The sequence below is a fragment of the Malania oleifera genome, chromosome 4 (assembly GCF_029873635.1).
Source record: "Malania oleifera isolate guangnan ecotype guangnan chromosome 4, ASM2987363v1, whole genome shotgun sequence".
Classification (NCBI taxonomy): domain Eukaryota; kingdom Viridiplantae; phylum Streptophyta; class Magnoliopsida; order Santalales; family Ximeniaceae; genus Malania; species Malania oleifera.
In genome coordinates, this window is record NC_080420.1 from 56,651,601 (window position 1) to 56,795,743 (window position 144,143).

At 36.8% G+C, this 144,143-nt stretch overlaps 1 protein-coding gene and 1 non-coding gene across 2 annotated transcripts; one reads left to right on the forward strand and one right to left on the reverse strand.

The window, feature by feature from the left end:
• The first annotated feature begins 6,618 nt into the window (after window positions 1-6,618).
• On the forward strand, window positions 6,619-84,796 carry LOC131154526 (nuclear pore complex protein NUP155). Its single transcript, XM_058107343.1, has 13 exons — window positions 6,619-7,011; window positions 8,539-8,708; window positions 26,044-26,170; window positions 45,256-45,518; window positions 46,730-48,395; window positions 48,507-48,719; window positions 48,914-49,161; window positions 49,263-49,674; window positions 49,821-50,026; window positions 50,635-50,995; window positions 74,734-74,952; window positions 75,096-75,424; window positions 84,430-84,796. Exons 1-13 carry the CDS (start codon window positions 6,853-6,855, stop codon window positions 84,539-84,541), a joined length of 4,485 nt encoding a protein of 1,494 aa, XP_057963326.1. The 5' UTR covers window positions 6,619-6,852; the 3' UTR covers window positions 84,542-84,796.
• Window positions 84,797-121,877: 37,081 nt separating this feature from the next.
• Window positions 121,878-121,983, reverse strand: LOC131154606 (small nucleolar RNA R71). The gene has a single exon (XR_009136525.1). It is a non-coding gene; the product is annotated as a small nucleolar RNA R71 (small nucleolar RNA).
• Window positions 121,984-144,143: the final 22,160 nt, after the last annotated feature.

Sequence of the window (144,143 nt, forward strand, 5' to 3'; positions counted from 1 at the left end):
GCATGTTTCTGTACTATATCTATATTCTTAAGCCACACAGTAATGTAAAACATATTATTCATAATTGTTAAACTATATAAAGTTATTTTATGAATAATAACCTAGTAAAAATGTATATTTCATACTGAAAATCATTTTAAAACTGCCTAGCATAACATATTTCCCTTACCTGATTCCTGCTAAAATCTCCTTATTATGACAGGTCTTACACTTGCAGGGTTCTCCATTCAACACCCTGAAAACCATATGTCCCAAAACAAAATATTACTATTTCTACGTCTATAGGAATTTCCTACAACTGTTGGAAAGTCAAATTTCAATAAAAAGACCTTACCCTGAATCTGAGATGAAATCCAACTTTGTCCCACTGACGATCCGCTCTGGCAAACTTAGGTAGAACTTTCCCAAGAGCGTCGTACTGGTCTCAGATCATCGATCCGGCGACTGACGAAGCCAAAATCGAAGAGAGAGAGAGAAAGAGAGATAAGAAATCGTAGGAGAGAGAAAATAAGATAATTTTGCTAAAAAATTATGCATTTAACCCGGATTTAGGCTATTTATATTGTGGGATTTGTTGACGAGCCACTCCACCTCGTCGACGAGTCCCATAGAAGGTTCGTCAATGAACCTTCACCCTGGTCGACGAATTTCAGACTTCCCAAAAATTCTTTCTCGGTATCTTCTTGTCGACAAGATCCTAAAGAACCCTCGTTGATGAAGTCGACTGCCTCCTTTTGTTACTGTTTCCATTTTCCTCCCTATTTATTATTTAAATATCAATATTCTTCGGGTCGTTACATTTTTGCTCAGTGCAACAGCAACTTGGTTCAGGCGCCCTGCCTTGTGCTCAAATGAGAAATCAAATTATGCTAAGAATTCTTGCCACTGACCCTACTTGGGTGTTAACTTCAGCTATGTGAAGAAGTGGTTAACACCCAAATTATCTATTTTCACCATAAACCTTGACCCAAGTAAGTAATGTCGCCACACGCAGAGACAATGTACCACCTCTAACATCTCCTTCTTCTAAGTGTGTACTTCTGTTTTGCTTTACTAAGCTTATGGCTCTCATACGCAATAGGGTGTCCCTTTTGCAATAAGACCCCTCCAAGGGCGTAGTCTAATGCATCTGTTTGTACCTCAAGGGGTTTTATGATATTTGAAAGAGCAAGTATTGAATATCTCATAATGGCATCCTTTAAGTCATCAAAGGCTCCCTATCACTTCTATATCTAGTTCCACCCCTGACCTTTCTTTAGTAGATTTTTCAAAGAAGCAATTCTCCTTGAGTATTTTCTGTAATAGTTGGCAAGACTAAGAAAGGAACACAACTCCTTCACTATCATTGGGATTTTCCATTCTTGAGTAGCTATCACCTTCTCTATATCCATCCTAATATGACCTTGTTCAATCACATAACCAAGGAATTTAATGCTTTGTTGAGCGAAAAAACACTTCTTTTTCTTCACATAAAAATTGTTCTCTTTCAGCCTATCAGACATCTTCCATATATGCTCTTTTGATGCTCCTCCAAAGTGGAACCGTAAACAACAATATCATCTAGGTACACCACGACAAACTTGTCAAAGTACTCATGAAATACTTGGTTCATCAAGGTACAAAATGTTGCAAGTGCATTCATCAACTTGAATGACATCACCAAGAATTCATATGGCCCATACCGCGTCACATAAGTTATCTTTGGCTCATCCCCATAAGCGTTTCTCACCTGATAGTAGCTTGACCTCAAGTTAAGCTTAGTGAAGTACTTTGCATGACTCAATTGAACAAACAGATTGGCAATCAACAAAATAGGATACTTGTTCTACATTGTCACCTTGTTGTGCATGTGGTGGTATGCACACATCCGCATGCTCCCATAATGTTTCCTCTGAAACAACATTGGTGCTTCGAATAGTGATTTCGAATGGCGAATATATCCCGTTTCCAATAAAACATCAAATTGTTTTCTCAACTCTGCTAGTTCTAGAAGCACCATATGATATGACCCCTTAACAGGTGGTTTCACTCCTAGAAACAACTTAACATCATGCTCCACACCCTATAGTGGGGGCAAGTTGTGAGGAAACTTATCCAACATCACCTCCTTGTACTCATCCAACACAACTTGGATGGTCATAGGAACTAGCTCTTGGCCTATTTCTTCCTTTACCACCACCGTGGCTTGATATGTCTGCTCACCTCTTCTCAATCCCTTATTGAGTTGCATGGCTAAAAGGAACTTCTCATCATCTCCTTTCTTTGTAATGACTTGCGCCATGCAAGGGTGATCTCCCATTTGACACAAGGAACTAGCAAAAGGCATCTTCACTGCCTTAGTCTCACTCAGGAAATCCATTCCCAAAAATAACTTGGAAATCATCCAATGGCATCGCTGTGAAATTAGCATGACCTCCCCATTACCCAAGCTTCGCAGTCACTTGCTTGGCTACTCCCATAGTAGGTTGGGCTATAGAATTCACTGTTTTCATGCGTTGTAAATCCTTATCCAAGGATAAATTAAAGTCTCCCTACTTTTTCCTATTAAACAATATTATAGGTAGCCCTGGTATCCACCATAGCACGGGTACTCTTCCCATTAATCCTTAAGTCCACAAATATCAATCCTTTTTCCTGTGTAACTTTCGGTGCTTTCGCCAATTTTTCCAATGCATTCACTAGATGTAGTGGACCCATCCTTAGGGTACCCTCCTCTTCCTCATCACTTTCCAATGCCCCCTCCACGATAGAAGATTGTAAGGAATTAAGTGATGACTTATGAGGGCACTCAGTAACTCTGTGAAGGCCTTGACATAAGTAGCATGAAATTTTACCCTTTCATTGGGTGCATTGAACCTTCGAAACGATGAAGATTCATTTGAAGTTGACACCTTACTGTGTCGGCTCCCTCACTTTTGGGTTTGCCTTTCTTGAAAGCCTTTCCGTTGTTTCCACCCATGCCACTCTCTTTGGACAAAGCAGTATTATCAGTAGCGTAGTTAGTCAAGCGATCGGCGGCAATTTGGCAGTAGAAAAATCTTGAATTCTTTGCTTATGAAGTTTTGTCATTGCCCACGGTTTCAATCCCTCAAGAAAATAGAATATATTATCCTTTTTCGACATGTCCTTGATATCCAACATCAAAGTAGAAAATTGTATCACGTATTCCCTGATTAACCCACTATGGTTGAGGTCTCTCAGCTTTTTCCTAACGTTGTACTCAACATTCTTAGGAAATAATTGGGCCTTGAACTCTCTCTTAAAGTTTTCACAGCAATCAACTACACAACATTTGATCTAAATTTCACTGTGTTTAGTGCGTCACCATAGTTTGGCATCACCAACCAAGTACATAGTTGCAGTATCCGCTTTCACCTGTTCTGAGTACATCTTCAAAGTGTGAAAGTATTGCTCCATATCAAACAAGAAGTTCTCTAACTCCTTTGTATCACAGGCACCCCTATATGTCATAGGTTTTGGTACCTTGGTTTTGCTAAACCCCGAAGTGTTAGAGTTTCCCATAATAAAAACCATCATATTCATTTTTGCAATCAGATCAACTATCTGAGCTTGCAAAATCTCAACAGTGTGGTAAAAGTCCTTTGACATTTCCACCATCAAACTTTGTTGATGCTTTTGTGATCCCTCCAACTCATCAACACGTTTTGTCAGTTAGGCCATCTCTATGGCCACATTGTTGGTTGCCATCTCAGCCTATGCTTCCATCACATTAATTCTCTGGGCATTGGTCAGCATGGTCATTTACCAAAGCTTTACCATACCCACAATGAAGGCAATTGAATTCCCATAGCAAATAACTAAGCTTTAATACCAGGTGTCACGAAACGAATATTTCACCCCTTTGTGAATGGATTGTGCAGTGCTAACTAAAACCTTATTGTTTAACTAGTCAGCTTAGCATTTATGACAATTCACCAATGGAACACTTTCGTTGTCATTTAAGGAAATATAAGCGAAAGCAATAAGCAACTTATGGAAGCAATATCACTTAAGCATTAAACATTGAAGAAACATAATTCATTATCAACACCTCCGTTAACAATACGTGGCTAATGAGGGAAACAAGTAGGATAAACATGTTGACAATAACTATTGAGTTTTTACTAGTTGATGAACACTCACTCTCTCTTAAAGATATTTTTATGCTATTCTCACTCAGGCACTAGGAAACAGCAATATGATCGACGAGTCATACTCCCCTTTTTACCATAGTGAAAAACTATCTTTGAAAAATAACCCTACACTAGTATTTACATGATGGAAACCTATCCCAAACGCACGAGACAAACATTCACAGATAAAAATAATGCTCCGAACAAGCTCGACTCGCGACAAGCCACCTCATTTGCATCCTACTCTCACAAAAGAGGCAAAAATGCAATAAATCATGGGTAAAAGGAACCAAATAGAAAAGGTAGACTATAAATTTTTTTAAGATTCCACAAAACCAATCTATGTAATCAAAATAAATAGTGAGACCATTCCTTCTTAGTTTTTATGCCAATCCAAGAGTATCATTTTTTTTTTAGGTTCCAAAAAACCTTCCACGAAAGAAGCTTAACCTCCTAGAAGTGTTAATATGAGCAATACAAACTTTGTAAGTTTACTTGCAAGATGCAGATCCGGGTAAGTCAGCAATGGATGTGGCGAGAACTTAATGAGCAAATCTAAAAAGCCAGTGAGTCGAAGATAGATGTGGCAACTAGTGGTGACTCGATGGTTGTAGTTAATGGTGGACAACAAGGTGTGATGGCTTGCAAAAAGCAAGCTTTGGTAGGCAAGGTGGAGAGCAAGCTTTGGTGAGATGGGCCAAAGTGGAGGAGAACAAAAGGTAAGGATTAGCGAGTTGGGAACTATGGCGATCTGTGCGAGGGTTGAAGGTGACCAAGCTTCAGGGGCGGTGTTGGCAAATGATAGGCAACTCGATCTATGGTGAGAGTAGGTTATTGCCATGATGGCGCTGAGTGCTCGATGGTGGACGCTCGAGAGTTGAGATGTATGTTAATGTAGAACTCAAAGATGAAGAGAAAATGTGTAGCAGTGCCCTAGTTCAAGTTAGGGTTTGTTCAATTTTTGTTTTTGTTTTTGTTTTTGTTTTTTATCATGTCTAATTTATTACAAGTATATTCGTTTCTTAATCTATCCTATAATATCATGCTATTCATCGACCTTAACATTTGAATTGACTTTTACTTTTTTTAACAAGAGCATGGTTAATCTTATAGTCATTTTATTGGGAATTTTCTTTTTAATTTTGAAATATTTTACAATCACATAACACATTCGAAACACTCCTTTTATTTTATTCAACCTATTTATACTGCATGCATTACATCGTCTTTAATTTCTCATCTTGTTGCTATTTTATTCAACATGCTTTAACTCTAAAAAATATTTTTAAAAATATGTATATTGTTGATGAAGTGCTTGTGACTTAAGTGTATAATTAGTACAAAATAACTTTAAAATAGTATATACTTTTTTGGTAATTGAAAATATCGACGACTAATCCATAAAACAGAGGGTCTTCTTCTAATTCATGTCCTCCATTGTTTTAACTCTTAAATTGTTATGAGTTCTTATTTGGTGTGGTTAGCCACACTCGTTCGATTTGGTAAGGTCCTAAACTAATTTTAAATTTTAAAATATTATTTAATTATATTAATATCATTGAATAGTTATATAATAATATTATAAATATATATAGTTATGGTTTAGTTCGTGTTACTATTGGTTTACGACCAATACAAATCAAAACCAATATGATATCCAAAAACTGAAAAATATTTGAACTAAAATTAGACCGAACAAATTAGTTAGCCGAATTTTCAGTTCAATTCGATTTGGTTCGGTTCTTCGGATTGGTTGATTTTCAACAACACTTAGTCATAGCACCAATATTCATAGTAAGGAGAAGAAGGAAATCTAAGAATGACCACATTAAGTGAACACACAAATTTATTGTGAAAAAAGTAACATAACACAAGTTGGACATTCGAACACACAAGAACTCAATTTTAAGGAGGTCATATAGATAGATATGAATGAGTGACAATTTTTTTTGTTTGGTTAAATTAAGGACTTTGATGTATGAAATTACCCCTTAATTTTATCAAATTGTTCTACTCTAAACAACATAGAGAATTAAAATTAGAAACAGTATATATTCATATTAGATATAATAATATTCATAAAATAAGTTTTCAAATTCTTGTTCATTACTTTAACCCTCAAAATTTCCTAAATCTCCCAACAACTTTTTAGAAAATAACGGTAGACTTGAGATAACGCGAATTATGGTTACTTTAAAAAAATAAAAAATAAAAAAATTATTAGTTATCATTTACTTAATTAAAAATTTTATTTTAGTTTTAATATGGTAAAAAAGAGAGAAATTTGGAAACTACCCTGTTACCATTTTGGAAAGTACCCCTCTCACCATAATTAAAAATCCCGAGGCAAGCAAAAAAGCTAAACCAAACAGGTTCGCGTGGTTGGGTCACTTGGGCTATGTCGGTTCCATAGTCCAACCAATCGAACCGGGCTAATAAACCGGTTCAACCTCTACGGGGTTTCTTAAGGCCACCGCACCGTCCTCTTTCAAACACGCTCCCAACAGCCCGCCACTCCACTAAACCCAGAATAAAACCCTATGATCGTTTCTCTCGTTCGCGCACTCTATAGCTAATAGTTTTTATTTGAAATTTTGACTCTCCTCCTCTCTCATACCAGGGCTTCAATTTTGGGCCTGAAAGTCAAGTTGAGGTTTTAAAATCGTTTTTCAGTTCATAGTTTGATTATAGGGTTTTGTACTCCGAAGTTAGAAAGAAGATGGCGTGGGAAGACGAGGTTGTCCTCCGAGATGTCATGAATGCAGGGCTTGTCGTGAGCGACCGCATCGGCCGGGAAGCTGCAGCGCAGCTGGACCTTGAAGAATCCCTTGAAGCTGCGAGATACGCTAGTCATCCCTATTCAACTCACCCTAGAGAGGTACTTCAAAAAATCACTAGGAATATTGTTGGTAGAACATTCATTTTGGTTTTTGAGAAAGCGGGGGGAAAAATGTGGACCCAAATGTTTTTGTTTTGTTCAGGTTTTAAAAAATGGAGCATGTAGACTCATTTAGCCGTGGGAACTGTATTCAGTGGGCTTCTTGAGTTTTGGGTTGGCTTGGTGTTTTTGTTTTAATGGGTTTCATACCTTCATCTAACACTCGAGACTGTATATACATATTTGTAACTGGCGTTATGTTGTATGAATAGCAGAATTTGTTTGCTTTTATGTTTTTAATTTTATTTATATTTATATTTATATTTTTAAAGTTGAATTGGATGAGACATCATGGTGCGACCTAGGTAACTATGGCTTGTTTTTGACATTTTAATAATTATGTAAAGTTCAGAGGACCTTATATAAATTTAGAATTTTTTGTAATATTTTTTAAATTGAAATTCATGTAAAAAATTTCATAAACATATGTGACCGTTGGTAGCAATTTTTGATCCATTAGGTTAATAGGGTCCTTCTTAGGTCCATAGTGTTGGCATGGCTGTTCTTAGTGGCAAAGGCTTGTATTAGGGCTGTATGAGGGTTGCAAAATTTACTTATGATGAATTGAATATAGTGCACCATTTGATCTATTTTCAGTCTTGCCTGTTTCTTTCATGTCTTCTGTCGCTTTTACACTTCCAAACCCTATTTTTTAATGTTTCTCTCTAGTTTTCTTCTTTTCTCTCCTATTTCCTTTACTTATTCTTTCCTCCTATTCTCCAATTTCTTTCCCAAACTTGTCTATCAATTTTTTTTTTCATTCTGAAAATCAAATATAACGTCCCTAAATTACATCATCTTTTCTTGTGTGTATTGTAAAAAATTCTTTATTGATTTTATGATGAGGTTCCTCCCATGTTTCTGATTTTTACCCCTATGCTTACTGTAGAATTTCTGAAATTCAGTAAAATGACAATGATTCTCTTGTGGTTTTGTCTTTCAATTGTTGGATTACCATAGCTTTGTTGGATCATAGCAAGGGGTTTTTGTTAGTTGGAATGACACATCCTAAGTCCTAACACCTTTTTTTTTAATAAATAACTATTCAATTTTCTAAGTTTGCATTTTGGCTCTGACGAAAGATGTGGATATCTTATGCTAGTTTTTAGTGCTACTCCAGTTTAAGAGCTTTAGTTATGTAAACCAGTAATCTCAACCTCTGAATCTATACACATAATCTGTGGTTGTTTGATATGGATCAAACTTAACATTCTCTGTGCCAATTTTGTAATTTGATTGATACTGTTTTTTTTTTTTTTTAGTGTTCTCTTGTTAATTTATTGATTTAAAGGAAATTCTGATAACTTCATGGTGCTTCTTTGTTTGTTTGTTTTTGTTTTTTTATTTTTCAAAATTTTAAAAATCTGATAATTTGATTGTAGAATAAATCTTTGTAGACTTCTTGAACTGTCAAATATTTAATTTCCCCTCTCTTTGTAAAGCTATTTGATTCCATTGCAATTGCAGTGGCCTCCTTTGGTTGAGGTAGTGGATACTAGGGAGTTGCCGCCTGTGCTTATTGAAAGATACAATATAGCTGGTGGAGAAGGAACTGCTTTATGTGGAATATTTCCAGAGATACGCAGAGCATGGGCTTCAGTAGATAACTCTCTGTTTCTTTGGCGTTTTGATAAATGGTGAGATTTGTAGGGAAGAATTTCATAGTTTCCAAAGATAATAATACTCTCTTTTCTGTGCCTTATGTTGAATGTTAAATATAAAATGTTGTTTGGGTTGGTGAAAAATGAATATACCAAGTGATAATGGGCATATATTAACTTTTATAGAAGTAGAAGCAGTGAATCACCATTTCACAGTTGCACTTTTTTTTTTTTTTAAATAAAAATTTTAAAATTTACTTTTGATGTGATTTTGAAATTGCAAGCATTTAAACTTTTAACAGATTTCGTATGGAAATTCAATTGAACTTTGGTAAGCCATACAACTGTTAAACAACATTTTCAATTTGTTATATGCTACCTAGATGTATGAAGCAAAGAATTTGATTTTATTTGATGTGGTTAGCGGCGAAGATGGGTTGGTTTTATCTTGACATCCAAACCAAAATGAACCTTCCACAGACGGGGAAAATTGCAACAGTCACCAAATCATAAATTGTCTAAACCATGAACCAATTAAACTGGGATTGATGGTTTGAGTTTGTTTGGGTCAACACTTTGAACAATAAAATTGACTTTTAGTTAACTTGGTCCTGTATATATGAAGTTTCATGAATAGAGTAAACAAAAATATAATTAGGATTTCCGTATAAATACGATCTATTACAAAAGAGATATCAAACATAGCACAGCATACAATATCTCATTTAATATTAATTTGATAGCAGTATAAGACGAATAAAGACCTTAAAAAATTGAGGAAAAAAACACATGTCCAAATATTGAAGTCATGAACTCCAAAAGTTACTGTTGTGGGTATAAATAATCTGCTATGCAAATATATAAATTAATTTCATGTTCTTTATATGTTGGCCAATAAAATTATAAAATGTGGTAATATTTGTTAATCATGGTTTATTCATAAAAATAATCATCAAGGCTTCCCAAACCCTCGATGGTATGGGAGCCTTGTGTATTGGGTGTTACATTTTTTTATGTCCTAGTTTGGTGGTTTGAGTCTCTTTTTGACACGTGCGAAATTACAACCCAAACAACTGTCTTTCAAATCGCCACCAAAATACCAACTTTTAAAACCAAACCAAAATGACCCAAAGTGCTTGGTTTGGCCAGTTTGGCAGTTTGATCCAAATTAGTGTGTACCCCTTCCCTAATTGCAATTGTAGCAGGTTGCAACTTTATAGAGAAGAATGAGGGGTAGAGCGACAGGATTTTAACTTTGTTCTTTTCTGTGTTTTTTGATAAGCAAAGCATTATATTATAGAAATAGAAAAGAGTACAAGTGCAACAAAAAGGGGGAAACAAGAACAAGGAGAACAAGGCTGTCAAGATATCCTCCCTTTACAATAGGTAAAACACCTAGAGAAAAAAGAAAACAATTACAAAACAACTCAATGAAGCAAAGCCAACCAACCCCATTGTAAGTTTTCCAGGGATACACGTCGAAAGAAGTCTTTTTCTTAACATCTTAGTGACACAAGAAGCATCACTCCACTCCAAAGCAAGTAAATGGAAATAGCAACACTCTTAAAAATTCTGGCATTTGTCTCCTACCAAATACTCTAATTGATTGCCATAACACTGCCACAATGTTTTTCTCTCCTTCCCCTTGCTCAACCCCATAAGCATAAGAGTGCATAAAGCCTTCAGAAAGGAAGGGTACTGGGGTAGGCCCAGTTTTTGCGAAGAATTTCAAACTACTTATCCAAAATAGCCTGGTATTTGTGTCCTTTGTTTGAGAAGTGGGAAGATTTGATCACATTTGTTTCATTGTTGCCCTTTCACTTTGGCCATTTGGAATAAATTATCCTTGGCGAAAACTAGATTTGTCCCTCCACATTGAAGGCTTTCCGAACTATTATATTTAGGGGATTTGGCAAGGGAAAGGATAAGAATGCGTTGTGGCGGTGCACTGTTATGGCTATTATATGTGTGTTTGGTTGGATAAAAATGCTAGAATCTTCAAAATTTGTGGGGCTACTACTAGCAGTTTGCTTTGGAGTGGAGTGGTTTATCTTGTGTCGCTGTGGGTGTGGACAAGTGCTTTCTTTTGATATGTTTCTTTGGAAGACTTACAGTGGGTTGATTAGCTTTGCTTCATTGAGTTGTTTTATGTTTTCCTGCGATCTTGTAGCTGGTTTTCTTGTTGTAAAATGAAGATTGCTTATTATTTTTATTTTTTTTCCTTTTCCATATTTTTTTGGTTGTGTATTCTCTCCTCTTCTAATACAATGTTGTTTATAGAAGAATAGCCCAATTGGATGGACAATGTAAAAACAAATGTGAACAATTCTTTCCACGCCTAAAGTGAAGGACCCAAACATCAGACATAAAGGCTATATTAGTTCTTTGCTTCTTAAGTCATTGGTTTGAGAAAGTATCGTAGTCTAAGTACAAGCCTTTTTTTTTATAAAAGGAACTTTAGGGCCTGGTTAGTTAAGGTTTTGGATGCAATTTTTGCTAGCTCAAAAAGTGGGATACAAAGAATACACAAAATTCGCATTTTGTTAAGTGTTTCCAAGACCTGTTTTTGGAATCTTATCCAAACACATCCAAAAAATACAGGTTTTTAGGAAACAAATTTTAAGTGTTTTTCTTGTTTTCCAGATGCAATGAGGACATGGATATGGGGTATAACCCATTTTTCAATAATAATAGTACTGATGGTAATAATACTACTAATAATTATAGTTATTGCTATTACCGTTTCATTAGCAAATTGCCGCTTGGGTCAACAGCAACCAAATGCAGTTCCACTTCCACTGTTTTCATGTTCAGGAACAATTTAGAAAATGTGTTTTCCAGTATAAAAAATACATGATGTGATCCCTTGTTTTCATTTTCAAAAACAACAATAAGGAAATTTGTTTTTGAATCCTTAACTGAATGGGCCTTTGGCTTTCCAAAATCCAAACTAAAGAATAAAGGGTGAAAAAATTGCCATTAGGACCACAAATAAATGAGAAAATAAAGACTCACAAAAATGTTCTTGAGAAGAATCTAAGCTCTAGATTTTTTATCATTCCCTAACTAGAAGGAGAAAGAATCAAGTACATTAATCAAAAGAGTAATACTCTCATTTGATGAACTCTTCCACAAAAAAATTGTTAATGCCTCTATCAATTGTCTCAATGCATCCATAGCAATAGAATAAAGAAAAGAAAAGGAAATAAGATCCCCTTGTCTAAGACCCTTAGAAGCTCAAAACCAAGACTTAGCTTCTCCATTCATTAGTACCGAAAAATCACAGGCTAGAGACAACTAGTAATATATTTCCTCATCTTTTGAGATTCGATTCATGCAACTCATATAAATTTCACACTAAATTGATTCGAAACTTACTAGTGAATAAGAAAACAACTGAATGGATTCACACGATTCTAAACCTATAACATCTTGAGAGAAAGTGTGCTTGGGGACCTACACTTTTTATGTTTGAAAATACGTGGTTGGTTCACGAATCCTTTCAGTCCTTAGTCAGGAATTCTTGGAGTGAGGATGTGGAGAGGGGCTAGGAAGGTTTTAGATTCATGAAAAAACTTAAAAGGTTAAAAGAGAAGTTGAAAGATTGGAATAGGGAGGTGTTTGAGAAAACTTAAAAGGTTAAAAGAGAAGTTGAAATATTGGATTAGGGAGGTGTTTGGAGACTTAAGGTTTAGAAAGTTGAATATCTTAGGAGAGTTGGTTGAGTTAGATAGGAAGGGGGAACATAATACTCTATATTGGGGGAGGAAGAGATGAGAAGAGTATCTTTGAAGAATGAATTGGAAGAGGTGATTTTCAAGGAAATGAGAAGTTGGAGGTTGAAGGTGAAGTTTAAATGGATCAGAGATGGTGATTGTAATTCTAGATTTTTTCATAGGATAGTGACAAGGAAAATGAGGAAGAATTTGATCAGGGAGGAAGTGGATAGGGGGGTTATAACTGATCAGGGTCAAATTACTACTGAAATCACTATGTTCTATTCTAATTTGTATTGTGATGAGGATGTTAGTATATCTATGATTGAAGGATTAGAGTGGGGCCCTTTAGTAGGTTGGTTGGTTGGAAAGACCTTTCGAGGAAGAGGAGAGCCACGATTTTTGGCATGGAGAGGGATAAAGCTCTAGGACGTGATGGTTTTAATATGGCTTTCTTTCAAGATTGTTGGACGGTGGTCAAGGATGATTTGCTTAAGGTCTTTAATGAATTTTACGGGAATGGGATTTTAAGCAAGGGTAACAATTCCACTATCATAACTCTTGTGCTGAAGAAGAATAAACGATTAAGATTTCGGGCTATAGACCTATTAGCTTAGTTTCCAGTGTTTATAAAATCATCACTAAAGTGTTAGCTAATAGGCTGAACTAGGTGCTTGATAGGACTATTTCGAAGGCTTAGAGCGCTTTTGTACGGGGTAGGTAAATTGTGGATGCCATTTTGGTTGTGGAGGATATTTGGAGAAGGAAGAAGAACAGTATCATCTTTAAATTGAATTTTGAGAAAGCTTATGATAGAGTGAACTAGGAGTTCCTAAATAAGATCTTTGTGAAGAAGGGGTTTGGAGAGAGGTGGCGACATTGGATTAGAGGCTGTTTGCTTAATGTGAGCTTCTTAGTTTTATTAAATGGTCAGTTTAAATCTTGGATTTAGGCTACGGAAAGGATTAGGCAAGTAGACCCTCTTTTCCTGTTTTTGTTTGTTTTAGTGGCAGATTCTTTGAGCAGGATGGTGGATGGAGCAGTTCATAGAGGTTTAGTGAAAAGCGTGGAAGTGGGGAGAGAGAGGGTCAAGGTTTCGCACCTTCAGTTTGCTGATGATAATATCTTTTTTCTAGAGGATCATAAACCATCCTTTAAGAATATTCTGGGTCTCCTTCATGTTTTGGAAAAGGTTTTTGGGCTTAAGATTAATTTGGGTAAGAGCGGTATCGCGGCTATCAATATGGCTGTTGAGAATGTTAAGGAGCTTTCTATGGAGGTGGGGTGTAGTGTTTTGGATTGGCTGCTGTCCTATCTTGGGATTCCTTTTGGGGGTAACCCTAGAACTGCTGGTTTTTGGGACCCTGTCGTGGATAGGGTTTTTAAGAGATTGGATGGGTGGAAAGGTGCCTTTTTTTTTCCCCCACTCTTGAGGGTAGAGTTACTCTTATCTAGCCCTGTCTTTCTAGTATCCCTTTATATTTTCTCTCGATTTTTAAGATTCTGGCGGGGATTGCTAATAAGATCGAGAAGATTATGTGGTATTTTTTGTGGTCGGGGGTAGGGGTAGTATGGATCATTTGGTTAGTTGGGGTGTGGTGGGTAGGTTTAAACAGGAGGGTGGTTTGGGTATTGGAAATCTTGTGTCTAAAAACACAACTCTTTTGGCTAAATGGCTTTGGCAGTTTGTGCTAGAGAATTCCTCTTGATGGCATTTGGTTGTTATAAGTATGGGTCAGATGAGAATGGGTGGGATACTAATTTGACATTTAGATGTTCTTTGGGGAGTCTGTGGAAAGCTGTCTCTCAGAGTTATTCCCTCATCATTCCCATATTAAATTCCTGATGGGTAGAGGTAGCAATATCTGGTTTCGGAAAGATCCTGGGTTGGGGAATGTTGTTTTGTCCACCTCTTTTCCACGCCTTTTTCGCCTAAGCTCTGGGCAGGATGAGTCCATTTCTTCTATTGTTGTTGGTTCGGGTGGTCCTTTGCCTTCTTGGGATTTCCAATTCCACAGATCGTTAAATGATAGGGAGATGGAAGAGTTATCCTTTTTGCTAGTCTTGTTGAATAACTGCTGTTTTTCTTTAGAGGAGGATAGGCAATCTTGGTCTCTGGATCCTTTTGAGGGTTTATTTGTGTAAATCTTTTTGTGATTTTTTGAAAAAGTCAAAATTTTCTTTTCCGCTTTATTGTTCCATTTGGAAGGCCAAAGTCCCCTTTAAAATTAAAACTTTTATCTGGTTGGATGCGCTTGATAGAATTAATAGCAATTAAAACTTTGAAGGCTATATCTCCAGACATATGTTCTCTGCTTTGATGGCTCAGAATTATCATTGCATCTGTTCATTCATTATGACTGTGTGGAGTGTTTGGAATAGGCTATTTGGTATTTTAGGCGAATATTGGGTGGGTTCTAAAACAGTGGAGCGTTTTTTAGCAGTGACTTTTGCTGGATTTGGTAGGAAAAAGGAAAGGGCAGCACTTCAGAAATGTGTGTGTGTGTGTGTTTTTTTTTTTTTTTGGCAGTTTTTTTGGGGATTGTGGATGGAGTGTAATGCGTACATTTTTCTAGGGAAGAAGTCGGCTCAGGTGCTGGTTTGGTGGAAGATACATTATTTGGCTTCTTTTGGTGTGTGGGGCAAGGGATTTTTAAGGGGGTGAGCTTTTCTGGTATTCAGCACGATTGGCTGTGTTGGAGTGCTAGTTTGTGATGGTTTTTTCTCTTTTGTTCTTTAGTCTGTAGGTTTTCCTTTATGTTTTTTTCTGAATTTTCCAGACTTTGTTACGGAGATTTGTTATTCTCCTAGGTGTATATTCTTATTCTATTAATGATTTCTTCTTTAATTATATATTAAAAAAAGGATATGCATGCAAACTGATTTTTTAAATTGTTGATAAACACCAAAAGTTAAGTTTTTTAATTATTTTTTCTCGATTCCTTCCCTTAAACAACATAAAGTTCATTTTCTTTGATTATTTTTCCTTGACTCATTCCCTTACTTTTTATTGTTTAAAGAAAGTGACAAAGCGTACACATGGAACATGCTTTTTTTTTTTTATTGTCAAAATTTAAATGCAGTTTACTATTTTGGGCGTTGTTTGTGCATCAATATATGCTTGTTATATGGAATCGATGATGGAAATTTGTAATGAATCTTAAGATTCAATTCAATTATTGATTCTTGATTCCTGGAATTGGAATTTCAATTCAGATTTCGAATCTCTATTTGCAACTATGCCCATAATTCCATCTAAGCAACCATAGCTAACCAAATCATGTGGCAGTCCAATTTCAACACTAGAAGCCTTTTTTTTCTTCCAACTGCGTCTCCAACCAGCTCATTGGCTGTCAACACTGCCTCTAAAATCTGCCTATCACCAACGAAAACACTCTGATCGTGGGAAATGGTGTCCATCATGACTGCAGCCAAAATTAGATAAAATTTTAGTCAAGATCTTATAAACACTTGTCACTAGGCTGATTGGTTTGAATTCTTTTTAACAAGTAGTAAGATCCATGTGTTAGTGATAATTTTTTTCTCTGAATGCTGCATTCAGATTTCGAAGTTCTGATTCCAGCTTAGGCACGGGCTATTGGAATAGAAACTTTATCAAATGCATATGGTTTCTAATGATTTTGTTGTTTACTTTCTTTGTTTGGAGTGTGGAAACATTGTATACCATCAAACTAAAGCTAAGTTTGAGAGAGTGCTTTCTTACTTACTTAATAATGGCAAGTGTTGCTAGACTATTGCTTTTGAAGGCATTTTTTGTGGCACAGATTTAATAAAATCTAAGCTTTTTTTATTTGATTTCATAGGAAAAGAAAATTTATTAATATAAGAAAGAATGTACTAGGAGGATAAAAAATCGTCCTAATCAAAACATTAAAACTAAAAGAGAAACTACTGTAATAAAAAAGAAGAAAAATGACAACAGCATTGACTTGGCAAAGCCAACCAATCACTCTGGATATCAGAGAATTCAAATTATCAAAGCAACCTGGCTAATAAACCACAATGAAGCAAAAACAACATTCCAATCCAAATCAAATCAATAAGAAAAATCTGATCTTGGAATATATGAGATTCCTCTCCAGAAGCCCCCGCAATTTATACATAACTGCATACCAGCATAATGCCTGTGCATGGTGCATCCTTCTGTCTCCCAGACCCTCTAAAAGCCATCAACAATAACTCCTCCAAGGAGCTAGGACATACCCAACGCTCACTCAACAAACCAAGTTGTTGCACTGTCTAAGCCATAGGGTAATGAAGGAATATGAGCATGTGTCTTAGCACTAGCCTAACACAAGACATGCATCAGGAAACAAAGCATGCCCCAGATTGTTGGTGTTAACTCTGTGCATTTTATTAGCTCAAGGCAGTAGTTTTACCAGTAATGGTCTTGAAGGGGTTTGTCATCATCTGGTTTGTTTGGGATTAGTTATCTTTTGGCTTGACTATCAAATCATTTTTGGGTTCTTGTAAGTTGTGCCTACTACTTGATTTCACTAGGGAAGCAACATTGCACTTTTAAGTTTAGTTTTTGAAGGGTCTTAATCTTATCCAAGTTTTTGCTATCTTCTAGTTTGTTTAGGAATTATTATCTTTTAGCTTGACTATAAAATCTACTATAGGTTCATTAGTTGCTTTTTCTACTTCAACAGGGGAGCGACATTGTGCTTTTAGGTTAATGTCTTACTTAGGGCTTGTTTGTGTGTACTTAATAGCCTCTAAATAGAGGTTGGGCTTTAAACGGTTCAAAAATAGGTGAACCGGATGTGTTTGTTTACCACTCTTAATAGCCTCCTAATACATCTAGTTCGGTTAGTGAATGTCACCTTGCTGGTTTGGTCAAATCATTTCCTGAACGCCTTCTTGACAAATTTACCCCTAATGGAATACAACTTCATCACTCCCTCTTTCAGACCCACGAACAGATTCACGATTCAAAGATTCATCTCTCTCCTCTGTCCCCAGAACAAACTCCTCTCCCCTCTTCTCCATCAACGGCCAATAGGACTTGCTCAATTTGGCAAAATCACATTCCAGATCAAAATCTTAACCCAGATTTGGCTATAGGGGCTCTGGTTGTGTTTGGGAAATAGAGGGCCAGAAGATAGGGAGGAAAAGGGAATGAAGGAAGAGGAGGAGAAGGTCTGTTCGAAAGAATGGAGATGGGGGCCACAATGGAGGTCTCTCTTTGATAATGTTTGCCTTCAGTGGCAACACCACATTTTGGATGACTATGGCGTGAATGATTTTTTTGGTCCTGTTTTATTTTTATTTTTAATATTTTTTATTCCAATATTTGATTTATTTATTTTATTATCTTTAAATTTAATTCTTGTCATTCTAAAAGGTTAAAATGGGAAAACACACATTTTCAGAGGCTAGTTACCAAATAATGAAAATAATTCTGCACCCACCTTCAAAAATTAGTTCTAATTATATTCAGAACCTGGTTCCATAGTTAGAATCTTACGATTCACTATTTGATTCATACAATGCATATCAGTTCCACACCAAATCGATTTGAATCTTACTAGCGAATCTAAAATCAACTGAATCACTGCCAAATCTATCGATACATTTTGTGAATCTGGTGAATCAATTCATATCTATCGTTTTGCACGATTCTAGACCTATCTTATTCCTGACAAGCCCAACTAGTTTAAAACCCCATTTATTTTATTTTTATTTTTAAACATGATTAGCTTCCATTCATCTATGTCAGTTTTTTGTGCTGAAAAAGAGGAGAAAATAGAACTTTAGGTCTTATGTTGCTTTCACAAAACCATTCTTCACTCTTGGGGTATAGTGCTTTGTCATTGAGAAGAAGGGATAGAACACACATCGGTTAAGGTGTTACTCACGATTTGTTATGTTATTAAGATTCAAAAGTCGTGCTTTTTTTTAGTATTTTGTTCATTATTATCATTTTCAATGTTAATTATTTTTTTCTTTGAAATCAAGAAAGAATATGCATGAAATGTTTTTTTTTTTTAAATTGTTGATAAACACCAAAAGTTCAGTTTTTAAATTATTTTTTCTCGAATCCTTCCCCTAAACAGAAATATGTTCATTTTTTAATTAATATTTTTTGACTCATTCCCTTACTTTTTATTTGTTCAGGGAAAACATACACATGAAATGTGAATTTTTATTGCCAAAATGTAAATGTATTGTGCCATTTTGCTTCTTGTTTATATATCAATATATGCATGTCATTTGGAATTGATTTTGGAAAATTGTACTAAGTCTTACATTTTGATATGATTCTCAATTCAAAATTCGCAAAATTGGAATTTCGATTCAAGATTCAAATCTCGATTTGACAACTATGCCCAGTTCACAAATTCAAAACTATATTTAGCATTGAGAGTGCTTAATGCTTAATTTTATCAAAAGCCCCCTTAGTATTAAACTTGGTTTTTGATTTCAATATTTGTCCTTTGCGAAACATGCAAGGCATTTTTTTTATGCTTAATGTTGTTTGTTTGGAAAATTTATTATGTAGGATAAGATATAGTTTGAGCTTTGAAAAATAAATTATATAAACATAAAGAGTAGTTTGGACCCAAGGTGTAATTTTGGGAAGTATGGGGATAATTGAAGATAGTAAGCCTCTTTTTATTGGGATTCTATAGCTGAAGGGAGTGTAGTTGGGTGGGATGAATGTGACTGGCTAGAAAACATTAGAAGGAATTTTGAATAGGATTGGGTTCCACTGTTACATAGTTGGTTTAGTCTATTTTATCTTGATTTTGAGAAGGAAGAGGTGAAATTCTTCATGACTTTCATGTCAATTAAAAATAGAGATGGCATCATCAGTTTATATTTGACAGAAGTAGGGTTGCAAATGAACCAAGCCACTCATGAGCGGCTTGGAAGCTCGGCTCGGTAAAAGCTCGTACGAGCTCATTTATTATCTTACTGAGCAATTCCTGAGTCCAATTTTTAGGCTTGTTTACTAAATGAGCCGAGCCTGAGCAAAGACGGGCTCGACTTGTGAATAGCTCGACTAGGCTCGGTAATGGGCCTGATTTCAATTTTTAGCTCATTAATTTTTCAGTTATTTATTTATTTATATTATTAATTTAGTCATTGCATCATTCCCAAATCAACAATAATTTGTCTACATTATATTAATAAATTTTAATATTTTTTTAATCTATAATTGCCCTTTTATATTGAATTTTTACATTATTAAATTTTCAACTATCAGTAGAACTGAAATTTCAAATGAGTAGAGCAGACAAGAATGTGGTAGGAGGGGGGGATTCAGATTTTATAGAGATGGGGAGGCTCTCGCCACTTAAGAAATTTCAATGTGGGACATTGAGACTAGTTCCTTAAGCAGGTTGCAACTTGCAAGTGCTCTCCCGTCCCCATCCATTCCTTGTCCAACATCAGAAAGCCCATGAAGTTATCAGGCTCTCTTTTGCTTATAAATGCAGCCTTCTCCACTTCATTCCCCTTTCCCTTGGCTGAGCTTGCACTTGCACTTGCACATGCTCCTGGCCCATACAGAGGAGTCCTGATTTCTAAATAAGAAATTTTTGACTTTGGGGAAAAAACGAGCCGAGCCTGAGCCTGAGCCAAGCTTAAGCTATCATATTGGCTCTGAATTGAGCCTGAGCATAACTTTTAAAGTTTGTACCAAACCAAGCCCGAGCCCGAGCTGACTTCTTATTTTAAACCGAGCCTGAACATGCTGAAGCTCGGCTTATTTGCAACCCTAGATAGAAGTAAAGAACAAAGAGGAAATTGTGTAATAAATTTCCATTCTCTCATGGGCAACCCTGGCACCATTATTAGCATCCTAAATTTCCCTTAGAGGTTAAATAATTCGTTGTGCTTAATAGAGTTAACATGAATAATCTGTTGTAGACTAGGTGGCCTTTGAAGGCATTTCCCAGACCCAGATATATGTACTATATGCCTTGATAGTTCTGAGTCTAGTTCCTTTTTTCTTTTGCACTGTACATCTGCTTTGGGGTGCATAGAATGGATTGTTTGGCTTGCAAGGTGATAATTGGTTTTGTCATGAATTGGTGGAAGGCTTTCTGTCTATTTCCTTCTGCGGCTTTGGAAGGAGTTAAGATTCAAGTAGATTGTGGAGATGTGCAGTTGTTTTTTTTGGCAGTTTTGTGGGGTTTATGGCGGGAAAAAAATGCGTGTATTTTCATTGAAAAGAAGATATCTTTATCATTACTTTGGGATAAGATCAAATTTATGGCTTCTCTTTGAGCTTTTGCAGCTGGATGTTTTAATGGAGCATGCTTTTTGGTTTTTGAGCCAGATTGACTGGCTTTGATATTACGATTTTGTTCTTTTTGTTTTGTATTTCATATTAGGAGAGTCTCTTATCCTCCAGTTTGTATCTTCACTTTATAGTTAATAAATTCTCTTATTTTCTTACAAAAAAATTTACCTTTGATCACCTTTTTGCCAAAGGAAGTAAAATTCCAAAAGGAAACATCACTGGTCCACAACCACCATCACAAGTGATCTGTAATTCTGTATGCACTAAATTGCCAAGACCCAACTCTCTGAGCTCTAGACCCGGTAAGTGCTAACAATCTCCTAAATCGCTCAATGATCCTTCTTCTCCTTGGCATTAGACCAATGAAATTCTCTCATCACTCTATCTTAGTTGTGACCGAACTGGATTGTAGCCAAAAAAAAATGAAGGGAATAGACGTACGAAATGCGTGACCCGAAGAAAAAAGAGTTCTTCCAATTGTCATGGTTCTTAGAAACCATAGAAATGATGGGATCCCAAAAAAGTAACGTAATGAAGATTACAATCCCAAGGAACTTCCAGTCAGTTGGGGGTCACGGTCAAAACCTACAACTTGCTAAAGAAGCAAAATCTGAAATCATAACTAGGCTTTGATTAGGTAGCAAGACAACTTATACCATATTTGTCCTTAACTCTGAAACTCTCTCTTTGCCTGTTACAAGGTAAGCACTAAGAACACCACAAGGAGATTCCTTATCATTAGATAAAAAGAAGATGGAGTGAACTATAAATGAGAACCATGATATCATCTTTACCCATAGTAGAGTCCTGACCCTGAACAAAATTCAAAAACCTCTATCAGCAGCCTTACCAACCTACCATCTTGCCTAAAACATTTGCCATGAGAGTAAATAAAGGAGATAATGGATCTCCCTTCTGCAACCCTTGGAAGCTTAGGAGTTAGAACAAACCTAGAGTCCCCTGTTAATAACAACAACTGTAGCGGAAGACAGATGACCCCGAATCCAAAATTTCCATCTAGGAGTGAAACCTTTCACACCATTGGCCTGAACAAAAAAACTCTGAACTCACCCAATCATCATTTTCTCAAAATTCTACTCAAAAACAATTTCTTTCCTGTTCCTTCTTCTAGCATTCTCTTTGGCCTCATTAGCCTCCAAGAAAACATCCAAAATTTTCTGACACAAATGCACTTTTTGATTATCCCCTCAAAACCTCACTCAGCTATCAGCAAGCACTGTCACAATAATTTTTTCTAAACAGAAATCAAGCTAAAAGGCCTAAAATTCTTTACGTTTATAGAATAGGCCTTGTGAGGCATTAAAGTGATGAAAGTCGAATTGATGCTCTTACCAATCACCCCATTTATAGAAAAATCCTGAAAAACCTTCATTGAGTCAACCATCACCACCAATCCTCTAAAATCATATTGATATTTTAAAAAGTATTATGATATTGAAATTGTAAGAACTTATATCTTCAAAATCCCCACTCCCCCATTTAGCCAAAAAAGCTGAGTCTTCCTCTCTATTCCTCATGATTTTTCCTTACCCATCTCCCTAAATTTTGTTAAAATGCTCAATCTAAGCTTGTGGTTTCAATATCTTTCCATTTTCATTTTAATTTTTTTTTTCATGCTCAAATTCTCTATGATTATCTACTGAATTCCAAACTTCTCATTTTTTTTCTTCCTTCTCTCAAGTTCTCATTGTTGCTTGTATAATCTAGATATTAAGACTAGTTGACTAAAGTTGGATGAGGGAAAGCAAGGTTTTAAATAGCGGTTGCAACTCTTGCAACTCTGTTATGTAATGGTTTTTTGGGTTCTTGATACTGGTGGGAAGAAAAATCACGACCGCAGCAGCCATTACAGGCTGCTATCATCACATAACGGTCTGCTATAGCCATTACGTAACCGCTACAGGAATGTTACGGCAAAAAAAAAATGTATTTAAAAATTATTCTTTGCCCTCCTCCATCCATGACAAGTTATGCTAAAAGAGAGAGATTATAATGCGGATGATAATGATACAAAAGTTATTATTATTTTTTTAATATTCATCGTAGATGCATTAATTAGTACGAACAATATTTTGTAAAAAATATTTATTTTGATAATATTAAAAATTGATATTTCTTTTCGATATTTTCAACTTCAACCTTCTTTTCTTTTCTAGTTTTTTCCCTCTTGTTAAAGTTGTTGGTACTTTATTTATTTAATGATGAATTTTATGATTGTGTATTATTTTTATAAAGCTTAGATTATAGTTATACAATATAAATTTTTGGTCTAAATTTATAAGATTTTAATTATTTTAACAAATAAAATAATAGAACTTGTTTAATTAATTGTATTATTTGTATGTCTTATGTGGCTAATGGATCAGTGGAGTGTATAATGGATTTTTGTTTTTTTAATTAATTTATCAAACATATGATTAATGAAAAAGTGAAAAAATATATATAATTTTTCTTTCAATAGCTGTTTAAAACAAGTCTAAAGTTTGTTGCCCTTACTAAACAATGTTAGTAAGTTGAATAAAGTGGTGGATGCCTATTTGAAGGAGGGAAAAAGGGGAATAGTGTGCAAACTATATATGGAGAAAGCATTTGATCATGTCAACCGGAATTTCCTTCTTTATCTCTTCAGGAAAATGGGCTTTGGTGAGCTTTGGTGGAGTTGGATTGCTCAATGTATCAAAACCCCAAGCTTCTCAGTGCTCATTAATGGTTGCCCTTTTGATTTCTTTTGCTCCTCGAGAGGCTTGAGACAAAGAGATCCCTTGTCCCCTTTTCTATTTATTTTGGTCATGGAGGTGCTTAGCATCATGCTGATGAAAGCTACTGGGAGAGGGATCTTTAGAGGTCTGAAGGTGGGCAAAAATGGAAGAATTACTAAATTTCTCATCTTCTTTTCGCAGATGATACTATTATTCTTGGTGAAGGTGATCCCCTTCATATCCTTAACCTCCGATGTATTTTGTTAGGGTTTGAGGCTGTCTCAGGCTTAAAAGTGAACCTTGGCAAAAGTGAGCTTATTCTAATGGGGGAGAACATGTGGGGGACTTTTCTTGCTGGTCTCTTGGGTTGTAAGATGGGAACCTTTCCCATTAATTACTTCAGTCTCCTCTCAGAGCCAAATTTAAAGATAAAGGAGTCTGGGACCCTATAATTGAAAAGTTTAAAAGGAGACTGGTAGGATGGAAAATAAATTTCTTATAAAAAAGAGGTAGACTCACTCTTATCAAAAGCACTTTGACAAATCTTCCAATTTATTTCCGATCTCTGCTTCCCTTACCAGCCTTAGTTGCTAGGAGATTGGAGGGAATTCAGAGAAGATTTCTTTGGGGAAGCTTAGGGGAGGAGTTTAAAAACCACCTTGTTAGATGGGGAGTGGTCAAACAACCCACTTGTTTAGTAGGTCTGGGGTTGAAATCCCTTCTCACTTTCAATAAAGCTCTCCTTGGGAAGTGGTTATGGAGGTTTGTGAAGGAGAAAGACCACCTTTGATGGAATATTATTATTTCTAAATATGGGCTAGAGCACAATGATTGGACAATGCACAATGGAAGAGGTCCCTATGGAGTGGGTGTTTGGAAATTCATCAGGAAAGGATGGGATGAATTTTTTTTTTTTAATTTGTGGCATTTCAAGTGGGGAATGGGGCGAATGTGTATTTTTGGCATGATGTGTGGCATGAGACCTGTAATCTTGGAGTTGCATTTCCTTCCATTTACAACTTGGCTTGAAATAAAAATGCCCTTATCAGTCATCATCTCCAAATCACTGATCAGGGGATTTTCTGGGACATTCCTTTTACAAGTAATGTGGCAGATTGGGAACTTCACACTATGAATTCTACAGATTTCTATGCAATTTCCATCACCAAAACATCCCCAATGAGCCAAAATGGTCTTTGGCTTAATGGCATTTTCTCTGTTAAATCTTTTTATAAGAAGCTCTCACCGTTGGGAACAAATTGCAATAACTCCCCTTGGATTCACATTTGGAGGACAGCTGCTCCTTTAAAGGTTGCCTTTTTTTCTTGGGAGTCCGTACATGGAAATATTTTAACCTTCGACAATCTGCAGAAAAGAGGCCTTACAGTCATGAATCAGTGTTTTCTCTGTATGGTTGACGCAGAATCAGTCAACCACATTCTTCTCCACTGCCCCTGGGCAAGGAACATGTGGAATTTGCCTCTTTCCTTGACTGGGCAACAGTGGGTTATGGAAAATTCAGTTGGAGGGGAGATTTGGGCTTGGAAAGGCGTCAGAGCCACAAAGGAGAAGCTAAAGGCTTGAACCTCATCCCTCTTGCCAGATTTTGGTGGGGTTGGAAAGAAAGAAATAAGAGAGCCTTCAAAGATTCATCTACTCCGCTTCAGACCTGCAAAGCCCAATGGATTACTGATATCTCCAGACTCCAGCTGGCTTAGTGGGAACGTGTTAATGATCATTTTGTAATCCTTGATGTTTGCGACACTCTACAGGGTGGTTGATGTTTTGTACCATGGGTTGGCATCCCTTTGAAGCCGTAAGATAAAAATATATTTTCTCTTTTCTGATAAAAAAAAGTAAGCTGAGTAGAGGATCCAAACTACACAAACTCTTTTTAATCAGAATGAAGAGCTTGAGACATGCAAATATACCAATATGCATGAGAGCTGCGCGCTTGAAAACAATTCACGCCCATTACACCCATTTCCCATTACGTCAAATCAGCTGCTCTCACTTCCCACTACACCCATTACTGCTACATTATGCTACTCACTATCCCTGTTTAAAACCATGAGGGAAAGAAATCTGAGAGATTGGAACAGGAAGTGGATTATTCAAGTGTTGAAATGCCTCTAAAGAGAATGTTTTTAGTCTATGCGAAATGTTCATTATTTTGTAAATAGTATGAGTTGAGTTTTAATTGTTGATAAGCTTTAATTGTGTCATGAGAGAAAGAAATCTGAGAGATTGAGGCAGGAAATGGATTTGTTGAGCGTTGAATGTTTTTAGTCCATGTAAAATGTTTATTATTATTTTTTAATTGAATGAGCTGAGTTTTGTAAGCTTTAATTATGTATCACATACATTTATATTTAATATATTTCTTAGAAATTAGAATGAGAAAATTACACTATTAAGCTTTCTTCCCACTAGATGAATATGCTGGATTGGCCCTTGTAAGTATCCCCTAATTTCCCATCCAAAAAATAATACCCTCACTACCCTATACTTCATCCCTGAAGTGCATAGTAAACTAGTGATTTTGATGTTATATGCTTGATGAGTACTATTTATCTTTCTGGTGATATCTCTTTCTATGTGTATTTTTTATCTTTGTATGCTAACTCATTTTTTGCTCTTAACATTCTCTTCTTGATTAGGGATGGCCAATGCCCTGAATATAGTGGGGATGAACAAGCCATATGTGCTGTTGGCCTTGCCAAATCTAAACCTGGCGTTTTTGTTGAGGCTATCCAATATCTTTTAGTCTTAGCAACTTCTTGTGAGGTAGTGGCACTTCCATAGCCTTCTCTCTCTCTCTCTTTCTCTCTCTCTCTCAAGATTCCCTTTCAAAATTTGTCTTTTTTATACGCATTCTGATTTAGGAGTCCAATATTATGTTCTTATATATATATATATTGATAGAAAAATAAGATACATTAAATTTCCGAGCATTATATGGGAAAAACTGTGAGAAGTTTGTGGGTTTTGATTCCTCTAGGTGGATACACAGGCAACTTTGGAGTTCTGCATATGGGGCTGAGATGTTATAAATCTCATGGTTATGCAACCTTGTTGCAACATATTTTCTTATATATGGTTTAATTTCATTTATTTTTTTTACTGTTTGCCAAATTGAACCTTGACATAGAAGAAACACATGCTTAAAGATTTTGAACCAAATACTCTCAAGTGGATTAATTCTTGGGCTTCTTGTTACTGTTTCTTTTTAATGAAATCACTATGGAGTAATTTTAGATTTGAAAGTTGAAATTAATGGATATGCATTAAAGTTGAATGAAAATTTTTTATATATGGTTCTGTAAAATGATTCTTTTTGAGCTTTTCCTGCCATATCAGTAGTGACTAACTTACCACTTAAGATTGGTTGTAGTGCAGTCTTCTTGTTTAGGAGTTCCATTTTTCATGGAATCACTGCAGAGTAATTTTAATGCATGTAATTGAAGTTGAAATTATTGGATATGCATTGAAGTTGAAAGGAAAATTTTTATATATGGTCTTGCAGAACTGAGGCCCTGTTCACTTGTGGTAAATAGTTCTGTTTCCCATTTCCAGTTTTCCAATGAATTACGAAAATGCCACCTCGTTTTCCAGTTTTCCATTATTTTTTGTAAAAAAAAGTAGAAAATAAAGAATTTGTTTAGTTGTGGAAAGCAATTTTCATTTATTCATTTCTTGATTTCTGATAATTACAACAATATCACCTTGTTTTTCAAGTTCTCAAAATTTATAAGGAAATTAGAAATCTAAAAAACAATGAAAATATGTTTTCCAACGTCTTATACAAGTTTAGGAAATTGGAAAAAAGGTGGCATTTTTTTTGAATTATTTGAAAAATTGGAAGTGAAAAATAAAACTATTTTCCACTAGTGAAAAGTGCCATTTTTTTTTCCAGCTTGATACATGTTGGAAAACTGAAAAATAAGCCGCCATTTTTTGTAAATTTTGCAAAACTGAAAATGGAAAATTAAAACTGTTTTCCACAACTACAGATGGATGGTCAGTGGGAGTTAGTGAATCTGCAGTGTTCAGTGCATTCTGCTGAAAGGGTATCTTAACTAGATTTAAAAAAAAAAATATTATATGTTTTTATTTTGTTGTTCTTGTTTTTTCCCCCCCTTGAGGATTTCTTCTCTTTTAGGTTTTAATCTCTTTTCCTTTCTCAATACATTTTTTAGTTATCTAAAAAATAATTGTTTTGGTTGTCTAAGAAGGTTGGGTTGTAGAATTGCAGTTAGAAACTTAAGGCAGCTTGCAAAGGGTTGATTTAAGGAGCTCAGATGGGATTAGGGCTTGTTTTAGTGGTTCTGGGATGGCAATTTGGGTGATAGAGGCTGTGTTAAATATGGCTAAGGTTTAGGTTTCTGATGGGTTCAAATGGGGGTTTCAATGGAATGAGGATTAGTTTTGATTCATCTAGTATGGGCTTCAATCAGGTTATGAGATGGTGATTTGAGATTTTGGTTCTGTGGTGGGGTTGGTAAGGGTTTGTAGATTTAATTTACAGTGGGAGTCTTTATTTTGTTTGAAGGTGTGAGATCTAAGATGGAGATTGATTGGGTTTAGCTGTTTATGTTGGATTTGCAACCAGGTTGGCACCTTGATTTACAATGGTAGTAGTTTTTTTGATGTTGTGGGTTGGCAGTGGTCGATGATGGCATGACAGAGGTTGCAATGCTGTCTCTGGCACCACTTTGGTGTAGGGCATTCATGACTTATCAATAATTCCAAAACCAATATTTTCTTAATTCCAAAACACTGTCCAGAATTGGTTACATAGAATAATTTATATGCTAATGAACTTAGGAACCAAGTGAACTAAACCAGGAAGTACAACATTAGGACCAAAATACTCCTTGTGCAATGTAAATTGTTTACTGCATGGAAATAAAATAAAAAGTTCTAAGAGATTTGAGATAAAATTTAAATAAAAAATAATTAAAATTTTCTTGGCTTTAAAGTCTTGGGCGACTAGGGACGATGTAGCACATATTCTTTTGGTTCCACATCGCTCTACTTCTAGATCATGAAAGCCAAGTGTATGGAACCCTAATTATGGGCCATCATCTCTAATTAACACATCCCAAGCTGTGGTGGATGTAGGATTTATGCTGTGGAGGGATATAGGGCACCCAGATGAATATGTTACTGCATATATAAGTCTAAATGTTCATAGACGTAGAAATTCTGAATAGAACACTTCTATTGTAAATATAACCAAATTCATTATGATATTAAATAAATAATCATCATAGCAGTAGTTGTGAATTAAATATTGAGCCATGAGAGGATCTCAGCGATTATTGCAAAAGAAAGGGCCTGTTGGTCAAATCAATATATAATTATTTCTATGAATAAATAAAATGAATGTCTTGCTTTATGCAATTTATTGGGTTAAAGTGTCTTGAAGCGTTGACTAAGAAGTTCCGTTGTGTCCATTTTCAACACTTTGACATGTCCAACATGAACACAACTCTTTATTACAAGTGTCCGTGCTACAATAACATGTGACTTTCTTTGATACATCTATGCTTTGGAATTTTTTGGTGTATTGTTTTCTTCTCTTTCTCCATTTATTAGAGGATATTGCCCAAGATCGTGTAAATTACCTCACCTAGTAGGATTTAAGGCTGTTGTTGTTGTTTTAGTATTGTTTTCTTCTTCTTGTTTTAGACAAGCAACTTCTGCTATTGGATAGATGAAAGCACTCCTTGGGGAATGTATAGTTAGACATTTCACATGTGTACTTGCAATGTAAGTATAGCCTTTCTATTTATACTTCGCAAAAAATGAAGTTTGATTTTTTTTTTTTATATTTTTAAATTTGATAAACAAGTGAATCTATCTCATTATAGACATCATGGGGTGTGACTCATTGACATGTGTGTAACTGTGTATCAAGAGGCACAAACCAAGCTAAAGCAAGATGGAAGAAATAAGCCTATGAACTGCAGCATAGCTTTTGGAGAGTGCATAAAACCATGGTTTTAAAACTGGGACTAGCGAAGCCACCCGGTCAGATAAGTGGTCGAACTGGTGATGTTAGCATGATATTAAATGTCCTGAATGGTTGCATGTTCACGAAGGACGATAATCCCGAAGGTCCTGCAGTTTTTGAGAAAGTTTGAAGATTAACTATGGTTGATATAAGCTCAAGAATGGGGGGTTCTATTTTCTTTTTCGTATAATCCAAGACTTTTGAATTCTCAATTGAGGAGGGTGGTTCTTATTTCATGTTACGCATATTTGAGCGAAATCGATACTTTCCCCGATCAGTTTGCATGGGCAAAGAGAGTGCAAAATGTTTGCTAGCTATTGTGGAAGAGCTAATGTCCAATATAATTCTTGGTAATTTTGCACGAACATTCAGAGATGGTGAGAAAGTATTTATTTTGCAGTTGGGATCCAATGCACATGGTTGTTTTTTAATGATCTCAGAACTTATACATGGCCGTCAGAAAGGATTTTTGGTGGTGCCAGAAGGAAAACTGGCAGTGGGTGGAGAGGGTTTTAATTTCATCTATGGAAAGCCATTGCTCCTGAGATGTTAGCTAGCAAACAGACATCCCAATCTGCACTTAAACTCACAAGGGAGAATTCCAAAACTTTTCTGTTGGCAGCGGTGGAGGGGGGTCAGAGAGATGATGGTGGTAGCAAGAATGGAAAGCAATTAATGCCATATTCTCAAAATTCAAAATTGAGAAATCATAGCCACGATATACGTGATTTGGGTACTGGGAAGGAACAAGCAAAATCAAAGTCTAATATTTCGGTGGAAATTACTGAGAATGTTAGTGATAATACAAACTCTTATGTATCTCTTAATATAAGACTCAGATTGCATAGTGGGCCAAATGGGGAATGGGAGGTAATATGGTCCAAAGTTACTCAAGCTCAGGAAGTGGGTTGTACAGAGAAGATCAAGGAAAACAATAAAAGTTTTAAGCCCAAAGCTCCCTTCAGGCCAAAGCCCATACCTAATCCCAAGCCCATCTCAGTCTGGTGGCCCAAACCAACACAAGCCCTTCAAAACAATAAGACCCAGAATCCATAATCGTCATCTTCAGCCTTAGGGAGTTCAATGAGAAGGGGTGATGTTGTGGTTCTCGATTTGAAGCAATCTGAAGTTGATCACTGAAGCGCGTCAATGCTGGCCCAGTCGATGAAATATTCTGATGATGCCGGAATTGACAGTATCGGCACCGACCGATACTGAGCTCTTAGGCTCCGACGAGACCGATATGGAGCACTTAGGCTATGATGAGGCCGATAAAGAGTGCCTTGGCACTGGTGAAGTAGCAAACACATCCGATAGTGAGGAAAACTTGCAGCTAGACATCCAATTAATTCTTCAAGAACATTTTGGCAATATTTTTAGGAAATGGGGAAATTCTGAGCAGTGGGTGCTTGAGTTGCAAGATGAAAGAAGAGTTGCGGTTCCAATTCAGATTATTTTGCCATTTGGTGAAGTCACAAAGGGTTTAAAAGAGCAAAACCAATTGTCCTTGGTTCCGTTGAAGCTTGCAGATATTTTGGAGGTTTTACCAGCTTAGTTTGATGGGAATGATGTACTTGTGGAGGATTGGGCCTCGGACAACGATGCAGAGGTTGAAAAATTTCTGGGCACTTCCTTACAAGGTTTGGAAAATCAAGTAACCAATTTTTTGCTGGCTGTTGAGGCTGAATTACACCATAGGGCTACTTTGGAAAAAAATGCACGTGACTTGAAGAGAACTGGTGCGAAAGGTTTATGAGAACTAAAAGGTTTATTCAGTTCAACTAATTGTGGTTCTACTTCATCTAGGTGCAATGGTATTAATAGAGGCTCTCTTTGTTTCTAAATGAATTTGAAGATACTTTCATGGAACGTCAGGGGATTGAATGAAATTGAGAAGAGGCTTCAGATTCATAATTTGTAGCGTACATGGAAACCTGATTTTGTATGTTTGCAAGAGACTAAACTTGAATGGATTACTACAGGAATTTTCTGAAGTATATATGGATTTGTCCATGTGTAGATCAAGGACTTAAATTTCGATTTCGATTTTGATTTCGATTTAAAGTAATTACAGAAATTTATAGTAAATGATGGAAATTTACAATAAAACTTTAGGAAATATTAGAATAGATGATTATGCTTAATATGGTATCAAAATACATTAAAAAAATGCATATATGACAAGTTTCTAGTGTGTAGGATATTAAACTACATATCGTGAAACAAACTATGAACTGAAGAACATTCAAATGATTATAAAGTTTTGAAGCTATTCCTTTAAGATTTAAGGCAACAAATTATCATTTAAACAACTACATTTTCAATAAAAATTATACATTTAATGATTTAATACCACATGGACTTTCTTGGTGGCTCAAGGTCATCTTTTCTATCCCTATCATTAGGATTTCGAGATGACATATATTGTTTACAATAATCACTCCATGTCATATAATTTCCAAAATATTGAGTATAGGTGTACATGTGTTGTTCATACTCCTTCGTAGTCATCTAGTTCATGGCAGTTTCTACTTGGCCAGAAGATCTTCGTGTGCTAGGATTTCTTCTTGCAGGTTCAACTTGTTGTGTATGTCCTTAGGATTGTTTTGCATTTGCATACTGGTCATACTCATACCCATATTCTTGACCTGTTTGTCCGTACCCATAGACATGTGGTTGCCAATTTTCCATATTGTTGTGCCTACTCATTTGCATATGAAAACGGTTGGCCATATGTAGATTGTGAGAAGCTATTCTGTGTAGATTCATAACCACCATAACTATTAGAGTCGTGCTCTTTTCCTATACTCATGGATTCCATACTAAGGGAAAAGGTATCCCCTTCTATTTGATGCATCTTCCCTTTTCTTTTTCTGCGACTGTACTGCCTATCAACTGGACGTGTTTCTCTTTGTGGACCCTCATCTTCTAATCTTGCCATCCTTCATTTCCTCCATAGTCCCCACCATCACCACCTTGCCCACTACTACCGCCGGGGTTAGATCCGTCACCACCAGCATCATCGTCGTCATTATCATCATCACCACCAGAGGGCATAGTGGATGAAGTTCCATATCTAGATCCAAGATTCATTTGTGAATCATCACTACTAGATATTACTTCTTCTACCATTACCTGATTAATATCAATGCCAAAGTCATCTTGTGCATGCTTGGCCATTTGTGGATGGGGACTTCCGTCTCGTTCATCAAGATGGGATGGCCTAATCCATTGAAAAAGTGAATACTCATCCTCATCACTCAATTCAACTGATATGTCAAGAAGGTCCAGGGGATCTTGTTCAGCCATTTTGTCCATTTCGGCCTCCATATCTCTTATTCGAAGCTTCATGTTGTAATAACAAAAAACAAGCTGCTGAAGTCTAGTATAGGCTAGTCTATTTCTTTGCTTTATGTGAATGAGTGCAAATGTGTTCCAATTTCGTTCACAAGCTGATGAAGATGCGGTTTGTGACAAAATGTGCAATGCTAGCTTTCTTAGGATTGGAGCACTTGATCCATACATTATCCACCAATCAGCTGTGCAAGATGTTTTAAGAACACAAGTTAGTATGTACTACTTAGTAGATTGTACTTTAACTTTGTAACTTTGTATTGTACATATATATAAAAATACTTACCAAGTGCCATGGTTGCCCTAGTTGCTTTAGCAGTTGCTTCTCCAAAGCTTCTTTTAGCATCTCTAAATATAATAATCTAAAAAAATATTGTTATTGAATAATTAAACATGGATTAAGACTTATTTTATTTAAATTTTATTTTAAAAATATACCTCATTTCCAATTTGATCCAGGACCGAGGAATGTTGCTCAAGGGTGTTAAAAACTTTGTGAACTGCATCAAGAAAATAAGGATCTTCCCCAACACCTTCTTTGTATTGACATTTTGGATTTAAGAAGTAAGCTGCCAATCAAATAAAGTAAAATATAAATATGTAATAAGTATTTTGATATATGAATTTCTTGAAATTTATAAATATTTTATACCTGCTGCATGAAGAGGATGTTCAAGGGTTCTTTCCCACCGGTCATTGATGACTTTGACAACCCATCTTGCACTTCTTGCACCTATTTCAATGGCTTCTTTCATCACCCTTATTGCTTCAAACACAACTCCTAATGTTGGCCACTATCAACTATACGAAATACTCGATATATAGACTCATAAATGTTACAAACTTTTGCCACTCTATCCCAAAATTGATGGTTAAGAACTGTACTTTCAATTTCTTTACCCATTTTTGTTCAACTAAGAGCATGCTCGGCTCATTCATCAAATGTGAATAGAGATTTTAAACCTACTCTTTTTTTTTTTGTAGGCTATCAAGTGCAATGTAGTTTGTAGCAAATCGTGTGGCCCTTGGACGCACAATATCCCCTTGACAGTGCTCCCTCATTGTAGCAAGCAACCATCCATGATTATATATAAAATTAGTGATCTGTCTCCCTTTCAAGATCACTATGCTTATTGCCTCTCTTTTTCCGATCTCTTAAAAAATGAGATCAATACAATGAGCGGCGCAAGGAGTCCAATACAAGTTGAATTTTTTCATTAATTTTAGACCCTCTTTCTTGTAGGGACTACCATTATCGGTCACCACTTGGACAACATGTTGCTTTCCTACCCCTTGGACAACATGTTTTAATAGGGAATTTATGTATTCATGGTCTTTTATTTTGTTAGAAGCATCCACCGACTTTAGAAAAATTGTGCTTCCTTTCGAGTAAACCATGAAATTTATAATGGATAATTTTGTAGGGTCTGTCCATCCATCACACATTATAGTGCAGCCATACGTGGCCCACTTTTTCTTTACTTCTTCTACGTGGCCTTCCATTTCTTTTACCTCTTAATCAAGGTATTTTGTTCTGATTTCATAGGGTGTCGGTGGATCGACTCCCGTTCCAGCTGATTGGCAACCCCAAATCATGTTTTTAAAATGAGGTAATTTTGCCTTCTCAGGTGGAACATTATCATATATATAAAAAACTTTGAAATCAACCTATTCATTTCTTCTTTTATTTTACCTCCTTTGAATAAATTTTTCAAGTTTCTTTGTTTTGTTGCATCTGACTTGTAATATTGAGAAGACTTTGAAATATATGGCTCTATTTCTGGCTCTCTCACGCTTTGAGATCGCCTCATCGGAGGTTGCCCTGCACCACTACCAGCCCCTGAACTGCCTCCTTGTTGGCTACCTGCAAACCTACGAGATTGGTCTCTTTCCCATTTCGTCTGTTTTGAAGCATATAATGCTTGACGATATGCAGACCTTTCATAGGAAGAAATGTTAGGCGGGTATGCAATATTGTCAACATCATCAATTTGTTGTGATTGCATCAAGTTCCCACGCAATTCATTTTTTATTTGATCCATTCTTTCTATTTTTTTGGCCTTAGCCGTTGTTTTTCTTTCTAAAACAATTCTCATTTCCTGCTTAACTTCTGGAGGTACTTTGTCGCAGAATTTTATATTATGCTACGGGTCGTAATTTGCTAGGTGCATTTTTAATCTTGTTGCACCACCACTCTTCATTTGTATTCTGTAGTATTTGCAAATAAATCCATTCTTTACATTGGGCATTGGGTATCCACGTTCCCATGCTGGATCTTGTTTTCTTCCTTTAGACATTTTTGTAGATAATTTTACTTTCCTACAAGGTAACAATGAATAAAAAATTAGGTGTTAAATTAGTCAACAATTTTAAAAGAAAATTATTTAAGATGTTTTATTATCAATATAATATTAATAAATAAGACAAACATTAAAATATTAAATCAAATTTACAAAATTTAATGATAATGTACAAAATTACCAATAAATTATGGAAATTAAATTAGTCAAATAAATGAAATAATTTAAACTATATTAAGCTAATAAGTACTTTATTCTGATTAGGTGTTAAATTTCTCTAAATTTGTAAAAAAAAAAAAATTATTTGGATGTTACAATTTTAAAATAAAAATATTTAGATGCTAAATAAAGATAAATTAATAACTAAGAGAAATATTAAATTATTAAATTAAAATTACAAAATTAATGATAATTCTAACAAAATTATTATTAAGTAATAAATTTTTAAAATGAATATATATAAATAAATGAAATAATTTATTAATTTATACTATAATAAGATAATAATAGTAAATTATTCTAATTTTATTTAGTTATTAAATTTACTAGTTATTAACTAATTATTTACTATACTAACTTATTATTTAGTATACTAGCAAAGTAGTAAGTAGTAAGTAGTAAGTAGTAAGTTAATAGTAAATGGGAAGGAGGGCATTGCTGTAAATATATTGGGGGCAAGGGAGATTTTGAGTAAGTAAAAAAACTTAAAATTTAAAACATATTATTTAAAATATAAACCAGCCTTTAGTTTGCAGCCCTTTTATTTCGTGGAGCTGCTGCTGCTCGTGGAGGGAGGGGCGACAGTGGCTCTGGACTCTCGTCCCTCATCTCTCGTCTCTCTTCTCTCGGTTTCTTGCTCGCAGCTCTGTGAGAGCCTCAGCTAAAAGGAAGATTGCAGGCTGGAGTTCTTGCGGCTGGCTGCGATTGTGTGCGACAATGATGGAGGTGGAGGGTGAAGTTGAAGGCTAGAGGCAAAGACTTGAAGGGTCAGAGCAGGAGAGGATTCGAAGGCTAGGGCTTTTCGGAGTTCGAACTTCAAAGGGGAGGCAGGAGGCAGCAGAAAATTTGGAATCTAGGGTTTTTTTTTTGAAGTTTGAAGATGGAAGAAGAAGAAGGCTTTGAGAGTTTGAGCTTGAGGTATGTATCCGAATGCATGTTAATTTATACAAATAAGTTGTGTAGTGGTTGGTGGAATTATTGGGTTGAATAATGGATCTGCGGAGTATCTTTGTGAGATTTTTGTTTTTCACTGTATATGCTCACGGGTTGCACAACGTGCACAATAACGTGGGAAAAGCATAAAAAAGATTTGAGAATACTCAGAATAGCGCTAAAATTCCTCCCTCCAATTTTTTTTTTTTCCACATGATTTCCTGAAAATTTTGGAAGGACAGCCGAAATGTTCGAATTTTTGAACAAAATTTGCTGAAAGCTCAAAATTTCGGTCAAATTTTTTCAAAATCAAATCTGTCTCTCAATTTCCTTTCAGGACCCCTCGAAATTTGAAATTTCGGTCGAAATTTCGACATTCCGACCAAAATTTAAGTCCTTGGTGTAGATTGGTTGTACTTGGGTTTAGAAGGTGCTTCTGGAGGTATTGTTTTGATGTGGGATTGAAGGGTAGTGGAAAAGGTGGAGGAAGCAGTGGGGTATTTTTCGGATTCATGCACATTTAAAAATGTCGGTGGTCAATTTGAGTGGGCTTTCACAGGTGTTTATGGGCCAAATTTGAACAAGAGACGTAGGAAAATGTGGGAGGAGCTGATAGGGCTGATTAGTTGGTGGAATTCGCCATTTAATATAATCCGCTTCCCATAAGAAAGACTAGGGGCTATAAGTTATACTCGGGCTATGCATGAATTTTCGGATTTTATCTCTTTCATGGGCTATGCGTAGCCCGAGTATAACTTACAGCCCCTAGTCTTTTTGATGGGAAGCGGATTATATTAAATGGCGAATCCCACCAACTAATTGGCCCTATCAGCTCCTCAACCATTTTCCTAGCCGAGTATAACTTACAGCCCCTAGTCTTTCTAATGGGAAGCGGATTATATTAAATAGCGAATCCCGCCAACTAATGAGCCTTGTCAGCTCCTCCCACATTTCTTACGTCTCTTGTTCAAATTTGGCCCATACACACCTGTGAAAGCCCACTCAAATTGATCACTGACATTTTTAAATTTACATGTAACAGAAAAATACTCCACTGCTTCCTCCACCTTTTCCACTACCCTTCAATCCCACATCAAGACAATTCCTCCAGAAGCACCTTCTGAACCTGAGTACAACCAGTCTACGTATGAACAACTCCATATATTTAGGACAATTCCTCTAGTAATCCATTAAAGTTTAGTCTCTTGCAAACATACAATATCAAGTTTCCATGTACGCAACAAATTACGTATCTGAAGCCTCTTCTCAACCTCATTCCATCCTCTAACATTCCATGAAAGTATCTTCAGATTCATTTAGAAAAAGAGAGAGCCCGCTCCCTATTAATACCATTGTGCCTAGATGTAATAGAACCATAATTAATTGACCTGAATAAACCTTTCAATTCTCTTAAACCTTTCACACCAGTTCTCTTCAAGTCACATGCATTTTTTTCCAAGGTTGCCCTACGGTGTAATTTAGCCTCAACAGTCAGCAAAAAGGTGGTTACTTGATTTTCCAAACCTTGTAAGGACATGCCCAGGAATTTTTCAAACCCTTTAAATCTTCTTTGGTACCACTCGGAATAAGGTACTTCCCTCACTGGACTTTCCACATCCACAATTTCCCGTCCTTCCATAGTCAAGGGTAAAGAATGGGGTAGTGGTTCCACTGCTAAAGGTGACAAACCCCTCTCGTTAGGTAGCTCAGCAACCTATGTATCGTTGTCCGAGGCCCAATCCTCCACAAGTACATCATTCCCATCAAACTGAGTTGGTAACATCTCCAAAATATCTGCAGGCTTCAACAGAACCAAGGACAATTGGTTTTGCTCTTCCAAACCCTCTGTGACTTCCCAGGTGGCAAAGAAATCTGAATTGGAACCGCAACTCTTCTTCTATCTCGCAGCTCAAGCACCCAGTGCTCAGAATTTTTTCATTTCCTGAAAATATTGCCGAAATGTTCTTGAAGAATCAATTGAATGTCTCGCTGCAAGTTTTTCTCACCATCGGATGTGTTTGTTGACTCACCGGTGCCGAGGCACTCTTTATTGGCCTCATGATAGTCTAAGTGCTCCATGTCGGTCTCGTCGGAGCCTAAGTGCTCAGTATCGGTCTCATCGGTGCCGATATTGTCAGTCCCGGCGTCATCGGAAGATATCATCGACTGGGCTAGCATCGATGCGCTTCGGTGATCAACTTCAGATTGCTTCGAATCGAGAACCATAACATCTCCCCTTCTCACTGAACTCCCCAAGGTTGAAGATGACGATTATGGATTTTGGGTCTTATTGTTTTGAAGGGCTTGTGTTGGTTTGGGCCGCCAGACTGAGATGGGCTTGGGATTAGGTATAGGCTTCGGCCTGAAGGGAGCTTTTGGCTTAAAACTTTTATTGTTTTCCTTGATCTTCTCTGTACAACCCACTTCCTCAGCTTGAGTAACTTTGGACCATATTACCTCTCATTCCCCATTTGTCCCACTATGCAATCTGAGTCTTATATTGGGAGATACACAAGAGTTTGCGTTACCACTAACATTCTTAGTAATTTCCACCGAAATATTAGCCTTTGATTTTGCTTGTTCCTTCCCAGTACCCAAATCACGTATATCGTGGCTATGATTTCTCAATTTTGAATTTTGAGAATATGACATTAATTGCTTTCCATTCTTGCTACCACCATCATCTCTCCGACCCCCCTCCACCGCTGCCAACAGAAAAGTTTTGGAATTCTCCCCTGTGAGTTTAAGTGCAGATTGGGATGTTTGTTTGCTGGCTAATATGTTTATTGGCTAATGTCTCTGGGGCAATGGCTTTCCGTAGATGAAATCAAAACCCTCTCCACCCACTGCCCAGTTTTCCTTCTGGCACCACTAGAAATCCTTTCCGACGGCCATGTATAAGTTCTGAGATCATTAAAAAACAACCATGTGCATTGGATCCCAGCTGCAAAATAAATACTTTCTCACCATCTCTGAATGTTCGTGCAAAATTACTAGGAATTACATTGGACATTAGCTCCTCCACAATAGCTAGAAAACGTTTTGCATTCTCTTTGCCCTTGCAAACTGATCGGAGAGAGTATCGATTTCGCTAAAAAATGCATAACATGAAATAAGAACCACCCTCCTCAACTGAGAATTCAAAAGTCTTGAATTCTATGAAAAAGAAAATAGAAGCCCCCATTCTTGAGCATATATCAACCACTCTAAGTTAATCTTCAAACTTTCTTGAAAACTGCAGGAGCCTTTAGGATAATCGTCCTCCATGAACATGCAACCATTCAGGACATTTAATTCATTCTCCTAACCAGTGGTCATCTTCTCTTTGCGGACGATACTCTAATTTTTTGTGACGCTGATCTGGATCAGATTTTTTTTTCTCCGTGTGATACTTACGTGATTTGAGGCGGTCTCTGGTTTAAAGATAAATTTGGGCAAGTCAGAGTTGGTTCCTTATCTCACAAATATGTTTGATACACTTGCTACTTTACAACTTTTCCATCTCATACAAAATATAGATGTATTTAATTTATTATATATTAGTCCTAAAATTTATATTATTATGTTTGTTAACCATTTCTAAAGTTTCACAAAGAATTTTATGTTTTACTACTAATTTCCGTTATTTTTTCAAATCGAAATTGAAACTGACATCAAAATCGAAATTTCCGTCGAAATTTCTGTACTTTTGGAGTTTCGAAATTCGAGTCGAAATCGAAATTTAAAACCTTGATAGCAAAGAGTTGGGTTGACCCACCTTTGACCCCTGTTTAGACAGGTTTGATTTGTTCGGACTGGCTTGCCCAGGTCAATTCTGGTTTGCAGAATTTCCAGTTCTTCCCGTCAAAAGTGACCACATATGCTGTGTGGGATTCCTTCTTAGATGTCACTATTTTTTTATGTTGTCTTCCTGCCCAGACATTCAATTCATCTGACACATTCTGCTGCTTGCTTCCATTGTGGCCCCAATTGAAGCATAAACCAGCTTAAGTGCAGTGCAAAGGTAGATGATCGATAGTCTCTGCATGTCCTTTGCAAAGATAGCATCTATACACCATAATATTTCCCATTGCAAATTGTCATGGTGAGAATTTTTTGCCAGGAGGCCTCCTAAAGGAAGAATATTGTAGTAAGAATAAAATTCACTAACAAACGAAGCACACCATGACTTTGCCTCTCAACTATTGAAACCTCTCTTCACAGCCACTTGGAACAAATCAAGGAAGTGATTGCAAAAAGGGAAGTTGCCAACCACTTGTCTTTCCAGACTAAAACTGTGTTTCCACTTTTGTCATCAAATTTATCCGACTCAAAAGGTCTTCTTCAACCTTTGCTCATGTGCTTCCAATGACAACACTCTGCATTCTAGGATACTACAATCAACTAACTCCTAACTACCCCTTGCCTTTAATTCACTTCCTCCATAGATTTGCCTTCTCGGAAATATGATGTCCAAGACATGTTGCCAGAAGAACCCAGTTAAATATACGCAACCCCTATTATTGAATAGGGGAGAAATAATTCCCTGTCTAACCAGATGATACTTGAATTCTTCCTTTTCACTGCCTCACAAGAAATGAAAAGATGTTTTCCAATTTCCTGGTCACTAAGGAAGGAATGGGAAATAAGAACAAAAAATGCATGTGAATCCTTGAAAGTTTGCTCTTTAATGAATGTTAATCTTCTACCCTTAGATTGCCATTTTTTCTTCTGAGCAGCTATTCTCCATTCAAACCTACTATAGATAGGATTTGAGATACTTGTATCCTTTTATGCAGGTGCCAAAGGAAGGCAACATATGAAATAGGAAGTTTCCTTTCTTTAAAACCAAGAATGTTCCCCAACAGAACAACGTTTTTCATATTGCTGTCCAGGGACAATGAACTCATTTTTAAGCCTTAACTCAAACTCACCCTTATGTTGCAAATTTCTTGAAACCAAAGAAGAATACACCTCATGTAAATGAGTTCGTTTTCATTCATTGCTGAAAAGATAATAGCACCATCTGCACACAAAAGAAGTAAAATGCAAAGAATCTCCATCACAAGAATAAATAACAATGGAGAAAAGAAACCATAAAGGGAGCCATTAGACTTATGAGGATAGAATACTGTGATGGTGCAAGGATGGACCCATTTAATGCAAACGCCTGCAAAGCTTATTCTGTCAAAAGACATAGTGGAGAAAATTTCAGTTTATATAACGATAAGCCTTTTCACCATGAAGCTTCCAACTTACATCTAACACATACCTCATCATTTCTTTTTATTTTTTAATCAGTAATGGGTAAATTGTATTGATCAAATGGAATATGTACAGAAAACTCCGAACATACACCGAGCAGGGAGGCCAAAGCTCCCAAACAAAACTAGGAAAAACCTAGAAGCAAGTACAATCAAACCTGGGCATACCCTGGGCACAAAGGCTTAAAAAAACAAGCAGCATCAAAACTAGGAAAAACCTAGTAACAAGTACAATGAAATCTGGGCATACCCGGAGAACAAAGGGAACACAAGATCAACAGACCTCAAGGAGGCCTAGACCCCTTATTCCTATTCTTACTTTTCACAGGATGAACAGTCCAACCTTGTGCCTTATCAACCCCTTGATTTATGCCACTAACCGTAGTCACAAGGGGAGTCCTTTAATCTTTCCAATTTCACCTTTACCTTTCTTAGAGGAAGAATCTATTGTAGAGTTTGCAGCAGTGCACCCAGTCGAATTCTTACTTTTGGAACCACCTACAGTGCAACTTTCCTTGGCGTTCAAATGCAAACTTGTGTCCTTTGCTGGTGCTTTTGCATCTACCTTAGAAGTAACAGGGTTGCCTGCATCACTGCCTGATTGTATACCCTTAACTATAGCATGCTCAGTGACAACAGGTTCAATGGTCTTCTTTCCTTGGTCATCACCCGGGCAAGCTTTCCTAGCTTCCAACTGTTCCTTCTCCTTCTTGGTTTTACAATTTCTTTCAGCATGGCCAAGGGTTTTACAGTAACAGCAGAACTTAGGAACATTTTCATAAACTATATCTTGGGTGAATGAACGATCATTAGAGAGTCTAACCTTGATACTCTTCTCCAGGTCCTTTGAAACATCAATCTCAACCAAAACCCTCGCGTATGAAGGCATTTCCCTGTTAGTGGTAAGTTTATCTGCATACACAGGTGTACCCAAAACAGAGCAAATTTTCCCCAAAGCCTTCAAAGACCAGAGTTCAAGGGGAAGATTTCTCAACTGAATCCAAACTGGGAGAATGCTTAGACACTCCATATCAATTGAAACAAGTCTGACATCCTTTTAAGCAACAGAGGATGGCCAAATGCAAGGTAAGGGCCCCCTGTAAGCACTTGAAACATGTCCTCTTCACTACAAAATTTAAAGATAATCCAACCACTCATATGGTGGAAAACTTCAACCTTTGCATGCCAAGATTCAATAATTAGGTTGAGGGCAGCTTTTCCTTGAAATTTACCTGCAAAAAATCCCACCAAGCTGTGTTCCCACTCCCTCTTTGTATTGTCAAAGTCTTCATCATCAATTTGAGCTTCTTTACCAACAGTAGCAAATTTAGGGACAGCATTACAATTCTGTTGGTGCCTATTTTTAGCAAATAAATCCGCCCAAGAGAACCTCTTGTTCCCCTTCATGAAGAACTCCTTATCACCTTCATTTGTCGCATTTTGACAAGCACCAGAATTACTAACACCTGCCAAGTCCTTACCATCATTTGGCTGAACACCTGAAGGGTTCTTAGTAGAATTAATACTAACCCCTGCATTGCCCTTATTCTTTGGATTCACCCTAGTAGCACCCTTGGCAGCATTTAATCGAACACGTGGTGCACTAGTATCAAAAGACTCAACTGTGCCACTATTACCTTCAGCAATTCCCTTTGTGGATATTTGCCGAGCACCTGGAGTGCAAACTGAGATTACAACGTTCCCAATAGAGTATTGCTTCCCACTTTTCCCATGTATGTCCTTTGGGATCTCTGCATTCTTCACATTTTGAGGCCAAGCGGTGGTAGCACAATCAGGAACTGAGACATTCACACCTGCAGGGGTTAATGGTTGACGAACATCTGCTCCCTTTGCTGCATTTGGTTGACAACAGGTGCCCAAACAGCTGCGCCTGTCTTCTTATTACCCGAGGGAGTAGTTGTCTTCCCTCCCAATTCCTTTGTGTCATTGCGTCGAGCACCTGGTGCATGAACACCAGAAGGACAGTGGACGGTCCAACCAACTGTTCCAAACATTTGTTCATCATTTTCGTCCAGATCTACAGAGGAAGATTCCCCTGGGTTCTGTTCGCGATCTCCATCTGTCTCAGTTTCATATTCAGAGGTAAATTCTTCACTGCAAGGCCCACAATCTACCTCCTCCTCCTTCAATGTGCTACAGGAAGCAGATTCAATCACTCCCGTATCCTTCTGCAACTTCAGATTTGAATTTTCAAATTTTGATCTGCTACTAGATGGAGCTTCTTCGAGTCCCATAGCCTTCTGCAATTTCAGATCTGCAATTTGCTTAACATTTGAACCGATTTGAGAATTGTTAACTGGGTTTACAATCTCGTTGGTTCTTTCATCATCTTCTGAATCTTCGGAAGAAGCTTCATTTTCGTGAAAATCGGTTGGTGGCTGCAGTGAGTCTGTCAACCTCCTTTCGTATCTGTTGAATATTCTTTCCTGCCCAAAGAGATCGATTTCCTCCATTATTTGGATGAAATCAAGGGTAGAATTCCGTTCCTTATTCAAAAAAAATGCTGAAATAGCCTTGGAGGTTGAACTTCTCCCCATGGTCGAACAAATCAAGAACTCAGCGAGCAGATTCAGTCCAAGCCGTGCGTCCCTCCTAGAGAGAGAAAGAGATCTTCTCTCTCTAACACGACATGACTGCGTACCTCATCACTTCTTGCTTTGAATCAAATTTCTTGGCTAGTAAGGCTGCATGAAAAATCTGACTCATTGTTTTGGTTGGGGAGACATGCATGTACTTTTAACAATCATTCAATGCCTCTGCAGTTGTTTTGGAGGATTTGTTTTTCAGATTTCCAGTTGGATTTGTTGGTGTTTTTAGCTTGATTTATCAGGATTTATTGCTCATCTCTCCTCTCTTTCCTTCTCATTGGGGCAATAAATCCTGGCCTCCAAGGGAGCTAAGGAGCGTGCTCTCAAGTCATACCTTGACTTACGCTTTCTTAGGATCAGATTGCCATCCCAAGTACGCATTGGATCATGCTAAATTAGTAAATTTACTTACTATTGGCTCAATTGTTGCATTAGGTTCATTATTCACAGCCATATAACAGTTATAGCTTACTAAAATGTTGTGTTTATTAGCTTGAGACTCATGGAGTAAACATTGCCAGACTAATGTGATTCATAGAGTATGCCATTGATGAGAGGATCTTGTGATTCACCAGTGGTTCTCTTCAAACCAAGGTACTTCATAGGATTTTTAAGTTGAATTTGGATGAATCTTACACTACATTTGACAAACATTCCTGTTCTACTGTTTCTTTTTGTGATGTTGCATGCTGGATATGTTTTAGGTATTGGCATGTGCAGTTTGTTTTGTATCTGAACCCATGTGACCACTGTCTGAAGTACCCCACCAATGTTATTGTAGGAGTCCAAAGATTGGCTAATTTTTGTCATTACCTGAGTCAGTCCTTCAAACTGTTTTCAATTCTATTATTTTGTTTATTTTAATTTTTTTTATCTTTCCCTTTAGTCAGGGTTGTTTGGCAGTCGTTAAAATCTCATCTCTTAGAAAGGAGAGTTCACACATTTTTGCCTTTTGTTTGCCTACGGGATGTCTATATCCTGACATTTTCACATCAATCTATCTCCTTCACATCAATCTATCTCATTTAATTGCCTTATGTTTAATTTTTTTTTTATTGCCATAATTTCCAGCAAAACATTCATGGTTTAAATATCATTCTTTAAAGATTATCTTGAGTTGATCTGCCTGCCTTAATTTTTCTCATTGACAGGCTGACCATTATATTGTTTCTCATCGACTTTGTCTTGTTGTCAGTTGATTCTTGTAGGAGTATGCTGCTCTGGAAGGGGTGATGGAACAGATCCATATGAAGAGGTTTCTCTACAGCCTTTGCCAGAATATACAATACCATCTGATGGAGTCACCATGACTTCTGTTGCTTGTACTGACAAGGGTCTTATTTTCCTTGCGGGTCGAGATGGACACATTTATGAGATGCAGTACACATCTGGATCATTATGGCATAAGCGTTGTCGTAAAGTGTGCCTTACTGCAGGATTGGGTAGTGTTATTTCCAGGTACATTGTTTTTTATGTCTCCCTCTTATACACTCTGTAGTGGGACTTTTATGAGCTTCCAGGAGAAGTTTAACCCAAGCTTGAGCTTTTGGTCCTTGTAAAATTCAAATTTACGTTTTGGATGTAATTACATATCCATGTTTTCAAACATGGACTGGACTATGAACTGGATGGCTGTCTGCTTCTGGATTTGGATGGTTCAAATGATTTGAATTGTCTGATCCAACTATGGCATCAGCATGATGTTCTGCTCTGTATACATGCCCTCTATATGGTTATTGGGGTTACGGCTTGAAGCATGTTGTTGGATTGCCTAAAATGATCCTGCTAAGTGGGAGATATGCATGCCTCATCTTTTGGCTTTTCTGTTCGAGTTTTACGGAAGTCATGTTTTGGATCTTATTTATTTATTTATTTTTTCATGTTTTATGTGCCTAATTGCCATTGTGATGTGTTTGTGGAGAAATTTGCAAACGTTATACTCTGAGCCAGAGAAGTAAAGAACCCTAGACCCTAATAATGGAGAGGGAAAAAAAAAAATACAATCTAGTTGCAGGTGTCAACCAACTGCCTGTTTCTATTCACATCTCGTCCCAATGTAAGATGGATGCATGGGTCAGTATCTGTGCTCATCAAGTGATAGCAAGACTTTTTTTATTTTCCCCTTCCTTCTTCCTTACCTCCTTCCTCTAGATATCTTATTTGCAGATTTGTGCTTGAATTCAGATGTGTTGGGATTATATGAAGCTACATCAATACATGGTCATTTCTGGTTGTCACGGAGTCAGCTGGTTCACCAGGTTTTTCTGGGTTTGACTGGTTTTCAAATAAGTCAAACTTGTGTGTAACCCAGACTAGAGGAGGGGCTGGTTCCCGGTTTAAGTTGAAGCGGCTGGTGTAGTCCGAATTTAGAAAATGCTTCACCATATTGTAATTTTGACTTGTAGATTGGTTGCTTTTGTAGCTGGTTTTTAAGAGGGCTGTTGTTTTCAGATTGATAGCATGATTGGCTGACAATATAATTTTGATGTTTTTATTTTATCTTTTTTGTTCTCATTTCTTGTGAGGAGGATTTCTTATGATCCCTTTTGTACATTTTTACCTTTTCAAAAGAATTTCTTCTTTTTCTATAAAGAAATTTTGAGCTGAAATTGAAATTGAAATTTCATTTGCATCTAGTTTCTATAAACTGAAACACACCCTGTTACCAGGTGGGTTGTACCAAATGTGTTCAAGTTTGGAGCTGTTGACCCCATTGTTGAAATGGTTGTTGATAATGAAAGACATTTTCTATATGCACGAACTGAGGATATGAGACTACTGGTTTTTGTTTTGGGGCCAACTGGAGATGGTCCGCTTAGGAAAGTTGCAGAAGAAAGGAATTTGATTAACCAGAGGGATGCACACTATGGAGTTAGACAACCAGTTGGATCAAGAGGATCCAATCGATCAGCAAAGCCATCTATAGTTTGCATCTCACCTTTGTCTATGCTGGAGTCAAAATGTCTCCACCTTGTGGCTGTTTTATCAGATGGAAGAAGAATGTACCTTTCCACTTCTCCATCTAGTGGAAATAGTGGTGCTGTTGGAGCTTTGGCTGGATTTAATACCAACCATCGTAGGCCAAGCTGTTTAAAAGTTGTGACAACCAGGCCTTCTCCTCCTTTAGGTGTCAGTAGTGGACTTGCTTTTGGAGCTATTTCCCTTGCTGGTAGATCTCAAAGTGAGGATCTCTCAATGAAGGTTGAAACAGCATATTATTCTTCTGGAATTCTTCTCCTCTCTGATTCATCACCACCAACTATGTCTTCTCTTCTGATGGTGAGCCGTGATTCAAGCACACAATCATCTCTGTCAAGTAGTTTAGGGACAAGTGCCAGGAGTTCACGGGCATTACGGGAATGTGTATCGTCCCTCCCTGTTGAAGGTAGAATGCTTTTTGTGGCTGATGTTTTACCTTTCCCAGATACGGCAGCCGTCGTGCAGTCACTTTATTCAGACTTGGAGTTCTCTGGGTTTGAAAGCACTGGGGAGTCCTGTGAGAAGACCTCTGTTAAACTATGGGCTAGAGGTGACCTCTCAACCCAACATATTTTACCGAGGAGGAGAATTGTTGTATTCAGTACCATGGGAATGATGGAAGTAGTTTTCAATAGGCCTGTGGACATTCTAAGACGGTTGTTGGAGTCCAACTCACCAAGGTCAATTTTAGAAGATTTTTTCAATCGTTTCGGAGCTGGAGAGGCAGCTGCAATGTGTTTATTGCTTGCTTCAAAGATAGTCCATTCTGATAATCTCATTAGCAATATTGTTTCTGAGAAGGCGGCTGAGGCATTTGAAGACCCAAGAGTTGTTGGAATGCCTCAACTTGAAAGTAGTAGTGCACTTTCAAACACTAGAGCGGCGGCTGGGGGGTTCAGTATGGGACAGGTTGTTCAAGAGGCTGAGCCCATTTTTTCAGGTGCGCATGAAGGACTCTGCATATGCTCATCAAGGTTGCTTTTCCCTATTTGGGAACTTCCTGTTATGGTTGCAAAAGGTGGTTTAGATGCCTCTGATGCTATGTCCGAAAATGGGGTAATTGTATGCAGACTGTCTATTGAGGCAATGCAAGCCCTTGCAAATAAAATTCGTTCCTTAGAGAAGTTTCTGAGGTCTAGAAGGAACCAGAGAAGGGGACTGTATGGCTGTGTTGCTGGTATGGGAGACTCGACTGGCTCCATTCTATATGGAACTGGTTCAGATTTAGGTTCTGGGGACAGGAGTATGTTAAGAAACTTATTTGGCGCTTATCGGAATGTTGAGTCTGGTGATGGCAGGGTGTCTAATAAGAGGCAGCGGCTTCCATTTAGTCCTGCAGAACTGGCTGCCATGGAGGTTTGTTTAAATCACTTGGGTCTTAGTGTTATGCATTTGTGCGTCCATGCTACTCTTGTTATTAATTTTCCCCCATATATTCTTTCCAAAATTCTGTTTCTTGTGCTGCAGGTTAGGGCTATGGAATGCATCAGACAGTTGCTTCTTAGATCCAGTGAAGCTCTGTTTTTGCTTCAACTTCTTTCCCAGCATCATGTAACTCGTTTGGTTCAGGGTTTTGATGCTAACCTTCGGCAGGCATTAGTTCACTTGACATTCCATCAACTAGTTTGCTCTGAGGAGGGTGATCAGCTTGCTACAAGGTTTATATCATCACTGATGGAGGTAGTGCAAGTTTCGGCTATTGATGAGCCCCAAATGATGACCCTAACTGACAATAAGTTTCTGTTCTTTTTTGCACCTATTTTTATTTATATTTATTCTAGTCTTTTTAGTAAGTTGTTTTTTGTTTTATTTGACATTGATTCATTCCATTCCAAGTCTCAGTTTTTACAGTTCATCACATCCATTTTGTCCAGTATTACACTGGTCCTGATGGCAGGGGGACCGTGACTGATATTAGTGGGAAATTACGGGAGGGTTGTCCTAGCTATTACAAGGAATCGGATTACAAGTTTTACTTAGCTGTGGAATATCTTGAGAGAGCTGCCGTTACTCCTGACACTGATGAAAGGGAGAGCCTTGCTAGAGAAGCCTTCAATGTCTTAAGTAAAGTTCCTGAGTCTGCAGATTTGCGAACTGTTTGCAAACGCTTTGAGGACTTGAGGTTAGTTTAATACGTCAGTGATGGTATAAGGCTGCCATATTTTATTTTTCTATCCCATAATTGGATTATTACCTCAGTCTTGAATTGAGAGAGTATTGCAGGTTTTATGAAGCTGTTGTTCGCTTACCTCTGCAAAAGGCACAGGCCCTTGACCCTGCAGGTGATGCATTCAATGAACATGTTGATGCAGGGATTAGGGAACATGCACTTGCTCAGCTTGAACAGTGCTATGAGATAATCACCAGTGCTTTACGTTCTCTGAAAGGTGAAGCCTCATCAAGGGAGTTTGGGTCTTCCATTAAACCTGCAGCACAATCTGGACTTGATCAGGCCTCTCGGAAGAAGTACATATGTCAGATTGTTCAGCTTGGTGTCCAATCCCCTGACACTGTATTTCATGAGTATCTGTACCGTACTATGATTGATTTGGGCCTTGAAAATGAGCTCCTGGAGTACGGAGGTCCTGATTTGGTGCCTTTCCTGCAGAGGCCTGGCCGAGAATCTATGCATGAGGTTCAGTTTGATTTTGTCCACCCTTCCCCCTTTAAAGCATGCAAATTTGTCATGATGCATCTTAGATTTTCTTGATGCCTTGTGAATTTATTGCAGCTAATGTTTTGACTTCAACATTCCTTGTGTGTTTCTCATCTATCTCTTAGGTTCGGGCAGTTTCTACGGTTACATCTGCAACTTCTCTAGTGGGTCAATCGGGTGCAGCTATTCCCTCAAATCAAGTTAAATATTTTGACCTTTTGGCACGGTATTATGTCTTGAAACGGCAGCATGTACTCGCAGCTCATGTGTTGCTAAGGCTGGCAGAAAGGCGTTCGGCTGATGCAGGGGATAACCCTACACTTGAGCAAAGGTTGGAAATTCCTTAAGTTTTTGACGACCATTTTTGTTTGTCTGACAAAGAAATGGGCTTGGTTTATTGCTAGAAACATGCTTTGTGTTAGATAAGGTCAGCATTTTGCCAGAGCACAAACATTTTTCATTTTCACCTGCCAGAAATGAGGAAATATTATTTTTGCCCTTGGTATGATCTCCTGAATAATTATTTATGGGACTGTCAATGCCCATGAATTGGCAAGACATTTCCCCTTGCTTAGTGTGCCTCTCAATCATTCAAAGGTCAGTTGATAAACTTTGAATGATGCAGTGATTATGTTGTTTTATTAAAGGAACCCATACACTGATCGGTTCAGGGAGTGATTATTATCAAATAAAACCTGATTCATGTGGTATCTTCAATTAATTATATACTAATTTTTTATACATGCAGCCACAAAGTAAGGTTTAATTCCCCAGATGGATTATTTTACCTAACCCAAAGCATAACCACTTCTTCTGGAGATAGACCAACCTAATCCAAGGTTGGATTGGGTCTATTCTTGATTGTGTGAAGACCCAAATTTCACCTCTGCCCCTATATTTGTTATTGCTTGATAATTATTTTCATGTCATCAATTACAGGCGTCAATACCTAAGCAATGCAGTTTTACAGTCGAAGAATGCCAGTGACAGTGATGGGTTAGTAGGTTCTACCCGGGGTGCTTTTGACAATGGCTTGCTAGACTTGCTTGAAGGGAAGCTTGCCGTTCTTCAATTTCAGATAAAGATCAAAGATGAGTTAGAGGCTATGGCTTCAAAATTAGAAGCTGGCCCTAGTACATCTGATGCTCTCCGGAATGACTCACCTTTCTCTGATAGTAACCTGATGTCTGATAACAATTTTGCGAAAACTGCAAAGGAAAAGGCAAAAGAACTAGCCTTAGATATGAAGAGTATAAGTCAGCTATACAATGAATATGCAGTTACCTTTGAGCTTTGGGAGGTACCTCTCTCTCTCTCTCTCTCTCGCTCTCTCTCTCTCTTGTTTTGTGTTCATATTGGAGGTGCTCGTGCATGCATATACACGTGGCAAGTACATTAGTGCATCAGTTTACCATTTTTTTTTTGGATAGAAAAAAAGCTTTATTAAACCAAGCAAGAAACTGATATAATAGCAGAGAATCAGAAATCCTCACACATGAACACAAGAAAAAAAAAACTAGGTCAACATAAAAAAAAACAGAAAAATGACATCAACAAAATAAAGTTGCTGAATCTCAGATGACATCCTGAAAACAAAAAAGGGTGTCACCGGGCCATAAGGCTCCCTGCTTCATGAGGGTAAGGGGAGGGTTGTCACAGCCAGAACTACAAGCCCAAAATGAAGCAAAGTAACGCACCCTCTCCCAAAGAAGCCCCAATGATAATCTCTTCTCAGAAAAAATTCTAGCATTTCTCTCCGGCCAAAATCCTTAAAGCACAGTACATATAGCACACCTCCAACTTCTTAACTTCCTCACCCTTTCCAAAACCAGTGAAGAAAAAGCAAGTACTCCACCGACTTAGGACAAACCCACCCCTTCACCAAGAATTCCAGATAGTGAATTCGACAAGCCCCAAGCAAAAGAACAGTGAACAAATCTATGAGACACATCTTCAGAGCTTTTTCCACATATAAACAATGTTTGGAGACAATGCTTTAGAAGGTGGCATTAACTCTATGAAGTGCCACCAGCCAAATAAACGCCTTTGTTCTAGTATGATCTTTAGCCTTTACCATTAAGTTTGATATATGTTAACTACACTGGTCATGATATTTTGTTGAGGTTGCACCCTAAGGAAGGGAATTTTGAAACCTGGGAGCTGCCCCTGGGAGGAGGGGGTGTTTCTGAGGAACAGAATCATGGGGAAGCATGAAAGACTTAAAATAAATAAATTATAAACAATTTTGTGTCATTTCCTCCCCCGCGCTCTCTCTTAATAAGTCACTTAAATGCATGTTTGTTAGTTTATGGGGAGATAGTGTAATAATAATGGAAGTAGTTGTTGTAAGGCTTGGGGAAATAAGGTTTATTCTTCAGACAGCAGTGCAGGCGAGTGTTAATGTTCAAAATGGGGATAAGGATGAAAAGGTTGGCGAGGGAAAGGAGAAAAAGCAATGGGCTGATATCTCAGATGATGAAAGTGATATCGCCAATGAATTTAGCTGTGATGGCAGATTGTTATTCGATGAGTTTTCAGGAACAATAAGTGTCTTCTGATGATGTGGGTATTTACCATATGTGTCACCATCTCTGATGGAAGTTTTACCGGGAGTTTCTGTTTTTGAATGAGATGGACTGGGCAAAGGGTAGCTATGTATGGATGGGATTTTACTTATTTGTGTGGGGGAGATTAATAGGAAGGATTTAAAAGCCCAATAACTATTGTTTAAGGTGGGTTATGGCTGTCTAATCCTGGAGGAAACGAAGTTTGTCCGGATGGTGGCACAAGAATGGTGAAGAAAGACCAGTGGGAATTAGCAAACTTGCAGTGTTATTAATTACGATGATGGGCTTCAAGAGTGTTTTTCTTTTTTCTTTTTTTCTTTTTGATAGAAGAGAGGTTTTCTTAGTTAGTTCCGATTCATTATTTTTTCTTTTTTTCCCCATTTTTTTCCTTTATTTGTTTTGGCTGTTTTTACCCCCTCTCATTTGACAGGAAATTACTTTAATAACTTACTAAACCACATGCTAACAAAGTAACACCTTAGGGAAAATTGATAAAGTGCTATCATCCTAAAATTCTAAGAATCTTGAATAGGAAACACCATTTTTTCAAGTAAAGGAGAATGTATCAAGGAAGAAGAAAGTGACTACAAATTTACAGCCTTAGAGACAATTCTTCTTTATCTTTTGAGTTGTTCTAATGGATCGATCGCTCAAGATCTTTGGTCTCTACCCAGACCTGATGACAAAAATGGGATCCCTTCCTATGGACTCGTTGAGAATGAAAATCTGATCTATAATTATGATTGTAGCTACTGCCTCAGTCTTTCATTTTCTACTTCATTTGCCTTCTCATTTGCAAAATAATAGTTCGTGCTTTGTATAAAAATTCCATGAAAAGATTAATTGTACAGTTCAAAATGATGAAAAATAACCAACCTTCGGCAGATTTGACAAAATTATTTATAAAGTTTATGAATCTATGAGATTAGATAACAAAATAACAGGTCTGATCAAAATCTGGTTCCTTTGCATCACTTTTGATGAAAAATCAATCTAAAAAAAAATTAGTTCATTTTCATCAATTTATATGAAAACTTATCCAAAAATAATAGTTAGTTTTCTTTAATCATACTTTGATTTGATTTCCACACATTCGCATCTATTCTTTTCATTTTGAGTGATGCATAGTTTTGACACTTTTTTTTTTTTCAAAGAAGCCCAAACCCATGCATGTCTATGGCTTTTTTTTTCACGCAGACTTTCATCTTAAGGACTTGTTAGCCTAATGAAGCGAAGAAAAGGTGTTAAAGAGAATATTTGTATAACATGAAAAGTAATATAAATATCTATTTTGTTTAGAATGGTAAATTGCTGTGTGTGTATATAAGGTTGTAAATGTACTGGTTTTCTTATTTACTTGGATTTACAACATATGGGACCTGATTGCATGAAAAAATGGAAAGATTAAGAAGAGAAGTAGAGAGAAAAATAGAGGAACAAGAACGTAGAGATGAGGGGGATGCCACATGTTTGAAATAGCCAACTTCTTTGTACAATAATTAATATAGTTCATAAGAACTGAAAACATAAAATATGAACAAAGATGCACATTTACTTAGAAAAAAAGAAAATCCCACGTGAATATAGCCTAACTGATTAATTAAACCTGACACATTTGGGTTTAGGAGTCAACATAGCTTTGACCCTATTCTTTGAAATCAGCCTCCAAATGCAGTCAAATATTGATCTGTAAAATTGCTGGCTTCCTCCTTAGATCAACTCTCTTTCTGAAAAGAACTCAAGTCCATTGAATTGAGGAAAGAACCAATGGGATCATTACCATTAGAGGAATCACCTATCTCCATAAAGATTAGTAGGTGGTGCATTTCAAGTTTCAAAAGATCTCGAGATGGCATCAACTTGTACCTCTACTTTTTGATGGAGAAGGTGTAGAATTTCATACTCATCATGCTTAAGTGTCTATCAAACTTTCAAGGATGTTCTAGAAGAATTCAATGAATCTTGAGTGGAGGAAAATTCCGTTGCGTTGTCTCTGCGCCCTAACCAATCTTGAAGGAAAGGAGGCAATAATCATGGACCTTCAAGTTGGTATTATTTGCTCAAGTTATCTTGCATGAATCGGATAACTCGAACTTCAAACTCAAATTCCTCCTGCATCAGGCACGAAATTCATATAATTACCGGGTTTGATAACTGAGGTTCAAAATTGTTTTGACAATCCCCTAATTATGAAAAATACTGGTTTTTCTACACTCTTCATTTCTGACAGCCTTGTGGAGAGCGAGGACAGGTTGAAGTACCGGACAATCTTTGTATCTCAAGTTTACATCTTGATCTAAAGTCACTCGAGACTTCTTTCTTCACTTCATTTACGAGGGCTTCATCATCATCATTGTCATCATCATCATTATCTTTTTCAGCAACTGCCATTACTTGGTTATTTTCATCTGGGTTAGCAATCACCACAATAACTGGTTAGGACACCGAAGCTTGGTGCCCAAAATTTTGGCGCTTGAAGAACTTATTTGCTGGCTGGACCTTTGAAGTTGGCTTCAATTACTTTTGAATCTTCCTTAAGAGTGGTAGCCTAGACACCTTTACCCAATGGTTTAACTGACTTCTCTCACACAACACTGCTAGTAGTCTTCTCAAACCGGAATGTCCTTGCTGAAGATGATTACATTGCATGCCCTCATCTATCTGAGTAGCAGCATGAATTGCATCACCAACTGTAATTAGATGACAAGCAGCATGCGAGGATGCAATCACTGGCTTCAACAGTTTCTCATAGAGAAATCCTGACGTCCATTTTCCATTCCATTCCATATATGCACAAGTGCAGCATGCTTGGATGCAATGACCGGCTTCATTTTTTTTGGTAGAGCAATCATGACATCCCTTTTCAATTCCACATATACATTGGTGACCAGATCTAATCTAGTAGCATAAGCAGCTACAATCATGTCATCTTGCTTTAATTGGAGGAGCTCTAAACGGGCACATTGTTGGTACGGGGGTTACAAATTGTTCCTGCATAGATTCTTTCATTTCATTCCAAGTCTTCACCTTTCCATATGATCTCTTTCTAAATATATTTTCTATTCCTTTCCATTTGGATTTGGTTCAACTACAATTTTAAAATTTCATTCATATCACATCATTGAATGTAGTTCTCTAATTCCTCTACTTGAATGATCATTATGGCTTTGCATCTTTTAGAAGTGTGTGGAAATATAGTGGTCTTGCCACTTCAGATATTTTTGATGGCCCTGAGACTTGCCACTTAGTTAATGGAGATGGAACGTTTGAGCAAGAGATTGAAAACCAGGAGACAAAGACACTCGCTACTTTTCCTGAGCATCATGAGAAGATTTTTCAGGGATCTGAAAGGATTCTTCTTTATGCCAAAGAGGGATAAGTCTTGAAGGAAGGTCTGCGATTTTAGATCTGCTTGTTTTTTTTTTTCCTTGGGGGGGTGGGGGGTGGGACAGCTGGAACCCACATGAGTTGTTGGATAAAATGGGGTGCAACTTAGTGTACCCTTCATGTCAGACTTTGAAGTTTGTTGTGTTCCATAGAACATATGAACTGGAAAAAAAGTGGAAAATGAACTGCATAAATTGGCCTCTTTGGTTAATTATGGAGGTACAAAGGCTAAGAGAGGTTGGGTTTGTGTGTCTATGAAGCTGTTGTGTTGAAATGTTAGAGGTTCGAGGTGCTTGAGGAAATGTTGCAAGATCAAGGAGATTGTTGGCAAAGTCTGCCCTGATATTGTCATGCTGTAAGAGAGTAAGTTTGAACAGGTGGACAGGTTTTTTGTTTGGGATCTTCGGAACTCTAGGTTCAAGGTTTTGGCGTGGTTAGCTTCCACTAGTTACTTGGGTTGCATTTTGTCTATTTCGGATGCTAGGTTTTCTTGCAAGTTTGATGTCTTGTTAGGTCCTTTTCCATTTCTCTCCTCCTAGATTTCAAGGGTAAGGATTAAGGAGCAGCGGGGGTTGACTTTTGTTTTAAGGCCCCAGCTGTCCTTGGTTGAGGGATGTTTTCTGGGATGAGTTTGCTGTGGTTTATGTTTTATGTACTCCAGGGGTGACTAATGTGATTATATCAACTAACCAAAAATTGGGAGGATCTAGGGTCATCTTAGAATGAAGGGCTTCAACTCTTTCCTTACAGATTGTGATCTAAGAGATATTCCTCTTTCTAATGCCTCGTTCACTAGGTTTGCTGCTGGTAATTGTTTAGTAGTTATTAGGATTCCTTTTCTCTAGAGTTTGAAATCTTTCCTGACCTTTCTCAGGAAGTGTTTCCTACAATGATTCATGATTACTGCCCCTTAATGCTGGAGTCTAGTCCTTTGGAGTGATGCCCACTTCTGTTTCACTCTAAAAACATGTGGTTGATATCCTAGGTTGTTGAACACCTATCAACAACTTGTGTTGTCGTAACACCAGGGACCACAAAGCCCCAACATGACACTTGACCAAACTCAGTGCCTTAGCACTCCAGGACTCACATCCCAATTGGGGTAGCACCCAACACAGTGCCGAAGCACTCCAGGACACAAGCCCTAACCAGGATTACATTCAAAAGAAATAACAGAAGAATGAACCTCTGGGGTCTTTTTCTAGCTCACACACAGTCCGATTATCCAGAATTTGTGTCTAGAGAGCCTTTGTGAAGGACTCAACCTATTAGGTAAAATAAAACAGTAAGCCCGAAGAGTTACAACAATAGTAGAATCAGATTGAACAAATAGTAGCGTGAAAACTAAAGTGTGAATTTTAAATTCTTGTGTCATGTGTCTTTCTTTTTGTTCAGCCAGCTTCGTCCATTGTTTATAGATTATAGAGAAGTGGTCGAGCTCCAACTTGCTTCTTCTAGGTTTTGTAGTTAATGCATGATTAAGCTGAAGGATCATCGCACATGCAGTGAACATTATTGCATAGTTGAAGAAGGAAGCTCCTAGCAGTTTGATTGATCTTTTCATGATTCTTCAATTGGAGATTTGCATTTTAAAGCTTTTACATGGATGATTAGCAGTCTGTATAAAATATCAATCAATGAAATAGGAAATAATTTAAAACACATTCGCTCAGCAAATTTGCCGAACAAGCACATTGATTTGCATGATAAAATTACAGTGCATCTGTAAATGCTTTTGTGAAAGACTTTGTGGTAGAGTTTGCATGTGAGTCTATGAAAGAATTTGTCTGTGAGTCTGTTATAGTTTGTGTGAGAGTTTGCAAATGTTGAACACAATTTTTTTCAATTATCAAAACTAACATCAACAATGTGTGTGTGTTTTAAATGATATCTTAAAAGGAATTAGGTGTTTTTGATCAGTTAGCTGAGGAATGGCTGCTTTCAGAAGGTTTAGAGGCTAGAAGGGTTCATTTGACTAATGAGTTTGATCAGGTTCTTTTGAGGGAAGAGGTTAATTCGCGGCAGAAGTTAAGAATGAATTGTGTCAAGGAGGGAGATTGTAAATCAAGACTCTTTAATTAGTTAGTGAGTGGGAGGAGGAGAAAGCATTTTATAAAAGAATTGGAGGAAGATAAGGGTGTACTCGGGACCCCAATTGCATTGCTGATTTTTTTTTTTCCCAGGAAGGTGGCAGGGTTATGATTAAGGGGTTGGATTGGTGCTTATTTCCATAGAGAAAGCAGAGTGGGCTAGAGAGGCCTTTCAAGGAGGAGGATATTAGAGGTGTGATGTAGGAAAAATATTAAAATTTATATATAGAAAGAATTGGGAGAGTTAGAAGAAGAAGATAAGAAGAAGAGAAGAAGAAGAGAAGAAGAAGTAACAGCAGCAGTTGGGAGACAGAACAGAGAAGGGAAGAATAGAATAGAACAAAGGTGAGGGACAGAAACAGAAGAGAGATAAGAGAAGGAAGAAGCTGCGGGAGGGAGAGAGTTTCTAAAAAAATACAACGAGGTCCTCCATATGCTTCTTTCCTAAACCTTCCTAAACCTACACCTAAAATACGTGTGCTGAATGGGCAGCCTAGGGGGCATAGGTGGTCCTCCATCATTCTCCACTGGCTGAAAGGAACTCTGCTCCGCTGGGTGGGACTGCAAATATGACTCCAGCATCTCAGGAGCACTGTCACAAACATCCAAAATACACTTCACTATTTCCTGTGCTCGAGAAATATAGGGAGGCTGAGGAGCTGCTGAACCTGCATGGGCATCAAAAGGCAAACCAAGAGGCTCAAAAGCGTCTCGGTTAGGTGTCAAATACTCTACATTAAAAACTGGACTAATGGTCATACGTGTAGGTAAATCAAGTAAATATGCACTAGGTCCAAGCAAGGACTTAAATTTCGATTTTGATGGAAATTTCTATGGTCTCAATTTACGGAAATTTCGATAGAAATTTTGATTTTGATTTTGATTTAAAGAAATTACGAAAATTTAAAAATGCATATACAAGTTTTTAGTGTGTAGGATATTAAACTGCATATTGCGAAACAAGCTATGAAGTAAAGAACATTCAAGTGATTATAAAGTTTTGAAGCCATTCCTTTGATGATTTAAGCCAACAAATTATTATTTTAAACAACTACATTTTCAATAAATATTTTACATTTAATGATCTAATACCACATGGAGTTTCTTGGTGGCTCAAAGTCATCTCTCCTATCCCTGTCATTGGGATTTTGAGATGACATATATTGTTTACAATAATCACTCCATGTCATATAATTTCCAAAATATTGAGTATAGGTGTACATGTGTTGTTCTCATTTGGTTCATGGCAATTTCTACTCGGCCAAAAGATCTTCTTGTACTAGGATGTCTTCTTGCAGGTTATACTTGTTGTGTATGTCCATAGGATTGTTTTGCATTTGCATACTGGGCATACTTATATTCTAGGCCTGTTTGTGCATACCCATAGGCATGTGGTTGACAATTTCCATATTGTCGTGCCTGCTTATATGCATACGGAAATGGTTGGCCATATTTAGATTGTGAGGAACTGTTCTGTGTAGATTCATAACCACTATAACTATTAGAGTCATGCTCTGTTCCAATACTCATAGGTTCCAAACTAATGGAAAAGGTCTCTTCTTCTATTTGATGCATCTTTCCTTTTCCCTTTCTACGATTATACTGCCTATCAATTGGACGCGTTTCTCTTTGTGGACCTTCATCTTCTAGTTCGGGAGGATGTGTATATTCCACTTTTGGCCTATAATTTTGCCATCCCTCATTTCCTCCATCGTCCCCACCGTCACCACCTTGCCCACCACTACCCCCGGGGTTAGATCCCTCACCACTAGCATCGTCGTTGTCATTATCATTATCACCACTAGAGGACATAGTGGATGAAGTTCCATATCTAGACCCAAGATTCATTAGTGAATCATCACTACTGGATATTACTTCTTCTACCATCATCTGATTAACGTCAATGCCAAAGTCATCTCGTGCATGCTTGGCCATTTGTGGGTGGGGACTTCCGTCTCGTTCATCAAGATGGGATGGTCTAATCCATTGGAAAAGTGGATATTCATCCTCATCACTCAATTAAACTGATATGTCAAGAAGGTCCAGGGGATCTTGTTCAGCCACTTTGTCCATTTCGGCCTCCATATCTCCTATTCGAAGTTTCATGTTGTAATAACAAAAAACAAGCTATTGAAGTCTGGTGTAGGCTAGTCTATATCTTTGCTTTGTGTGAATGAGTGCAAATGTGCTCCAATTTTGTTCACAAGCTGATGAAGATGCAGTTTGTGACAAAATGCGCAATGCTAGCTACCTTAGGATTGGAACACTTGATCCATACATCATTTACCAATCAGCTGTGCAAGATATTTTAAGAACATAAGTTAGTACTTAGTATATTGTACTTGAAGTTTGTAACTTTGTATTGTACATTTATATATAAATACTTACCAGGTGCCATGGTTGCTCTAGCTACTTCAGCAGTTGCTTCTCCGAAGCTTCTTCTCACATCTCTAAATAGAATAATCTGAAAAAAAAATGTTATTCAATAATTAAACATGGATTAAGACTTATTTTATTTAATTTTTATTTTGAAAATATACCTCATTTCCAATTTGATCTAGGCTAGAGGAATGTGGCTTAAGGGTGTTAAAAACTTTATGAACTGCATCAAGAAAATCAGGATCTTCCCCAACACCTTCTTTGTATTGCCATTTTGGATTTAAAAAATTAGGCTGTCATTCAATTAAAGTAAAATATAAATATGTAATAAGTAACTTGATATATGAATTTCTTGAAATTTATAAATATTTTATACCCGCTGCATGAAGAGGATGTTCAAGGGTTCTTTCCCACCGGTCATTGATTACTCTGAGAACCCATCTTACGTTTCTTGCACCTACTTCAATGACCTCTTTTATCATCCTTATTGCTTCAAACACAACTCCTAATGTTGGTCATACTTGACTATCGACTATACACAATACTCGATATATAGGCTCATAAATGTTACAAACTTTTGCCACTCTATCCCAAAGTTGATGGTTAAGAACTGTGCTTTCAATTTTTCTACGCAACTTTGTTCAACTAAGAGCATTCTCAACCCATTCATCATATGTGAATAGAGATTTTAAGACTAGATTTTTTTTTTTCCCCTTCTGTAAGCTATCAAGGGCAATGTAGTTTTAGGCAAATCGTGTGGCTCTTGGACGCTCATATCCGCTTGAAAGTGCTCCCTCATTTTAGCAAGAAACCATCCATGGTTATATATAAAATTAGTGATCTGTCTCCCCTGCAAGATCACTGTGCTTATTGCCTCTCTTTTTCCGATATCCTAAAAAATGAGATCAATACAATGGGCAGCGCAAGGAGTCCAATACAAGTTGAATTTTTTCATTAATTTTAGACCCGCTTTCTTGTAGGCGCTGCCATTATTGGTCACTACCTAGACAACATGTTGCTTTCCTGCCTTTTGCACAACATGTTTTAATAGGGAATATATGTATTCATGGTCTTTTAATTTGTCAGAAGCATTTACTGACTTTAGTAAAATTGTGCTTCCTTTCCAGTAAACCATAAAATTTATGATGGATAAATTTGTAGGGCCTGTACATCGATCACACGTTACAGTGCATTCATACGTGACCCACTTTTTCTTCACTTCTTCTATGCGGCCTTCCATTTCTTTAACCTCTAAATCAAGGTATTTTGTTCTAATTTCATAGAGTGTTGGTGGATCGACTCCCATTCCAGCTGCTTGGCAACCCCACACCATGTTTTTAAAATGAGGTGATTTTGCCTTCTCAGGTGGAACATTATCATACATAAAAAAAACTTTGAAATCAACCTATTCATTTCTTCTTTTATTTTACATCCTTTGAATAAATTTCAAGATTTTTTGTTTTGCTGCGTCTGACTTATAATATTGAGAAGACTTTGAAATATATGGCTCTGTTTCTGGCTCTCTCACATGGGTTTTAAAACTTAAAACCAGGCAACCATCTTTGCCTTTCTTTTTCTGTGCTGCTGCCTGTGGACTTGAATCTCGAGTCTCTTGGCTTGGTCATGTCGTGTTCACGGTTCTGCGAGAGAGAGATTGCAGCGATGGGAGGAGGTGCTGCTGCTGGCTGCAACTTGGGAGATGGAGGTGGAGGGTGAAGCCAAAGGCTAGAGGGAGAGGATCAAAGGGTCGGAGCACTGGAGGGGAGCCGAAGGTTAGGGCTTTTCGGAGTTCGAAGGTGGAGGCAGGAGGCAGCTGAAATCTAGGTTTTTTTTTTTTTGAAGTTTGAAGGTGGAAGATGGAAGAAGAAGAAGCCTTTTGTCAAGGACCTTAAGGTGTGTATTCTAATGCACGCTACAAGCTAATTTATAGAAGAAAATTTCATTTTGTTTGCATTATTGTGTAGATATTTTCATTGGTAGCTGGTAGGGTCTTCAGCCTCTTGATGAATTTGTGGATTAGCTGGCTTGCATCTGCAGAGCATCTCCCCAAGATCTCTGTTATTCTTTGTCATGATTCAATTAGTGAACTGAGATTTGACTCAAATCTCTCCAGTCTCCACTGTATTCTTATGGGTTGCACAAAAAGAGCCAACATATCACAGGGGAAAAACAATAAAAAGGCAGATAACAGCACTAAAATTCCCCCCTCCAATTTTTTTTTTTCCCATGATTTCCTGAAAATTTCAGAAGAACAGCCGAAATTTTCCAAATTTCCAAAATTTCAGTCGAATTTCTGCAAAATCGAATCTGTATCTCAATTTCGTTTTGGGATCCCTCGGAATTCAAAATTTCGACCAAAATTTAAGTCATTGGGTCCAAGTTTCTTGAGGAAGAGGAAAGGGCCAATTTTAAATGAATTTCTAGGGTGGCGCTCGGGTCTTATGCGGACCATGACACGATCACTTGCATTAAAACTCTCTAGCTCTACGATGTACATCTGCAGCAAACTTATAATCCATATTACTCATAGCAAGTTTTCACCTAACCTTAGCATGCAACTCATGAATGTGATGGACAAAAGACTCAGCAGGCTCATAAACGTGGGCATCTGGTGGCAAAAGAACAAGACTACTTGTGCATGGGGTTTGTAACCGAATAATGCTCAAAAGGATTCTTACTTATGGACCTATTCACATAATTATTATAAGCAAACTCAACAATAGGTAGCACCAAGTCCCAGTTGCCTTGTTTTTCTCCCACAACGCACCTAAGTAGGTCACCCAGACTACGATTCACAACCTTAGTCTGCCCATTAGTATGGGGGTGGCAAGCAGAAGAGCAAGTGAGTCCCACACATTGATGGAGAACCACCAATGGAGGATTTGAGATGTTCATATTGTATCAAGTTTTTAATGTTTTAGTCTGGGAAAGTCATATTGTGCACTGGGCTGCCCTTTTAGTCAATTTAGGTTTATTTTGTGCTTTCAAGTACTTTAGGGTTATTTTGTAATTTTTCGTTTTATTGGAGCCTTTATGTAAATATGTGCTCTAGTTAGTAGTGGGTACAAGTGCTGGACACTAAGTTATTGTTTTAATCAGATCAGTTTCCCTCTCTGTTTCTCTCTCTTTCGCAGGCTCTGCTGCTCTTCTTCTTCCTCCTGCTTTCTTCTCCCTCTTCCTTCTTTTCTCTCTTCTGATTCTCTCTCACCTCTATTCTGTTCTGTTCTGTTCTTTTCCTTATCTGCTCTTCATTTTTCTGTTCTGCCTCCTTACTGCTGCTGCTGCTTCTTCTTCTTCTTCTTCTTTATCAAATTGGTATCAGAGCCTAATTCAATTAAGTTCCAGATTTCCCTGTTGCCATTCTTCCATCAGATTTGAATCTCCTACAACAATCTCCGTTAAGGCTTATCCAAAAATTCAAACCACATCCACCACATGACTGCATTCCACCTGAAAACCTTCCTGCTGACTCCCCCCTAAATCCCCCACTTCCTGTAATTTTCTTCCTGCAAAGCAACCCTCACTGGAATCCCCACCCTCTGATCTGGTTCAACCCAGAAGCTCATCGCTGGAGGAGGCCTGAAGGTGCCACATGCACAACATGCGCCGGCCACACGTGTGGGGAAGTTGCTGGAATTTCCCTGTTTTGCTCAGATTAACGAGAAATTGCTTCTAGCTTCGAGAATTTGGATTTTACCTGATATTCTGAAGCTTTCTAAGTGAATATTGAAGTATCAAGCTTGGTTTGCATTCCGCAATTTTCTTCCTGCACAGCCACCCTCACTGGAATCCCCACCCTCTGATCTGGTTCCACCTAGAAGCTCATCATCGGAGGAGCCCTGAAGGTGCCACACATGCAACATGCGCCGGCCACGCGCGTGGGGAAGTTTTCGGACTTTCCCCGTTTTGCTCAGATTCACAAGAAATTGCTTCTAGCTTCGAGAATTTGGATTTTACCTGATATTTTGAAGCTTTCTAAGTGAATATTGAAGTATCAAGCTTGGTTTGCATTCCTAAGGTGGAATACAGCCTACTCTTGGGCTGCTGTGGAAATTTCAGAGTTTTGAAGGTCTGCCAACATCCAAATTGAAGCCTAGTTGCTGTATTTTGAGATTTTACTGCAACAAATTGGTTTTCCTCAGTGAGATTTTGATGTTGATTTGAAGAAATTAATCTTGGATTGCTTAGTACATATTTTTGGAGGGTGAAATCAGTGTGCTATCATAGTTCTTGAAGCATCAGTGAGAAGTTGAAGTGAAATATTTGAATACTTGAAGCTTCAATATTGGAGCAAGGAGATTTTGTAACATTATATGGACTTGTTCTAATTGGCTCCATAGAAATTGATTTAATGTTGCTTATCTCTTTGGTACTTGTTCGAGCTTGCATCGGTCCATATTTACTCTTTGGTTGGAAAAAAAAAAAAAAACAAATGAGTAAATTCCATAAATGTGGTTCCCACATAGTTGGCAATTCTCAACAATTACTGGACCAACTATGTAGTCTTAGACAACTTTCTTCTAGCGTCACCGACTATTACCTTAAATTTAGACACCTCATTTATCAGTGTGCTCTTGGTAAGGAACCTAGAATGGTAACTTTGTTTAAGAAAGGGCTGAGGGATGAAATCAAAAGGTTTATGATCGTGAATTCAAAAATATCCTACTATCCTCTCTGAGGTGTACCACGTGGCTTTAGAATCTAAGAGATTTCTCCAGCCACCAACCTATAACACCACTTCCTATCTTGAAGAATTTCATCATTCTAGATCAATTTCTCCATGGTCATGTAGTATTCCTAGATCCTCACAAGATGTTCAAGAGAAAACTCAAATTGTTGAGGATAAACAATCAAATATCGAAAGTGCCAATCTTTTGATTCTCCAGTGGACGTGACTCATGAATGTTCTCAATGGTTAGGAGGTAGTCCTAGGTCCATTGAAGATGTTCAAGAGAAAGCTCAACTTGTTGAGGATATAAAAAATGCCCATCCAGATTGTTGCATAATAGAAAATCATGACTACATAAATGGCATGCATATGACTACTTCACAATTTTTTGATTCTTCTGTTGATGTGAGTCATGAATCTTCTCAAAATGAGGTCGTAGACTTGTCCTTAGTGACCCTAAGCACTGTTGGGGCTCTAGGCCAGAGATGGACCTTGATTTGTCAGCACACTTCATTGTTGAAACTCGCAATGAACAGCACGATGAGTTGCCAACTACTAGGGCAGATATGCCTGTCAATGACCTTGCTCTTCAACCGTAATTTTCCATTTCTAGCCCAAAGAGTGAGGAACTATTGGCTGCTGTAGAGTTTGTTGAAAATTCTTCAATCAAGGAACCTATTGTTGAAATTTTTTTTGAGATTATTTCTCCTCAATCCAGGGAACTTGCACCTCCATCCCTTTCATCTTCTCCCTCTAAATTTTCCTTCACTAAATCTAGTGAAACATTGTCCGTCATCTTAAAATGTGGTCCAAATGCATATTTGCTTGAGCTGCCAATAGATTTGGATATTAAATTGATTTCTTGTTTGGAGGACTTGTTATTTTATCAGAGGACATTGCAGCCTTCTATGCTACTTGCGGTTGGAAAATCTACTACATATTCTCCAATGGTGATTGACAATGCAAAGTAGATCGCGCTTCCCTTTGATTTGCCTGCATGTTTAACTTTGTTCCCACACATCGAGCTAAAGCTATTATGCCATTACGAAACTCGTGTCGAGTTTTCTCTAACAAGGGGAGTTGTGATACCAATTTGATGTAGGGCAGATATTAGAATTTATATATATAGATAGAATTGAGAGAGTTAGAAGAAGAAGAAGGAGAAGAAGAAGAAGATAAGAAGAAGAAGAGAGCAGCAGCAGTAGGGAGGCAGAACAGGAAAAGAAGAACAGATAAGGGGAAGAACAGAACAGAACAGAATAGAGGTGAGGGACAGAATCAGAAGAGAGAAGAGAAGGACGGAGAAGAGAGGAGGAAGAAGAAGAAGAAGAACAGCAGAGCATGAGAGAGAGAGACAGAGAGGGAAGCTGCAATCTAATTCAAGCAATAGCTGTACAATAACTTACATGTCCAGAACTTACACATACTACTAACAGGAATACATATTTACTTAAAGGCTCCAATAAAACGAGAAATTACAAAATAACCCTAAAATACTTAAATACACAAAACAAACCTAAATTGACTGAACTTCTAAAGTAACAAGACTTTCCTAAACTAAATTATAAAAAACTTGATACAATATGAACATCTAAAATCCTCCATTGGTGGTTCTCCACCACACATTTTCCAAAGTGTCTTCCAAAAGTAGCTGGAAAACTTGATATTCCTATCAAACACTATGGAGGTTGGCAACCCATGCAATTTGATGACCTCTTTGGAAAAAAATTTAGCTACATGAGATGCATTAGAAGTCTTATTACATGGAATGAAATGTGCCATCTTGGAGAATTTGTCAACAACAACAAATATGGAATCATGTCCCCGAGTTGTTTTGGGGAGTCCAAGAACAAAATCCTTACCTAGGTCTCTCCAAGGCATGTGTGGTAATGGTAGAGGGGTATAAAGGCCTATGTTGTGTCTTAGCTTTGGTTAATTGACAGGTGCATCACTAAGAAACTATCCTAGCAACATCCCTCTTTAAGGAAGGCCAATAAAACCTATCCTCTACTAAGGCAATGGTTTTATCCCTCCTCAGGCGACTAGCTAACACTCTAGCATGCAATTCCCAAACTAAAAGATCTCTAAAGGAAGTATGGGTAATGCATAACCTAGTACCTTTAAATAAGTATCCCTCCTGAATGATGAAATCTACAAAATCCCTATGGCGGCCCTCACTCACCTCCTGAAAGATAATCCCAAAATTAGGACAAATAGAGTACTCGTCCTTTAGATGATCAAATCCAATGACCTCAGCTCTCAAGATATGGAGAATAACTTCAACCCTACTAAGACCATCAGCCACTTTATTCTCAGCACCAGAGTGATGCTTAAGAACAAAAGTGTACTCGTTGAGGAACTCTAACCGACCAGCATGCTTTGCACTCAACTTCTTTTGTGAGCTCAGATATCTGAAAACAAGGTGTTCAACAAAGAGTACAAACTCTTGGGGTAACAAGTATTTTCTCCAATGTTGGAGGTCTCTCACTACAACATAAAACTCTTTATCAGATGTGCTATATCTCTGTTTGGCATCTGAGTGTTTTTCACTAAAAAATGCTATAGGATGCCCCTCTTGACTCAAGACCCCACTTATACCTATCCCAGAGGCATCACAAACCACCTCAAAAAATTCTACTAAAGTATGGATGCCTATGCACATGTGCTTCGGTCATCTTATGTTTAACCTCTCTAAACACTATAGTAGTTGATGGGGTCCAATGAAACTCTCCTTTCTTCAAACACGCAGTGATAGGAGCCATGATGGTGCCAAAATGCCCTATGAATCGCCTATAGAAAGTAGCGAGGCCATGAAAACTACGAACCTTTAATAGTCTGAGGCTTAGGCCATTCTATAATGTCTCTAACTTTTTTTGGATTAGTGGCGATTCACTGCATAGAAATCACAGAACCAAGAAAGAGCACACTAGACTGTAGGAAGCTGCACTAATTTAGGTTAGCAAACAACTTTGCTTCCCATAAGGTGGCAAATACCTCATGAAGATATATCAAGTGCTCCTCCCTAGACTTACCTAGTATATCATCAAAGTAGACCACCAGGAACTTTCTTATGAATGGTTGCAGAATATGTGTCATAACCCTTATAAAAGTCTTAGGCGCATTAGGCATGACCAACCACTCGAATAAACCATCCTGGGTCTTAAAGGCTGTTTTCCACTTATATACTGGTCTAATTCTAATTTGGTGATACTCAATACGCAGGTCAATCTTGGAGTACCAACTAGAGCCAGCTAGCATGTCAAGCATATCCTCAAGTCTAGGGATAGGGAACCTATACTTGATGGTGATTTTGTTGATGGGTCTACTATCCACACACATCCTCCAAGATCCATCTTTTCTTGGAGCTAAGAGAGCTGGTACATCACTTGGACTAAGGCTATCTCTTACAAAGCCCTTGTCAAGGAGTTCTACCTGCCTATTCAATTTAGCATGCTCTTTAGGGTTCATCCTATAATGTGGCAAGTTAGGTAGCTTTGAACTTGAAGAATGAGATCTATGGCATGCTGAATATCCGCATAGGTGGTAGCTCACTAGGTAACACACTAGGCATAGCATCAGAGAACTTAGCTAGAAACTCTCCTACCTTAGGTGGGCACTCACATAAAGACTCTTGATACTCAGAAGGAACCTCTCGAGCGATGACAACTAAAATGCACTTGTTTTCTAAGATCTATCGCACAAAAGTCCTATGATCGAGCAAGTGAATATTTCTTTGAACTGGGGCTTGACAGACTATCTTGTTCCTTAACTTAGGACCTTTGGGGGTGGGCTTGGTAGGGGTCAAAATGATGTTCTTATTTTTGTGCCTAAACACAAGTTTTTTCCCAACCGTGATTGGTGACATCATGATCAAATAACCACGGTCACACTAATAGGACATGGGCCACATCCATCAGATATAATCTCCCATTTGAATGTGTACAAGACACTACTTGGTAACAGGTAGATTTGTCCTGTTTACCCAACTCACCTTAAAAGGTTGATGGTGTGGCTCTCCTTTAAGGTTTAATCTTCCCAGAGTAGCCTCAGAGATCACATTCATGCTACTACCTCCATCAATAACAAGCTTACATGTCCTCTCTCCACAACGAATTAAAGTTGGGAAAATAATGGTCCGTTTCCACTTCTCACTATCTGTGGTAGTGGTTAAGACACACTTAACCACACTAACATAGTGGTCATCCTCCTCAAAATCATCTACAATCATCTAGAGGAACCCCAGGAGTAGGAAGGATACCCTAAGCTGACCCTATTGAATATGGGAGTCATTAACAGATGGCTCTATGTATTCCACAACATGGCGTTTACCTAACATCTTCAAGACCTGTTCAAATTGCTGTGTGAAGTACTCAAACTTTTGGTCCAGGGACTCTTGAAGAGTGTCTAATCGGGTAGACAAGGAGTGGCTGCCATCTGGTGCAAGTTTAGTGGAATTGGGGTCAATGATTTTGTTGGTGACCATGGTTATAATGCAATATGCTGCAATTGTGCTGAGGAGGACTAAACTTGACTATGAATGATGTGAATCTTAAAATGACTACAATGCACAAACGTAAAGCTATTGAACATAATGCATATGAATGGATATGGTCTCACACGTAGTTGTCACATTGAGATTCGAATCGCGAATCGAAATTCCAATTTTGGGAATCGAAAATCGAATCGTATCATAAGATTTAGTACAATTTCCAAAATCAATTCTAAATGACATGCATATATTGATATACAAACAACAAGAAAAATGGTAATGTGCATTTAAATTTTGAAAATTGTAAAAAAAACCATATTTCATGTGTATACTTTCCCTAAGAAAATGAAAACTAAGAGAAAGAGTCAAGAAATATTAATAAAAAAATGAACTTTATGCTGGTTTAGGGAAGGAATCAAGAAAAAATAATAAAAAATTGGACTTTTGTTGTTTATCAACAATTTTGGAAAAATAATATTTCATGTATATCCTTTCGCAGACTAAATTGAAAAATATGATAATAACTTAACAAACTATCACAAAAATAAACTCTTGAATCTTAGCAACACAATGAAACATGAGTGCTCAGCCAGTGAGTGTTCTTTTCTTTCTTTTTACTAGTAGAATAGTATACTCTACTAGAGTGAACAGTTTTTTTAAGGCAATATAAGATGTGAAGTTCTGTTTTTTCTCCTTTTTAGGACAAAACTAACATAGACAAGGAATGGAAGGTAATAGTGTGAAAAAAAAAGCAAAAAAAAAGAAACAAATGTTGTTTTGGGGGTTTTAAACTTGTCAAGTTGGTCAGGATATGATAGGTCTAGAATCGTACGAATTGATAGATTCAGATCAATTCATTAGATTTATGAGGTGAATCGATAGATTTGGCAATGATTCAATAGGTTTTAGATTCGCTAGTAAGATTCGAATCGACTTGGTGTGGAGTTGACATGAATCGTATGAATCGAATCAAGAATTGTAAGATTCTAACAACTATGGTCTCGCACTACATGGCGACATGGGATTGACTATGTATGGATATGAACAAGGATGCAATGATGAGTTAGCTGGGGGAATTTACAGAACAAAGGGCAGGTTTTTTTTTTTGAAGTGATAATAAGAAACTTGAAATTATACAGCTACAAATTCAAGAAAATGTGAGTGTTTGGTCACACTGTGAAGGAATTGGAGTACAAATTGAGTTTACCATCGAATTCCAATGTTAGTCCAGCAATTTCTCAAGTCCCTACTGTCTGATTCTCTGGAAAACAGCCGTCAAACAGTAGTTGGAACTCGATCTGAATGCTGACAACACTTCAAAAGTCTGAAATTTGCCCGGGCAGCGCAATATTATGCTTTATTTGATCTTAGGAATGCTAACCAAACTTGATAGGTCAATTTCTCCTTATAAAGCTTCATAATCTCAGGAACAGTTCAAATTCTCGAGGCAGGAAGCAGTATCTTGCGAGTCTGGGCAAAACAGGGGAATTCCAGCAACTTCCTCACTCCCGTGGCCAGCGTGTGGAGCGCGTGAGCTGCTGGCAATGGACCTACGTCAATGGGGTTCTGGATGGTGGTAGATCAGGGGTAAGGATTCCAGTGATGGTGGAGGTGTAGCAAAAAAAAAAAAAAAAATGCAGGAAATAGAGGATTTATGGGGGGAGTCAGCTAAAAAGTTTCAGGTGATTCTTGGGGGCCACTTCCTTGTTGGATGGAGATGATATTGTAGGGGAAGGGGTTTCGGGGGTGTGTAATTGTGGTAGCAAGGGAAGTTTTGTGGTTTAGTTGGTGGAAAAGGGAGCTCGAATTTCAGGGACACGATTGGTATTTTCTGGAAAGTTTTGGCAGTGCTACAGCGTTTGAATTTCTGGGAATTCTGACTTGAATGGCTGCATGATGATCTTGGTGTGCTCTGATGCCAATTTGATGTAGGTCAGATATTAGAATATCTATATATATAGATAGAATTGAGAGAATTAGAAGAGGAAGAGAAGAAGAAGAGAAGCTGCAGCAGCAGCAGTGGGGAGACAGAACAGAAAGAGAAGAACAGAGAAGGGGAAGAACAGAACAGAACAGATGTGAGAGACAGAATCAGAAGAAGGTGGATATTAGTTTCAATAGCTCGAGTACTTCCATTGGCATTAGACATATCTTAGATGCAGTTCTGGTAGCTAATGAGGTTGTTGAAGATGTTGTGAGAAGAAAGAGGGGATTGGTTTTGAAATTGGACTTCAATCGACAGGAAAGGGTTTGGAGTGAGATGGAGGAAGTGGACTAAGGGGTGCCTTTGTTGGTTATTTTTTATGTTTTGGTGAATGGGGAAGCTATACCTAGTTTAGAGCTTCTAAGGGTCTGAGACGCCTAGATTTTCTAAACCACTTCTTTTTCACTATTGCAGCTGATGTTTTGAGTAGAATGATTAAGGGGTGGATACATGTTTGGTGGAAGGCTTAAAGGTGGGCCATGAGAACGTATCCATATTGCATTTCCCATTTACAGACTTTGGTGTAAATGTGTAGTTTCTTCAATATGTAACAATTCTGCAGGTGTTTGAAAAAGTGTCTGTTCTTAAATTTTCTCAAAGAGTGGCATTATTGTAGGTAGGGGTTAACTGAGTCCTTTTGCTGGGTTAGCTGGTTGTGGCATTCTAAGTTATTTTATTGCCTATTTAGGTGTCTCCTTAGATGGTAACATTACTGTTGATTCTTTTTGGGACCTAGTTTTTGAGACAGTGGCTACAAGGCTAGATGGGTGGAAAGGAGCTCTTTTTACTCTTTGGGGTCATATTATCCTTACTTATGCCTGTCTTGTATTCCTATATTATCTATCTCTTTTCAATTCCCTTCGAGATGCCCATAGAGAAATTGATAAGGCATTCTTGCAGTCAGGAATAGATGAGCATGATAGAGATCATTTTGTTTTGCTGCATAACTGTGAGTAGGTCTAAAAGGGAGGGAGGGCTGGGTCTTGGATTTTTTTGTACAAAAAACATTTCCTTGGTGGGAAAGTGATTGTGGCGCTTCTGTTTAGAACTTAACTGTATTTGCGAAGGCAAAATTTTGGTCAAAACATCAATATTTTTGTCGGAATTTTGAGTTTTGGAGGGTATTGAATGGAAACTCACTTTCATTCATTTTGAAAAATTTCAACTGAAATTTTGGATTTTGGGTTGATTATGACCGAAATTTCTAAAATTTTGATAAATTTGGCATTGTAGCTCCAATTTTGGTGGAAAAAATTGATAACAAAAAAGAATTTGAAGCCCTAAAATAAGCATTACCTCATCACTTCATCTTCTTCCTTTTCCTCAAAACTTCAAAGAACCCTAGCAAGCACTGCAGCTCCTTTCTTTGTTTATGCTTGAGTCGATTATTCAAGCTTAAGCATTGCAGCTCCTTGGTCTCTGTCTCTCGCAGTGCTGCAGCAGGCAGTGAACAAGAGGGGCATCGTCGTAGGCTCTCAATTCACAGCTTCTCTCACACAGAGTCGTTGGACAGCTTGTGCTTTTTGCCTCTTTACCATGCAACATTTTAGCACCTAATTAACAACCCCCTCTTTTACTGTTCCACCCCTTCCAAAATCCCAAATTCCAGAATATGCCTTTTTATTTACCCTTGATGCCCTTACAATTACAACACTTTCCCCATTATCTATGGCCTTATTATTCTTCTATTTTATTATTTCTAAAAGTTGCACTATAAATTTCCATCACTTACAATAATTTTTCACCATTTCTATAAATCGAAATCAAATCGAAATTTGTGTTGAAAGTTTTTGTTAATTGAGATCATCGAAACTTCCATCAAAATCGAATTTTAATTCCTTGATCCACAGTAAATTTGGACTTCTCCAAATAGATGGGATGCTATAATGAGGGACAATATTTAGTTATCTGAGTCCTTGGAAATTTGTGTCTTAGATTTGTCAATCCTTTTTCTCTCATGTTTGGTTTAGTGTTGGTAATGGTGAAAGAATCCATTTCAGGGAGGATCATTGAATTGGGGAGGGTCATTTGGCTATCATGTTTCCTCACCTCTTTGTATTGCCCCTTCATGATACCTCTATTTCTGCTTTCTTCCTCTTGCAAGAGAGTGGGTATTGTTGGGATTTTCATTTTGCGAGGAATCTTAATGAGAGAGAGATCAATAAACTTGCATTTTTGATTAGTGTGCTTAGTTCTTCTGTTCCATTTGGGGAGTGACAAAAGAGTTTGGGATTTAAATTTTTCTTGGGATTTTCAAGGAATTTTCTTGCAAATCTTTCTTTTTTTCACTTGACTCATATTCCTATTGCTACACCTTTTATATCCTTCTCTTTGATCTGGAAAGGGAATCCCTTCTAAGATTAAGGCTTTTATGTAGACTGCCATCTTGAAAAAAATTAATGCCTATGACTTCCTTCAGAAATGAAGACCTAACAAGTTTCTCCTTCCCGATGTTTGTGTCCTCTATTTTAAGAATGGATAGACTTGTTTGCCTTTGTTCTTATGTTATCACTTCTCTTGGACCCTTTGGAGTCACTTGTTTGGTATTTTTGGAGAGAGTTAGGTGTGCCCTTCCTCTTTGAAGGGTTTCATGATTTGTTGTTTAGGTGGCTTGGGAAGGGGAAGGAAAGAAAGGCTTTGTGGCGGATTTCGTTTATGGCTGTCTTTTGGTGCAAATAAAACAAGGATATGGATACTTCTATTTCCTTACTTGGGATTAGAGTGGTGTTCCTTCATCATTGTGTGTTTTGGCAAATGGATTTTTTCCATTTACAATTGGTAGATTTACAGCAGGATTGGTTGCTTACTTGCTTTACTCTAGCAGAGCTGTTTATATATATATTTGGAGTTTATTTTGTTGTTTTCTTCTTTTCCATCAGAAGATATCTTATCTTCCCCCTTTTTCTCTTTCTTTTTTTCTTGTGTACTCTTTTTTCTCTCGATAATAAAATTCTTTGTCTAAGAAAAAAATGAACAAACGAGCGACTTGCAAGAGAACCAATTCTTGCACTTTAATAAATATTGTATGCCTCAATCTATGCTATACCCAAATCCGCTCCATATGTTTGAAATTGTCTAAAGATTGTTAAAATTTGTGCTATTAAAGCACTATGAAGAGAACTGCTTTAATACTTCAATGAAACAAACAACATTTACATAATGAACATAAAAGAATTTGGTAGTTAACCTTAAGCAGTTTCTATGTAAGGTTTAATTGATGGCTTTGTGGATGCTGGATTCCATGATCTAGTTTATTTAAAAAAAAAAAAGGAATTCTCAACATATCTTTGACTCTATTGTATTAAATGCGTGCAATTTATGAGTGTTTATGCGAAATATTATATTCTAACTCTGGTCATAGTCGTCATTGCATTATTACCAAAGTCTCATATTTTTGTTGAATTAATATATTTAGATATGCTACTCATTCTCTGATTTATGATGGAATTTTACTTTCCCTTTTGTGCTTTTAGATATGTCTAGAAATACTGTACTTTGCAAATGTTTCTGGTGATGCTGATAGTAGCATTGTAAGGGAAACGTGGGCTAGACTTATTGATCAAGCTCTTTCAAGGGGAGGCATTGCTGAAGCTTGTTCAGTACTGAAAAGGGTTGGTTCCCATGTTTATCCTGGAGATGGCGCTGTTTTACCTTTAGACACACTCTGTCTTCATCTTGAAAAGGCTGCACTGGTAGAATCTTCTCATATGGTTAATGCATCTTTCTCTAATTACTTCTTTAAGACTGGCTTTATTTGCCCAAAGTCATAAATGTGTTTGTCTAGCCATCATTTTACAAGCTTGTTTGATTTAATGAATTTAATCTCATTTTGTAGGAGAGATCAGTTTCAGGGGTTGAATTGGTTGGTGATGAAGATGTTGCAAGGGCTCTTCTTGCTGCTTGCAATGGTGCAACTGAACCTGTATTGAATACTTATGATCAATTGCTGTCAAATGGAGCCATATTGCCATCACCAATTCTACGGTTACGGCTTCTCCGTTCAGTGCTCGTGGTCCTGCGTGAGTGGGCAATGTCCATATTTGCACAAAGAATGGGTACGAGTGCTACTGGAGCTTCTCTAATCTTAGGTGGAACATTCTCCCTAGAGCAAACGACAGTCGTTAACCAAGGGGTTCGGGATAGGATCACAAGTGCAGCGAACAGGTCAGAGTGTTGTTGTTGTTGTTATGATTTTTTTTTTGTTTTTGAAAAAATTCACATGCATCCTCATAGTACACAATATATTATGTTTTTCTCTAAATGCCTTTTTTTCCCCCACCTTTTTTGGGTGCTTCCATGCAACCATCGACACACTAGCTCAAATTTGAGAATGTTTTTTGCTCAATATATTATGTCTTTCTCTAAATATGTTTTGAGACTTTTTTTTTTATTTCTAAAGCATTAGTTGTTACCTGGCAATAATGTTTTTCTCCATAACATTTTGGCTGTTAACAAACAAAATTTGTGCAATTGTAAGCAATATTCTTTGTTGATAGGATTTCTGGAATGTGCTAGACTCTTGAGTGCCACAATGGTGAGATTAGACCAAAGTGGAAACACAGAATTATTGGATTTGGTTCTCACAGTGGCCCTAGTGTCAATTATGTTGTTTGTAGATGTTCTTGTCTGAGATGTTCCCCATGGATTGCTTGCCAAATGCCTCATTGCTGGCTGTGATTGGGTGAAGCCATGGTTGCAATGCAGATGATCCTATGAATTTTTGTGTTTCCTCCATGTGAGAGATTGTTTCTGTGATTGGAACCTGTGACCTTCATGTTTGGAAGTATCAGTCTTACCACTAAGCCAAGGCTTGCCCTCCCCAGACCCCTGATGGCATGAGAACCTTGTGCACGGGCCAATTCATTTTTACTGATGATAGCTTAAGGAGCCTCCAAGGCTGGTGTTCATGCTGAGGCTAGCCAGTGCAGTGCCTCCAGCATTCTGCACCTCAAAGGCTAGTGATCCCTTCAAAGCTAGATAGTGCCCAAGACTTCTTTGTGTCTTTAAGGTTAATTGCTGTGTTCTGAAAACCAGACAGGACCCGGCCAGCTGTTGAAGCTGTTGGACCGGGACTCAGTTTATCATGCTGTCCGATTCTCATCATATTTTTGAATAAATCAAAACCCAGTTAAAACCAGGACAAACTGGACAAAACAGGATCAGCCCTGCAAACTGGACAGAACTGGGGTCATCAGAGACTTCATTTTTCCAGCTCATGATTTGTTGAAAGAAAAATTTAGAGAGAGAGAGAGAGTGATAGCAGCTGCAATGGCAGAAAAGAATCCATCCATCATCGTTGTGCTCAGATGACAATATTATATCTTAGCATCCCATGGCAAGTAGCTTGCGAATCTGCAATTTGTTATTACTGCAAAGTCCGTAACTCTTGTGGCTTGAAAGTTCAAAGAACAGGAAGGGAAGGGGAAGAGATTCAAGGGAATTGAGGACCACTCAAAATAAAAATCAAATATTAAATAAACAATATCATAAATGTATATTATTATAATAATAAAGGGTGGTTGGTACTTGGGGTTATAGGTTTAAGGTATAAAAGCTGTTCTTTGGGAATGCCCTACACAAGAAAAAATTGAAAAAAATAAACAATATATATTACAGATAATAAACAATAGTTATTGGAACTTGGTGCTGTTAGCTATAAATACAAAATAATGGGACATGTAGAAGGTTCTCAAGGGAATCAAACCTGCAGTGAAGGGTAATAAGCAATGGATCTGACCACCAGCCTACAGCACCAAAATGTAAAAAGGCAGCTTAAAATGTAACATTATTATATATAGAACCGGGCTGGTTAAACAGGTTGGACCACCTGAACCAGAAACCAGATGGCCATCCGGTTTGCTTTCCAATCTGGGTTTTAAAACATTGGTTATTTTGCTTATTTAGGGCCAGCAAAGCCTTCAAGATCATGGTGCCTTCAAGGTTGGCTAGCGCCTCAAAAGTTAGTCTGGCCCTGCAAGGCTATTGGCTACTCCGAGGCTAATCAGCTCCTCCATTAAGCTCCCATGGTTTTGTTGTCAGAAACCAGTTCCAGGGTGGTTCCATTTCTCTCAACTGTAACTCTGCAAATTTGAACTGATAAAAACCCACCCTACAAAAGCACTTGCATTGGTTTGGGGCGCAGTCTTGTTCACGTCACTTAAAGGCATGGCATTGTGGCCATGTTATTGGTGGGATTAGCACTTTTTCTCATAGAGCAGTCATTTTCCGCTCCCACCTTCAAGATTTTCGGCACAACTTGGGTGTTCTGGCCTGATGACTAGGTTGTTTTCTTGATAAATAAAGAATTGTATTAAAAGGGAGAAGAATTTACATTAGAAAATTAGAAAGAGAAAGGAAGAGAAAGAAAGAAAGAATGGGAGAATAAGAAGTCCTCTCTTTACATCAATAGAAACTAGTTACAAAGAATGCAACCTAAACTGAGAACGGAACTCAATGTAGCAGGGCCAACCAATCCTGCTGCAAATCTTCCGGGGAAACATGATGGGAAAAAAAAAAGCCATTTGATGGCAGGCACAGCTACGCAAGATATACCACCCTACTCCAAAGCAAATTGTTAGCCGTATACACACCTTTGAATATTCTGGCGTTCCTTTCCAACGAAACACACCAAATAATAGCCATAACAGTGCAATGCCATTGAGCTTTCCTGATGGCTAGGTATGACTCTCACTAAGCTGGTTATCTGTCTTGGCCAGCAAATTCATTGTCTTGTTTCCAATCAGCTACACTTTCTTCCTTGACTTTCGGACTTCAGAGTTCGGACTTCTTGAGGTTGAGTGGGGTAGCACCATATTTAGGTCACTTGTCTTTGATTTGCTAGAGTATGGGGATTGTGTTGTGAGTCTTCCATCCTGGCGCTGGCATCTTTCCTACCTGAACATATACTGATATATTTAGGTATGGATGGTGACGCACCAGTATGAGGCCCTAGGCCCTAAAGATTTTAACTTTACAAGCCTCTCTTCTCTCATTTGTACATGGCATTGCCTCTTGCTTCTTGACTCCTTCAGGTCACCTCATCTCAGTGTCTGTCCAGGCGAACTCACTATAGCCTCCAAGGCATGTTGCATTTGGTGATTCAGCTTTCAGACAATGGATCATTAGAATTTTTATTTTGGTTTGTTGGATACAGTTTCTTTTATGATGAACTGGCTGATTAATGAAGCATAAGCTGAAATAGTTCCCCAGACATGGGTGTGAGCAGAAGATGGTACAGTTTGGAGGCTGGTGAGACAAGGACTTTGGTTATCGTTTGAAGCCAATGTTTCTTTGAGGGAAACAAATGGAAAACCTCTTCTTGGGCTTGAAATTGCATAATCTTAGTATCTCAAGAGAACTTAGCTCTTAAGGGCCAAAGGCTGAAATTTTATTGATAATAAAATTCAAGCTGTGGCTGCTTGCAATGAGTCTTAAACATCTATTTCTTGTAAGAAGAAGCTCTAGAAGCCCTTAAAACACTAAATCACAGCCATTTCTTTAAAGTAATCCCAGGCATACAGAATGAAATAAACCCAAAATACTTGAGTACTTGTACAGGCTGCAATAGTAGTGTGAATGGCTTTGAGATGCTGTGTTGTGAGCTGTAAATTGGATTGCACCTCTCTCTCTCTCTCTCTCTCTCCTGTATCATTTCTCAACAAGTAGGAAGAGTGAACTCACCCTTGTGTTTGGCTTATACATCCCATGATATATTGATATCTCAAACAATGTTCTTATTATGGCCCATGCAAGTTAATGGGTGATTCTTATCCCACTTGTGAAAACTCTTGCATGTAGCTTCCAGTTATTATGCTCAACTAACTTAAAAAGCAATCAATTTTGGAAGAAAAATTAGAATAACTCTTTTAAATTCCATATTGTAGCCTTTAAATAGCTGTAGCAGCTTCTTTATGATTTTTTTTAGCTAAATTCATGTGCAAGAAAACATTCCCAAATCTAATCATGTGTCTTCTTTTCAATTCTGGCCAAGGTTGTTAGAATTGGATCCTATTTGGGGTTGTTCGAAGGGTTAGTAGAATCAGATTGAGGATCATATGATTCTACTAACATAAAATAGGAATCCGAATACATTGATATGTTATTTTTCATTAGTTTAAATGTTATAAACCTAAAAATGTTATCTAGAAAATGTTCAAGACTAGGAATAATGGTAGATCCCTTGTCTAACAATGCGAACACATGTTCAAATTGTTGCATTCCTAAATCAAACCAGCTTATAATGAAAAAAGAATACATATCTATATATAAAATAAGAAAAACAAACTGTCCCACACAAATGTTTTGAAAGGCGAAGGCGTAAGGCAAGACATTTTAACACTTAAGGGGCGTGGCTCAAGCATTAAGGTGTTGGGGTGTAAGCCTTTTGAGAATTTTATATTTAGATAAAAATATGTAAATAAATTACACATTTTTAAAAATAAAATAAAATTGAGAAATTCGCAAATAAAATATAAATAAAAACATCAAATATAATTTGTAATCTACTTGTTGGCCATTCACTTGAATTCATTACATATATCATGGCAAGAGAGAGCTATAACAATGCAAAGTTCAAATTATTTTTAAGATCTAAAATGCAAATCTCAATTATTTTGGAAAGGTTGAGGTTCAAGAGTTTTAGGAATCAACTTGTGTTACCATTCCTTTTATATAAATATGTAGTTAAAATTTTCTAATCAAATCTAACTTGGGAAATGCGTAATCCCCAACTAAAAAGGTTCAATGGGTGTGCCTTTTGTACAAATGTGTAAGCCTCAATGTTTGATGTGTTAGCCTTTTCAGAATTTTGTATTTTATATTGAGCCTCTAGGCATTTTAGGCATGTCTCGCCTTGAGGCAAGCCTTGATTGAGCCTTTTAAAACATTGGTTTGATGCTAGTCAACAAAAACTATACAACATGAACTTCTGAAATATTTTTTTTTTTTTTAAAAATGGCAAACAAATAACAAAAGCCAAACTTAGAGCTCGTTAACATTTGTGTTAACATTCACAATTTGGTTCATTAGTATCGTCAAGATTGTCATGAGTGGCTTCCTCAAGCCCATCATTAAAATCATTGTCACCATCATCATTATTACCTAATGCTTTAGTGTATTAAATCTCTCGTTATATCTACCTAAATATTGATGTTTGAAGCCCTTGATGAACGTCAATCTAAAAAACAAATTTGAGTCTAATTTTGTTAATACGAGATTAATCAAAATGCTTCCTAAGTTGTTCATGCCTTGTGCAAGTTGTATAGGAGAAACGGCAAGCCTATAGTGCAAGTAACTTGGTAGAAACTTAGAAATATATTGTATTGTAGGATCTTATGATCCTACCATGATCATATTATGATCCTACTTATCCCAACATCTTATTGCAATCTTACCAATTTGTGATTCCTACCAATTTGTTTGGCTAAATAGAATTTGGATTGTGATTTTAACCACCATGATTCGGGCACATCATCCAATGATATATTATTTGAAAAATCATGTTTCTTCCCAACATGTGTAGGTAAATAAGTCTGTTACCATCCAAAATTTTCTTTGCAGACTTTATAGAACAAATGTGCGTTATTCAAAGAAAAACAATCAGCTGATTACTATCAGTTGAGTGGGAACTTTGGTTAAGTGCTTGATATATGCCCTCTTCTTGAATGACTACTTAATTATAAAGTGATTGGTTAACCTCCATGGCTCCACTTAGTCATCCTCCTGGGAGGGGACATTCTAAATCTGTTGAAGAGTCCCAATATACAAAACAAACTCCATATTAGTCATGCTTTAATTTGGAATTTGTTGTATGGTGTGTGAATCCTGAATCATTAAAAGGCTTCTGTTGCTCATTAATATTCTTCACCCTTGAAATCATTGTTAGGGATGTCCAAAAGTTCAAAATTATCTTTGAGAGTCTCTTTATGGGTATCAAGCTAATCAAGCCATACAGATAACCACTTCAACTTTGAGATCCCCCCTGATGGAAGACCACCTGTACCCCCTAGGCTGCCCATTCGCCACACGCATTTTAGGCATAGGCTTAAGAAGGTTTAGGAAATGTGTATGGAGGACCTCTTTGTACTTTTTTAATGACTTCTTTTAGTATTTGTAATTATGTGTTTAGTTGGGTCCTATTTGTCAATATGTGTTTTATTGGTTTTAAGTGCTGGACATGCTAGTGGATGTACAGTTATTGTTTGAATCAGATTGCAGTTTCCCTCTCTCTCTCTCTCTCTCTCCTGCAGGAACTTCTCTTCTTCTTCCTTCTCTTATCTGTCTTCTAATTCTGTCTCTCAGCTCTGTTCTGTACTTCCCCTTCGCTGTTCTTCTGTTTCTGTTCCGTCTCCCTGCGGCTGCTGCTACTTCTTCTTCTTCTTCTTCTTTCGTTCTCTTGATCAAACAGATCCTAAGTGTACCTTATGAGCACGCATCCATAAAGTCTTCTCTTTCGTACTTTTTCCAAAGCAGAATCTCACCAACAGGAAGTCACTCTATTTTGAGATACCACCCATGCTTTGCCAAAGCAAGAAAAAAGACTGTTTCCACAGTTGGCTGGCCAGCCAACAATTTAGAAAAAGTGAACATTTGTCTCATTAGAGTCTCAGCATCCCCTCCCCCCCAAAAAAAAAACCCCAAAAAAATCTGGCCAAAAGGAAGCCAGTATCCTATAGTGAATGGGGATAAGTTGTTTGAGCCTTGAAGATTCTTTTGTTCTCTTGATCAAACAGATCCCAAGTGTAGCTTACAAGCACGCATCCATAAAGTCTTCTCTTTCATACTTTTTCCAAAGCAGAATCTCACCAATGGGAAGTCACTCAATTTTGAGATGCCACCTGTGCTTTGCCAAAGCAAGAAAAAGGACTGTTTCCACAGTTGGCTGGCCAACCAACAATTTAGAAAAAGTGAACACTTGTGTCATTAGAGTCTCAGCATATTATACAAATATGTGGATGGTTGCCTTATAGTTGTAACCTCTAATCGTCTTGCATATTAATTCTGTTTTTAAGAGTCATGGTCCAGATGAAAGCTTGGCTCTTTGAAGGAACCTTAGCTTTTCAAATGAAATAACTGGGGGTTTGGGGTTTTAGTAAATGAAGAAAGACTTGGAAGAAAAAGACCCTGATGAATCTCCTAGCCAAACCCTCGTATCACTCCTAATTTGGGGAGCAAAATAGTCCAAAACACTCAACAATGTTGTATGCTTGTCCCTCTCTTTTATTGAGATTCCTAAAGAAGTGCAAGTCTCAAGAAAGTGAGCCCCCTTTCGAAAAAAGAAGTGATTGTTGCATTGTGAACCGTAGATATCTAAAAAATGAGGCACCAACATCTCCAATGAGACGCCTCCCACCCCAATGTCCTCCCTTACCAAAACCTATTAACCATTACCCTCTCTAAATTGAGTATGTGGAAAGAAAACACAAGCAACTTGGGTAAAAAGCTTTCGCATGGGAAATATTGCCACTTCCTCTAGGATCCCTTTTGGAGGAACCTCCATACTTCTATTTCTTCTAATCACCTGGTGCCATAGGGAATTAAGCTTTAATGAGAACATCCCAAAAAAATTAGGCAGACTTTCAAGTTAAAATTGATGCATCTTGCTCAATGATCATGGTAATTTTCTGGTTTCATTCTTTAGCGACCATTGGTTAATCTGGGCACATTTTGAGAAGTCTGCTTTGGTTGACAGTTTTTGGCGTGGACCAGATTTGGAAATTTGGTGACTTTATGGAGGGTAGCCTTTTAGGACCAAGTTTTGAAATGCTGGATACTACAACAATTTCAGCCTGTCTTCTACGCCCAAACGCAGCTCCCCTACGCTGACTTGTAAAACCAAAAGCAAGAAAAAAAGAAGGGGAAAAAATCCTTCTTCAACTTTTGATTGGTCAATAGGATTTGATACATAATACAAGCAGGAAAAAAGTAAAGGAAGCCTGCCATTCTAGAGGCTTTTATGTTGGTTTTTTGTGTGGGCAATATATGATTATATTTTTTGATTCTGTAATTAATTTTTGATACACTTCTGAGCTTATTCAAATATATTATCTATGGGCTAGCCGTACCTTTTCGTGTTTGAAAACTAATTGATTTTTATTTCCTATTCAAGAAAAAAAGATGAAGAAGATGATGACGAATAATGATGATATTTACTTTAACAAAAGCACTTACATGTTAAACACCAACAAACCAAAATAAAATAAAATAAAATAAAATAAAACAAAATATGGACACAGATAAAGACAAAAAACTGATGTCTGGATTCACACTAGCCCAGTGCATTGGATGGCTGCTATTGTTGTCTGCATCTTTTGCATTTAAAACACTAACATGCAATTTTCGAACAAGTCTTTGTATGTTATGCAATGTTCTAACTTAGCAATAGAACTTGTAACTTGCACTGGTAGAAACTTGATGCAAATTTTTAGCGATTTCCCAGTGATGATTTTTGAAAACTCTTACTGTCCTGGGAAATGGATAGCAAGATTATAAGTCATCGTTCTTCTTCACAAGGTAAGAAGAATATTATTAGCAGACTGCGAAATACATAGAAATACAAAATCTTCATAAGCCACAAAGCAAGAAGCACACAACCAGAAAACTGCTAAACAATGTCGAAGACAGCTAGACTGTAGCAAACAGCTGCCTACACAGCTTTTTAATATCATTGCTCTAATTTATTAAATAAAAAAACAAATTTTTTTTTTATTTATTTAATACTTGTTAAATTTTGATTTAAATTATATAATTGAAAGTTTCCTTTGGTTTTTTCAGAGCTTATGGTAATTTGTACAGGTTCAGTCCAATTACTTGAGCATGCTTTTCTTTATATATGCAAGATTGCTTTAAATACTTAATCAATGTCAATATTTAAGTTCTATTTTTTTTAGATGACTTATGTTTAGTATTATGTGCACATATGTGAGATAAAAATTTATGTAATTTATGATATTTTCTTGAATTTTGATGGAATAATGGTTGATTGGCTTATAATAGGTTGTATATGGTATATATTATTGGATACATACGTATATTTTATGTTTAATCTTCATTAGAGTTATTCAATTTTGTTCATATATGTGTGTGTGTGTGTGTTTAATCTTTCAGCAGGGTTATACAAATTGATGTTTTTCCTTGGGTTTTTCTCTCATCTTGCTGAATTTGGATGACAGATACATGACTGAGGTGCGGCGGTTGGCCCTTCCACAGAGTCAGACTCAGGCAGTCTACCGAGGTTTTCGTGAGCTTGAAGAATCATTAATAAACCCGTTTTCTTCTGACTGACTTTAATTGTTTCACATTCAATGTATGATGGATGGTGTATGGAATGTTATATTTGTTTAGCAAATATCTGTTGTATTGATTCATATTAGATGTCAACAAAATAAAATGGCGCACCGGCATCAGATGTAACTGTAAGCTCTTTCTTTTTTTTCTTTTTTTTTTTTTCCCGTTGCATGGTTGGTAAATGTAACAGTAAGCTTGATCTTACAGAGGAATGAGATAATATTCACAGTTGTGCATGATTTCTGAGCAAAACTTTTGGCTTCCTGCGTGTGTGGTGGTTTGGAAGAGATTCAAAGTTCCAAGTTGCCCGGTCCACAAACTGGAGTTGAGTCCCTCGTCACCGGGCATCACTGACTAGCAATCATGGGGCCTCTGGAAAATTGTCTTTGCTTCTTTTTTTCTTTCTTCCGTTTATTTTGATTTCATTTTTGAAGTTCAACTAAATGAAATAATTCATGCTTAAATTTAATATTGGGAAATTTTCCAAAACAAGGAGAATCACTCTTTAAAAATTTTAAAAATATATATATATTTTTTTCTTGAAAATAGTGTTGTGCTAAATATTGGTCTGGGCAATGTGGAGTTAATGCTTAGGCTTAAATGAGAAAAAAAAAAATTCTATTCACGTTTATTCTTCATATTTGCAGACTAAAAGATGCTATTAATTGAATTTGTTTTTCTTTTTTCAAATGAAATTGATGATTAATTTGATAGCAGTAAAAGATATGTAATCTAAGCACAATTACAAAGGGCACGTAAATAAAGTTAAATCAATACCAATGATACTAGATTTATAGTGTTTTGGCCATTACACTAACATTCAGTCGCCAAATGAAATAGTTTGAGAATTCTCATTAAAGTCAATCGACTATTACATAGAGACCTCTCAGTGAAGACGACAACTCAACACAACTTCCTCTTGGCACAACTCAAAATTAGTGCGACGGCACTCAAGATCCTTAGCCATGGAGGAAACACTTAAGTGACAATAGTGTAGACAAGATTAGTCTAAAGGTTCTTTTCTAATGCACTCAAAATGATTCTTATTCTAAATCATTGATACTAAAGAGACTTGATTTAGTCTCAACCTATTTGAAAAATATTACAATGAAATTAGTATGCTCAAATTTTAATAACTACCCAATAGATATATTTTGTCAATGATCGAATAGTCAGAAACTTAATTTTCGAGAATTGAATTTTCAAGAATATAGCTTGAGTTCCAAAAACTAAGTCAAACACTCGAATGTGTCAGATTTTGATGCTTATAATTAATCACTCAAGGTAAATATAGTTAAATCAAACTTATTGATAATCAAAGAGATAATAATGATTAAACTTCTAAGAGATAATTAATGGTAATGATATACAATATACTTAAGTAACTTCATTTGACATCTTATGAATCATCTGTTGAGAAGTCTATCATAGCTTTTGTATTGAAGCATGCATCAATGTTTATGTTAAGGCCTCTGTTGAAGAATCTATCAATGATTCTATTGAAGCATCCATCAATGCTTCTGTTGAAGCATCTATTAGTTCATCTATTGAAGCATCTAATAATGATTCTTACTAATTATCATACTAGTCTAATAAGCACACATTGACATTCCATACTTGTTTTGAGTCTTACACATACTATTTCAAACATGTTTTGTCAACATCTAATTCCAACATTTTCCTCCTTTTTATATGATGACAAAACTCAATCATGAATATTATGCCCCCTCCCCCCTCCCAATATATGCCATAATTTATAGAAATAAGAAACCCCTTACTCTATGTATGGTACTCAAAATGATATATATATATATATATATATATATATATATATATATATCAATATATTTTAGTTATATGGCACAAATAAGAGAGTACAATAAGCTAAAAAAATATCATTTCATCATATCATTGCATAAATTATGACCAAAAATATCATCATGTTATCACACAAAGTAGTTTTGGAGCATAATATAAACAAGAAGTTCTCCCTCTTTTGACATCAACAAAAGAAACAGAGAGACAAATAGTATCAGTAGTAAACAAGTTTACATAGCCCAAAAATTGTTGAAAATTGAAAAATAACCATCAATAAGGTTCTGCAATAGAGAGGTTATGGTTGGACCAAAGCCACAATTTCCTCATTTTGCTTTAAGATCTTTAGAGTTTCAACATTTTTTTAGCAATCATGACTTCCAAATTATCCATCCTATCAACAAAAAAAATCAAACTTTTTATTTGTAATATATTGTTTGCTTTGATTGTCTTGAATTTGGGTATACACATGTGGCTAAATGGCAAGTGAGGATTTAGTAGAAATGGATGGAACAAAACCAAATGGTAGTGATATAGACTTTTTAGAATCTTCCTTCGTAGTCCATCTAGACTTAGTCTTAACAAATTTCATAGCTTTAAGAGAATGCTCATTATACATAATAGTTTTGACGGGAGCAAGCCTTGTAATCTCAAAATTGACACCCATTCAAGAGAAAAACTTGCATAAAATATGACCATATGGAAAAGCAGCAAATTTCTTTTGAATCACTGACACCATGTGATTCATCATAAATATAGGAAGAGTGATCTTTTTCTTCTTAATGATTCTGCGTAACAATAGTAATTAGTATCATTGATTGTAGCTATGAAACCTTTCTTGGGCAATAACTAACTAGCAAAAATATAATGAATGATCCTAATTTTTCAATACTTAAAAAATGAAGCCTTGGGGGTTGCTCTAATAAAGTGATTTATCAAGGGTCGCAAGATTTCAACATAGATTTGAACAATCAAAATTTCATTATTTTTAAACTTTATGAACAATGGCTTATCAAAACTTCCTCTAATAAAGTAATTTATTATTGGAAAGTTACTCAACTGTTCATACTAAGCACTAGGAGCTTGCTTAAGCCCATGTAATTTCCTTGTTCAATTTAAACACATGTTCAGGATAATCATGACATTCAAAATCATGAGGTTGAGAAACATAAACTTCCTCTTCAATATATCCTTTTAAGAAGTTAACTTTAACTCCCATTTGGAATAATTTAAAATGCATATAGTTAGAAAATGCAAGGAATAGATTCCAATCTAGCTTGTACTACGAAGGTCTCCTCAAAATCAATGTCTTCTTCTTCCTGAGAATAACCTTGGAAAATTAATATAGCTTTATTTCTAATAATGTTTACTGATTCATTATTTATATTCTTAAGAATCCATTTTTCTTTAATTGTATAATGATCTTTAGGTTTGAACACTAGAGTCCATACATTGTTTCTTTTAAACTAATTTAATTCCTCTTGTATTGCAAGCATCTAGAATTCATCATGTTCTTCCTCTTAAATGTTATTTGGTTCAATTTTTGATATAAAAGCAAAATTTCCACAGAAGTACTTAAAATTTGATATTGTTGTCACATCAGTATTTAAGTCACCGATAACTTGCTTTAATTGATGTTTAGAATTATTTCTTACTTACATTTATGGTAAGATCCTTTGAGTAGAATTGTGTACAAACATGTTCAAGCATCTATTGACGTGTGTGTTATTGCATCTGCTGATGCTTCTCCTTATTAATTTGTTCTAGCATCAGTTAATGCTTCTATTCTTGTATCTATCGATGCTTCTACTTATGCATTTGTTGATGCATCTGTTCATTCATATGCTTTTGCATCTATTCTAGAATCTGTTGATGCAACTAATCACTCATCCCTTGCTTCTTCTATTCATTTGTAACCCTCCGACCCTCTATTTGGGCCTGGAGTGCTACTAAAGTATAACATACACATTTATCTGATACCATAAATATATACAACCCGCCATAATAAGAGAAAATGGGTGTTCCATCCTGATCATCATATACATACACAACGAAAAAATTTCTAATACATCAAATAGTTACCAGAGTTTCTAACTGTTTTCAACAACATACCAAATCCATATCATAATATTACAAATTCCAAAAGCATGAAAACTGTTGTTTATGTCTTACCAGCTCTAACAATATCTAACAACTGTCTAACACCAGCCTGGCGATACGCTAAACTCGATCCCTCAAAGGACCTGAAACATGATTTGTATGATAGGGTGAGACACCTCTTCGTAAGATGGATCATATTATCATCAGTGTGTGACTAGCATGAGATTTCGTATAAACATATTACTGATAACAATTAAATACATTTAACTAGAATTTTAAAACTGTACTGAACTGTATATCTGAAAATACATAATTTCTGAGTAATATACTGCTAGCTCAATATAGTCCATTCTATAGTAAATATGCCCATATATGCCTAAAAGATACAACCTAGACTGATAAATTAGAGTTGTCACGCGTTCACATACTACTACGACATGCTTCCCCCTATGACGGGTTGTGTGGCCCGTAAGCTAGACCTAGCATATAGCCGGCCGACTATAGCTAAGTCAAACTAAGTAGCAAGTATGATTGGGCCTACCCTATATTTGGAATTCTGCATAGGGAGGGTCACCCGCAATTATGCATCAGATGGGGCCCCGGAATTCTGAGTACTATACCCAGGTCACCAATCTTCTATCAAATATCCATACTCTATTTAAGACGTGTGGTTGCACTCACTCCCACATATAACTATGGTACCATGCTCATAACACAACATCATATTCGTAGGGCTCTAAAATCATATATGACAATTTACATCATAAAACTGAAATCATGATTCATTTTCATAAAACTGTGTAAAACATAAGTTGTTTGTAATTCTGTGGAATATCTATCATATATTGTTTACTAACATCGGCCCTCGACCATCAATCATAACTTGGCCCTCGGCAATCATATCTAATCTCATCTCATAGCCATTACAATTTAGCATTACACAAAACCTTTTCATTCATGCCAATTAAAATTGTACTCATGCCACATAATTTTTAACCTGGTAAATCATAAATAAGATAACTGCTTGAGAAAATAGACATTGTGCTGAAAATTGGGGTATGAGTATCTCCAAGTTGTTATTTTACTAAAATATAGATACGTAGTTAAATATAGGAAAAACAGAGATAATCAACCCTGCTGCCTTTGGTTCGTATTAAAACACGCATACAGTTTGAAATCACAAATTCCAACTAGTGAAAACGTTCAGAAAGCTCAGTACTTTAATCCAAAAATGTCATATTCGAATTTAATCGGTTGGTTCTGAAAATAACATCGGTTAACCGAACCCTAGGCTCAGAAACCCTAGAAAAGTCTTAACTATATACATATAAAATATCTTGTATTTTCAATCGGTTAAAACTTGCAAAAGTAACTGACATAATATAATCCCCTTACCTAATTCTCGAAAAACGACCCGAAACTCCCCAAAAACAAAACCCTTACTTTTGGGGCGGGGCCTAAAAAAGAGATCCCACGAGCTGGGAGGAGGGAGAGGGAATCGAGGAGCACTCGTGAGTGATCCGGGGGACTTGGAGAGAGAGAGAGAGAGAGAGAGAGAGAGAGAGAGAGAGAGAGAGGAAATGGGAGTTATATAATAAAAACATAACTTAACCCTTAAGTAACTTAAAATATCTCCTCCAAGATATTTATATATATAAATATCTATAAATATCTAAAAATATATCCTACAAGATATTTATTATTATATTTATTTATTATTTATTTTATTTTTCGGGTTACTACATTCTTCCTTCCTTATAAAATTTCGTCCTCGAAATTTGCTAACTGACTCCCATCATATCCACTGGATTACTATTGATCTGCTTATCCGACTTTAGGAAGAGGCGGTGGCTGCCCACATAGTAGCCCTGTCCAAAGTTTATCACCTACTCTTATTTATGGCGGAGGAATACCTTGATTATATACCATGTCTCAGGAGATTACAATAGCCATACAAAACTCTCCCTAACACCATCCATATACCAAAACCATAAACACACCGATAATTTAAACAAACCTTCACTAAACAACGTATATGCAAAACCAAACTTACCTAAGCTATTATACTTACCTGTTTAATGTTGAGCCTCTCTAAATAACCGTGGATACTTCTGGCGTATTTTTGTCTCTAATTCCCATTAAACTTTCTTGACTGCATAATTACGTCAAAGTACCTTCACAAGCGGAATCCTCTTAGTATGTAGTTCCTATTCCTTACGATCTAGAATCTGAACAGGTATTTCATCATATGCTAAAGTGTCCTCGAACTCCAAAGACCCGTAACTGATTTCATATGAAGGATCTGAAACATATTTCCTCAGCATGGACACGTGGAACACGTCATGAATCCTAGACTGTGCTGGGGGTAATGCGATCCTATATGCCACCGAACCGACTCTTTCCAAGAGCTCAAATGACCCAATGTATCTAGGGCTTAGCTTGCCTTGCCTACCAAATCGCATCACCCCTTTCATCAGAGTAATCCTAAAAAATATAGCATTACCTATATCAAACTTCAGCTCCCGTTGGTGTATATCGGCATAGCTCTTCTGCCGACTTTGTGTTGTTTTGATCCGTTCTCTAATGAGCTTGACTTTCTCAGAGGTCTGCTGAACAAGCTCTAACCCCAACATTTGCCACTCAACAACCTTATCCCAGTACAACGGAGATCGGCACCTCTGACCATACAGTGCCTCATACGGTGCTATCTTGATACTGGTATGATAACTGTTATTGTATGCAAACTCAACCAACGATAGATATTTAATCCAACTACCCCGAAGTCTAGTACACATGCTTGCCACATATCCTCTAGAATCTGGATGGTCCTCTTTGACTGATCATCGGTCTGTGGGTGAAAAGCAGTACTGAATGTGAGTTGAGATCCTAATGCTTCCTATAGACTCTTCCAAAATCGAGAAGTGAATCTCGGATCCTTATCCGAAATGATAGACCCCAGCACCCGATGCAATCTGACTATCTTCTAAACGTAAAACTCTGCTAGCTTATTCATAGAATAACTGACTTTAACCGGAATGGTATGGGTAGTCTTTGTCAGTCTGTTAACAATTACCCAAATAACATTCTGCCCGTGAAGTGCTGATGGCAACCCCGTGACAAAATCCATGGAAATGTGCTCCCATTTCCATTTAGGAATGAGAAGTGGTTGCAGCGGTCCTGCCGGCCTCTGATGCTCGGCCTTTACCTGCTAGCATATCAGGCATTACCCAACAATACGGGTGATCTCTCTTTTCATATTAGACCACCAGAAAGATTCCCGCAAATCCCTATACATCTTCGTACTCCCTAGATGCACTGTATAGAGCGAGTGATGTGCCTTCTCTAGAATGACCCATTTAATCTCAACATCATTCGGTACGCATATCCTGGTGTGGAATCTCAACACCCCATCTTCTGAGATATTGAATTCTAATTTCAATCCATTCTGCACTCTCTCTATAACTTCTACTAACTCTTTATCTTTCGTCTGAGCTGTTCTAATCCTTTCCCATAAGGTCGGTTGCACAACCATGCTAGCAATGAACGCCTGGTGATTTCCTTCCACCATCTCCAAACCCAACTTTTCTAGGTCCATATTGTTCTAATGCTAAACTCCCACTGCCAAGATTGATGCATCTACTGACTTCCGATTGAGAGCATCAACTACCACATTAGCTTTTCCTGTGTGATAACTAATGGTACAATCGTAGTCCTCTATCAATTCAAGCCATCTCAACTACCTCATATTCAACTCCTTCTAGGTGAAAAAGTATTTAAGACTTTTATGATCCATAAAATTCTCACACCTTTCACTGTATAGGTAATGTCTCTATATCTTTAATGCATATACTACCGCTGCTAATTCAATGTCGTGTGTTGGGTAGTTCTTCTCGTACTCCTTGAGTTGATGAGAAGCATATACAATCACCTTTCCTTGCTGCATTAAGATACATATGAGTCCCTTCTTAGAGGCATCACTGTAAATCATGAATCCACAATCTCTTAATGGAATGGTCAATATAGGAGCAGTAACTAGCCGCTACTTCAATTCCTGAAAACTCTGCTCGCACTCACTAGTCCACTCGAACTTCATGTTCGTCCTCGTGAGCTGTGTCAGCAGACCTAATAGTCTAGAAAACCCCACCATGAACTGATGGTAATATCCTGCAAGACCCAAGAAACTTCTAACCTCATGCACGTTTTTCGGTCTCGCCCAATCAACTACCGCTTTTATCTTACTCGGGTCTACTAATACACCTTTCTTGGACACTATATGTTCCAAACATGCCACTTGCTTTAACCAGAATTCGCATTTCTTGAACTTCGCAAACAACTTCTTCTCCCTCAGTAACTGTAGTACCATCCTCAAATGAGTTGCATGTTCCTCAGAACTCCTCGAATAAACCAGGATGTCGTCAATGAAAACCACCACGAATTGATCTAGATACTTGTGGAACACCCTGTTCATCAAGTCCATGAATGTCGCAGGAGCATTGGTCAATCCAAAAGGTATAACTAGAAATTCATAATGGCCATACCTAGTGTGAAAAGCCGTCTTTGGTGCATCCTCCGATTTCACTTTCAGTTGATGATACCCAGATCGCAGATCGATCTTAGAGAAGACCTGTGTCACCTGTAACTGGTCAAACAAATCATTAATTCTGGATAACAGGTATTTATTCTTCACTATTACTTTGTTAATCTCCCTATAGTCGATGCACATCCTTATTGACCCATTCTTCTTCTTCACAAATAGCACTGATGCTCCCCAGGGTGATACACTCGACCGAATGAAACCCTTGCCAAGTAACTCCTGTAACTTCTCCTTTAACTCTTTCAGTTCTACTGGGGCCATTTGGTACGGAGCTTTCGAAATCGGTGCCGTCCTTGTCGTCAACTCAATAGCAAATTCCACCTCACGATCAGGAGGCAATCCTAGTAAGTCCTTTGGGAACACATCTGAGAACTCCCTTACTATGGGAATATCCTCCAATTTAAGCTCTTCCCTCGGTGCTTCCTTCACAAATGCAAGGTACCCCTAGCATCCCTTCAAAAGTAACCTCCTCGTCTGAATGGCTGAAAGGATCCGTGGTGCTGAGCACACACACGATCCTACAAACTTGAATTCTTGCTCCCTAAGAGGTCTGAATACTACCTCCTTTCTATGACAATCGATACTTGCATAACTAGCCACTAGCCAGTCCATCCCCAAAATGATATCGAAGTCATGCATATAAAACTATTAAATTGACCGGCACCACTCTCCCTTGAATCTCCATTGGAAAACCTCTAATCACCCTACTACATACTACACTGACACTAACAGTGTAGCCACTGCTAACTCGGCACTTAATAACTGTGCCTCTACCCCACATAATTTGACAAACCCCTGGGAAATGAATGAATGCGTCACTCCTGAATCAAATAATACAACATACTCTAAAATAAATTTTGCTACTAGCCTATATCTTCTCCCCTGTATTACGCCATAATTTTCCAATTTCATATTCCCATTCTCCTTTTCAAGGTTCTGCCCCTCAACTTGGAAACAAAACTGTCGATGGATTGCCGTCGTTTTCTGAACCTGTCGAATGATCCAAAAAAATATAGAAGTCCGTCAAGGAATTTTTGCCTCCAAGCTTACGAAGCAAACCTCAACATTCCTATTCTACCCGTTCCTATCTTCCTATAGTCTGGTATGACCTTCTAACCTCGTCTAACCAAGTCTACAAGACATAACAACTTGGTTAGCTCTGATACCACCTATAACGCCCCGACCCTCTATTTGGGCCCGGAGGGCTACTAAAACATAACATACACATTTCTATGATACCATAAATATATATAGTTTGCCCTAACAAAGGAAAATGGGTGTTCCTTCCTGATCATCATATGCATACATAGCAGAAAAAATTCTAATACATCAAACACTTACCAGAGTTTCTAACTGTTCCCTACTACATACCAAATCCATATCATAATATTACAAACCCCAAAAGCATGAAAATTGTTATCTATGCCTCATCAGCTCTGATAATATCTAACAACTATCTAACACCAGCCCGACGGTAATCTAGACTCGATCCCTCGAAGGACTTGAAACATGATTTGTATGATAGGGTAAGATACCTCTCAGTAAGATGGATCATATTATTATCATTGTGTAGCTAGCATGAGAGTTCGTGTAAACATATTACTGATAACATTTAAATACATTTAACTGGCATTTTAAAACTGTAATAAACAATATATCTGAAAATACATAATTTTTGAGTAATATACTGCTGGCTCAATATAGCCCATTTTATAGTAAATATGCCCATATATGCCTAGAAGATACAACCAGGACTACTGAATTAGTGTCGTCACATGTTCACATACTACTACGACATACTTCCCCCCATGACGGGTTATGCGACCCATAGGCTGGACCTAGCATATAGTCAACCGACTATAGCTAAGTCAAACTAAGTAGTAAGTACAATTGTGCCTACCCTATACATGGAATTCTGCATCGGGATGGTCACCTAGAATTCTGCATCGGATGGGGCCCCAGAATTCTGCATCAGAGAGTACTATACCCAGGTCACCAATCGTCTATCAAATATCCACACTCTATCTAAGACGCGTGGTTGCACTTACTCACACATATAGCTACGATATCGTGCTCATAACATAACATCATATTCACAGGGCTCTAAAATCATATATGACAATTTACATCATAAAACTGAAATCATAATTCATTTTCATAAAACTGTATAAAATATAAACTGTTCGTAATTCTTTGGAATATCTGTCATATATTGTTTACTAACATCAACCCCGACCGTCAACCATAACCCGACCCTTGGCCGTCATATCTAATCTCGGCTCATAGCTGTTACAATTTAGTATTATGCAAAACCTGTTCATTCATGCCAATTAAAACTGTACTCATGCCACACAAATTTTCACTTGGTAAATTATAAATAAAATAACTACTTGAGAAAATAGACATTTTTCTAAAAATAAGGGTATGAGTATCTCTAAGTTGTTATTTTACTTAAATATAGATATGTAGTTAAGTACAGGAAAAAAGGAGATAATCAACCCTACCGCCTTTAGTTTGTATTAAAACATGCCTATGGTTTGAAATCACAAATTCCAACCGGTGTTAGTAAGCCCAGTACTTTAATCCAAAAATATCATATTCGAATTTAATCAGTTGGTTTTGAAAACATCGGTTAACTAATCCCTAGGCTCGGAAACCCTAGAAAAGTCATAACTATATACATATAAATATATCCTGTATTTTCAATCGATTAAAACTTGCAAAAGTAACTGACATAATATAATCCCCTTACTTGATTCCCGAAAAACGACCCAGAATTCCTAAAAAACGAAACCCTAACTTTTGGAGCGGGGCTTGAAAATAAGATCCCATGAGCCAGGAGGAGGGAGAGAGAATCAAGGAGCACTCATGAGTGATCCGGGGGACTTAGAGAGAGAGAGAGAGAGAGAGAGAGAGAGAGAATTATATAGAAAAACATAACTTAGCCCTTAAGTAACTTAACCCTTAAGTAAAAATATCTCCTCCAAGATATTTATATATATAAATATCTATAAATATCTAAAAATATCTTCTTAGAGATATTTATTATTATATTTATTTATTATTTATTATTTTATTTTATTTAATTTTTTCGGGTTTACTACATCATCCTTTTGTGCTATTTCACAATTATCTTTATCTACGATTTCTTTACAAATCTATAAATTTATACTCTTTTCATACTCTATCGGCTTTGCTTATAAAAGAATATCCTAGTAGAATACCTTCATCATACTTTGCATCAAACTTTTGTTTTCTATCTTTCTCATTTAATATAAAACATTTACAACCAAATACATTAAAATACTCAAAAAAAATTTTTTTTCCCTAAAAAATGAGTTCATAAGAGTCTTATCTAAAGGGACTTGCGGAATAGCCCGAAGATGCGGTTGTAGTGCATACGGATAACAAAAAAAAAATCAAATAGTGCAATCCCTAATTACGTGATTAGGATTATTCATCTGAGATCTGTCTGGTTTAATCCCGAATCTGCAGGTACGAAAACGAGCACTTGAAGATGACCAGGAATCTTCTACTGTATTCCTTGAACACGCCTTACTCCTAAGAGAGTGGGCTCGTAAGTGGATGTTAGTGTTTTCTTCTCTCATGAAAATTTCTACCTCTGTGAGAGTTTGCTCATCTCCCCTAGCAGCTAAATGGAGCGCGTATATATATAGGCTACAGTAGGGACCTCTGGGCAAATATGACTAGGGATTCCCATGTAATTTAGAATTCCTAATTCAACCCAAATTCATCCTTAATTATGTCATTTATAATTCATGCCACTAAAGAATTATAATTGCACTCTTTGTCATATTCAAAATTAAATTTCGAGCTCCAATTATTAAATGCTTATTTATCTCCTCATATAAAGATTACAGATACCCGTCTATTAAATTAAATTACTAACAATTTAATTAATTGACATATTAATTCCTGAGACATTTCACTTAACTTATTTGATGTGTCAGATTCAAAATCTACTTGCAAGGTTTGACACAATCAAAACTTATAAGCTTTCTCAAGGGGGTATCATCAATCCTGATACCGGGACGTGGATTCAATTAATAGTTAATGTTCACCATACACATAATATCATCACTCAACTCACTGAGTATTTTGACCCATAAAGAATCTCACTCTTCTATGAATCAAAGTAATAAACACTATATGCACGTGTCCAATAATCATATTAGGATTAAGAGTATAAGCACTCATAATAACCATGAGGTATTAATTGTTTTACATAGTCAGTATAAAAACAATTACCCCAAGATGGTCCTGTTCAATACACACAAAGTGTACTAGCACAAGGATTTGGAACTATACCATTCCCAATAGTCATGACAAACCTATTAAAACCTTGTGCTATAGTCCTACCAATAGTGTGTCCAATTTCATTTAAGACTGTAAACAATAAAATTATATTTTATAAGAACTGATGATTTAATCTTCTATATATAAGTTATACTCTACACACTAGATCACCGACTATATAGAATAAAAGATACACATGCATAATCATTAAATAAATAATGTTAGGCAAACATTACTTACAAAGATTCTCATTAAAATGGAATAAGTGAAGTTATTAATAAATACTAAAACCGATTACATAAAGCTTGTCTTTCAGTATAAATCCCTAACATTATCAAGAATAGGTCGAACTAGAATTCTATTAATTGTGTAACAAGCTTTATTAACAACCTCATCCTAAAAGCATTTAGGTAACTCTTATCATTCATCATGGCTCTTGCCATTTCAATCAAACTTATGTTTTTTTCTTTCTACAACTCTTTTCTGTAGAGGAATTCTTGGTGCAAAAAATTTGTAAGTTACGCTAGAATTATCATAGAATAGTTTAAATTCTTTATATTCAAATTCTTTGCCATGATCACTTTTCAAGGATACTTTATGAATACTTAATTAGTTTATTTTGAGTCTTTTTGTATAAAAAGAAATTTTTTAATTTGAATTTTTTTTATAAATATAAATTCATAAATAGTTTCATCCTTTGACTTTAAAAATATTGTCCAAGTGTATCTTGAAATATCATCAACAATTACATGTGTAAACTCCATTCTTCCCACTCTCATAGTTTGCATTGACTCAAATAAATCTTGATGTCGTAGTTCAAGAGTCCTTTTGGTAGAAATCACATTTTTTGATTTGAAAGGCTTTTTTGTTTGCTTTTCTTTAATGCATGCATCACAAACGATAGATATATTTGAAACAAAATAAGGTAAAGCCTTAACAATTCCATATTTGGAGGAATTCATAATTGATGTAAAGTTCAAATGTCCAAGCCTTGTTGGGCCACACATGCGGTTGCAATATATAATAAGAGAAGAACAAACATGAAGAAATAAAAATCAAAGAATATATCTTCCAAGTGAATCACGCATGCTCCAGCGTGATGGTTTTTTTTAACACCAAACTCCATTGTGACGCCCTGATTTTCGTACAATTTTTTTTTACTAATAAATAAATAAATAAATAAATATTCACTCATCATTCACAACATCCATAAATCAGTCACGTTAACAATCCTATTACCATTCAGATGACCCGACCCACATTAGGTACCGGGTAAAGAGTTATTTTATTTATACAACCTAATAGCAGAAGACAGTATATTTTTAACATCCAGAATACAATACTCAGAGTATCAATATACACATATACACAATACTATCTCATATCCAAAAACCATACAACCCTAGGGAATCACACTTCCCTAGTCGCAGCTCCATATGATCACGGAGCTCTATCACCCGATCTATCCCTATTCCCTGAAATATTTAGATAATTTGGATGAGACACATCTCACTAAGAAGGAATAAATTATTTATAGTGTGGCCATATGAGTTCAGTTATAACATGTTTTATTTTTCAAAACAACATTTCATTTGAGAAAATACACTGATATTCACATTCTTATAATCATATAGATATACAACAGGCTTTTATAAGCTTTAAAAACATTTCTCAAATTCAATTATTTCCCACACATATTTACTCGCGAAGTTCCTAAGAATAGGGAAGATTACCCGCCCATACAGGTAGCTTCCCTCTGCCCTAACATGTTACGCAGTCAGGAATGATCACATCTGATACCTATCAGGGCACTCACCTTACTCAATAAGCCCTCAGGCGGAGATTTTCACTTCCCCTAAATTATTTATTTTACAAAACACACACTCTTTCATTTCTCATAATCATTTCCTATTCTAGCTCATTACATATCTATGTATACCTAAATTCACATTTATGTACTTTACATAATACAATAAATCACATAATTCCAATTTTCAACACATTCACGATTTCCATACTAAGCATACCTCCCCAACGACATTAGTAGGAATCTCACAACACAATTTCCATATTGAACATACCTCCCCAAAGGCATCAGTAGGAACCTCATAACACAATTTCCATATTGAGCATACCTTCCCAACGGCATCAGTAGGAACTTCATACACACAATCTCCCTACTAAGCATACCTCCCCAACGGCATCAGTAGGAACTTCATACACACAATCTCCCTACTGAGCATACCTCTCAAACGACATCAGTAGGAACTTCACACACACAATCTCCTTACTGAGCATACCTCCCCAACGGCATCAATAGGAACTTCACACACACACACAATCTCCATACTGAGCATACCTTCCCAACGACATCAGTAGGAACTTCACATACACACACACACACACACACACAATCTCCATACTGAACATACCTCCTAAACGATATCAGTAGGAAAGGAATACCACCCACCCGCAATTATTGTGCGGTATTGGCATTTCATTAATCATATTTCAGTATATCTCAATTCAGTTCAACAAAAATATTCTCATCATTTTCGGTGCACATTTCATCATCTCGTAATAATATATATCATATTTCACTTATTTTCACATTTTTCCAAATACTCATATTAGTAATTTGTACAATCTCATTTTTCATGCAAATAATTTCTACTCCTGTATAAATATCACATTTCATTTCATTAACCACATCAATCATTCTCGTTTTAATATTTTCTTAAAAAATACACATCATTATATTTCACATTACAAAACATCATAATTTAATATTACTCAAATGCCACACAATTTATCTAATATTTATATCACAATAACTTTCAGGCAAAATACCATATGCTCATTTTCACATATTAATTCACACATTAATTCTAAAAATACTGTTATAATTTATTCCCCTTACCTGGCTTACTGAGAGTCTTGTTAGGACCCCCACGCCCTTGGCACCCGAAATTCAACTCCTATAATTTGCATTTTCTCTAGATTAATTAATTCATTTCCCCAAAATACTACCCATCTAGCCTTCCTTAGGCCCCATATACTCCAAATTAACATTTAAACTAATATTTGACACCCCCACTTAATTTTCTAAATTTTTCCTGTGGGTCCCAAAATTACACCCGCGACTCTCACTCGGGCCCTAAATTCTGAAAATTCTACTTCAATTCTAGATGCTCAACATTTTAACATTTCTAAATTAATCCTAATTAATTAAAAATAAATCCCTTAATAACCCCCGTACCTCAAATTTGGGGTTTTGCCCATGACTACCCCAAGAGAATTTCGTCCTGCTAGACTTGCAGAGAATCATCCATAGATTCTCATGGTGGTGTCCGTTCATCAATCGGACTTATAATTTGTGAGAAATTAAAAAAAAAGAAAAATTAGCTTACCCCAGGAGATACGTCTACGCTGCTCCTATCACCGATCCGCTGCGGTAGAAATGACGACAGCGAAAAATGGAGTCCAGCGGTATCTTCAGATTTTCGATCGGACAAAAATCCGTCACAAAATCGAGGAGAGAGGGAGAGAGAATGAGAGGAGAGAGAGAGAGTCTATCTGCACTCAGGACAGAAGGAGAAAAGAAGAAGAAAAAAAGGAGAAGAAGAAGAAAGAAAAGAAGAAAACAAACAAAAATAAAACAAACCTCTTGAAGCAAGAAGCTTCAGGAGAGTAATAATAATAATAATAATATATTTAATTAATATTAATAATAATATATTTTATTAATATAAATAAAAATAAATTTTAATTATTTTTTTCTTTTTTAAAATTCGATTAATTATTATTATTATTATTATTGGGAATCACCCCACTAATCTTGTATAGCCTTTTTGGGGTTATTACATCCATAATCAATGATTTGCAACTTGCAAATCTTGGTTCAATAAATGCTACACTCCTCTCCCCCCTTATAAAATGGGTTGTATGTCGTAGAGGTAAAGATAAGTGTAATTAGTGGTGTAAGCAAGTGAGCTGTGTGTTGTAAACTACGAATGAGAGGTAGAGAGGTTAAGCTGAGATTTGAGTTTGAGTGTGTTACACCTCCTCCACTATATTCCTATTGATATAGTGAAACTCCCTTTATCCCGTGGACGTAGGCCGAGCCACGTAAGTTGTTGTGAAAACTAGCAAGTGCACAAAATCGTAACAAGTAATATAGTGATAAAGAAGGATGTCGAACCCACGAGGATTATTTACCTATTAACTATTGAAATTGTTCTAATTCTAAATTATTTGAAAATCAAGAAAAGCGTGGTTTTTGAATTTGAAAAGTAAAAATTTTAAAAAAATTAAATCAATTAAATACTTAAAAAGAAGAATATTTCACCCAAGAAGAAAACACTAAGGCATCCGACTCACCTAACCAATCCAATCCCAAATCCTAGTCATGCAATCAATCAATTATCATCTTATTTGATGACAAAATATTCTAATTTATTTAAGACCCTCTCTCGAGTAGAACTACCCAACATACAATAACCCCCGACATGTCTATGCGAATTTAAAAGCATTTGAGTACATTAAAATTAATAATATTTCACATAAAAGCCGCAAAAATCACGTTGACACATTCCTTTCTTTCGTTCAATTCATGGCACACATCACACAAAACTAAACTACATGCATCATCTCTTGAATTAATATACACAACATCACTCAACTATTGGCCAGATAATTGAAAGCATTAAACTCAATGATATACACTCAAAAGGAATGATAAAATTATGATCAAATAGAAATAAGATTCGGAATTGTCATGGAGAGGTTACATCGTAGTCTTAGCAATAGCAGTTAGCTCATAATAGAATCAAAACAAACCATAATAATTCTAGAATTGATAATGCAAATTGTTCAAAGAGAAGATGAGAGAATTAAAAAGGAAATTGTATGTAGATCGAGAATCTTAATAGTAAACAACTCCAATTCGGCCTCTTTTTTTCTTTTTCTTCTTTTTCCAAGCTACGAATTCCTCTATAATGGTGAAGAAAATCCTCCTATTTTTTTTTTCTGGCTTTGAATCCCCCCCTTTTATCAAAGGTCTAGTCTTCCTCCCTTCTTATCTTCCCAAAAAATGATTCTCTAAATCCCATTCTTTGCTGCTACCACTACCTTGATGTGCAATTTTCTTTATCGAGATCTTCCCATCTTCAACACAAAAGTTGTGAAATTTTTTTCTAACATTTCGTAGGTACCCAGATCGCCCTTTTTGGAGTTATCTGGAAAAAGTTATGTTCTAAATACTGAAAAGTGTTTTAGGAAATTCGATAGAGAAAGTTGAATTTTAAAAGAACTCTTGATGAAGGGAACTTGAATTTGAAAAAGAAAGTTTCCTCCTTATCCCGTGCCTCCTTTAATTTATTTATTCCTAAACAAAAAATAAAATAAAATAAATCAAAACTCTAATAAATAATAAAATTAAACACAAACTATCATAAATGTTGGGGATGTGACTTAAATTTGAGTGGAATGTATGCACCAGGAACGCATCACGAAGCGAGGAACAAGAGAGAGGTTTGTAGGATGGCAGGTTTGAGGGCAAACCATCAATGGTTTGGGTGTAACCGTCAATGGTTTAAGGCAGTGCTGTAGGGTATTCTTCTCAACTTCAAATCGTCGACGATTTGGCCTAAACTGTTGACGGTTACGCTCGCGGATGTCACGAATTTTCGAATCGGAGTAAATTGGGAGTTTTTGGAGGAATTTCCTCTAGGGGATTACTACAGAAGTGTTTTAAATTACTAGAATTCTTTTGTGCGAGCATGATTAGTATTTAATCATATCATGTAACCCTAATTTGATAAGCTTGATGCAAGCTTCACAAAACTTTGTAAGATTTACATTATTGATAGTGAAAAATAGTTGTTGCTCTTGTGGACGTAGGCAAATTGCCGAACCACGTAAATTCTTATGTTTTTTATCATCGCTTTCATTTATTCTTATTGTTGAGGGATTGCTTGTTTAGTATAGTTTATCATTGAGTGCTTGTCTTGCTTGTTCCATTGATTTTTTAGAGAGTTTGTGTGAGATTTTCCGCTGCGCACACTCAACAACAACATTTGGTATCAGAGCACCAATTGTTATTTTGTGTACAAAAATTGGTATCAAAGCGCCAATTTTAAACAATTGGTATCAAAGCTATTGGTTTGCAATGGTTGAGATTTCTTCTACGAGGTTTGAGGTTGGTATGTAATGCCCCAGACCCGCCAAGTGGGGCTCGAGGGTTACGTGTTCCATTCTCCTGTTTTGATACCATAACTACAATCATGCAGCGGAAATAAATATACAACCTGAAAAACAACTGCATCCATCTGTTTATATTACATCCCAGTATTTAAAACATAACTATACATAAACAGTTATTACAAACAACCCAAAATTAATCAAAATTTCTACCTTTCCCGTAGCTCTAAGCTTGATCTCCTGATGGACCTGAAAATATAATCATCCATTAAGGTGAGACACATCTTAAGTAAGGGAGAATAAATCATATCAGTGTGTGGCAGAGAGTTTAAATAAATACAGAACATATATTCATTTATATTTCATTATCAACAGTAGCTGTGAAAACAAATCATTAATAACAGTACTGACCTCTGATATCAAATACACATTCATAATTAATTTTAATGATGATACCCGATAATAGGGAAGATTACCCACCCATACAAGTTGCTTCCCTCAGCTCTAATACTAATATCAGGGCACTCACCTTACTCAGTAAGCTCTTGGGCTGTGTGTATAGGCAAAGTCTCCAAGAATGAGGAAGATTACCCACCCATACAAGAAACTTCCCTATGCTCTGGTACCTAACTGGAAATAACTAGGGCACTCGCCTTTCTCAGCAAGCTCTTGGCAGAAAGTTTTACTTTGCCATAAATATACATATAATTAAATTCTTATACCATTTATCTTATTATATAACATTCCACATAAATTATCCACACTGAAAAACATCGTCCACACAAGACTCACATCTATATAGATTACACGGTCCACACAAGACTCTCATCCATATAAAATACATGGTCCACATAGGACTAGTCCACGCAGGACTCACATCCATACAGATTACACGATCCACACAGGACTATCACACAAACATCCACACAGGATACACAGTCCACACAGGATTGGTCCACACATGACTATCACATAGACATAACGTGGCCCACACAGACACCACTAACCACCAGTACAAATCCCCATGACCTACCTGTAGTATATTAGTAGAACAACCTCCTCAGGCCTACCAATGCTTTACCCCAATGTATAATGAAAATATACGAACTCCTCAGGCCTGCCAACGTATATCGTGATTACATCTGGGCAATATAACGAACTCTTCAGGGTTGCCAACGTTATATTGTGATGCACACGAATAACCACACAAAATGACTCATACACACACATCACATTGTTGATCACACAGTAATCTCAAGTAGCCACTATTCACAACAAATCTTTATTCACAAATAAACTATACTTGCAGCTAGCCAATGCTCACAATCCAACAGTATATTTCATCATTCGGTACTCACATTAGTCAATTAAATTATGAAAGTTGTATTTCTGCCACACAATTTTATCCCATATATATTACATATTAAAAGTCATCATTTTTCTAAATGCCCAGCCGTTTAGATAAATCATACCCAAATATATATATATATATATATATATATATATATATATATATATATATACACTCAAATTAACCAGTTTATAATTAATAAAAACCTACTATAAATAATTCCCCTTACCTGGTTTCCTAGATTACGCCTGTAAAAACCCCAAACGACGTCCGAGGCACACACCCGAACCCTAATTCAAAAACTCGAGTTTATCAACTCAAATCTTAATAAAATGCTATTTTATCATTCCCTGGGCTCTATATACTCCATATCAATAATAAAACTTTAAAATGCCCTACTTACCCTGATTTTGGGATGGCACCCCAAAATCCCCAATTCAACGATCCACTCCGGCTACTTTGTAGAGAACGATCCTACAAACCTTGTGGTGGTTTTGGATCGTCAAAGGAACCTTTATGGAGCAAGAATAAAAGAAAATAGAGGGAGAAACCATAGGGTTTCGGAGAAAAGAAAGAATAAATTTGATTCCCTTTGAAAAATGCTCGCAGGACTTTCTTTATCTCACCTCTGCGCAAAAAACCGTCGCCGATTTTCTCAGGCGTCCTAAAAATCGTCATCAGTTTTATATTTAACGAGCCCGTTTTTCATTGTTTACCCATTACCGTTCCGCGGTAACTCCAAACCGTCGGTGGTTTTTTGTCTCCCCTTGAAAACCGTTGCCAGTTTTCTCCTTAATCGGCCCTAAATGTTCTTTTTCACATTTATTTTAATATTTTATTTTCCTGGGTCCTTAGATTCTCCCCTCCTTATAAAATTTCATCCTCGAAATTCATTAATTCGTCATTTTTCACAATTTAAAAGTTAATTAACCACATTTACATAGTTTAATTTATGCTAATATATAAACCATCAAATCACTTAAAATCAATCAAGGCTATCATTTATACAATCATAAATATATATTATCTGCGCCTTTAGCATTATCCCCCCTCAGTCGTATCAAGCATATAAACACGCGTCGGGCCGCTGCCGCCACAAGACAGCGAGTTGTTCCTCCTATTCTATTCAGAAGCAGGTGCATTGCCCAGTGGAGCACGACAATAACGAGCTATGTGGCCATATTTTCCACACCTATAACACACAATATTTCCACCTCGACATTCCCCCCAATGCCTCCAATTACATCTGGCACAAAAGGGGCTGAATGAATTCTCCCAGTAATCTCGATCTGCCCTATCCGACCTTTGCCCGCCAGCATCATGATCGTCCCTCTAGGAATCATTTCAAACATCGGCATGTGAGCTAGAAGGTATGGATCTCTTCTTATGTTTCACTTCTGCATCACTCTCCTATATGCTAGCCTCAACTGTCATGGTCCTATCCACCAATTTAGAGAAACTCTAAGTCATCAATGCCACTACCTGAGCATGTATCCCTGACCTCAATCCTTTCTCAAACATCTAGGCCTTCAGCAGCTTATCCGGGACCATGTGTGGAGTGAAACGAGATAACTTCATAAACTTGGTTGTATATTGCTCTACCGTCATGGTCCCCTAGGTCCAATGTAGAAACTCCTCTAGTTTCGCCTCTCAGCTGGCAACCAGGAAGTATCTGCCAAAGAAGACTTCCCTAAAATGACTCCAGGTAATAGATGTATACCTTGGACGCTGCTCCTCCACTAGTTTTTCTGAGCTCCACCACCTCTTTGCCTCCCCGACCAGTTTAAAGGTGGCGTATTGTAACTTCTTCTCCTCTGTACAATGCAGAACAGTCGTAAGCTCTTCCATCTCCTGAATCCATTCCTCAGCTACGATCGAGTTTGCACCTCCTTCAAAAGCTGACAGACTTGTCCGGGTGAACTGCTGAAAAGTGCAGCCCCCATCTGCCAATGGTTGACCCTGCTCTCTCCAAGCTTCCTTCTTAGCATAATGTGTTATGCTACGCAGCACTGTCGAGACATCAATGTCATCCTCACTGGAGGTATCCATGTGTTTATCTCCCCTAGTATCAATGTCTTTTCCCCTAGGATCCATCTTGCAGATAGAATAAAAATAAGCTTAAAATCCCACATTTATCATAACTGAAACAAGTTTAACATGAAAAGCTGCTATGACATATATGTTCTAATCCACAATTCATTCATACCGTCTTATTACAAAATCGTAACACCAACACGACAACGTGCTCGATCGACCTATTGCTCCGACTTACGTGCCCAAGTTCTAGTCTCTCAACTCAGAAACGAAACCATTAATGGATTTACCCTAGTTTTCCAAAAATTGTCATTCCTAGAAAAATATAGAAGACCATCAAGGATCTCCACCTCTAAGTTTCCAAACCACTATTCCACCTAACCTACTCACTCTTATCCTTATTCTAACTCAAACCTAAACTCTGGTGTTAATCATTCTTAAATTCTGTAGAACCGGTAGGCTCTAATACCAACTGTAATGCCCCAGACCCCCCAAGTAGGGCCCAAGGTTTACGTGTTCCATTCTCCTATTTTGATACCATAACTACAATCATGTAGCGAAAATAAATATACAACCTCTTCATAAATACTAGAGTCTATCTATAAACCCCGAAAAACAACTGCATCCATTTGTTTATATTACATCCCCGTATTTAAAACATAACTATACATAAATAGTTATTACAAACACCCCAAAATCAATCAAAATTTCTACCCTACCCGGAGCTCTAAGCTTGCTATCCTGATGGACCTGAAAATATAATCATCCACTAGGGTGAGACACATCTCAGTAAGAAAGAATAAATCATAGTAGTGTATGGTAGAGAGTTTAAATAAATACAGAACATATATTCATATTCAAATTAGGAATAGCTTCCCAAGAGGGGGGTGAATTGGATTCTTTTCAAATTTTAATGATTTTTAAGCTATTGATTTAATTACCTAGCAAGCAAGATATATAAACGATAACTACACTTAAAAATACTAAAATTTAAATTCACAAGTCAATTAATGAAATCAACATAATTCAATCACTAAACCAAAAATATAAGAGTTTTAGTTGATTTTTCTGTAAACTCTTAGTATGCACTTTACTTGATCAAGATTTACACAGATTAACCAACGTACTCCCTTTTTGGGTTTCCGCAAATGGTTAATCAAAATGTACTTTCTAAATATCAAGTACCTTTACTTATTTCTCACTTAAGAATCTACAACCTGCACATTTAAATCATACCACAATAGCAAGTAAATAATATAAAGTAAAGCAGAGAGAAAGACACAAGATTTTTACGAGGTTAGGCTTCAACACAGCCTACGTCCTCACCTTTGGCAAAACACCAAAGGATTCCACTACATCAGTTCCGTTACCTGGTGGAACAATACCAATTTACAACCACTCATTCTGTCAGGCTAGAGCCTGCCTCTCCAAACAATAACCCCTTGTTTGGTCCAACGATTCAACAACTCTGAATCGTTTAAGAATAATGATAAAGAAATTTGTGTACAAAAGAGAACTCTCACAGTAGAGTAGATTAGTACAATGATCACCTCACTTATACTCCAAAGTAATTCAAATATAAGAAATTTGAAGCTCAACGCTTAGTATGAATTACCAAATGATTTTTCAAAGAAAATGAAAGAGTATGATTTTTTAAAGATTTGCTTCAAAAATATAAATCAATATCAGATAAGAAAGTTTAAGCACAAGAAAATTTTAGATCCTTTGAGAAATTTGAATATTTGAAAATCACTTGATCTAAAAACCTTTGAAAAGTAGCTTGATCTAAAAACCTTGAAGGTTGCTTGATCTTAAACTTTGAAGATTGCTGGATCTGAAACTTTGAAGGTTGTTGGATCTGAAATCCTTTGAAAATTGCTTGATTTCAAAAACCTTTGAAAATTGTTTCAATAATAATCATCATATTAAACCTTTGAAGATTTTGACTATTTATAGATGTTTTTAGAAGCCATCCATTACTCCCAAAGATTCCTAAAATTCATTTCCAAATATTTTAAAATAAATATGTTTAAAAGCATGGTTTAAAAAATCTTCTCTTCTTAAGCCCTTTTTATTTATTAAAAAAAAAAAATACTTTTTAGAGTATATATGTTTAGAAAATATTTTTGATTTTCTATGAGCTTCAAACCACTTTATATTTGAGTTTAACCTTTGAAGTAATTACATTAAGAACATCCTAAAATATAATTCTTTAATCTTCAATCTTGTTCTTCCATCATCTTTGTTGTTTCAATCTTTTATTTGAGCTTTTCACCAGTATAATTTTATTCCTCATGCTCTTTGTAATCCATAAGCTTTTCTTTGTGTTCTTCAAGGATTCTTTGTAATCCATAAACTATACTTTTGTTCTTCAAGAATTCTTTGTAATTCATAGACTTCTTTATGCACTTGCGCTTTGTCACTTTCCTGAAAAAATTTTACTTGAAACATATTGAACATATCATTAATTTGTTATCATCAAAATAAGAATTGTAAGCCTTATTAGGCCAACACATATATAATTCACTATCAATAGCAGTTGAGAAAACACATCATTAATAACAAAAATGACCTCTGATATCAAACACACATTCATAATTATTTTTAATGATGATACCCGAGAATAGGGAAGATTATCCGCCCATATAAGTAGCTTCTCTCTACTCTAATACCCGCCTATAATTATTTCTACATTGTTTAGTTGCATTTACTCACGCCTTTGCTCCCTACACACATTATACACTAACATTGTAAGAGATCTTTTCCCAAACTCTCACCCATTAGGACTAGGAGAGGTGCGAAGTAGTGATACCTGATATTAGTATTAGAGCAAGGGGAAGCTACTTCTATGAGTGGGTAATCTTCCGTATTCTCGGCATCATTAAAAAAATTATGAATGTGTGTTTGATATCAGAGGTCAGTTTTGTTATTAATGATGTGTTTTCTTAGCTGCTATTGATAGTGACATATAAATGAATATATGTTCTGCATTTATTTAAACTCTCTGCCATACAATGCTATGATTTATTCTTCCTTACTGAGATGTGTCTCACCCTAGTGGATGATTATATTTTCAGGTTCATCAGGCAAGCGAGCTTAGAGCTCCGGGTAGGGTAGAAATTTTGATTAATTTTAGGGTGTTTGTAATAATTATCTATGTATAGTTATGTTTTAAATACTGGGATGTAATATAAAGAGATGGATGCAGTTGTTTTTTGGGGTTTATAGATAGACTCTAGTATTTAAAATGAGGTTGTATATTTATTTTCGCTGCGTGATTGTAGTTATGATATCAAAACAGGAGAATAGAACACGTAAACCTCAAGCCCCACTTGGGGGGTCCGGGGCGTTACAATTGGTATTAAATTGTGTCGGTTCTACAGACTTTAAGGATGATTAATACCAGAGTATAGTTCGAGTTAGGATAAGGATAAAAGTGAGTAGGTTAGGTAGAATAGTGGTCTGGAAACTTAGAGGCGAAGATCCTTAATGGTCTTCTATATTTTTCTAGGAATGACGATTTTTGGAAAACTACGATAAATCCATTAATGATTGCATTTCTGAGTTGAGAGACTGGAACTTGGGCACATAAGTCAGAACAATAGGTCGGTCAAGCACGTTGTCGTGTTGGTGTTATGATTTTGTAATAAGACGATATGAATAAATTGTGGATTAGAACTTATATGTTATAGTAGGTTTTCGTGTTAAACTTGTTTCAGTTATGATAAATGAAGGATTTTAAGCTTATTTTTATTCTATCTTCAGAATGGATCCTAGGGGGAAAGAAATTGATACCGGGGGAGAAAAACACATGGATACCTCCAGTGAGGATGACATTGATGTCTTGGCAGTGTTGTATAGCATAACACTTCATGCTAAGAAGGAAGCCTGGAGAGAGCAGGGTCAGCCATTGGCAGATGGAGGCTGCACTTTTCAGTAGTTCACCCGGACAAGTCTACCGGCTTTCGAAAGAGATGCAAACCCCATCGTAGCTGAGGACTAGATTTAGATGATGGAAGAGCTTCTGACTGTTCTGCACTGTACCGAGGAGTAGAAGGTACAATACGCCACCTTTAAACTTGTCGGGGAGGCAAAGAGGTGGTGGATGTTAGCAAAATTGGTGGAGGAGCAGCGTTCAAGGTATACGTCTATTACCTAAAGTCATTTTAGGTAGGTCTTCTTCGACAGATATTTATCGGTTGCTACCTGAGAGGCGAAAGTAGAGGAGTTTCTACATTTGACCCCGAGGTCCATGATGGTGCAGCAGTATGTGGCCAAGTTTATCGAGTTATCTCGTTTCGCTTCACACATAGTCACGGATAAGCCGTTGAAGGCCCGGATGTTCAAGAAAGGATTGAGGTCATGGATACACAATCAGGTAGTGGCATTGATGACTTAGAGTTTCTCCAAACTGGTAGATAGGGCCATGGCAGTTAAGGCTAGCATATAGGAGAGTGAGGGAGAAGTGAAATAGAAAAAGATATCCATACCTTATAGCTTACATGCCGATGTTTGACATGATTCCTGGAGGGAAGATCGTGATGCTGGCGGTCAAAGGTCGGATAAGGCTAATCGAGATTACCGGGAGAATTCATTCTACCCCCTTTGTGCCAGATGTAATCGGAGGCATTGGGGGGAATGTCGGGGTGGAAATACTTTGTGTTATAGGTGTGGCAAATATGGACACATAGCTCGTGATTGTCATGCTCCACCGGGCAATGCACCTACTATTGAACAAAATAGGAGTAACAACCTGCTGCCTTGTGGCGGCGGCGGCCCGGCGTGTGTTTATATGCTTGATACGACTGAGGGGGGATAATGTTCAAGGCATAGGTAATAAATATTTATGATTGTATAAATGATAGCCTTGATTGATTTTAAGTGATTTGATGGTTTATATATTAGCATAAATTGAAATATGTAAATGTGGTTAATTAACTTTTAAATTGTGAAAAATGACGGATTAATGAATTTCGAGGATGAAATTTTATAAGGAGGGGAGAATGTAAGGACCCGGGAAAATAAAATATTAAAATAAATATGAAAAAGAAGATTTTGGGTCAATTAAGGAGAAAACTAGCGACGATTTTCTAGGGGAGACAGAAAATCGGCTACGGTTGGAGCTACCGTAGAACGATAACGGGTAAACAGTGAAAAAAAGGCCAATTAAATATAAAACCGGTGATGATTTTTAGGAGGCCAGAGAAAATCGGCGACAGTTTTTTGCTAGAGGTGAGATAAAGAAAGTCTTGCGAGCATTTTTCAAAGGGAATCAAAATTTCTTCTTTCTTTTCTCCGAAACCCTACGGTTTCTCCTTCTATTTTCTTTGATTCTTGCTCCATAAAGGTTCCTTTGACGATCCGGAACCACCACGACGTTCGTAGGATCGTTCTCTACAAAGTAGCCGGAGTGGATAGTTAAATTGGGTATTTTGGGGTGCCATCCCAAAATTAGGGTAAGTAGGGTATTTTAAAGTTTTATTATTAATATGGAGTATATAGAGTCCAGGGAATGATAAAATAGCATTTTATTGAGATTTGAGTTGATAAACTCGGGTTTTTGAATTAGGATTCGAGTGTGTGCTGCGGATGTTGTTTGGGCTTTTTACAGGCGTAATCTAGGAAACCAGGTAAGGGGAATTATTTATAGTAGGTTTTTATTAATTATAAATTCATTAATTTGAGTATACAAATATATATATATTTGGTAATGATTTATCTGAACAACTGGGCATTTGAAAAAATGATGACTTTTGATATATAATATATATGAGATAAAATTGTGTGGCAGAAATACAACTTCATAATTTAATTGACTGTTGTGAGTACTAAATGATGAATAATATTGTTGGATTTTGAACATTGGCTAGCTATAAGTACAGTTTATTTGTGAATAAAGATTTGTCATGAATACTGGCTACTTGAGATTACTGTGTGATCAACAATGTGATGTGTGTGTATAGGTCATTTATTGTGGTTATTTGTGTGTATCACAATATAACGTTGGTGGCCCTGAGAGAGCAGGCATAGACTTTGACGGTGTTTAGAGCATCGAGGGTGACCCTTGAGGATATTTCGTTGCCTCTGGCGTGTTCTGCTACACCACTTTTTATAGAGCAGCTCCCGTGTAGAGACTCGAAAAAATTAATTTATGAAAATAATTAGGAAAAGCGAAAGAAAAGAAGGGTTTTGGTTTCGTGTAGGCCAAACTGTCAACGGTTTTGTGGGAAAATAGAAAAATCGTCGATGATTTTGTATTTACTGTAGGCCGGTTATAGGTAAAACGGTAAAAAGGGCGGGTTAAAGACCCAAACCATCGACGGTTTTGTGAGGGGTGCAGAACCATCGACGATTTTTTCTGCAGTGCTAAATTTAAAGAAGAACTCGCAAGCCATGTTTTTTAAACAAAAATAAAATCTCTCTCTCTCTCTCTCTCTCTCTCTCTCTCTCTCTCTCTCTCTCTCTCTTTAAACCCTACGACACTGTAATAACCCAAGAAATTTTCTCCAGGCCTCGTCGATGAACACAGGGGTTTTGTCGATGAGGGTTCTTTAGGATCTCATCGACGATGACTCGTCTCGTTGATGAGAAGATATCGAGAGAGGATTTTTGGAAGTCTAAAATTCATTGACAAGAGAGCAGGTTCATCGACGAACTTTCTATAGGACTCGTCGATGAGGTGATGTGTCTCGTCGACGAATCCGACCCTATAAATAGTGAAAACTCAAATTTTTAGCAGAATTTCAGTGCAAATTACCCTCTCTCTCTCCCTCTCTCTCTCTCTCTCTCTTTATAAAACATCTCCCACTCCTTCTCTCTTCGATTCCACGTCCGTTTCTCGCTGGATTGAAGATCTGAGGTCACCACAACACTCGTGACGAAGTTCTCTGCAAGTCTGCTGGAGCTGATTGTTGGTGGAGTTGATTTGAAATTCATACCAAATTCAAGGTAAGATGTTTTATATGGAATATGTTTTCCTTGCAGTTATAGGAAATGTTGTATGTAGGAAAATACTGATGTTTTATTCTGGGGGATGTCGTTTTCATGATGTTGAATGGAGAACCCTACGGGTGTTGGGTCATAGTTCAGTGAGGGCTTTTCAGAAACTAGGTTAAGGGAAATATGCTATGCTAGGAGATTTGAATATATTGATAGAAATTTTACAAACTTGCATGTTTACCGGTTATTATGTAGTTTTTACAAAATATGTGTTTTTAAAGTATGTGTGGCCTGAGTAGATAATATTTGATGTAGAACTTTATATAGTATTTCCAGTATATGAAATTGTACAGAACATAAAGATATAGCCAGATATTTACAGATATTATACATATAGATATATGTACATATACAATTTCTATTCAGATAGTTTCACAGACAGATAGATATATGTATGTATACAGATGCTTATTCAGATCAGTATGTATAGTATTTAAAGAATCCTATGTTTTCCTAATTGCCATAACACTCAGAGTATACAGATAGATTATATAAACAGATTATATAGTATAGCATCAAGATGCTACAGTTATTCAAATATTGCAGTATTTATAGTACAGAATTATAGTGTTATGGTTATTTTCGAAACATGATGAAAATAGTAAAAGAGTATATATATATATATATATATATATATATATATATATATATTATCAGATGCCTGTGAAAATATTACAGACAGATACAAATACAGAATATAGAATATAGAGCACGGTACCGTTGCTAATACAGATAGAGTGCAACCACATATCTCAGATAGTGTGTGGGTACCGTCAACTGTGCTTGAAGAGTATGCAGCTCCCCAATTCGCTGGGTTGAGGGGGGCAGTTTGACGAGATAGCAACCAGTCTCGCGCCTACGAGAGTATGCAGTTTGACTAGGTTGAGGTAGTGTAAAGTATAATAACTTATCTAGAGGGCTGACTAGATTAAGTCTCATCTACGGGCTGCACAACCCTGTCATGAGGGGTCAAATCATGACATATAGAGTTCCAGAGATCAAGCACAGTTATGTATATGTATACAGTTTTATAGTATTTGATAAATATAGTATGATATTAGCAGTATGAAAAGTAGAAAATTTAGATGATACAATTATGTTTTAAACTGCGAAAAATGTAAAATATGCTTTATAGATCTATCATTTATTACAGCTCAAATGTTATTTAAAGTATATATGTAACTTAGTTGCCACACACTCGTAATAGCATATTTCAACTTACTGAGCGTCATCTCACCCTATTATTCTAACATTTTTCAAGTGAGCCAGTTAGGTGAGTAGATCAGGCTCGCGGATAGAGATTTCTTGGTTACCCTTGTTACAGGGTAAGATGGTGTAGAGTTTTGTATTTTTGAGATAGATTTTACTAGGGAGAGATTTATTTTGTGACTATGTGATGGAAATACTGAGTTCTGGTATTGTATGGTATATGGGGTTGTGTAATTTATATTTCTGCTGTATAGATATGATGATTGTTTACAGGATTACTCCGGTGCCTTCCATGGCCCGAGTTTCATAGCAGGGGGTATCAGAATAGTTCATGTGTGAAAAAAAAAATGATTTAATTTTGAGGTCTTTACACCTCTCCCTTCTCTTTACGAATTCACTCCAATTATAGCCCAAATTGATGATTAAGAACCACCACGCTGATCTACGATTGATTCTCTGCAAGTTGATCAAAGTGGATTGTTGATTTGGGGTCCTTGGGCACCACCCCAAAATTAGGGTAAGTGAGTTATTTTAGGGTTTAAATGATTATTTGGAATATGTAGACCTAAGAAATGAGTTGGATGATAAATATACTAGGGTTGAGTTGATTAAACTGGGGATAATGCAATTTCAGGGTTTGGAGTTCTAAACGCCGCAAGTGTGGTTTAGGGTTTTCGGTACGCTTCTCAAGAAACAGGAAAGCGGATAGATTAAGTCAAGTATTTCAGTCAATTTATCATTGAATATACATTATTTGATTCAGATCGGTATATATATAGTTTTTGGGAATACTGATGTTAAATTGAAGAAACTTTGAAAACAGAGTTAATATTATTTTGTTAGCAAAATATGTTTTCCTGGACTAGATAATATATTACAGAGTAGTACTCACTTGTGTGTGGCATGAGTATAAATTTTACTGTAAATAATGGTATGTCAGAATATTTTATGAATTCACAGTACAAACATGAATTGCCGATAGTTTTTAGAAAAACTATAAACAGTATAGAAACTATATTTTTAGTATATTATGATATTCAGTAGGCACGGATACCGTGATATTTAGCCGGCGCAGATGTCGTGATATTCAGTCAGTGCAGATGTCGTGATATTCAGTCAGTGCAGATGCACAAATGCCATGACTAGATATATTTATAACAGATATTCAAAAATATTATTATTATGAAAGATTTTACTCAAAATCATGAAATAGTAATATTGAAGATATTACAGAATCATGATATTTCAGTCTATACAAAATTATGGTAAAATAGTAATATACAGACATAGTATTATATAGTATAAGATCCATGATGGACCATAACAGATTACAGAGTACGGTACCGAAACTAGCTAGCCAAATCAGACAGTGTAACCCCTGTGTGCCAACCAGAGAAGTGTTGTAGAGCGTATGATGGGCGGACTAGGTTTGTGTTATCCGAAATTGTAACCACACTATTTAGAAAGTGTTGGGTTAGAGGTCGATTAGCCCCGAAGTGTTGCAAAAAGTAAAAAACCCACTGTGTGCCAACCTGAGAAGTGTTGCAGAGAGTAGGATGGGCGGATCAGGTTGGGTGGGCAATCGTGAGTAGTTATGTCATGTTTGACATAGCCTGGTAGGCCAGCGAGAGTTAAGTCCAGCCCATAGGTCACACAAACCAAATCATGCGAGGTTAATTCATGATATACAATTATCCATCCAGGGTATAATTTCAGTAATATACAGATATAACAGATGTTTTATATGTATACAGAAATTTAGTATAATACAGTATGTTATGTTGACTTACTATTTATTCAGATTTATACAAAACAGTTTTACCTAACTTGTCAAATGTAGTTAAATTTTGTACCTATTTTCCTTACTTATCAGATACAGTTTATCATGAATAGTATATGTTTATAACACAATAATACTCATGTTGCCACAAACTGATATTAGTTTATCTCCTTTACTGAGAGGTGTTTCACCCCAGAATTACAAATATTACGAGAAACCTAGATAGACAAGCAGATCGAGCTCCAAGATTAAGGAGGCTGATAGTGCTACCCTGATTGAAAGGTAAGTAGTTGGGTTGAGATTAGGATGAATTTTTGGGGGTATGACCCCAAGTATTTATGGTCCTTTTTGGGATGTATATATGTATTTTGGTTATAGTAAAACTCTGGTATTGTATATAAGGTTGAATAAGTCATGGCCTCCGTTGCATAGTTGTCATGTATGTATGGACAAGTATATCCCCAGTTTCCTCTGGGGTCTGGGTTGATTTATTATTATTATTATGTGAAATATATATATATATATATATATAGCAGAATTTTTGGGGCATTACACCCAGGATGTTGCCACAAAGCTTCTGGAGGACACGTTTGCCCAGTCAGTGCCACTCCGAATGATTTGACCGACCATGCCATAGCCCCCTTATACCCCTGCGATCCGCCGCTTGTTGGCAGAAATGGCACAAGAAGTGGTCACCGCAGTAGCAGCCCCCTCGTCTGCCCCCATCGGCGATCCTAATTATGATTTGAATTAGGGTAGGATACTTAGGATCCTTTGATGTGCTCTTTTTCATATGTACTGCCCTCATGCACACTATTTTATTTTATTTTCTTCTTTTAATTGTATTTTCTATTAATTTTTGTTTCATTATGTTTAAGTGGTTGTACTTTTCTTTTGATGTTTCCATCTTCAGTTGTACTAGCTCTGCTTTTAATGAATATACATGGTGATTTGTTTCTACTTGTCTTTTGTGCTTCCGTGTACCATTGCTCTTTTCCTTATATTTCTAGATTTTATGTGGATGTTACTTACGCAGGTATGCTAGTTAATCTTTAGTATTGTGAAGTGTTTCCTTCCCATGCTTTCCAGGTTCCTTCTTTCTAAAGTTTTAAGTTGGGGGTATGGGGTTAAAAAAACACTACACGGCACATATTGAGAACAAAAATGACACAATTTTTAAAATTTTTAGTGACCATTGCTTGTTCATGCCATGATAACACTTTCGATGCCCTTTACATTTTTCTATATAGCCTATAGATTACATGCTTAGGTTGTATCATTTTGATGACTTTATTATGCTCACTAACAATGTAGTGAGTTGCTTGTGCGTAGTTTCACATGATATAGTCAATTTACCTGTTTTGCCACTCTATGAGGGTTGACCAATAGTTCATTCGTTTTAATATCGTAGTATAAGCTCTTGTCTTCATATGGTATTTCACAAGGTTAGGACGCACTTTCGCATGATTTTTTTTACTTAGGGTTCCTTGAGAGCACTGAGAAAACAACCGTGGTGACTATGATACCTTGTGAGGTTATGTTGAGCCTTTCATTTTTTATGAGACTCATTTACATGAACTCTGAGTTCATAGAGCTCAAATTTCCTTCTTTGGATATTCTTTGCATGCTAGTCTCCATTTTTGCATTTTCTAGCTTAAAGGTGATGTCTAGTGGGGAGATATAAACCTCGGTCTTATAGTCCACTCAAGACGTGAGAATTAAGCCACCCTTAAAGATAAACATAATTCATAAACTTCTTTTTCGAGCTTAGTTCATATCGGTAGCATGAAGATGAAAAAAGTTTTGATGATTGTCTTAGCTGACCATTGAAGAAAAATGTATAAAGAAACGAATGAGTGGAAGAAAAAGAAATGAGAAAAATACATAGAAAATCTGCTCCAAATTCTAAAGGGAACAAGCTAGGGACACAACACACCATATCCCTACACATATGAAGCTTCTTTGGTTGACCGATGCATATGATGTATTCATGCCTAGTTTATAAATTATCAATCTAGGGTGGTCTTGGTAGGATGTGGCGAGTAGGTAAGAATGCGCTAATGTTAATGACCTGACACCCCTTTAATAGGCTGCATCCCATTCTTATGAGACTAGTTCACTCCTTTTTTAGCGTTAGTTCTTCAAAATATGTGAGATGTTTGATCATGCATGTTTTTCCTCACATACGACAGTGAACCCATCTTCTTGAGTATTTTTGAGAGTATATTGGTGAGGCAAAGTCAAGACGATCGTTCTGTAGGTGTCTGAGGGTAACCTGAGTGTGATGAATCATTCACTTTATACATGCCTTGTGATTTTGCCTATTTATACTTGAACTTATATGATGATATTAACTCTGAATTGTAATTGCTTGTTGATTCTCAATGAGCTATGATTTACTTGATGGCTTTACATTGTTGAGACTTGTATAAGTGATTTTCTTCGAAGTTGTTTGTACAGTGGAGTTATGTATGGAGGAGCCTGCTTGTAATTAGGTTATATTCCTATGTGTGAAATGACATGATTGTGTTACTTGGTGATCTTATTTAATGTCCACTAAGATTGGTGTTTGTAGGTACTGCCCTGGAAACCCTCACGAGACTATAACTCGTCCACTATGGTCACCTAGGGGTTTAAAGCCTTGTTGCATAGGGTAAACGCAATCGTGTTTCCCACGAAAGAGGAGGTAGATAGGATTTTTGGTTATCTTTTATAGTTTTCTTAGTTTTTTTTTTTTTTTGCTCAAGGACTAGCAAAGTGTAAGTTGGGTGTTGTGATGTGTTCCTAAATCGCACTATTTTAGGCCCCTATTTACCTTTGTTTTGCTACCATTTATCTTGTAATTACCATTTCTTGCCATAATTTGGAGTTATGCAAGGTTTGTTCATGTTTCAAGAAAATCAGGTTGAAACCGAGGAGTTAAGCAATGTAAGAAGTCAATGGAGTAATTGGGAATCACAAAGGCTAAATCAGCTGCTTAACCAAGCCCCTCAAGCCTCAATTCATCAAAGGAAACAAGACTTGGTTCAACCATGTGGTGCGACCAACTAACACAAAGGGCAACCAAGTCACAGAAGAAAAACTCCAAGGTTCAGTATGAAAGAGAGATGCCGCAAGGTTCAACCAAGACCTCGACCAAGAGACCCTGAGGGGTGACTAGGTTGAGAACCTAAGACTGACTGAGCTAGAGATCTCAAGAGTCTCGACCAGCAGCTCGACTAGGAGACCCTAAGGGGCGACTAGGTCAAGAACCTGAGATTTACTGAAGTTGAGATCCTGCAAGTCTCGACCATTAGTGTGACTAGGAAGACCCATAGGCATGACCAGATTGAGAATGTCTGAAGTTCAAATCCTAGAATTCCCGTGAGCTTCGACCAAGGTTTGAGCAGGGGAAGACATGGGTGCGACCTGGTTGACAAACGCGAGCCCAGCGAACTGCTTTGCGAGGTTTTCTGCCAAAGTTTCCTATTTTGAATTCAAACCTTTGCAAACCCTTTTGGGTATAAAACCTAGCTTTTTCTATGTGCCTACAGTTCCCCTTTGGCTCCTCTTTGGTTAGTGACAGATATAAAGAGTCTTTGGGTGACATTTAGAGTAGAATTTACCGCTTTGATTTCAATTCCTTTTACTGGTTTGTGCTTGGATTCTTCTAAAGCCTGTGAACACCTTTAATTTCCTTGTTCTAGTGCATAAATAGCTGGGCCTTTGATTGTATATTTTGATCGCTAATGACAAGTCATGGAGTTGCAATTGAAGCCATTTTTAATACATGCTTTATTTACTGCTTTCATTTAAATACCTGCACTTTAATTACCTTGTCTTTAATTTTCATGCAAGTTTACATCTTTGATTGTGATGAGACCCTAGGGTAAAGGATAACATATCTAGGGATTGAGTCACTTATATAAACTAAGCAATGGTTCATGTACGAGATGTTCTCATGATCGCTGGATAGGCTATGCCTTGGTTCTCGATCGTGCTCTAGGAGTAGTGTCAATATAGTTTTACATGCTTTCGTAGTTGATAGAAAAATAATTTCAAAATCTCATCTTTTTTCCATTTTACACAAAGTGTAGCAAATTAGGCTAGAAATGGTAAACAACTGCACTTGAGTTCCTAAGGATCGACACCCTACTTACTCATTGTTCTACTGAACTTGGGGATAGTTAGGTTAAAATTGTATTTTTGGTAGTTAAGGACCCAAGCCTTGGTGAGCCTACCAAATTTTGGTGTCATTTCCAAGAACTCTGTTATGGTTGTAAGCCAATTTCTAGCTTAGAGTACTACATTCTTTGTTTTTTCTTTATTTATTTTGTTTTTAATTTTTGTTTGATACTCTGAAGTCTTGATTGTGTGTTGCATGTGTATATACTAGTTTTGCACTCTTTGGATCCTGAGTTAGTACCTAATGCCTTGAGATTAAGAGATCTCATAGGTCCATTAGGAAATCCACCTCTAATCCTAAGTTAGCCAAGTCTTCGAACCCAAAGTCATGGTTTAATGTCAACCAGTTCCTGCCTTTCAAAACCTAGAACCCAAGCTCCCCACTAACTTGTGGTGGAAGAGCAACCTCTTTGGCCACTTAGAGACTACTTCACACCCAACACATACACCTCGCCATCTTGCATTCGATTTTTGGAGGTCAAGGCAAGACAATTTGAAATTAAGACTTCCATCATATCGATGATTCCCAATTTCTTTGGGAATTCAACTGAAAATCCATACAAACATCTAGATGAGTTTCTCAAAATCTGTTCCACCATCTATATACCTCACTTTGGTGATGATGCCCTTGGGTTGAGGCTTTTCTCGTTCTCTCTGAAGGACAAAGCCAAATATTGGCTGAATTCCTTAGAGCCGAACTTGGTGGTCAATTGGGCCACCATGCAACATGAGTTCTTAAAAAAGTACTTCCCTATTGGGAAGATTAATCAGATGAGGAAGGCAATCACTAGTTTCTCACAATTGGATGGGGAATAATTTTTTGAGACATGGGAGCACTTTAGGGACCTTTTGCTCAAATGCCCACATCACCAAGTACTTAGGTGGAAATTAGTTTGGACCTTCTATAAAGGATTAGCCGAGTGTGAAAGAGCCATGGTAAATGCCTCTAGTGGAGGTACTTTCCTCACGAAACATGAGAATGAAGCTTGGGCTCTCTTTGAGAACCTTACCGAGAATTCTCAACAGCATGTTTTTACTTCTCGTAGATTGTCCCAACCTTCCTCTTTCCATCCTAAGGGATTCTATGAGTTAGCCGCGGGCCATGACCTTGCATCCACACTGCACACCATTGTGAATAAATTATATCAGTTCTTGTCCTTAGGATAACAACCTCACCCTGTGGCATGTGTAGAGGTGTGTGCCATTTGTGATGATCCTTCTCAAACTTGTTATAATTGCCCCCATGTGCCTTCCCCGCCTGAGTTTGTGTAGGAAGAAGTTAAGGCCAACCATAATTGGTACAACATGCCATCCAATGACCCCTATTCTAACAAGTACAATCCTAGGTGGAGTAAGCATCTTAACTTCTCCTAAAGGCCACAAGCTCTGGGCTTTCAAGCTCAAAGACCTTAGCAATGACCTACTGCTCCACCTCCTCACCCATTCCAAATTCCTCAAAATCCTCCTGTGTCTACCCCTAGACCTTCAGCTTATCTACAACCATCTCCTCCTCGGCCTCAATACGATAGACCTTTTGAGGAGACGATGTTGAAAGCCCTCAAGGGCATTGAGGCTAATCGCCAAGTTGATTGGTAACTACTCTACTCCCACTCCCAGTCTATTGCTAAGCTAGAAGACACCATAGGCCAACTAGCTACATCTTTGAGTAGGAGAGACGAGGGTAAGTTGCCAAGTCAGCCTCTAGTGAACCCTAAGTGCCAATATTGGGTAGACTGTGAGCTGGCTGCTGGACCTTCATCGCATCATGAGCAAGCCCAGGCTGTAACCATTCTTCGGAGTGGTAAGGAGGTAAATAATAGGGTTGGGGAGAAGTTAAACCAAGAAAAAAGTTAGCATAAGATGAGAGAAGAACCTGATGATCCACCTTCTTCCAATCTGGTAGCTGATACCAAGATACTGGCAGGTTCGTCAAGGCTTGGGTCCTCAACTACCAAAAATACAATTTATAAAACCTAACTAATCCCAAGTTCTATAGAATGTGAGAAAGTCGGGTGTCGATCCACAAGGACTGAAGTGTAGTTATGAACCACTTCCAATCTAGTTAATTAAAGCTTTGTGTAAAAGAAAGTAAAAAGAAGATATTTTGAGTAGGTTTTCTAACATCCTATTGAAAGCATGTAAATTTTATTTTAAATCTACTCCTACAAAGTAGTGCTCAGTTCATAAATCAGACTTAAGATGTGATGTGCGTAAACTACATTCGGTTAGCTATCCGTATTAGGCTAGATGGTGAAAGGAACCATTCAAGGGCATAGGGTAGTAAGGGTGCACCAATCGTCCGGAGCATGATTGGGAACCGGAGTATACCCTATCTTAATGACCATAAAAAACCTTTTTAGTATCCGTAGCCTACTACATATATCCGAGTAAATTGATAGTAGTGCTATCCTATCCCTAAGACTTCATCGCAATCCAAGCTTGTAAACGAAAGCAGTAAAGGAAAGCATATAAATGAAAGCAAGTAAATGAAAGCAGTTAATGGAAAGCATGTAAAGGATCATTCTATTACAATCGAAGCGTATGTCACTAATGACAGAAAATACAATCGAAGACCAAGAAAGCAGTAAATCCAAACTAAGTTCTAATATACTTTCGCTCTCAATGACATCTTAAGTCTGTCACTAACCTAAGAGAGGCCAAATGGGAACCCTAAGAACATATTTGAAGCTACTATTTATACTCATTAGGTCATACAATGTTTGAATTTCAAAATAGGAAAGTTTGCAACAATTCTCGCATAGAGGATCGTCGCTATTGACCACGTCGCACCCCTGTTTTCCCTTGTTCGCATCCTGGTCAAGGTTTGCGGGAAATCAGGAATTCAACTTAAGATCCTCTCAACCTAGTTGCACTATTGAGTCTTGTTGGTTGAGTTGATGGTTAAGACTTGTAAGATCTTGATCTTCAGGAAATCTCAGGAACTCGACTTGGTCACCCTTCATGGTTCCCCTGGTCGAGCTATTGGTCGAGACTCTTGATATCTTTAGCTCAGTTAACTTCAATGTCTCGACCTGGTCGCCCTTGAGGGTCACTTGATTTATCACCTGGTCGAACCTTACAACATTTCGTCTTCAGTCTAAACCTTGGAGTCTGCAACTTATGATATGGTCGCCGCTGTGTTGCTAGTCGCACCATAAGGTCGAATAGAATCTTTTCTCCTTTGATGTGTGTTGACGCTTCAGGAGTTTAGCTGAACATCTGAATTAAGCTTTAAGTATCCCAAATACACCCTTGGCTTCTCGTAATGCTTAACTCCTCGGTTTTAACCTATATTTCCTGAAACGAGAATAAACATTGCATAACTCCGAACTATGTTAACAAAGGGTTGCATAGAAGATAAATAAGGATAAACAAAGGTAAATGGGGGACCTAAAATAGTGCATTTTAGGGACTCATCAGATACCTACCTCCTCCAATGATGGAGTACTTCCCCATTATGTCCCTGTAGTGTCATTCCCTGCAACTCTTTGTGCACTCTCTAAATCTAAGAAGGAAACCAATACCGAGTCCAACATGGACACATTTTGACAAGTCAAGGTCTATATTCCTCTTTTAGATGCTATCAAGAAAGTGTCTGCGTATGCCAAGTTCCTCAAGGATTTTTGCACGCAAAAGTGCAAATCACGGGTGCACATGAACAAACAAGTTAGGTTGACCGAGCATGCGAGCTTAATTCTTTTAGGTCATATTCCTCCAAAACTTAAAGGCCCCAGCACTGCCACCATCTCATTTGTAATCAGTGATTACACCATCAATAGGGCTCTTTTAGATTTGGGAGTGAATGTCAACCTACTTCATTACTCGGTTTACAAGTAATTCAATTTAGGAGAGCTAAAGCCTACCTCGGTCACCTTGAGTTTCATCGATCGATCAGTAAAAAGCCCCCGGGGTGTGATAGACGATGTCTTGGTCAAAGTCAAAGAGTTCTAGTATTCTATTGACTTCATTGTCTTAGATATGAACCTTCCGACCGAACCAAGGATCAGATCCCTGTCCTATTAGGACGACCATTATTAGCTACAACTAATGCCTGCATTTAGTGTAGGACTGGGATCATGGATGTGTCCTTTCGCAACATGCAACTCTAGCTGAACATATTTCATGCTTCCCAACATCCACTCGATGACGTCCTAGTTGTGGATATTGACATGATTGATGAATGTGTTAAGGAAGTGGCTCCCTCAATTCTGTGGAGGGACCCTCTAGATGACATACTTCAGCCTGAGCCCCTCTATATCTGGCTTGGAGGATTCATATGAGCAGATTCTTGCTATTTATGATTTGGTCCCCAGCTTAGAGGGACGACTATAGGTAAGTGAGAAGTGATTTAATGAGGAAATGGTGGAAGAAACTTGTATTTTTGAACCTTGGTGAGTTTGAAATGAGCATTCATTGTGTTTGATAGAAGACGATAAACTTAGTACTTTTGGGAGGCAACCCAATTTTATTTCTTCTTTTTCTTTCTTCTTTGACACCTTAGGTTGTATATTGAAGAGTAAATAGGGTTTAGGGTCCTTAGAATAGGTCATAGGTTAGTTCGGGGTGTGACTAGGGTGCGACCTAGTCGAAGCCCTAAAAGTCTTCTGAACTTCCAAAGTACTAAGCAGCTCGACAATGGGCGCGATCAGCACTGCCCTGGGTGCGACCTAGTCAAACTTTTGACTTTTCTGAAATTTCAGATTACCGAAGAGTTTGACCAGGGCGTGACCAGCACTTCATCCAAGTGCAACCTTGTAGTAACCCAAAAAAATAAAAAAATAAAAATTAAATTAAATTAAATTAATTAAATAAAAATAATTATTAATTAAATTATATAATATAATATAAGTTTTATATATATATATATATGTAAGTTGACAGTAAGATATTTATATAAATTAAAGTATAATATATATATATATATATATATATATATATATATACGCATATCTATCAGTAAAGCTTCCTATAAAAGCTTTTCAAAATTCACAGCGCCTCTCCTCTCTCACTCTTTGCATCTCGTCACCTCTCTCCATCTCTGTCTCTCTCTCCCCTTATTTCTCGACAGATATTTGGCTGATCGGGAAATGGAAGGTACCATTAGGTTCCTAACTCCTCCACAAACATTTCTACTGGAGCGGATTTGTCGTAGGAGCGGCGTAGGCACAATTCCTAGGGTTAGACAACTTTTTCCTATTTCATCAATTTCTCCTAAAATCTGTCGTTAAATCAATGATCGGGCACCACCACGGAGTCCTAGTCATGATCGTCGTCATTTTGGTCAAAGTAAATTTCCAATTTAAGTTTCCTAGGCCCCACTCCAAAGCGAGAATGAGATTTGGGAAAATAAGTAAATTGGTTATATTTGAGAGTATAATTATTTATTTGGAATTTAAGGGCCTAGGAAATATTAAAATAATATTTTATTTAGGGTTGATTTAATGGAACTAGGATTATTATTTCAGGACTCGAGTGAGCGCCATAGGTATCTTTTCGGGGCCCCTGTTGGCATAGTTCAAGAAATCAGGTAAGAGGTAAAATATTTATTAAACCAGAATTTTTATGAATTTAATGAAAAATGAAGTATGTTTTATATACGTGTATATGTTTCGGTATGCGTTTAAAATGCCAACCCTTTAGATTATGCTTCCTGAGCATAGGGTTGTTTTATTAGATACGTATATGTGAAATTGAACTGATGAAAGTGAAATATTTTTCAGAATAATTATATAAAAAATTAAAGATATTTTTCCAGTATGTGAATGTTAAATGTGGGTTGACTTATTTTTTAGGAAATATATATATGAATTTTACTGCTAAATAGTGTGGCATGAGTAAATAGGAATGTCGTGTGGAAATAGACTATATGTATGAGATGCAGGATATACAGGAAATAATGTTATATGAAATATGCTGCATGTGAGTGTTAATGCAATCATGTAAAACAGCTGAAAGATGCTGGGTAAAATAGCTGAAAGATGCTGGGTAAAATAGCTGAAAGATGTTGGGTAAAACAGCTAAAAGATGTTGGGTAAAACAGTTGAAAAATGCTGGGTATGAAATGAAAATGGAAATGAATGAAACGGAAATGAAGTGTGAAATGTGAACAATGTAAAATGGGAAAGAGTCACGTAAAGTGAAATGAAATGAAAAGTAAAAGATAAAAACATGAACAATTGAGAAATGCAGAATAATGGCAAACAAAATAAGGTATTATGATATTATCAATATTTATGCTAGTAGAACATGTTACGTTTGGGCAAGGCAAACTCTTCGCCCAAAGGCTTGTTGAGAAAGGCGAGTGCCCTGGTTGTATCAGGTGTAACAGTAGGCTGCATAACGTGCTAGGACAGAGGGAAACTACTTATATGGGCAGGTAGATTTCCCTATTCTTGGGAGCCTTTGCAGGTAAACTTTTGTATGAACTGTGTGAGTACGAGATTAATTTATCACTTGAGAGCTTACTGAGTAAGGTGAGTGTCTTGGTATGCTTCAGCTATGACCTTTGGGTTTCCTAATGCATTAGAGCATAGGGGTGCTACTTGTATGGGCAGATAATCACCCCTATCCTTAGGTAATCTTATGGGTAAAATGCCTTGCATGTGTTTGACAGGATCAGAAAATGATTTCAGAAATTATGTTAATGATTTGCAAATGATGAAAAATATATTATATATAAACCTCATGTTGGTCACACATTGTTTTAATATATTGTTTCTTCCCTTACTGAGATGTGTCTCACTCGAATATAATTTATTCTTTTTCAGGACCTCTACAAGATCAAGCTTAGAGGGCTCGAGGTGTTTATATCATTTTTGGGATATAGAAAAGAAAGAGTATATACTTAGTTGATATCTTGGGTTGTATGTAAGGTATATTCTATGTTTTAAGTTTTAAGTCTTCTGAGATATGGATGGTTGTGAAATATACTAGTGTTTGTGAATACTGAATGTTTTTGAAGATATGTGTATATATGAGAATACATGTGATGAATAGTTATTTTGTATTATAGATAGAAATAGTAAACTTTGGTATTATATTTGTGGAGATTATGTTTATGTTTTTCATTGCGTACATGATATTTAAATATGGATTATCAAGTAAATGAATGGATTAGTAGCACTTTGGGCCCACGTAGAGGGTCAGGGTGTTACAGACCTCCTCGAAAGTTGGCTGTCCTGTTTTAGTTGGGGGTGTGACTAGGGAGCGACCAACACAAGCTGGTGCGACCTGGTCGAACCTATTAAAATTTTGTTTAAAGTTTATTCTCCTGTGAAGCTCGAACACCACTCTCTCATGTTCCTTTGCACCTCCTTCATCGTACCCCTCTCCAACCTAGTCTCCCGAGCCTCCTAAACTTCTCTATAGCCTCTCGCGACCCTCAGATGACATGCACTAGCCCCAGTGATCCCCACCTTACACGATGCCCCATCTCAGCACACCTGGACAATTGCTTTCCTTACGTCTATGTCTCTCCATTTTCTCCACATTTCTCTCTCTCCATCCCTATTTGCCTTTCCTTGAAGATGCCTTGACATTTGAAATCTCAGGGTGCCTCAAAGCAAGCCTACTCACCACAATCCACTGCCAAGCGACAAATGGTCCGAGACCCGCTGAAGGAAAAGTCATCTTCTAGGAGTCAAGTGGCCCGTAGAGAGCAAGCATGAACTTCTACAGTGACGAGGGCACCGAGGGTGACCCTTGAAAACATTCAGTTGCCCCTAACAAATTCTACTATGCCACTTATTAAGGAGCAGCCCCCGGATGTTGCCACTAGGCTTGTGGAGGACACGTCTGCCCAGTTGGTGCTGCTTCGAATGATCAGGTTGACCATGCCATACCCCCTTTCTACCCCTACGATCCGCCGCTTGTTGGCAAAAATGGCACAAGAAGTGGTCGCCACAGTAGGGCAGGATACTTAGGATCCTTTGATGCTCTCTTTTTCATATGTACTGTGCTCATGCACATTATTTTATTTTCTTTCCTTCTTTTATTTTTATTTTCCATTAATTTTTGTTTCATTATGCTTAAGTGGTTGTACTTTTGCTTTTGATGTTTCCATCTTCAGTTGTACTGTCTCTGCGTTTAATGAATATACATGGTGATTTGTTTCTACTTGTCTTTTGTGCTTCCGTGTACCATTGCTCTTTTCTTTATATTTCTAGATTTTATGTGGATGTTACTTACGCAGGTTTGCTAGTTGATCTTTTAGTACCGTGCAGTGTTTCCTTCCCATGCTTTCCAGGTTCTTTCTTTCTATACTTCAGTAGGGACACTAAAGTTTTAAGTTGGGGGTATGGGGTTAAAAAAACACTACATAGCACATATTGAGACAAAAAATGACACAATTTTAAAATTTTTTAGTGACCATTGCTTGTTCATGCCATGATAAGACTTTTGATGCCCTTTACATACTTCTATATAGCCTGTATATTACATGCTTAGGTTGTATCATTTAGATGACTTTATTATGCTCATTAACAATGTAGTGAGTTGCTTGTGCGTAGTTTCACATGATATAGCCAATTTGGGTTTTTTTCCACTCTATGAGGGTCGACTAAAAGTTCATTCGTTTTAGTACTGTTGTATAAGTTCTTGTATTCATATGGTATTTCACAAGGTTATGATGCACTTTCACATGATTTGTTTCATTTAGGGTTCCTTAAGAGCACTGAGAGAACAATCATAGCGACTATGACACCTTGTGAGGTTATGTTGAGGCTTTTGTTTTTTGCGAGAGTCATTTACATAAACTCTGAGTTCATGAAACTCAACTTTCCTTCACTGGATATTCTTTACATGCTAGTTTGTATTTTTGAATTTTCTAGCCTAGAGGTGATGTCAAGTGGGGAGATATAAACCTAGGTCTTATAGCCTACTCAAGACGTGAGAATTAAGCCACCCCTAGATATTAACATAATTCATAAACTTCTTTTTCGAGCTTAGTTCCTATTGGTAGCATGAAGATGACAAAAGTGTTGATGATTGTCCTAGCTGATCGTAGAAGAAAAATGTATAAAGAAAAGAATGAGCATAAGAAAAAGAAATGAGAAAAATACATAGAAAATCTACTATAAATACAAAAGGGTCAAGCTAGGGCACAATCCACCATTTCCCTAAACGTATAAAGCTTCTTTGGTTGACCTATGCATATGATGTATTCACGCCTAGTTTATGAATTATCAATCCAGGTTGGTCTTAGTAGGATGTGCCAAGTAGGTGAGAAGGCGCTAGGGTGAAGGACCCAACACCTCTTTAATAGGCTAGATCCCATTCTTATGAGACTAGTTCGCTCCATTTTTAGGATTAGTTCTTCAAAATATGTGAGATGTTTGATCATGCATGTTTTTCCTCACATACGACAGTGAACCCATCTTCTTGAGTGTTTTGGAGAGTATACCAGTGAGGTTGAGTCAATACGATCATTCTGTAGGTGTCCAAGGGTAACTCGAGTGTGATGAATCATTCACTTTACACATGCCTTGTGATTTTGCCTATTTATACTTGAATTTATATGATGATATTAACTCTGAATTGTAATTGTTGGTTGATTCTCTATGAGCTATGATGTAGAGTCCCGAAGAATTATACCATTTAAATAATAAAAAAGGGAGAAAAGGAAATATTAAAGGGGGGTCACAGCAGGTCCTCGTCAATGAGGAATTACAAAGAGGACTATTTCAGGGCCTGAAATTCGTCGATGAAGGTTATGAGTTCGTCGACGAACTCCCTACTTGGCCTCGTCGACAAAGTGTCGTGTCTCGTCAATGAAGGCAAGTGTATAAATAGCTCAAACTCAAGTTTTCAGTGAGAAAACATGTATGCAAACCCTCCTCTTTCTCTCTCTTCATCCTCCACCCCTTCTCTTTTCGTTTCCGGCCCCGTTCTCCACCAGTTCGATGATTAGAAGTCGCCACGTCACTTCTGGGAATATTCTCTTCATTACTGTATGAGTGGATCGTTGATTAGGCCTACTTGGGAACCATCCCAAATTTTGGGTAAGCTAGTTAATTTCAGTTTTATTAGGTTTTTGGTGTTTCTGGACTGAGAATAATTTGTTAGGTAAGATAATGCTGAGATTTTGTTAGGAAGATATCAATTTTAGGGTGTTGAGCTGAGGACCACACATGTGTAGTTTTGGAGTAATTCGTAGGCTTTTTCATAAGTCAAGTAAGGGAATAAACTAAGTCAGGTTTTTATGAAAATATATTTACTATTTTACAGCATTTAATTTCAGGTAAATATGTATATTGTAGGATTATGTTAGAAATAATGTTGTTGATCAGATTTCATGTATAATATCATAAATATGATTTTAGAATAGATTTTATGTTTTGAATATTCCCTTTTTTGTGTGGCATGAGTAACATTTATCATGGAAATTATGATGATGAAATATTATGTTTTCAGCATAAGTATGATATTACTGCTTTTAGGAAAATATTAAAATGATATAGGGATTTTCAAACTAAGGATTTTATATGATATGCTGGCGTAAAGGCCGAGGATTTTATATGATATGTCGGCGTAAGGGCTGAGGTTTTATATGATATACCAGCATAAGGGCTAAGGGTTTTTATGATACGCTATGCCAATGTAAGGGCTGTAAATTTTATATGATATGTTATGCAATGTTTTATGAAAATATTAACATGACATATATTATTATGAAATAGTCATGTATCATTATTTGGAAATATATTATATGTTATCAGAACCTGGTTGGCTTGGTTTAGGCTTTCACGATGCACGATACCATAGCTATATGATCACGATCATGTATATGTTAGTGCTACCGTTTGCCGTAAAGGGCAGTGGGAGATCGGCAGTCAATGTGGTTTTATGGTAGTGCAGGCGTCCCTCTAGTGTCTAGACCAGGAGGGGCAGACCCATCATACTTACAGACTTATGTTGATCTAGCGTGGTCGGCCAGCCATTGCTAGGTCCTGCCTTCAGGCCGCACAACCCAATCATGTGGAGGTAAGACATGACACCAGCCAGCTATCCATCCAGGGCGTTTTCATGTATAGTTATATGAGATGATTTATATGTATAGAAAGTCAGTATATTATACCATGTTATGATAAATTATGTGTTTCTCACATATGTTATAAACAGTTTTATCAAAAATGATTATTATACTGTTATATGTAAAACACTAAATTACTCATGTTGCATACATTGATATTAGTTTATTTCTCTTATTGAGAGGTGTTTCACCCTAGCTATATAAACATTTCAGAAAACCCAGGTAGAGGAGGGGGCAGAGCTCTGCGACAATAGAGACCGGTGGAGCTACCTTGTCTGAAGGATGAGTTGTTGAGTTAGGGTTAGGTTTATTTTTGGGTTATGACCTTAGGATACATTTGGCCTTTTTGGTGGATGATTGTATATAAAAGGTTTAGTAGAACTCTGGTATTGTGGTTGGCTGGATGATATGTATGTGATTACGTTTCCTGCTACATAGGGTTCAGAATGGTATTTTGGGTATATCCCTGGTACCCATGGGTCCAGGTGGATTATGCTATTCAGTTGAACATGATTTCAAAATTATTGTTATACTAAATATGATAAAAAAAATTAATATGGTAAATTAGGCAGGTCGTTACATATGATTTACTTGATGGCTATACACTATTGAGACTTGTATGAGTGATTTGCTTCGCAGTTGTTTATATAATGGAGTTATGTATGGAGGAGTCTTCTTGAAATTAGGTTATATTCCCCTATGTAAAATGACATGATTGTGTTACTTGGTGATCTTATTTAATGTCCTGTGAGATTGGTGTTTGTGGGTACCACCCTGAAAACCCTCATGAGATAATAACTTGTCCACTAGGGTCACCTAGGGGTTTAAAGCCTTGTTGTAAATGGTAAATGCAATCGTGTTTCCCACGAAAGAGGAGGTGGATAGGATTTTTGGTTATCTTTTATAGTTTTCTTAGTTTTTTATTTGCTCGAGGACTAGTAAAGTGTAAGTTGGGGGTTGTGATGTGCTCCTAAAATGCACTATTTTAGACCCCCATTTACCTTTGTTTTGCTCTCATTTATCTTGTAATTACCCTTTCTTTCCAAAGTTCGGAGTTATGCAAGGTTTGTTCATGTTTTAGGAAACTCAAGTTAGAACCGAGGAGTTAAGCAATGCGAGAAGCCAAGGGAGTAATTGGGAATCATAAAGGCTGAATCAGATGCTCAACCAAGCCCCTCAAGCCTCAATTCATCAAAGGAAACAAGACTTGGTTCGATCATGTGGTGCGACCAACTAACACAGGGGGTGACCAAGTCACAGAAGAAAGAGTCCAAGGTTCAACCAAGAGCTCAACCAAGAGACCCCGAGGGGCGACTAGATCGAGAACCTAAGACTGACTAAGCCAGAGATCTCGAGAGTCTCGACCAGCAGCTCGACTAGGAGACCCTAACGGGCGACCAGGTCGAGAACCTGAGATTTAGTGAAGCTAAGATTCTTCAAGTCTCGACCATCAACGTGACCAGGAAGATCCATAGGCGTGACCAGGTCGAGAATGCTTGAAGTTTGAATCCCAGAATTCCTGCGAGCCTCGACCAGGGGAAGACATGGGTTCGACCTGGTCGATAGATGAGAGCCCATCGAACTGCTTTGTGAGGTTTTTTGCCAAAGTTTCCTATTTTGAATTCAAACCTTTGTAAATGCTTTTGGGTATGAAACCTAGCTTTGTCTATATGCCTAGGGTTCCCCTTTGGCACCTCTTTTGTTAATAATAGACCTAGAAAGTCTTTGGGTGCCATTTAGAGTAAGGTTTACTACTTTGATTTCAATTCCTTGTACTGGTTCGTGCTTTGATTCTTCGAAGGCCTGTGACAACCTTCAAGTTCCTTGTGCTACGACATATATAGCTGGACCTTTGATTGTATTCTTGAACACTAGTGACAGGCCGTTGAGTTACAATTGAAGCCATTTTTGATACATCTTTCTTTACTGCTTTCATTTGAATACCTGCACTGTAAATACTTTGTCTTTAATTTCATGCAAATTTACATCTTTGATTATGATGAGACCCTAGGGTAAAGGATAACATAGCTAAGGATTCAATCACTTATGCGGACTAGGCTACGGTTTATGTACGAGGTGTTATTGTGATCATTGGACAGGGTATACCTTGGTTTCGACCTGGCAAAATGGATAAAAATTTGTTAATCTAACCCGCATCCGACCCAATTTAACCAACTTATAATCAACCGTTTGTTATATGAGTCGAATATGATTTTCAATTTTCACATCTGCCTCCTTAGCAAGCCGGGTCAGTTTTATCAAACGGATATACACTAAACTACTTAAAAATTCATTACTGATTAACCCATAAAAGCCCAAGTGCCCACAGCCTAATGCCCAAGTATGGAAAGCCTAGTGTGGCAGTGCCCACATGACCCATGCCACACGCCACGCAGTGACACAGATAGCTCGGTGGCCAGTAGCCCACACGGCAACAATCAACCCCTCCCTTAGCTCCCTCCGACTCCCAGACGAGCCCAGTCCCAAATCTTAAATCCTATTAGGGTTTCATACTTTCATTGTTTCAATTTTCAAATTTCAAACTTTCAATTCTAGCTGTGCAACCACATCCCACAAATGATGAGCCGATGACGATTCCTACTGCCACTACCGTCGCCGACTGCCACCCACAGCCACAAGCCACGATTCCCTCGTGGCCTCGCCCAGTCTTACCTTGTGGCTTGCAGCCTCGCCCAATCATCTTCGTCTCTCACCAGTCGCCAACTACTCGACCAATTGGCCAGTTAGCCTATCTTCCCTTGCGGCCTCGTCCAGTGACTATAATCACTTTGTGGTTTGCCATTGCCAGGATAGTTTTGATTGTTCCTTTTTTCTGATTTGTGAGGTTGTATCATTAATGAATTTGTAGTTGTTTGCAGATCTCCTTTGTACTGTTGTACATCTCTTTTCTTGCTAATGGTTAACAGATGGGGCCTTTCTATTATGTCTCATTTCTTTTACTCTTTCTTGATTTATTAAAAAAAAAAAAAAAAGATAATGGAAATCTACACCTACTTTTGAGCTTTTGGTTTTCATTGCATGAGTTTCAGGTGAAATGTTCTCTTCATTTCATGATTAACATTTGATTTTAATATTATTTGATGTTGAGAAAAAATATAATGGAAAATGTATTTTCCTTTTTTTTTTCTTTATCCCAAATAAAGTTTTTGATTCAAATAGGGCCTTAAGAGTTTTTCTTATAAATGAAATTTACTGAGCTTTGCATTTTGCTAAAAAATGAAATCCACATTCTTTGAAGGCCTCAATCCCTCATTTTCTTGGGAAAAATTTATATGATGTGATGAGATTTATTGTTTTAAAAAAAAACTTGCGTGTAATGTGAAAAGAAATGTACTCTTAATGAATAAGGATCTAGTTGAGAAAAATAATTTTATTTTTTATTTCTAAAATATTACGAAATTATAAAAATATTACCAATGTTTTAGATGACAAAAAGATTTTTTTCTAAGTTTGCCATACAAATACCTACCTTCCCAAATTTACTAGTTTTTAAGTTATTGTAACAAAAAACTATAATTAGATTTTTTTTATTATTAGTTCTTGTGGCAAACGCCCATTTATGAAATTATTTACAAATGTCATTCGCACAATCAATTAATTTAAAAACAACTTTAATTAGTTGCTTCTAGCTTGTAAATTTGATGCAAGTTGTTTTTTTTTTTTTTTTTGCTTAATCAAATTTTAATATAAATATGATGGTCGTTTGACTCATTTCATTGTGTTCAATATAAATATAAAATAAAAATATTTAATCACATTTCTCAAATTTTGCAGTGCATTACAGGGTTTTGGGAAAAAAAAAAAAATTCTTAGTCAATAGCAAATTCAATTTATCAAAAGATGAAATATAGGTATCCAATTCTTTCTCGAATGGCAAGAGATATATTATCAATTTCAATATCAACTTTTGCATCGGAACCAACATTTAGTGTTGGGGGAAAAGAGATAAATATGTCACGTAGTTCTCTTACGCCTAATAATGCTGAAACTATTATTTTAACTCGTGATTGGCTATATAGTCAAGGAGGTATGCTTATTTAATTATATTTTTATGTTATTGTAATTACTATGTATTATATTCTATTTATTTATTTATATTTTGAATTTTGAATGTAGTTGAAGATTTTGTAGATAAGGAAGAACTTGTCGAAGATATTACTCAAGCTAAAAGAGCATGTCATACCTCATCTAGTGTATCATCTTGCTTTGTTTGACTTTATTTTAATACAACTATGCTAGCAGTGCTTCTATTTATCTTTGAAAATTATATAGTCAATAATTTATTATTTATTTGTTGTTTTAACATGTAGTGTTGAAAAAAATTTTTAGAAATATTTTTTCTAGTTTGATCACTTGTAACTTTTGAGATGCTAATCAACAAGTTCTATTTATGTTATTCGATCCATAACTTAAATTATATTTTGAATTATTTCATGATAGACACACGAGGAAAAGAAGATGAAAGCTTTGATATTACAAATGAAAGCATTACAATTAATTCGAGACATTCAAATAATTTTGAAGTTATTTGAAGGATTTATTAAGATTTTGTTAATTTGTTGATAGTTTTATTTTGAGAGATTCACACGATTTGAAAATAGTTGTGTTTAAAAAACTCCCATGCTTTAAGAACAGTTGTATTGTTTAGATTTTAGAGAGACTCACACAAAACATATGGTTTGAGTTTCTATTTTGAGTTAGATTGGGACTAATTTATTATGTTTAAATTCTTACAGTTTTACTTACATGAATTAGGACTTGTTAATTAGTATAAACAATTGAATGATTAATATAGTTACTAGAAAAATTAATATACAAACTAATCGCAAGTTGTATTATGATACAAAATAAATTATTAATAAAATTATATTTGAGAATGACAAATTATCCACCCATCCGCCATGAATTATCCGATTCGAAACCGCCTATTCCGCGACTTAAACGAGTCGAATATGGATTATGATTTTTTCATCAGATAATCCGCCTTATTTGTCACGGATTAACCGACTCGATCTGCTTTGCCAAGTCTACCTTGGTTCCTGATCGTGCTCCGGACGATTGGTGCACCTTTGCTACCCTATACCACTTGAATGGTTCACTTAACCGTTTAGCCTAGTACACATATGCAACAAACAAAATTATGCACCTATATAACTCATCCTTACACTGCATACACCGACTCACGTATGCATGCATAAATATTGCATTCACTCCACACACATACGCATGACTTGCACACACCAAACAATGCAAAAAATAGAGAAATATAGGGAAGAAAAGAAAAATACAGAGGTAGGGAGTAAGAGAGAGAAATAGACTTACCAATTGGGAAGGAGGTGTTCGGGCTTTCCTTTTTTGTGCTAAGACAGAGGGGGAAGGAAGAAGAAAAAAAGAGAGAGAGAGAGAGAGAGAGAGAGAGAGAGAGAGAGAGAGAGAGAGAGAGAGAGAGAGAGAGAGAGAGAGAGAGAGAGAGAGAGTACCCAAGTTGTAATAATCTCCTTCTTTCATGGCCTTAAATAGGCTATAAAAGAGAGATAATAAGAATGGGAAAGAAAAAACAAATAAAAAGGGAAACAGAGAGGGGCTAGCATGGCTACCGAAGCTGCAATGACAAGCTTCGAATTTTCAAAGATTTAGGGGCTAGGGAGTAGTGGAAGTGTGGGGAGAGGGATTGAGGGTGTCAAACGGTGAAAGGGGAGAACGAAGAGAGAGAGAGAGAGAGAGAGAAAAAAAAAAGGGGAAAAGGGCCCCCTTACTGTAAAAAGTTGTGGCTCCCATGGTTGGTGGCCATACTGTAAACATGGGGAAGAAGGGGAGGCGGGGAGGGAAGAATGCCAAAACGACTTTGTTTTATTTGTTAAAATTGTTTCGAATAACAAAATGATGTCATTCCACTTAAGTGGCAGGCATATGTGTGCATACGCTCGTATGTGGGCTTCACACACACACACGACCACTTATTTTATTTAATTTTTAAAAGTTTTTATTAAAATTAAAATGATGCCATTTCAAGGGGCATGTGTGTGTGACCCTTCACACGCCAGCCTATTTTCTTGAATACTTTTTTTAAAAAAAATTCAAACATGTTTGTATTAAAATATTATCAATATTATATATATATATATATATATATATTTTTTTTTTTTTTGAAATTTAAGATCCCTCGGGTTCACAAAAAATGACCAAAAATTTCAAGTGTCCAAAAATGTCAAAAAATTATAGAAAAACCATAATGTCGCCTCAATTTTTGTGTAGGAAGCAAAAATTACAATTTTACCCATCCTTAACATTTTGGATTACCCGAGATCACCAAGTGCAATTAGATTTGATAAAAAGAGAGCCAAAAAGCCGTAAATATTGGGACTTCCATCTCGATTTTTGTGTAAGGGAGTAAAATTACTATTGGATGCCTTTTTACCATTTCAGACTATTACAAATCACTTGGTGCAACCAGAATTGTTAGAAAAGTATCAGAAAAGCCTGAAATGACAAAGTTTTACCTTTCATACCCAAAGTCAAAATCACTGTCATTCATTTTCTTACCATTTTAGACTGTTTCAAATCATCTGATGCAGTCAAAATTGGTAAAAAGAGAATGGAAAAGTTTGGAATGATTGGGGTTTTACCTCGATTTGTGTGCTAAAGGTTAAAATCACTTTTAGACATTTTCTTACCTTTTAGATTGCCTCAAATCACCAGGTGCAGTTAGAATTGGTAGAAAGAGAGCAAAAAAACCTACAATGATAGGGGTTTTGTCTCAATTTGTGTGTCCAAGGCTAAAATCATTATCAAACCTCTTCTTACTATTTCAAATTACTCTAAATCACCCCATGTAGTCAAAATTAGTAGAAAGAGAGAAAAAAAAGTTTAGAATGACAAAGGTTTTGTCTCGATTTGTGAGCATAAGGTCAGAGTCACTATTGAACTCTACCTTACCAATATGGACTGTTTCATCCAATAGAGTAAAAAATGATGCATAAAAGCAAAAAAGAAAAAAAAAAAACACGTAAAAGCTAGAAAATGCAAAAGGAATTTCCAATCTTCGTTTTGGTCACTTAATCAAAATGACCATCGACAACCACGAGGTAGGAACATCTTGTGGAAATTGAAAGGAGCCATCATGAGTCGAACCACTATGTAGGAACATAGTATGGTCAAAAGTCCTGTAGATGAAACTAAAAGGTCATAGCATCAACAATAAATTTGGATGGAGTTGCTACAAGTCCGACCAGAAGGAAGGATTATCATAGGTTAGCAAAAGTACTTATGAGTCAAACAATTGGATGGAAACGCTACATAGTTTTTTTAAGATCTTGTTCTAAATCATATTATCGCACAAGGTCATAAAATGAAGGCAAAAAAAATGTGCTCATCAAGTTATATGAATGCATGCAAATTGCATAAGAAAACACATCGTTATTCAAATAAATAAGATTGATAAGAAGACATTAGTATTGTACCTTCAACCCGAATAGAACACGGGTAGTTGAGCAATGCTAACATTGTCAAATTGACTTACTTGTTGCACCTAAAAGAAATTAAATAAAAAAAAAATAAATATAAAAAAGAAAAAAATAAAAGAGAGATAAGCAAATAATGTATACATGTACAAAGTTAAGTGTGTGTATATATATATAGTAAAACAATGTTGCTCACAAGTTTAAAAATTCTAATCCATGCACTATGGTTGTAGTTATTATTCTCTTTCCTATGTAGCACCCACATAGCTACTCTGATGTTCTCCTCCTTTCTTTAATAAAGAAAAATTATTTCCTACAAAATTAATTCCAAATAGTTTTAGAAAAATTATTGTCTAGAAAATTAACCAAAATAATTGTACTTTCTCAATTCTTGAATAATTGTGGATATAAAAGATTTTGTTCCTTAAAAAAAAAAAAAATCAGTCGTCAAAATTCAAAACTCATTCTAATTTCTCTCCCCTACTGTCCATGCGTCAACTATCTCCTCTCTCCCTCAACACCCCCTTCCTCTCCTCACTCCTCGGACGCTCTCTCTATCGCCGTCTCAAAAGTGCAGTACCCAGAAAATAACAGTGGTTGGAAGCCCATTTTGTTGCAATAGTAGTTCCCCCTCCTCTCCTCTCTCCCTCAATGCCCCCTTTGCCGCAGCAGTGCAGTACTCAATGTTCTCTTTGCCACAATGGCATAGTGCAGTAATAGTAGATAGAGAAGAAGAAAAAGAAGAGAGAGAGAGGAACAATGCCAGCATCTTCTTTGTCTTCAAAAAGTATGAAACTATTTCACCTTTCTACGTAAATCCTTATAAAAAATAATGTACACACAAAGGAGCATAAAATCATAATTTTTTGCCAATAATAATATAAAAAGTTTTTTTAAAAAAAATAATATATACACACTGACAGTAATCCATAAGACCACATTATGACTACCTCTCAGTCTATTTGTTCCAATACACACATAGAGGAGTAGAAAATAATATTTTTTTCCTATATAGTAATGAGATGTCCAATATATGGTTTTGCATTGAAACAATTTAAATGTATTCTATGTTGGGTATCTTAGACTGCTATAATGAGGTTATCTGCAAGGGTTATTTTTTCTGCCATGTTCCCAATAATTTTCCTTCCTTGACTCCTAATTTAAATGCATTTCGCCTTGAGCGTGGTTTGGGCGGTTTAGTCTGACAATGAGGAAATACGGGTTCAAGCAAAGCAACTCAGACCATACGATGTTCTCGAAGCACAAATTGGGCAAGGTAATCGTGTTGATAGTCTATGTGGATGACATGGTTATCACATGAGATGATGAAGAAGAAATATCCAAACTACATAAGGAGTTGGCCACCGAATTTGAGATGAAAAACTTGGGAGGACTCTAGTTTTTGGGAATTGAAGTTGCCAGGTCCAGACAAGGAATATTTCTTTCCCAAAGGAAGTATGTGTTGGACGTATTAACTGAGGTAAGAATGTTAGAGTGCAAACCAGTGGATACTCTAATTGTTCAAAACCATAGACTTGGAGAATACTCAGATCAAGCACCAACGGATGAAGGAAGGTACCAAAGGTTAGTTGGAAAACTTATATACCTCTCACTTACTCGTCTAGACATTGCATATGTTGTAAGCGTAGTTAGTCAATTCATGCATAATCTTAGTGAAGATCACGTGGATGATGTAACCCGAATACTAAGATACTTAAAATCCTCGCCTAGGAAGGGACTAATGTTTTTAAAGAAAAGTCATTTAAGAATTAATGGCTATACAGATGCAGATTGGGCTGGAAATATCTCAGACAGGAGATCTACTATAGGTTATTTTATGTTTGTTGGTGGGAATCTTGTTACATGGAGAAGTAAGAAGCAAAATGTGGTAGTACTTTCCAGTGCCAAAGCAGAATTATGTAGAATGGCAAAAGGGTTTTGTGAACTACTTTGGATCAAGAGACTACTTACTGAACTAGGTTTTGCCTCTACTTCAAAAATGGATTTTTTTTTGGTGACAACAAAGCTGCTATTGCAACATCTCACAACCCAGTCCAACATGACCGTACAAAACATGTGGAAGTGGATCAACATTTTATCAAGGAAAACCTAGGATAAAAAATAATTTGATTTCCATTTGTGAAGTTTGAAGACCAAATAGCAGACATACTCACAAAGGCGGTATCAAGTAAAGAGTTTCACAACTCACTCAACAAGTTGTGTATCAGAGACTTGTATGCATCAACTTGAGGGGGAGTGCTAGCGTGAGTTGTTAGAAACCAACTTAGGAAAGATATAATTGTAGACGTAAATATAGAATCATGCCATACAAGGTATGACATGATCTTTGCCGAGATATCTGTATTCCAAAAATAGGATTGCAAGTTTTCCTATTTATCTATATACTCTCAATGTAAAGAAGTGAGGGGAGAAGAAATACGAAGATAGAAGAGTTGACAGAGAAGACCTCGACCTACTCCTTCTACTTGTTTGTGATAAAGAGTAATAAGACTAACTTACCACATTAAGGATGTTCCACAAGTTCAATGTATATTGTGTAATGAAATTTGTGCTTCACTTTTCCCTAGTGGAATGTCATAACTATACTAATTACCTCACTAAACTAGCAACAACCTTCTTAAAATTTCCATCCCCCATAGTCATATTAAGGTTGCTCACAACTACAAATTTGTTTGGATGGTTTCTTTTCCACAATTCATCATTCTTGTGGAATGAAACATAAACTTGTGCTTCACTTTTCCCTAGTGAAAGTCCATAACTACACTAATTACCTCACTAAACTAGCAACAACCTTCTTAAAATTTCCATCCCCCATAGTCATATTGAGGTTGTTCCCAACTACAAATTCGTTTGGATGGTTTCTTTTCCACAATTCATCATTCTTGTGGAATAAAACATAAACCTCCAAAACAACCCCCTCAATTGAGCTTTTTAGGAAACTTTAAATTCCTTCTCCTTAGCATGTGTACAATTTTCGAAACAAACAAACTCATAGTTTTTACTATTGGCAACATTTAACTCCAAAAGCTTTTCCAACTTTTCATAGACAAAAAATCCAATAGTTAGTATGCGATACCTTTTTTGCTTTTGAAAATACCAGGTATAGTAGTCCCATTTATTTTGGATCCAAGCCACACCTAAAAAAAAAAAAAAAATACAAAACAAAAAGTGGTTTGTTTTTCCATTAAGGCTGCAAAGAAAAGTGGCAAGGGGTAAAAAGCGATTTATTTCTTTTTCCTTTTACAATTCCTATGTTGTTCGACAGTTATGTAAGTATTCTTATCGAAATGCTTATCTTCCACTTTTAGTATTTAATTTTGGCAATCAACGCTTATGTCTCATTTGTTTTGGTGGAGTAGCTATTTTTTTTTAAATAAAATAAAATATAGTGTAAAATTTGAAAATAGAGAGAATAACTATTCCTTGTATATTCCTAATCATATCATTCAACATGTAATAGAAAAAAATATGCATTTTCATCATAATATTTGAAAATAGTTATTGCTTGTCTATTTCTTATTATGGACTCGTAAAAAGTTTATATTATTCTTTACTTTATACTAACAAAATAGTTTTTTGTGTAACTAATTATAACTAACCCATCATAACTAATATATTCTTAAGAATAGACATTACGCAAACCCAACATAACCTTAAGATTTTGAAATGGTGTCACCCTCACAATTGAGATTTTCTCTTTGTATATTTACTCTAGCTATGTGGAATGAAGATTTATGAACGAAAGAAGAAAAATGACATTTTTCATTAGATGTACTTTAAAATGATAGAAACATTTTATTAGATATTTTTATTCTTTTATTTTTCAAAATTTTTTAGAAATTGAGGATATTTTTCCTATGAATTTTCTTTCACTACTCATTATCAACTATTCTCAACAATTAAATTCTCTGTTTGTTTATCGGAAGCCTACAATCTAGGCTTTAAGAAGAGAGGTAACTCATCTCTGATCTCATAGCTCATTTCACGTTATCAAAATTTGAACTCAAGATCTTAAATATAAAGTCTAGTATTTAATTATTATTTTACATTTGGGAGCATAAATTTAAGATATTGAATTTGAATTCGTATGGACTCGAACAATACATAATGTAAAATTATATTCACCCTATGTTTGGAGATATTAGTTGTATTATATTTATATACGATGTAACATAAAATTATATTAAAATTTATTCAAATTCATTTAAATTTAAATCGAAGGTCTGAAATTCATGCTCCCAATGTAGCATGAGTTTCTTTCATATTCATACAAATTTACATTTAAAACTTGAAATCTATATTCTTAAAAACTATTTTTTTTTTTGGGATTAATTGTAGGTCCAACCAACAACATGACTTGTGTAACTCATTTCTTATTCCACATTTCTTTCTATGGCTCACAACATTTAATATAAAAATTCAAATTTTAATCACTAATATGTTTCTTAAGAAAGATAAAACTAATTTTCAAACATTAAAGTATTACATTACATGTAAAAAAATC

Excerpts from the sequence above, each read along its gene's own strand:
- LOC131154526 (XM_058107343.1), top strand. The coding sequence starts at position 6,853 with ATGGCGTGGGAAGACGAGGTTGTCCTCCGAGATGTCATGAATGCAGGG. Across the intron at positions 7,012-8,538 it reads ATTCAACTCACCCTAGAGAG|TGGCCTCCTTTGGTTGAGGT; the intron begins GTACTTCAAAAA and ends TTGCAATTGCAG. Across the intron at positions 45,519-46,729 it reads TTGGGTAGTGTTATTTCCAG|GTGGGTTGTACCAAATGTGT; the intron begins GTACATTGTTTT and ends CCCTGTTACCAG.